Source organism: Amblyomma americanum, chromosome 10 (genome assembly GCF_052857255.1).
Source record: "Amblyomma americanum isolate KBUSLIRL-KWMA chromosome 10, ASM5285725v1, whole genome shotgun sequence".
Taxonomy (NCBI): domain Eukaryota; kingdom Metazoa; phylum Arthropoda; class Arachnida; order Ixodida; family Ixodidae; genus Amblyomma; species Amblyomma americanum.
In genome coordinates this window covers 100246174-100390352 of record NC_135506.1, presented here as the reverse complement: position 1 = coordinate 100390352, position 144179 = coordinate 100246174, and the positions used below count along the sequence as shown (strand labels likewise).

General features: G+C 45.8%; 1 protein-coding gene across 1 annotated transcript; it reads left to right on the top strand.

Moving 5' to 3' along the window:
• Positions 1-39224: 39224 nt before the first annotated feature.
• Positions 39225-138194, top strand: LOC144106776 (glycine receptor subunit alpha-2-like). Its single transcript, XM_077639711.1, has 9 exons — positions 39225-39693; positions 119894-120004; positions 121402-121481; positions 124144-124211; positions 125006-125232; positions 127661-127743; positions 128958-129092; positions 131016-131398; positions 133328-138194. The coding sequence occupies exons 2-9, from the start codon at positions 119943-119945 to the stop codon at positions 133493-133495; spliced, it is 1206 nt and encodes a 401-aa protein (XP_077495837.1). The 5' UTR covers positions 39225-39693; positions 119894-119942; the 3' UTR covers positions 133496-138194.
• The last annotated feature ends 5985 nt before the right edge of the window (positions 138195-144179 follow it).

Here is a 144179-nt window from a genome sequence, read left to right as displayed (position 1 = left end):
AAAATGTTCACCGCTTTTTGTAGGGTATTCCATATATGAACGTCCTCAACCAGATCAATTCGTTCTACTTGAGAATTGTACAAGTACGAAGAGAAACATATTAACGCTGTTCATTCGCGGAGATAAGGGTAATGAACAAAGACATCCAAGATAGATAAAAAGAAACTGCGAAGCCGCCGTCATGGCTCAGTGGTAATGACACTCGACTGCTGACACAAAAGACGCGGGTCCTATCCCGGCCACGGTGGTCAAATTTCGATGGAGGCGAAATTCTAAAGGCCGGTGTACTTGTGCGATGTTAGAGCATGTTAAAGAACTCCAGGTGGTCGAAATTCCCGTTGCCCTTCACTACGGCGCCCCTCATGGCCTGAGTCGCTTTGGGACGTTAAACCCCCATACAAAAAACTGCCTCTTCACTTTAGAGTAACACTTACTATTATTTATTTCAACGGCACGATGAGGGCAGAAATTTACATTCGTAGGCCAAATCAGTAGATGCAAACGAGGAAATTGAGAATGCAGCGAAATAAATGCGTTCGGATTCGTATGGCTGTATTTTCTGCTAGGTGTATTCGCCACGCTTCCTTTTGTGGTTTTATTCATTACTCGGTTCTCTATAAATATATGGATTTTGATGATAGAGCCCCGAAGCACTCGAAAAATTCGCGGGAAATGGTCCAGAATGTTAATCTAAGTTTTCGCGTTAGCTTCAAGTGCAGCGAGCTTTCCGGGCAAGAGCGTTTTCATCCAGGGAAATACTGCTCGCAACCGTTCTTTACGAGGAACAGCTAGCCATTCGGTACAATGGCAACAGACTCCGCTCTTAACCCAGGTTGCGCCGTTTGAATGGCCTCCTTTGTCTGCGCCGACCGAAGGCGAAGCGGAACTCCTCGTGAAAGCGTTGCGTGCTTGTAGCATCTACTTAAACAAAGAAAGGGAAATGGGAAGGAACAAAGACTGCGGCGCTTTGAAAGTTCTCCGCTGACACAGTTTAGCCTGCGCAAGAAAGGAACGATAGATACTTACATACCGTTGAATTCCACTTTTGCTTCAGCCTACTTTGATCCCGAAAATGCACAGGCTTTGCAGTCCTCCTTCGAAAGCTTTTAGCGCATGAATCACTCTCTAAAGCGTTGCCGTATCCGCGACCTAAATATAAGAGGTTAGCTGCGAATGCTGAGAGGGCGAGGAAGCATTTTACGTGTTTTTTATGTATTACGAAAACTGGAGCGTCGGATTTTCTGCGCCGATCTTTCGGTGGGCTAAGTTTGCACTTTAAGCTTAAATGGTTGATGACGCGCAAGTCGTAGCAGCAGAGGATGGTCGAAGAAAATGGCGGAAGACGTTGACTTTTCGTATTGAATCGGTTGCTGAGACGTGAAGCTTGATGGGACTCGCCATTTCATCGCTTATATAGAGTCATGGCTAACTAGATACCTCAGTCGGAGATCTAACGGTTCTAGTATTATTCGACAAGGCGTCAAGCTAACCACAGCTATTGAGAAAGCCACTCAGTGCAATGAATTTCTGTGGGAATTCTGAGCAAACGTGATAATGCGCTTTTGAAATAGCGAAAAAGAGATTATGTAGAAGCGACGGTAACAAAATTCTAACGGGAGGGAGTGTTGCCCTCTCACCTTGTGAGAACCTATCCTGCTTTACGTTAGAGACCGTAAAATATAACACTGCACGGGCCTCATTCTGATGCGCCAGCCCGGCCAAAGCCCGATACTCAAAACCCGAGCCCACCGAGGCTCCTGACTTCAAGTCCGGGCTTGGCCCAAGGCCGCGGCTTTAATCCGAAGTCCTTCTGAGGTACGCCAAATAAACGCTCTGCTGATCCCGGGCCAAGCCTATTTAGCTCGGCGTGAAACCAGGTCCGGAGCCGGCCTGGGTTCGGTTTTCAGCCGCTCAAGCAGTGATCTGCTCACTGTGTGCAACTAGATTCCTATACACCAGAGGTAAAGAAGTAGTCGGTGAAGGCGGCGAAATCACCGTAACGCTTGAAAAAAAAAATTATCTGGAAAGCACTAAAAGACGGCAATATAAGGCTGGTACACGGCTGGTATAAGGCCGCTCGGCTTTCTGGACTGTAATGTTGTCTATTAGTAGCAGCAGAGTTCCCAATGCCGAATGAAGATGGTTGCATACACGTGCAATTTGCTTCGTTCTCTTACCTCTACATTTCAATAGTCGTATTTTACGGTTTAGGACGTCAAAAATTGAACAGTACTTGAAGCCTTAACAATGACATTTGTTTTTATCAAGTCTATTTCGCGAGTGGACGCTATGGTCTCTGGCTGCGTTTCAAGACGAAAACCAAATGCGCCTGTTTATTGCGTAGTATCTGTTTAAAAGTTTCGAAGTGGTCTAAACCAATATGCTCCTCTCGAATCGTGTTTCGCATAGCGTACAGATGTTATTTCGGGATGTGAAGAAGCAGAACAAAGGAGGATCTCGGTAGATACCCTTACCCGTCGAGCACCCTAATGAAGATCCTTCTTTAGCAATTTCTGACGCTTCAGTTGTCCGGACGTGAGCGGTAACAAAAAACCGAGAAGATGCAGAGCACCTTTTCGTGGAACCGACTGCGTATGCTCAAGGTATCTCTAGGAGCCTAAGCCAGAGGTGCACTGTACTTCAATAAGGGAATGCGCTCACGCAAATGAGAACACGGGAGCATTGCAGCCTGCTTCTGGAGTTGAAGCGGTAGAACCCGAAGAAGCGGTGTTTCTATGGTGCCCTTCACGTATCCAAAAATGCCACTTAACTTGCCTCGTAGCGTTGATTGTGGCTGGGTGTGAGCGTGCGATGATAGGCATTGAACTGTGAACAACGCTGAATAAATTCTATCTACAAACGAAGTATTTAAGTATCTCCTTTGGCGTGATGAGAGAACCTTCCAAGGTGATTTTAGCGTCGAGATTCTTTCATTTTCAAGATGTTTCAGAAAGTAGCTAGGTAACAAATATTCTATAACAGACACCAAAAAGTCAGTAGATGAGTGTTGAGTAACACTTTTCTTCTCGTTTAAAACCAGAGCTGGAAGATACGGAGTGACAAGACGAGGCACACGCACACAGTGCCGAACGGCGGGTGAATTTTATTCGTTAAGCATTTATTATTTATTTATTTACAAAATACTGCAGGCCCTTCTGGGCCCTAGCAGGAGGGGCAATACAGTGCAACATGAATATACAAAAAAACACTGAAAGAAAATTTGAAACACAAAGCAAAATAAGTTTGATGGCGTCAATCTTCTATTTTTTCAATGGAATCTACATCTTCTATTTTTTCAATGGAATCTATGTCACATAGTGCTGTTAAAGGTAAAGTATTCCATTCAGTTACGGTGCGAGGGAAGAAGGAGTATTTCAATAGGTTAGTTCTGGCGGTGAATGGAGTTATTGAATCAGAGTGGCGATGTCTTCTTGGTCGTGGAGCGGAAAATGGCTTGACGTAGGGGGCAGATTATAGAGAAGTCGACAATCAGTGCGGTCCCTTGACCCTCTCCTGCACCTAATCTCTTCTTAAAATGTTATCTCCTTTGCTGAAAATGATACGGGCGCACTGCACACTCATGTTCCTCTACAATCAACGATGTTCTTTTCTTCGATTACTTCCCGTGACTTTTGGTCTGGGTTTCGCGCCGATTACCGCTGTTCGTCGGTAACAAGGTTCACACTTGCGGGCCCAGCAATGGACAACGATGTTCCCATCGCCATTTCATTTCAGGTTCTTCCAGTGCTCACGGAGCTGCTCATTTAAACAACGTCCCGTTTTGACCCACATAAGTTTTTCCGTGCGTGAGCGGAATGCTGCACACAACTCCTTCCACGCATGAGCCCCAGTTTATTTCTTTCTTTTTTTTTTACAGCGTGTGCCTTTTTTGTCCGAATAGGCTGTCATTTTACATATTTTAGCCTACTTGTCAAGTGTCGAGAAAAAAAAGACACCTTGTTTCTATCCAAGGAGAAATAAGATTCAAATCATCAGATGCTTTATTAATGTATTTTTATCTATCGTCTATTGCTTTGTCTAGCTAAGTGCTCTTTGGTCGTCCTACCATAGCCGAGAAGATTCTTGTGCAGCTATTCAGCCGCTGAAATCAAAAACCTGGGAAGGATACCAAGCTTTCCCATTTGCTGCTTGAAACTTTCTTTGATAATATGCGGGCCTGATTTTCTCTGAGCTTTATGAAAACATGGCTTCACAACCACCCTCCTCACGGAATTTGAAATAGCAGCGTGTGTGTGTATCTTGCCCTACCAGTCCGTGACTTCCTGCGCAGATTCTAAACACTGCCTAACCTACTCACCCAACAAGTCACCTTGCATTTTTCGCCCCCAGTGCACTCAAGTCTGCAATAATGAATCAAAGCCGAACACAGGCTCGCAATGTATGTGCCCGGCTCTAGCCCGGACCGAGCCTGTGCAGTGCTGTACCATACACTATAGGTCTGTGGAGTATCTCTTTGCCTCAATATTTGGTATTGCTGTTAAGTCGCAGATTCACGTCAGACTCTTACCTAATCGTGCCAGGCATTTCTAGAATCTGGTGTCAGTCTAAGCAGTTTCAGATTTATGCTGATTGCTTCCATATAAGTGTCAATCCTTTATCTTAGTAACCTCGTCATGTTTTTTTAACTATTATGTACTACCATTCATCCTACGTGGTTCCCAGCGTACACTCGCAGTTCGTGTCAGACACATACTCGTTTGTATGATGGCTCCCCGCGACCTCGTTAGAGTGCACCCCAATGATATAAAGTTATCATCAGTGTTATTTGCGGTCACTGCTCCTACATTCGCAAAAGGACCTAATGCCATATTCACTACCATTACTTTCAAAGCTGTAATCATTGCATCACAAACTTCACCAAGAAAGTACGAAGAATAGAAGCGGAGTCTGACTGTCAGTTTTGTGTGTTAGAAGTCTGGAGAAACGCGATTAACATAACTTAATAAATTGGCTCGCTTGCTCTGAGAGTACAGCGCTCTCGGCACAGCCTCTTAACGCTCTGCCTTAGATCTTGTTCGTCACTCAACCATACTTGTCCGCTTCGTCGACGTTTTTCACAAAGAGTTAGTCTAACTCAACTCCGGCGATGCCGTTAGAACTTTAAAATAAGCCTCCAAACAAGAAACCAAAACAGGCCTCTTTACACTAGAAATATCACTGGAAGCGCCCTGCAGTGTTCCACAGCCCTTTTAGTACTAACGGCGCAAGGCCTCTGCTTGTTCAACCTAAAGAGGGCGGCAGGGTCCAGCTACGGATTTTGGGCCCAGCATTAACATGCCGTGAAAAGAAGTAGGTTCTGACCAAGTGAAAAAACTTCATTTGAAGCCTGTTTGCTTTTAGAAAGTCGGCAGTGGCAGCATCAGAAGAATAGTGTTGGATTGGAGCTGCTCGCGCACTGCAAATAACGACCGGGAACTCTTTGAATGCGTACTGGAGTGGTGAACTGAGCTGAAGAACATTGTAAGCTGGCTGTCGCTCCCTCTACTAAACGTGGGCAACACTAGTCTAAATTTCAATAGTGTCAGCCGAAGTAGTCTGTTAGAGGCACTCTTTCTGATTTCGGTTGTGCAGCTAGTCTATTGAAGAAATTTTTAAACAAGGTTTAACCTATGGAGAAGGCTAGATACGCGGACCCGGAAGAAGGTATGGAGTGTTCACTTTCACAGAAGTTCCCTAACATTATTTGTACGAGCCTTTATGAATAGAGAACGAATAGGTGAGTCAATGTGGACGGCGATTTTATTTAACTGTGCTGCTCAGAGATCTGTTAGGATGGCTTTAGACCAGGGGATAGTAGAAGATAGGATATGAAAGCCAAGACTGAGTTCTCTGCCTTCAGATAAGCTCTTTTTCTATCGCGCAAGGCACGGAAGACAGCACCACCGTTGAGTATAGCAGAACATTTTCTGCACATATCGGCCGTGCAAGCAACGGATGTCACAATGTCCTATTTTGCGCCACAAATCCCCTCCCCGCCGTTACATCGTTCTAATATAGCTCCGAGTGTTTGATTAAGGTTTGCATAAGTCAGTTCATGTCATGGCTATTAAGTTTATTATTAGTGACGCGAAATAATGACAATAACGCACACAAACAGGAAACACGGTGGCAAGTGTGAACTTAAGAGGTGGTACTGCTACCTTCTTCACAAGAGATAGTGTGGGGATCAGTAGGTTTGGTTTGGTTTATGGCTGTTTAACGTCCCAAAGCGACTCAGTCTATTAGGGACGCCGTAGTGAAGAGTTCCGGAAATTTCGACCACTTGGGGCTCTTAACGTTCACTGACATCATACAGTACAGGGACCTCTAGAATTTCGCATCCCTCGAAATTCGACTGCCACTGCCGTGATCGAACCCGCGTGTACAGCAGCAGTGAGGACTCCCACAATGCTCTACAGAGGAAAATGAAAACACAAAAAACATCGAAAAACAAGGAACCTTAAAGAAACCTTATAAAAGGTTTGGTTTGGTATATGGCCTATGGGGGTTTAACGTCCCAAAGCGACTCAGGCTATGAGGGACGCCGTAGTGAAGGGCTCCGGAAATTTCGACCACCCGTGGTTCTTTTACGTACACTGACATCGCACAGCACACGGGCCTCTAGACCTTCGCCTCCATCGAAATTCGACCACCGCGGCCGTGATCGAACCTGCATCTTTCGGGCCTGCAGCCCCTTATAAAAGGATGAAGGCGATCAGCACGAGAGGTGGGATCGGTACACAAAGCAATAACCGTGGTGGTGGCGACAGAACCGGTGGTGACCACAGAAAAGGCGCCCAGCGCCCAGCACAACTAATCGCTAAACTCTGTACAAAAAAGCGTTCAATATTGGGTCTCTCGGCGGTTTTTTGGAGCGTTGGGAGACTTAAAGGGGAATATTTTCGATTGCGGTTAGTTTTTCAGGAAATCAATGGGGCTCCTTGAAGGATTAATCAATTTGGCAACACAGTTAGTCCCCAAGGAAGTCACCAAAGTGCCATTTATAAGCTTTCCTGGCTCACATTGCAGGGCTGACGTAAAAGGAAGCCCCAAGCTGAGGCTGCCGTTAATACAACTTCCCAGCATTATATCTTTTCACCGCCATATACTCGCGTTACCTTAAAAAGAAATCTAAATACAGCAGCTTTGAAAGCCAGCTCTTCTTCTCGTGTTTAGGCTCCGACATCGTTGGCTTTCGCTATATAGCAGCCACATATTTAATAGCAAGTTCCAGTCACCAGAGAGCCCTCACTGCGGTTTGAGCCCTGTTTTAGCCCTTTTGTATTCGTCCTCTCAGAAGAAGGAAACAAAAACACGAATAAGAAGGATTGGAGCCCACACCAGAAGAGCTTTACCGGGATGAAAGAGCAACTGCTCCACTTCTTGAGAATTCTGCGATATACAAGTATTCAGGCTGTAGACCTGTAAACAAGGCCAAGCTTTTTTGCGCTAGCATTTAAAATGTGGCGTAACCTGAGAATAAGTTTTAGGCTTTTTCTCACTAGAGTATAGCATTGCAGAGAAGCTTGATGCGACGTCACGCACGGTAGATTCAAATTTCCGCTGCCGTCATCCATACCCTGCCCTGCGTCGTTGGATGGTGGCAAACAACTCTAGACAGGATGATTTGCCTCTGATGGCCTTGGTTTTCTTCCTTCAAAGCAAGCATTTATGCAATGGAAATGTACAGTACCGTACATGAGGTCACCGTGCGCCCCAATATGCGCTGTGCGCTGCGGAGAGGCTTGAAGGAATTGCGATTTTAATCGATGAATACGACCGTATTTGAAGTCTCTACATTCATTTAGAGAAACGCGGTAAAGTTTTCTAGGGAGCTGGCAAAATGGTATAGACATGCCTGAGAACTGTCAGCCCCCCTACCAGTTTGGCGCAGCACTCGGTATATCAAAGTAAATAAGAGCAAAATAAAAAGAAGACCTAAGCACAAACTGAACGCGAAGCCGTATAAAAAACAAGAAATTCATACAATCGCACTTAGGCAGAAAAAAAGCAGGGTGAAAGCACTGATTTAGGAATACAAGCACAAGAAATTAATCATACAGCTCCAACTTTAGGTCTAGAAGCAACAATAAATACACAAAAATAAAGGTTGTTTCTAAAAGCTTGAAGTGAAAAACTTTCCTTGAGCTAGGAGAATGCAACAGAGTGATTGTTTGTTTAAGAAGTGAGATATTTTATACAACAGTTTCTGTGTGCCATAATTCGTGCGCACCTTTTCTTTTGTGCAAGTTTCGTGTCGCATATTGTAGTGATGTTCCTTGTAGTGGTGTTTATGGTAAAAGGTAGCAGAATAAGACAGAATTTGATTAAGAATCGTTATCGCTAATCTTATCTTTGATAACAATAAAAACAGCACTCGACGCTTGTTGAAAAGTGGAGCACAGCGGAAGGATAATGTCCGTTCTCTGTAAGGCACACAGCTTTCTTTTGTAGGATGCGTATAATTTCTGTTTCTTTTTGTTGTTGTTCACCACACAAGAAGAGAATAATGGATTCTAGAATATATTATTGTTGAGTTGAACAGGCGTTTAACCAGGGAACCACAAGTTTTTCATAATTTGTAAATGAGTCATTAGCTCACGAGATATCTGATCAGAGGTTATCAACGTGGAAAGACTTAAGTATGCTCTGATAGAAGAAAAATCCTCAGAATTTATGAGATGTTACTCATTCAGGTTAGTCATATTAGAAATTAATTATGATTTCTCTTAATATACGTATGTTGCGAGGGCAAAAAGCTATATACTTATTTTTCTTCGTATTCATTTGAAGTTAGTTCATCCGAAGCCATCGGGAAAGATCTGATAGTCACATGTTCGCTTTGAATTCAAGCACATCTAAGTGGTTTCCGTCATAAAATACAATCGTTTAGTCAGCGAATATAGTTATGCCCTATGGGGTGCATAGATGATGTCGTTCATGAAGATGAAAAACAACACTGGACCAAGTATTAAACCCTGGGGCACTTCATATCTTATATGGCCAATGCTTGACTTAGCCTGGCTAATAAAGTATACTGAACTGTATTTGTTAAATAGCAGTTGATTAGTTCGAGTGTCGTTCCTTTAACTACATAATCGAATAACTGCTAGCCCAAAATCAAATGATATCCCAAAATGGACTTGAGGTTGAGGTTTATTTTCCTTCAAAAATGAAAGAGGGAACTGCGACAAAAGGCGGTAAAGCCTGCCGAGGTCACAGTTCTCCAAAACAGTTTATACAACAGTGAGCATCACAGAAATAACAAATATTAACATATCATGATGGTGAACGCAGTACGTTACATGAAACGACAGTATCATTGTAAAAAAAAATTACGTTTGGTACAAAGACAGTGTGCCATAAATTAAATCAAAGGCAGTGTATAAATATGGCATGAGGACTATAAGGAAAACACACACACAAAAAGCATGACAAGAAAATAAGAGATGCTAGGCTAAGTAAAACTGAAATTTTATTGAGTCAGTGCTGATTAGTAACCTTTTGATGTCTTATTTAAATGTGTTCTTAGGGTGATTAAACATGACACTTAAAGATAGATTATTGAGAACGACTGGAATCTGGGAATCGAGCTTTTGCCGTAATTTGTCCTTGTATTAGAGACAAAGTTTCTGTGTTGCCGAAGGGGGTATTTAGAAGGAGGGCGGTTTGGAGCAAAGAAATACAAACGATTACGATAGATTTACTGTAACAGGCGAAATATGTAAACACGGTTTGATTTAAGTAAATTATGCTTATGGTAGAGTGGTGATGTTGTTAGGTTTTCCGGCCTACCATGGTAACCCTCTATAGCCCGCAATGCCTTCTTTTGCAAAAGCAATAACTTATGAAAACTACTTATTGTTGTAGTGCCCCAGACCAGTGCACAATAGGACAATTTTGAAAAAAATAGTGCGCAGTATATGGACACTTTTAGGGAAACGGGCAAGAGATGGCTGATCCGGTAAAGACAACCAACCGTTTTACGAAGGTCAGTGAGAAGTTTTGAAATATGTGTGTTCCATGATAAATGTTCATTAAACCAGACACCAAGAAACTTCTGAGTTGTTACCTGTTGCAGTTTTGTGTTGGCGTATGTTAGGTTAAGTGTGCAATGAACAAGGGCATTAATAGGTCTGAAAATTATCTACCTGGTTTTTCACAAGTTTAAGCTAAACTTAATGGCCTGTATCCAAGCGTATAATTTTACCATATAAGTGTTCACGATAGTTTCTAATTCCGGCAGAGTACGTGATGTGAAAAAAATATTTGTACCGTCAGCGTACATAGCCAAATCTGGAGAATGAGGTATGTTACAGATGTCATTTATATACAATAAAAACAAAATTGGACCCAATATAGACCCCTGCGGAACCCCTTGGGTAATGCTCAAACGGTTCGAAACAAAATTATGCCATTTATCTTATTGTATTCTGTTATTGAAGTAACTTTTCAGCAGGATTAGAGTTATTCCGCGAATCCCGTAACTGTTCAGTTTACTCAAAAGAATTTCATGCTGTATGCAGTGAAAAGCTTTCCGAAGGTCTAAGAACAGACCAAGAGTGTTTGCTCTGGATTCAATGTTGTCAACGATCTTTTCTTTAACGGCGAGTAAAGCTTGCTCAGACTATTTATTTTTCAAAAAGCCATACTGAGAGCGGTTAATATAGTTATTAACGCTAAATAACTTTTCTAATCTCTTAATAATGGCTCCTTCAAATACCTTCGATAACACTGATAACACATAAATGGGACGATAGTTCGTGATTTCATTTCTATTTCCTCCTCTATATATAGGACAAACACGAGCAATCTTCGATTCATCAGGGAACACACCACATGTGAACATCAGATTTACAACATACGCTAGAACCTCGCATATTAATGCATACCCATACTTCAAAGGAATCACTTTGATGTCGTCATGGTCTGCTGAGACATTGTTCTTTATTTTCCCAATGTAGGCAGCTACTTCTTGTGGGATTACAGGCAGCAACGAAATGGAGTTTGATAAAGTGGTAATGAGGTTGCATACGGGAGCATTAGGGAGAACTTGATCTAATGTTGGCTTGCCAGCTTCAATGAAGAAGTGGTTTATGGTGTTAGCTAATTGAGCTCCGCTAGCTTGCGAATTCGATGCAGATATTTCTTCGTTGTCCCTGCCCTTGTGTTTGTTTAATATTTCGTTTACCTCACTCCAAAATTTTTTTTACGGTTATTATAAATTCTGGAGAACCGTTTTGTATAGTAATACGGTTTTGCAGACTTGAAGTCTTCATCTAGTTTATTCCTAAATTTTTTGAACTCTCTACAAAGGGCTGCATCGCGAGTACGTACAAAGTCATGATACATTTTACTTTTATTAAGTATCCTATTATATAACACCTTATCAACCCACGGCTTTCTGGATTTTCGGAAATTGTGTTTACCTCTATTGCAGGAAACGCGGAATTGTAGCATTCCATGAACTTGGCAACAAAAGTAGTATACGCCGCGTTGACTTCAGATATGCTGTATACGTTCTTCCAACACATATTCTGAATAAGAGTCATACATTTCGCAAGATTTTCATCTAAAATGACCCTAATTATCCTTGAGGCATTTTTAGATACTGACTGAGTGCGTTTTACAGGAAGAAAACACAAAATCAAGATGTGGTCACTGATTTCAGAAGATAACAGGCCGGACTCCGTTTCTGGAGACACCATATTTGTAACACAAACGTCCAGCAGGGAAGCTGTAGCAACGCTAATTCTAGTAGGTATGTTTATAGTATTTAAACAACCATAAGATGTGTTAAGGCTGTTAAATTCACGCGTACTCTGCTCATCCTGCTTGAGGTTAATGTTAATATCATCCATTATTACAAAAGGCAACCGGGAATTGGCGTGGTTCAAGAGTAAGCTTTCAAGAAACTTGAAAAAAAAAGTAGTTTGTTCCCTGCGGGAGGTCTGTATACAACAGCTACAATGACACTGGTCAGTGATAGGGCTAAGCACTCAACATTGGAATTTGTTACAAAAATTTCGTCTAACACACACAGTGGATAACAACTCTACATACACGGCAAGGTCACCACCTCTCATGTTCGAACGAAGGAGACCATGATATTGGTAATATTTGAATGGAAGCTGCCTTATGTGCAAGTTTTACAGGTTCGACCCCTTTAAGCTCGTGGAATTCTAAAACCTTTACAATTGCCCAAACGGAAAAAAAGCTAAATAGTGAAATTAAAAAAAAAAGAGCAAGGAACAACAGGCCTGAACAAAACGCAATGATATGAAACTAAGCATGAGACGAGCCCAAAGTTGAAGTCGTTAAGTCGACGTTCGAAAAGCACACATCAAGTATAAGAAAACAGAGAACGAAAAGACAGCATTGAGGATACCAGGAAAGTTGGGCGGGCGAAAGAAGGCATCCGGTAGACAGCAGCTGAAAACTGCGAGAGGAGAATATCGAACACAGCAGTAATATAAGGGAAAAAGGACGCGCAGGCTGTCTGGTGCTATCGGGATGTACGGCCCCAATCTCTTCCATCGTCAACATTATCATCATCATCATTATCGTCATCAGCCTGCATGCACCCACTGCAGGGCAAAGGTCTCTCCTATGTCTCTCCGATTAACCCTGTCCTTTGCCAGCTGCACCAACCCTATGCCTGCAAACTTCCTAACATCATCAGCCCACGTAATCTTCTGCCGCCCCCTGCTAAGCTTGCCTTCTCTCGGAATCCACTCCGTTATCTTTAAGAACCAGCGGTTGTCTTGCCTTCGCCTTAAATGCCCTGCCCATGCCCATTCTTTCCTCTTGATTTCGACTAGGATGCCACCAACACGAGTTTGTTCCCTCATCCTCTCTGCCCGCTTCCGGTCTCTGAAGTTTACACCAATTATTTTTCTTTCCATAAATCGCTGCGTTATCCTAAGCTTAAGATGAACCCTTTACGTTAGCCTCCACGTTTCTGCCCCGTAGGTGAGTACCGGTAAGATACAGCTGTTTGTACACTTTCCTCTTGAGGGATATTGGTAAACTGCCATTCATGATCTGAGAGAACCTGCCATATGCTCTGTACCCCATTCTTATCATTCTAGTTATTTCCCTCTCATGATCAGGACCAGTTGCCGTTACCTGCCCTAAGTATACGCATTTCTTTAGCACTTCCAGCACCTCGCTTAAAATTGTGAACTGATGTTCCCGTGCTAGGCTGTTGAACATTACTTTGATTTTCTGTATGTTAATTTCTAGACCCATTGTTCTGCTCTGCCTGTCTAACTCATTGATCATGATTTGCAGTTCATCTCCTGAGTGACTCACCAAGTCAATGTCATCAGTGAATCGCAGATTATTTAGGCATTCTTCATTAACACTTGTCCCCAACGATTCCCAATTCAGGCCTCGGAATACTTCCTGTAAACAAGCGGTAAATAGCAATGGCAAGATCGTGTCTCTTTGCCTGATGCTCTTGCGTATTGGAATTTTATTGCTGACTTTATGCAGGACTATAGTAGCTGTGCAGTTGCTATATATATCTTCCAGTATTTTGACATAAGGCTCTTCTACCCCCTGATTACGCAATGCCTGTATGACTGCTGAGGTTTCCACTGAGTAAAATGCTTTCTCGCAATCAATGATGTCTCTACATAGGGGTTTGTTATATTCTGCGCATTTCTCTATCACCGGATTGATGGTGTGAATATGATCTATTTTGGAATATCCCTTTAAAAATGCCTGCCTGATCATCTGGTTGATTAAAGCCTAAGGTCTCTCTTCCACCTACCGTTCATCAACCGCCGCTACCAGTATTCAGCCGACTTGCACGCTCGACCGCTCTCCCCGGCAGGAGCGCAACGCACACTTCCTGTGGCGGTTTATGTGCTTCCGTAATGTGTCCGGTTCGCTAGGCACCCCGCAACGCTCGCTTTGTCCACAGAAATAAGCGTTTTTAGTTTGAAAATTACTTATAGAAAAGCGAGAAGTGGGTGAATTTATTACAGTCATGCGGTCGGTGACAAAAATTAAAGAGCAGCGAATAAAGCAAAAGCACACAGCTATCTTTCTAGGCGTTTATTCGCAATGTGATTGTTGTTGTCTTCGATGCCTTATTGTTTAATCTTCTTCACGCAATTCTTCTTATATTTCACCTACTCGCCCACATTATTTTTGCCCCTAACTAGAGAAACCGGGTTGTTTTCAGGCAGTGCAAGCTTTCGGTGTTCTTCTAAACTACATACTTCGAGGAATTCTCGAACACAAAAAATATCTTGAATCAATAGTGCCAAGTATCTCATTTTGTGACCACACATGAGCTTATGTAATCGGCGAGTTTGGTTTCGCTCAATCACTCTGAGGCCCACTTGGAATTGGGGATAAGGACATTGAGCATCAGAGTGCTAGTTCACTTTTGTCACAAAAAAATAAATCCAGAGCGAATTTGGCTTTCTTACGGCTTTTAAATTAAGGGTGCTTTAGCGAGTTCCACAGCAAGAAACCCTTTAGAAAGAAAGACGACAAAATGGCTAAGTTGCGCAAATCCTGGCTTCAGATTACGAGCTCTAAGAAACGAAGATAAACGCGGAAGTTTCGCACCTGCTGCTGTTAAATGTCTTTTTTTGTTTCCATATTCTGAGGTCTTCCAAGTGGACTTAGCGTATGTGCAATTGAATGGCGCCTACACTTATTGGCCTGTCATCGCAGGACAGTGGCGTATTGCTTAACTGCTGCACCACTGCGCCAGAACCGGTATGAGGACTCTCAGCGATCTGTGAATGTTAAGAGAACGACCAAATCTGCATATATGGGCATTAACCTACTAAAGCTATGCGTCATACACTTCAGGTGGAACTTAAGTTTCTCCTCTAATTTTTGATTGCTTTATTTTATTACCAGTGAGGCGAAGATGGCATTACATTGGGAAAGACATCATTAAAACATCATTACAAGTTAGTAATAACGGCTCTTTTAAACAACTAAGCTGACGGACGGTCATGCGAACTAATGCGGTGAAGCTGCGACAAGAGGGCGTTTTTGCCTTTTGCTTTACATTGGTAACCTTCAAAATTTATTATTAAATTGGATTTCACCTTCATTTATTTTTTTGAGATGCTGCTTGTGGCTCTGGTGGATGGAGTTTCTTTGAATGTGCAGGTGGGTGGAGGTCTTCTGGGTGGCGGAGATGGGTGGAGAGGGTTAGTTTGTCTGTGGGTGCATGGCAAGCTCTTCTGATGGGTTTCTGGGAAGTGAAAGCCTTCTGGAAAAAATTGGGGGGCGGGGAGAATTCGCGCGTCGGGGCAAGAATTTTGCGGATCGACGCTACTATTGCTTTCGTAGAAAAACTACCAAGCATGAATTTCTCGAGAACACACAAGAAAATCTGCAAGTTCATAATAAGAAACATTGCTGGCCACTTGGTTCATGACTAGGTGGAGGAAAACAACGAAAAAAAATGGCAGAAGAACTTGTTGTCCTGTGTTTCGCGCCATTTTCCTAGTAAGCTGGATACGCACAAGTAATATATGCAGCCGCATGTATGCAGAAAGTTAATACAAGTGTAAAAAATGGTATAATTTGATTGAATGTTGTTTCTGGAGACATGAACTTGTTCGACAGGAGTCAAAACTGAGTAAACAAAGCGCGAAAGATCTCATTAAGGGCAATCGTACACGCCAATGACATAAATACTTCAGCGCAAAATATTCTAGAAATGTTTTGTTGTTGTCGGCAGTGTCTCTAGTAAGATCACATGAGTTGCTAACCTCTAAATAAAAAAAAATAGAAACCGCAACAGAGAGGCGACGAAGCTGGTTACCATGAATGAAGGCATTGTTAGGCTAATAACGTAATTTGCGCAAAAATAAACCGAGACGGGCGCTTTCGCCCTGCTAAATAACACTATCCGCGCTACCAGGTGAGCGTAACTAGCTGATAGTAACGTCCATAACAGCTAAGTTGAAGTTTTGTTTTAAATGCCAGTCATAAGAGATTTTACACGCAACCCTTATTGGGGGCTGTCGTTCTTGGCGGTCGAGCAGATAGGAAACGTTTCATTTATGTGAGCTGCGTAACTAACCGCCGCTAATTATTTGCAAGTACTTGCAGGCTGGATCTTTGTTATTCTGGCTTCATAAAACCAAACGTAATGTTTTAGCAAAAACATTTTCTTCTTTTTATATATGTATACACCAGCATTGAAGAAATTTAGGAGCATTGCTCGTAAAGCCACACGGGTCTGATAATCTACAGACATTCCGTTAGACGCATCTACAGAATACCGTAACTTTCTCTTGTAGCGGAAAATAGTATACTCAGCCATTATGAAATTGGTCTATAGACTTTATAATCACTTCTTATAAACTCTTTTGCCTTCTTATTGCTATTTCTTTTTGTTAGTCTAAAGCCTACAGCCTGTTTATATAAATAAGTCTACTTAAGTGCACAGCCACATATCTACAGATTGTCTATAGGCTGTCCATACATTTCTATTGCATATAGACTAGTTTATACGATTTGTCTATAGAAAGCCTATAGAATTCAGAGAGAAAGTGTATGAACAGTGTATAGACTGCCTGAAATTTTTCTAAGGAAGCTCTCGTTGAAAGTTCTGCAACAGGCCTCTTTTGTGATTGCGTGAGAAGTCAACGAAATAATGAAACTCCTTTTAAACCACGGACTGCGGCTCTTTGCCTAATGCACGATGCTTACGACAGGTTCATTTGGATTGCCATACACGGTTTGGACCCAGTACCATCCAAAAGAACTGCGGAGCAAGAGATGAAGCCCATGAGAGACGAGGGTTCAACTCTGCTATTGAGCGGTCGCTCACCGCACTCAATAACGGGCACCAGCTCCAACACTACACCACTGCATGAATTGCTTGAATAGGGGAATAATGATGCGATGCTCTTTTGCTTATTCGGAACTGCGTGGAAAGAGGACAAACAAAATGGGTACATAGAAAAAGTGCGTTAATGTTAGACGCCAGCGGTCTCTGCGTGCATCACTTTTGTGGAGAGCGGAGCAAAAAAAAAAACCTGCTATTGAGTGCTATGACTACTGCAACCCAATTCACGAAAGAAATATGAAGTTGCTGGCGACGCCGTATGCCGATAGGCCCGCTGAAATATAGTTCCTGTCTAATTTCTAGCAATTCCAATCAATCAGTGCGTATAGTGAATAAAATAAATACCAACCATTTATCGGTCTCTCTGACTGGATTAACTACCACCTCGTTGGTTTTTTGTCTTTGCAGTTAGGGATGCTACGCTCACCAAGACATACAGAAATGGTAAATTGTGAGGCCGAGGAATGACATAGCAAACGTAAGCAAGAAAGATATTAGCTCGTTTTCTGCATATTTCACAGTATTGGGTTCCTTATGGCTTTATTTTGATGTAGTGTCTGTTCAAGTTAAGCAGCCTACCGTTGAAGAGAGGGCGCCTATACGTAGCGTGAAAGGCATTTTCAATTTGCCCAATATAATTTTATAACCAAATAAGGCAATCCACAAAAGCCGACCTAATATTAATAAAGTGAACTTTGTCAGGTTGGTGAATGGTAACAAGTAATAACGAAGCACCGCTAGGAAGAGACGGAGCAAAAAAAAAAAAACGCGAATGCAGCACTTCCTTTCTCTGTTTTTCCTTAGTGTCGTGCCTACGCAATTATTGTTCTTCTTACGTCATTTAAAGCTTTAGCATTAATACTACAGGGGTACTGCACCCTGACATTTCAGTAAGCACATTGGTGACACGGCTGTACACTCTAAACAGAAAGGAGCAAAAAGGGGAATAAGCTATATTTAGCGCTCTCCATTTTATAAAAGGGATGTGCGCGAGAGAACAGCTTTCTCCTTTAGTGCGCTGGCATCGCGAGCAGCGCTGATGAAGATGAAGCTGGGAACGCGACCTGGCCATATACCTGGGGTGAAGAAGAAGAAGAAGAAGAAGAAGAAGACCTGGCTCCGTGGGTCACCATGGGTATGTCTTCTGCGGTTGTTCTGTCTCTTGGCGCTTCTATGCTTGGCCATACCAATGGGAATGTTTGCTCTGCCGTTAAAAATTATCTCCTAGAATCAAAACGTCTACCATCATGAGCTTTCGTCCTGCCCATCCCATTATCAGCTTCTGTATTCCAGTTTTTACAACCACTTATAGTAATCCCTACCCCTTCTTTGCCTAAAGTTTAGTTTGTATGACCCCCCTAACCTCCTGCAACCACCTCGGCTACGGAACTGTGCGATCCAAATTTTGGTAGGTCATCCCATGCTTGCCACATGCAACTGGTCATTTAAATAGTCACCGCCTGGTTATGGCCAATCCCCCTTGTGGGTATGTGCCATTGTGTGAGGACAACAACAACAACAACAACAACAACAAAAGTATGTGCCATCGTATTTGAGGCAACATCAACAGCAACAACAATGACCTGGCTCGCGCAGTACAGAACACTTTCGGCAATCAGCCCGGCCAGCAACGTCGACAGCCCGCTCTGCCGGCTCACCAGCCGTGGCTACCGAGACAAAAATAAATGTGCAACACCTTCCACACCTGGGGACCCTTGACGACAGCTTCGAAGCACGCAACGCCGCTTCCACCGGCTCTGCGCCCCTGCCCGTCCTGTCCCTCCACTTGGCGTTGCCGCTGCACGCCCGCTGCTCTCACCCGGCTTTCGGCAGCTTCTCGCCGTCATTTAAGCGCCTACCATCACATCCGGTGAGCTGCTCCAACCGTGTCAGCGCTCCTTCCCTCCTCGGCTGCCCGGCCTGCGGGCGTTTTATGCCAGGGACCCCGTTTTGTGGCTGGCGCTTCTGGACTCGCACTTTCGCAACCACCACGTGTCCAGCCAGCTGCTGCGCTATCAGCACGCCAGCGGCGGACTCCCACCCAGTCTTCTGGAAAAGCTGCGGTTGCCGCCCCTTGGCCCACACATTTAAGCTGACTTCAAGAAGGGCCTGATGGCGCACTTTGGCTTGGAGCTCCTGCCGCCGCCTTCCTGCGGTCCTGTTCCCGACTCAGAAGCTGCGGCGCCACTCGACTTCCCACCCCCGGCCGCATTCCCGAACCAAGCTGCTTCGGCTTTCCCTCCGCCCACCCCTACGTCGGAGCCCCTCCCCACACCGGTCTCTCCACCGTCGCTGCCACCAAATGAGCCCCAATCCTGGGCTCGGCTAGGGCAACGCGTGCAAACGCCGGTCTCTTTCCAACAGTCTCAGCCGGCAGCCTCCTCCTGGACCGCCGTTTCTCTCCGGTTTGCTCCACCGGCCCCTTCCAGCGCCTCCTCTCCTAATGCATCCACGGAAGCTCCACGCCCAGTGCACAACCTCGTAGTCCCCGAATCTACAGTTTCATCCGACACGACCGAATACCTGGGCGCCGATCATGCCACTGGCGGGCACCGCCGCCCTGCCAATGCCAGGAGTGCTGCGTCAACCACAGCTCTCCCAACCACCCGTGTTGTGAATTCCGGTACGCGCGTTCCTGCACAGCCGGCTTGTTAACTCGACACACAGCCCGCTTTCGCCCTCGGTTTTACATCCGCTTTTCCTGCGCTTGGACACCTCAACGGCCGCAGTCGCGCAGTTCCGCTTACTGGACTCCTGATAGACCAGCCGCTTCCACTTCCCAGTTGTGCCTCCCATGACCCGTGCTGGGTGCCGCCTCAGTCCAGCTCAGTGCCGCCCTTTCCACCTGAAACTTTCGCGGACAGCAGTGTTTACTGCCTGTCTACCAAAATCCTCTGCCACCCAGACACTTCGGTTTTCAGCTGCGCTTCTCTCTGAATCACTTCTCAGCGCACCATTTTATACGTGATCAGTGTGCCGTTCACCCGTGTCTAATGGGACACCCCTATTCTGAGTTCATCCTACTGCCCTGTGGCCATTCGTCGGTCACCGCCCTTCAGCGTTGTTCACCCTCCTGAGGCCTGAACCCAACGCCGGCGCCCCCACTCGGATCACCGACTTTCGCTTCTCCCTGGACATTATGTGCTCAACAAAATTTCCAGGCCCTCTACGGGACTTGTACATAACTCTCTTCGTTTCTTTTTCCTTTATCGCGCACCACGGTAGGGGGGGGGGGGGGGCATCTGTAGCGGCGCTGGCATCGCAAGCGGAGCTGATGACGTTGAAGCTGGGAACGCGACCTGGCTCTCATGCCAGCCATGTTTGTGCCATGTTTTAAGAGGAAGAAGAAGAACAAGAAGACCTGCCTCGCGCAGTACAGAACCTCGTTTTCGGCAATCGGCCTAGCCAGCAACGTCGACAGCCCGCTCTGTCTGCTCACCAGCCGCGGCTACCAGGACATCCAATAAATGTCGTCACCTTTCACAGTCCCCTCCCATACAAGCGTATTCATGTTTAGCGTATAGCACAACTATACATAAATTGATCCGTATTTTCTATGAGATAAAGTTCCGGCCGAGAGTAGGTAGTTGGCTGAATTTAAGAGAAAGTTCTGGCAGACGGTATGTGCCGTACTGAAAATTTCTAAAGGAGATGTTTTGGGACACGGGGGAATAACCTCGGAAGGAAATAGCAAACAAAATCTAGGTTGGCGCCACCAAGAATTTGTTGCAGGTGAGGAATGCCCTTTTTATTTCGCCAGTATAAATTATTATGGTCGCTACTTGGCAGAAAGCTTAACCTCGAAACAGTGGCAAAAAATAAAGAAATTTTTAATGCTAACGCGGTCGTTCCGTCCCGCTTTTGGTGCCAGACGGGTGAACCATCGAGCTTACCAAACCCAGTCGGTTCTAAGGTGCATCGAAAAGCGTAGATTTTGCTTTCGGCGTCTCCGGTGATGCGAATAGAACTTTGTTTTTCTGCGTTCTTTATTTTACCGTCTTTCCTCCTATGTTCAGAGTCCCACCGGAATCGGGGAGGTGTATTTTCTTTGTCTTAATTTTTTTCTTCTCGGCCACGCACCAATGGTGCCGGCTCGCATCGCCGCCTGTTCAACAGCAGTGCTACGTTCGGCCTTCTGTCGGTACAGTTTGATTGCGTTATTACTCCACTATTTCCAGTAGGTTTTGCTTCGCTAGCTGAAAAGTTACGTGTCCGCTTAGTCACGCCAATCGGAACACAGTGGTCTAGTAGAGCTTCCCTGTTCGATTGATCTCTGTTTGGCTAAATGGTTAGCACTCGCATTAAGCTGGTGCATCCAATGCTGCAAGTTTTTAAACTCTGATTTATATGCTTCTTGTTTACTGGAAGTATAGGCGCCGGTTCAGCTCCGGACAATGCTTTATTTTGTTTTATGATTTGATACACTTTTTGTAACTTTTGTGCTCTTATTTATTTGTCCCCAATGGTCGAAACATTACAGGAGGGAGTGGGTGAACCAGATACAATTAATGCACGGTACAAAAAAACAAGAGAAGCAAAATGTACGAGAAGGATAGGTGGTTGAGGGAGATTAAGTTCGCGGGGATAGGGTGGCCGGTAGCCTTGCACACAACAGGGTTAATTGGAGAGATATGGCAGAGGCCTTTTTCTTGCAGAGGGCGCAGTCAGGATGATGATGATGATGATGATGATGATGATGATGATGATCACAAGAAACAAGCATGGTAAGCCGTGACGACGCAGGACAAGCAAAGAAATTTTGAAATCGCCTGTAGTGATTGATGGCGACAATGTAAAAGGGAACTTTTCTCCATGAATGAATAACGTCGAATGATGCCAGGCAGGGAGGAGGACATGATTAAATGATACCGTTAACCCTAAGAGAGCGCCATACGCTGCGTTCTCGACAACGAAATGGTGGCGCCAGATTAAGGTCGGTAGATAGCAAAATTCAAAACTAATGACGCTGCCACTTATTTCTTGCTCCTTTACACGCACTCACGTACGCCCGCCCGCCCGCTTCTGTAAAATGTTTATAAAGGCCGCAATAAAGCGCAGCGATAAAGTGCGCGCAATGAGTTTTCAGCAGAGTAACGGTGGCTGCGAGGCTGCGAACGGCTCTTGATCCCTGTCTTTTGGTTCGGTGCTTGTGTTGCACCGAAATACCTGGCAATGCAAAGCTGACAGACAGGCTTTAAAAAAATGAGATGTGGGTATTGCGAATAGCGAACTGGAAATTCTAAAATTTATCTAGACGTCTAACTGCAAGAGTTAATAAATTCACTTATAGCAACTGCAGCTTGCTGTCCAACATATCTGAACTGTTTCAGATGTCGACCACCGCTGACATTAATCTCTTGAAGAAAACGTCTCATGAAGTCAGAACCCTTTAAATTATAGCTAAGAGTCTTGAGTGAAGCATCCTCTATACAGGTTGTTTCACCTAACACTGTATGCAGTCCTTAAAAACGAGTTTTTTCATTTACAAAAGCGCTTTTTTTGGTATTGAATTGTTAGTAGTGTAGTGCACCAGAATAATGCTAAGACGTCTTAACTAGTAGGCTGGTTAACTTGTATTGAAGCGTTAATTTTTTAACTAATACTGTTAGGGTTCTTATTGAGCAGCTTGTAGCGCCCTCCCCGCAAGTGATATCCATATCAATTTTAGGCGTTCGAAAATGCCATCCGACAGAAAGCGAGGCAATTTCGGGGCGTACACGACAGAAAGCAATTTCAGGGCGTACACGACAGAAACCGAAGCCGCTCGATCGGACAAAGCGCTAGCTCCGATTATTAGAGCGCATCACACACCGGTGCGCACGCCGTGTGCTCTATAACCGCTCTTCGCTCCCAATCTGGTGCTCTGAAAGGAGCACATGACAGCCGCACTGCTGTGTGCCGCGCTCATTGACGTAACCAGCGCTCTTTCCGGTCGCGCAGTTTCACTTTCACCCGTGTGCGGTTCCAATAATGCTTGAGTTGCGGCGGCGAATAGAATGGGATTTTAGAAGAGGAAAAACACTCATACGAATTTTACTTACGGTTGGCTGCATGCCCCTTAATAATTAAGGGTGGCCAACATAAATAGTTAATAAACATAATCTTAGAATATTAGTTTACAAGCCTGCCAGTAAGTGCGTCTTAGCTGTCTGTGTAACTAGAATGCCGTGTACTGTTAATACAGGCCAGTTTGTTTGTTCTTTTGTCCCGTTTAATGGCAGGGATCTGCACACTCCACGAGCCGAATATGTGCTCCACTTCATTGTTATATCTCCAGGTTCTGCTTAATTTCCGGTAAGACACACTGCGTGGTGAGTGACACCGGACGGGAAAATGCGGTCGAGGATGTGTAAACACCCAGGGACATGTGCACAGTCGGCAGAATGAAGTATACACTGCGTGCTTGCAATGAAAAAAAAAATATTTAGTGTTACCTCATGACCATGCCTCCCGGTATCATTACAAGCGGATAGCACGTGAGCGTCCTGGCATTTACGTTTTTGGGCTGCGTGCCGGCAGTGAAGTGGATTTTTTTTTGACAGCGGCCACAGTGATTAGTCCTCATGCTGTAACGTCACGCATTACGCCACAGGAACGCGCAATCGCAACTCACTACAGACCGAGTTCACAGTGACGACAGGGGTCAGCATTGTGACGTTACGGGTACTCTATCACAAAAGAACGCCTGTAACAACGAATATATGACATAATTATCTCAAAGAGGAAGAGATATAGGGAAAAATTACATTTAATAGCACCCGTCTAAGGGTTGACGGGGACCCAAGGCGCATCTCGGTCCCAGCCATGTCCTCCTCTTCAGCCGTCGACCGGGATCTCCTCTATCTCAGCAGCGGCCAGGGCGGGACGGAAGACTTCGCGTTGCCTCTGTTCTTCCTGCTCGAGAAGCAGTGCCTCCGAGGACTCATCTGTTCTGTCAGGTTCTCCAAAGCTAGGGCAGGTCCATACCATCTCAATCATGTCCGCTATGCCTTCGCAACGCTTGCACTTGGGGCTGAAAATGTCCGGGTGCCACTTGGTATAAAGCTGGGGGTTTGGAAATACTCCGATTTGTAGCTTACGGCACCCTGTACCTCGAATTGCTCAGTGGTATTCGTCCTGTGAGGAGTTTTTCTGCCGGCTGTACGAGAGAAGCGTTAGACCTACAGAGGTTGGTGAAACGACCACGCAGCAGACGCCATCGCTCTAAGTCATACTAACCGAGCGACGGCCGATGCGTTGCGACTCGATCCAGTTATGGAGACGTACGGCGACATCCTGAAGGATCTTAGAGGACAAAGGAAGTTCTCCCACAGCCAAGTCGCCAAAGAGGAGACTAAGTTGGAGACAGCTGCAAATAAACACATACCCATGCTTGTTTACTCTATATAAGAATACACACCATTACATACAGTCCCGCACGCCCATGGTGCGGGGAGAGCCACGCCATACCACACCACAGTAAAACCCTGCAGTCCTAGTCACACACAATGTGGTGGCAGAGAAGTGGGAGGTAGCGCTGCTCAGCTGAAAATCAGAAGGTCAGCTTCCGCTGGTCGAACGGGCGTAAGCTGCCGCAGCCGCCGCTGGAGTCCAGGACTAGAGACTCTACCCATGAAGATTCCCATCACGCTATGAGCAGTGTATAAACGTTTTGTTTCTCTCTCTCTCTCTCTCATACACATTCTGAGTTGAAATGGATAAAAGCGCTGTGATTGTAATAGTAGGCTACAAAAAATATCATGCTGCCTTTTACATCACCAGCAACAAAGTAAATGGAGCTTGTATGAAAACGACGACTTGAGAATTGGAGGCCAGTTTCCAGCCTATTAAAACCTGCACACGGATCAGTGTGCCTTACGACGTCCTTGGCGACGAGGGCAATAAGCGCTGAAAGGAGCAGGGGGCACATAATAGCCACGGCAGGCTTAACTGATGGCTTACACAAAGGGGGCCCTGAATAGGACTCCCAAGTAAGACTGATAATGAATAGGCGCAGGCAGCGCGCCTGCCGTGAGGTTTATTAACGGTATAATTAACCAACATATATTAGCAATGCCACCCTTGAATGTGCTGTCTGTACTTATCATATTTCGATGCGCGTTAGGTTCCCCCTTTAGTGAGTTATATCGTACCTTTGTTTTTAAGCACTTTTAAAGGGACACTGAGGAGAACCCTATCAAAATTTTTTTGTTAGCAATATCTGATAGTTCGGCATTTCATGGCTTTGTTGACGCTTGTCCGGGAGAGAAAGATGCATTTATTTGAAAGAAATTTGGATTCGAAGTTGAAAAATTTTTTCCCGCCGCTCCGATTCAAACTCGAGAAGTCTTATGACGACACGGAGAACTGTTATGACGACACAGAACGGAGTGACGTGAAACGTGACGTAAACGAAGACACCGTGATTTCTGGCGGCTAGCTGGGCGGTCTAGTGGCTGCCGAAATGAAAGCTACCGCCGCCGTACGTTGAAGGCATCTATCGGGGGTCGCCACCGTCGCTTCGTTTACGTTTGCACCGGCGTCTTGCCAGCGTTACGATGGATCCCGTTTTCGAACCCGAAGACGTAGTCCTCGAAAAAACTCTGGCCTGCATTTCAGCGACCTCAGCCCCACAGAGTGTGCGATGCTTTTGAGGGAGCACGGTTAGGTTAGGCGCCGGCGGGTGGTTTTCCCCCTTCCTCAGAGAGCAGCCGCTGCAAACTAAATATCATAACACTAGTGCGGGGAGTCGCGAGGGGTGCGTTGCGCCCATCGGAGGCTGGCCGGGGCTTTGGGGCCAACGAATTGCGATTCCTTGAACGGAGTGGTTGCACGGCGCAGCAGACATCGTCGAGGCCTCCCAGGGTTGCATGGGCCAAGTTATTTATTTATTTTTTACCACAAAAAACAAATGGGTGCTTGAGGGCGGTCGCGTTTAAAGTCGGCGGCTTGAAACCAAAGCCGGCGCACGACGCTTCAACGGCTTCCGCTTGATCCAACGGGTCCACTGGATCTGGCTATCTCGCCAACTTGCATGTACCTTCACGTATGTACTGTGAATGGATTAAAATAGCCGAGCTCGAAAGGAACAACTCCGCCGAACTGCCGCAGCTATTGAATATAACGCGCACCTCGCCGCGGAGCCAAATCAGTCTGGCCGGGCCGGCGGCGGCTGGCGCACTCGGCGCGAAATAGATACATGCTCCAATATCCTCGCCAATGCGGTCAGAGTGCGCCGAATCCGCCGAACGCGTCGGCGGTCAATTGCAGTTGGAGTATAGAGGGTCTCGCTTTGACCGACGTGACTTCGCCGTGCAGGGCGCGCGCGCGCGCGCCTCGCCGCAGCATAAACGCTGCCTTAATTAACAGAGCCTGCGCTTAACCGCTAACAAACGTATTCAGCGGCGGCATCCATGAGAGCCACTGAAACCCCCCGCCCACTCACTAAATAAAAGACAGGAGGTCCGGTGCCGAGGTTCGGAATCGAACCAGGGCCTTCGGCGTTTGAGGCGGAAACGCTACCGCTCCGCTACGACGGCTCAAGTTACAGCCGTCAATAAAGGCGCATCTATATATAGTGAAAGCACTCTTCTGATGCAGAAATCTGCGCGCTTTCGCTAGGTATATCCTGGCCTAACAGAGCAAGGCATCAGCAATTTTTATGAACTGCCTTGTACCTTGTCTCCCGTCCCTAATAAACGATTTCCGTTAAGTAGTTTGAAGTTGACTGGCACAGCCGGGAATGTTTAGCCGGGCAAGCGTGCGAATACTCAAGTGCTGCCTTGTACGATCACCGACCATCGTGCCATCATAGCTTTTCATCGACCGTAACGATCATCTGACAAGCCTTAACAGGCTCCTTCAAAGGTTAACTAGCACTTGAAGCGGCACTTGGAGTTCCTCTGCTGTTCGGCGCTTGTAAATCGAAGCGCGTCCAAAACAAAACCACTGGGCACGCAAAGCTCATAGACGCGAAGCGCCATAACAAATCGAAACTCTCCTGGCCGCCTGTGGCGCCGCCAAGCATACGTTTTCTTTGCTTCCAACATTCAGGTTGTCTTTTGCCTGCCTTCCTTGCGTGATAAAAGTGCACTATTGGTTTTAAAACAAAACTTACTTCAATATTGATCTGCGCAACCTACCTTTGTCGGCCTCAGAGATTCGCGAAACTAAGTAGGATGAAAAATTCCTCCAACGTGGCGTCTCTAGTCCTACGGCGTCACCACGCTTGTACTTGCGAGATTGGCCTGTGGTGGTGATACCTGTATTTTGGTTCTTGCTATTTTCCACCTTACAAGAGCTTTGTTTTCAGTAAGAGCGGCGTTTTTGTGATCAGGAGCTGGTATTCTATCGATACAATCCAACTTCAATTTCTCCTCAGTGGGGGAGAAAGAAAACAATCCTCCGAAGTGCCTGCCTTTATTACATCGTCAGAGCATCAGTGAGTCGTATGTTAGTGGTTGGTTTAGGCCTTCTACACGGTAACAGGCGCGCCAATTGCAGCATGTATTTTTTATCAAATGTGGTGGGATGGATGAGTTATCGCATATCTGATTTTGGCTATCAGCCGGCCCCACGAGCACTATGTCAATCATAATCCAATGTGCAGTCTCAGTCAAAACTCTCTGAACAACACACTGCTTTTGGGCAGCATAGTGGAGCCCTCACGCTACCCTTCAACCCCAAAGGCCTTTGATAGGCGATGGTAAGGGCTGCTCTAGACTTACAGGAGTGCGTAGCTTACCGTACATTTGGAATGCTATACTATGCGACTGAAAACCAAAGCCTGTGGCCTGAACACTTTATATAGGGGGTTGTCGGTATGATAACGTTAAATGATTTTATAGGTCCGGTGATGCTAACGTAGGATTGGACATAAATTTTGCTCCATTTACAGACTGAGCTACACGCTGCATTTTCCAAGTTGTACGTGGTAACCAAAAACTCGTGCGTTTACCCGTTACTACAAGAAAAAACTGCGCGAGGTAATTTTGCCGGTGAGAGCGCGTTCTGGATAATGCACTAACCGTGATCATAGTATTGTCACCGGCGAAAATACAGAGAACAAAGCTGTTCACTCGGGCGAGGTTTGCCAACACCGCCGCGCTCGTTCTGGACAAAGAAGACGTTCGGCCACGCGCTCGGGAACACAGTTCGACCTCCAGGTGGCGCCGGCAGAAAGTCAGCAGCGTGGCATTGCCCCTCCCATCTAAGAGGCATCGACTCGATGCCGCACGCGAGGGGAAGAAAAAAAATAAGGCGAAAGGTAATGGCGGGGTTGGGTCCGGGGCTAACGGGAATAAAACGGCTTCATTCGCGCCACGTGGACGACCTCGGACGTCGGGTGTCGAGAGGACCGGACAGTTCCTTGAGGGAGCACCTCGTAGGTCACCGCGCTGAGGCGGCGTAACACCTGGTACGGACCAAAGTAACGGCGAAGAAGCTTCTCGGAGCGCCCTCGCAAACGGATTGGGCTCCACACCCAGACTTGGTCACCGGGTGTGTAAATCACCTCCCTGCGGCGGAGGTTGTAACGCTCGGCGTCGCGTTGTTGTTGGCACCGGATTCGCTGTCGAGCAACTTGGCGAGCAACTTCGGCGTCACGGACAAATTGGTCGGCATCCACGACAGAAGAGGGAGTAGGATCCGGAAGAAGCATGGCGTCCAGCATGGTCAAGGCTTCGCGACCGTGCACCAAATGGAAAGGAGTGAAGCGCGTCGTTTCGTGAAGCGCAGTGTTGTACGCGAACGTTATGTAAGGAAGTATCCGGTCCCAGTTCGCGTGGTCATCGTCGACATACATAGCATATCGGCAATTGTCTTGTTAAGCCGCTCAGTCAGTCCGTTGGTTTGCGGATGGTAAGCTGTTGTCTTTCGATGGCTGGTGCCACTGAGTCGAAGTACCTCGTTCGTAAGTGCCGACGTAAACGGGGTTCCCCTGTCAGTTAATACGACCGTTGGAGCTCCGTGACGAAGCACAATTTTATGAATGAAAAAACTTGCGACTTAGCGGCGGTACCACGGGGAAGAGCCTTGGTCTCACAGTAGCGGCTGAGATAGTCAGTGGCAACAGCAATGTACCGGTTACCCATGGAAGACGCCGGAAACGGACCGAGTAAGTCCATGCCGACCTGTTGAAATGGGAGGCGCGGGGGATCGATAGGCTGCAGGAGCCCGGCTGATTTAGTCGGTGGCGTCTTCCGGCGCTCACATTCTCGGCAGGTTCGGACGTAACGGCGGACAACCGCAGCAAGCTTGGGCCAGTAGTACTTGGTGCGTATGCGCGCCAACGTGCGGGAAAACCCGAGATGGCCCGAAGAAAGGTCGTCGTGGCACGCGCGCAGAACTTCGTCACGAAGCGCAGCTGGCACTGCAAGCAGATAGACAGTGTCCGTTGGGCCGTAGTTCTTTTTGTAGAGTACCCCATCGCGCAAGCAAAACGATGACAGTCCGCGCTTGAAGAGCCGAGGTGGAGATGGGGCGATTCCTTCAAGGTATGCTATGAGGGGCAGCAGGTCAGAATCGGCCCTTTGTTGTTGGGCAAGGGTGGACGTGGTGAGAGCACCAAGAAAAGCGGAATCGTCGTCGGACTCGTCAGTGGGGCACAGGATTGGGGCGCGGGATAGACAGTCAGCATCGCTGTGTTTCTGGCCAGACTTGTGCACAATGGTGACATCAAATTCTTGTAACCGAAGACTCCATCGAGCAAGCCGCCCCGAGGGATCCTTCAGGTTCGCCAACCAACAGAGTGAATGGTGGTCGCTCACGGCCCGAAACGGGCGGCCATACAAGTACGGACGAAATTTCGTAACGGCCCACAGCACAGCTAGACATTCCTTTTCCGTTGTGGAATAATTGACTTCTGAACGGGACAAAGTGCGACTGGCGTAAGCAATCACGCGTTCTAGACCATCCTGCCGCTGAACAAGGACCGCGCCGAGGCCAACGTTACTAGCATCAGTGTGCAGTTCAGTGTCGGCCTCTTCGTCGAAGTGGCCAAGCTGCAGACGGGACTTGAGTTCTGTGAAGGCGCTGTCCTGGTCTTGGCCCCAGATGAAGGGTTCAGAATCCTTCGTCAGGCGGGTCAAAGGCTCTGCTAGCCGGGAGAAATTGGGAACAAACCGGCGATAGTACGCGCAGAGGCCCAAGAAACGACGCAGGCTCCGTTTGTCTGTTGGCTTAGGGAAGGCAGCTGCGGCGGCCGTCTTTTCAGGATCTGGACTAACACCTCGTGCGCTGACAATGTGACCAAGAAACTTCAGCTCTTGAAATGCAAAATGATATTTCTCTGGCTTGAGAGAGAGACCAGCGGAACGTATGGCCTCGAAAACAGCCCGCAAGCGTTTCAGGTGCTCATCAAACGTGTCAGAGAAGATCACGACATCGTCAAGATATACGAGGCATGTCTGCCACTTCAGACCGGACAGCACGGTGTCCATCATTCGTTGGAACGTGGCAGGGGCCGAGCACAAGCCAAAAGGGAGTACCTTAAACTCGTATAAACCGTCAGGCGTAATAAAGGCGGTCTTCTCTCGGTCGCGTTCGTCGACCTCTATTTGCCAATACCCACTGCGAAGGTCAAGGGATGAAAAGAAGGTGGCATGGCGCAGGCGGTCTAGGGAATCATCAATGCGGGGCAGAGGGTACACATCTTTTTTCGTGACGGTATTCAGGCGCCTGTAATCGACGCAGAACCTGAGGGTGCCATCTTTCTTCGTGACGAGAACAACAGGCGATGCCCAGGGGCTCGTGGAAGGTTGGATGACGTCGTCCTGGAGCATCTGTGTAACTTGGCGGCGGATGGCATCGCGTTCTTTGGAAGACACGCGATAAGGGCGCTGGCAAATTGGTCTTTGGTCGTCAGCAACGACAATTCGATGCTTGGTAAGCGGCGTCTGTCGGACCTTGGAAGTTTCCGCAAAACAGTCGCGGAAGGAATAGATTAGGCTTTGCACGCAGTTTTTCTGACTGGCCGAGAGGTGCGGGTTCACGTCAGTCGGAATGGCTGTAGCCGTCGCGTCGGCGAGGTCTGACGTGGTGGATAAAGAGCACTGCCTCGTACACTCTTCAAGCTCGTCAAAATAAGCGACGACTTCTGACTTCGTCAAATGTTGCGGTTCACGAGTAAAGTTCGTGACTAAGATTTCGGTACGACCATTGGCAAGGTCTACTAGGCCTCGGGCGACACAAACTTGCCGAGCGAGTAGCAGGGACATGTTCGCTTCAGCAATGCCAAGAGCGCCGGTGCTGTCAGTACACTCGACTGTGACGAACTTGCTGGCTCGCGGAGGGATTGTTTAGTGGTCGTCACATATGCGCAACATTACTTTACAGGGCTCGGTGGTTGTGTTAACGGCTCGCTGGGCGGAAAAAGATACCATGAGTTCCTGAAGGTTTATGATCGCACCATACTCGTGAAGGAAATCCGTGCCCAGTATGAGGTCCTTTGAACAGTCAGCTAACACAGCAAAGGAGCCGGTGAAAGTAAGACCACGGATTTGGATGCGGCAAGTGCAGACGCCGATTGGTGTCACGACATGGCCACCGGCAGTGCGGATCACGGGTCCACACCAAGGCGTCAGAACCTTACGGAGTGTCATGGCTAGCTCCCTGCTCATCACAGAAAAATCAGCGCCGGTATCAAAGAGTGCGGTCAGTTCATAACTGTCGACGGTTACTAAGATTTCAGCGGAAACTAATCGTTCGCAGCACGTCGGTGAGGTCGTCGGATCGGGTCGTTGACGCTCGGGCCGTCGCGTCCAATCGTCGGGTGGAGGCTGTTGACTTCGTGCAGCGGCGGCGGCCCTACCCCCGGAGGACGCCGTCTTCAGTTTTCCCGCCGAGGGGACGTGCCTCCGAACTGACCGGAGGTTGAGGGCCGACTGGGCGTAGCAAAGCGCCTCGGGGATGGCGATCGCGACTGTCGCCGCTGTGAGGTCGGGGGCGGCACTTGAGAGTTCAGGTACTCCTCTATGTCCCGCGGTCTTTCACCATAGCGCGGTCGAGGCGCGTCCGGTGGGAATCCTCTCAGACCCATCCGCCGGTACGGGCAATTCCGCAGAACATGGCCGGGCTCCCCGCAGTGGTAGCAGAGCGGACGATCGTTGGACGTTCGCCACACGTACGCTTTGCGGAATGGAGGGCACGGGTCCTGCTGCTGCTCGATGGGACGCACGTAACGATGGGGTGGTGGTTGTTCGGCAACGGGGCGAAACGCTTGCGGCGCCGAGGCAGGTCGGCGCAGGGCATCGCTGTAGGACATTACGTGTGGCTCCGAAAGGGGTGCTGGGGGTGGCTGCACCGCTCGCCGGATTTCGTCACGGAGAACATCGCCTGTCGAAGGTACGCTTTCTGACGGAGCACTCAAGTGGAGGTGTCGCAGTTCTTCGCGGACAATGCTCCGCACAAGCGCTCGCAGCGCCTCATCCCCGGGGCCTGGCAAGGACGTGCAGTACTGAGCGGCCGCTACATTTGCCTGACGGCCGTATTGGACACTCCGTTCCTGCAAGGAACGTTCTATGGTCGTCGCTTCCTTGGCAAAGGCGGCGACAGTTCTCGGAGGGTCGCGCATGAGGCCAGCGAACAGCTGCTCCTTTACCCCACGCATAAGGTGCCTCACCTTTGTAGCTTCGGGCATGGCTGGGTCGGCCCGATTGAAGAGGCGGGTCATGTCCTCAATAAACATGGCCACGCTCTCGTTGGACTGCTGTGACCTGGAGCGAAGGGCAAGTTCGGCATTCTCCTTTCGCTCGCTCGAACTGAACGTGGCGAGCACCTCGCGGCGAAAAGCTGCCCAGTTAGAGAAGGACGCCTCGTGGTTCTCGAACCACGTTTTCGCCGAGTCTTGCAGTGCGAAGTACACGTTCAGCAGCTTTCGCTCGTCGTCCCATTGGTTGAACGCGGCCACACGGTTAAAACCGGCCAACCAATCTTCTACATCCTCGAACCGGTCGCCGTGGAAGGGTGGTGGCGACCGAGGTGCAAGGAAGACGAACGGCGGGGCACTGCCGAAGGACTGACCTGTCTGGCTGCCAGTGGCGGAAGTCATGGCCCGAGCAGGAATCGTGAGTGGCTCAAATCCGGGTTGCAGGCCTCGCAGGCGACGGCTCGCTTTGTGGACAGGTGTGGCGTCTGCTCGTCGGGGAGAAGCGTCAGGGCTATCGTCCCGGTCAGCGTACATGGGATGATACCCAGCACGGCTCCACCAAAAATGTCACCGGCGAAAATACAGAGAACAAAGCTGTTCACTCGGGCGAGGTTTGCCAACACCGCCGCGCTCGTTCTGGACAAAGAAGACGTTCGGCCACGCGCTCGGGAACACAGTTCGACCTCCAGGTGGCGCCGGCAGAAAGTCAGCAGCGTGGCAGTATATAGTCTATGTTAGCTTGGAAGTAGGAGCTCTCGTGGTGGATTAGAGATAACGTATAGATGTAGCTTCGATTTCTTCGCTGCAAGAATGGGAAATTGTTCGTTTATTTCTTGGTTGTCTTTATTTCTTTGTTGGTTAAATGTTGTTTCTTCATTTCTTGGTTGTCTGAAGGAGGCGGCACGTGCAAATTGCCGGATCAGGCACCTGTAGTGTTGTAATGTAATGGAGGAATAGGGTCGAAAAGAAATAATCATTGCATTATGCAGTCACCGGCATCAACTTTTCCATTGCCATTTTAGTTCATGCCAGCTCCAAGATAACCCGTTCAGTCATGCCATGACAGTGTTAAAGACTGTCGCTAGAGGTAAACGAGGAAGAAGGTGCCACGAGAAGTTGACATGCGAGACGAAGTGAACACCAGGCGTGACATCTCTACGTTTTCCCGTCGTGGGTATGTGTCATGTCACTAACAACCAGGCGTTCTTGGACGCTCCTGCGCCGTCGGGCTGCGTGGAATTCAACAAATGTCACTCAATTATCTGTGCAGCTGAACTGTGCCCCGAGACTAGGACTATAGTGCACCCGGTCGCACGCTGGCGGAAGCAGCTTGGCCGCCGCCACACGCCACACGCAGCACAATTGACACCTGATCCTGGGTCCCAGCCTTTGGTTTCTGTTCCCGGGCCATCGACTGCAGGATATACCCAGCCTTTTACCAATGCACATCGGCCTGTGAATGATCTGCCCTCCGGGTGGAGCCCGGCAATGACTGCCCAGACTACACGTCGGGATGGGGCTCCAACTAAATTGCATGAGGAACCGAGCACTCCAGTGGACTTCTAATCAGCAACACAATCCCCTAACCCCCGCGCTTGTGAAAAGCGCTCATCGGGAGGCATTGCACCGGATTGCTCTTCGGCCAACAGCGGTTCACAAGGCCGGTGTTATTGTCTAACGATTGACCACCCAGTTGTGTCTACACAATGAGACCGGTATCCTATACTTGCCCTTAAGTGTCTTCAATTTTTCTTGATACGATCGTGGCGAACACCTGACTTGTGAATTGTGTGCCAATATCATACACGATTGCGCGTGGCACGCCGTTTTGATAAAACATGCTTCTTAAGCAGCGTATTGTAGTAGCTGCGTTCAAAATCGATGTCGATCCGAGACCACCAGTCCGCTGTTCTTGGCCAACTCACTGGTGGGGTTGTAATAGACATGGCCACGTTTTCTCATGCATCTTCCGCACTTCGTAGACAAATCTTGAATGTCCCTGTCCAGCACCGGACACCAAAACAATCACCTTGCGACAGATTTCATTGAGGAGGAGCCCTGCTGCGTTTCATGCAGTAGCAGCTGCAACATCCTTTCCTGCACTTTCCGCGGTATCGCCGCTCTTTTGCTCCAGTAGATTAGACGGTGAGCAAATGATAACTCCAGCTTGCGATGAAAAAATTGGCAGTGGTTTAAGACTTCTAAACCTAGTTAGAGAGAGCGAAAGCTCCATTACACTTGTCTACGCTTGGTTAGACGCTTGAAACGCCGTGCATGCTTTTCAGGCGCACTGTCAGCCGCGCTTTCATCCATGGCAGAACTGCATGCGAGAGTGGCGTCGCCTCCTTAAGCGAACGCCGAGTCACGTGCACAGTCACATGACCACATCCTGCGAAGCGGCGGTCGGCGAAGCGCAGTCTCCGCGCTCGGAGCAGTGGCAGTGGCGCGACGGGGGTTGGAGTAGCCGCGAGTCACGTGGCCTGACGTCATACCCAGACCTCCGCCGCTCCTCTTGCTGAAGGTCAAACTGCAACACCCGAAGGTCTTTGCGAAACATGGCGTATTGGAGCACTCGCTCCAAAAAACGGCAAGTCTCGCGCCATTTCTTTAGTGGTCCGAGCCCACCCATGCAAGATGAAGTGCGTGACACTGGTTAACATCGTGCCCTTAGCAGTCAGCTCCTGCAATTTTTGGGTCGTCACTACATCTTCTTCCAGGGCTTCCAATGAAGGGACGTATTCCGGAGGTTCACCCTCGGTCGCCGGTGCCGTAGTGGGTGCTGGCAGCGTGCTTAGGGCATCTGCTGTCTGTAGTGTTCCCGTGGCGCGTACTGTAGCTTTTGCTCATAGCCATCGTAGAACAGTGCCAATAATGCACACCGCTGAATTCGTACGGCGGCCATCGGTGGATTGAGCAGGCTTGAGTCGGGCTGGACAGTCCCAGCAGTGGCTGATGGTCAGTCAGCAGGGTGAAATTAACGACATAGAAGATAGTCACGGAAGCTAGAAACGCCAAAGATGAGGGTTAATGATTCTCGCTTCAGCTGGGATTTGGTTTAGACGGTTAAGCTCTACTTTTCGCGTTTCGGGTCTCAGCGTAACGCAGTGGTTGCCATCGTAAACGAGGCGGTTACATAACGGAACTACATAATCACAGGCGGCAGTGTGATGCCTGACCACCACAAGTCTAAGCTAAACTCTGTCGACCCGGTATATATATTCCTGCCTGGCAGGCGTGAACGTCGAGACACTTAGTGCCGACATTTGTGTAAACTTTGCACAGGTGGCGGAACCAGTGAAACTGACGCAGGACAAGACAAAAAGGCACGAACACAACCCTTCTGGTTATTTGTGGGCCCTCCGTTTGCAGCAGAATGTTCCGTATGATGTCATACGATTCAGCGTTTCTTGCAGCGTAAGCGTACTAGATGTTAGAGTCTAGGTAGCGGCAGGGATTGTAACCGGCGACCTGTGCTATACCTTTGTCACACGGGCATTCTAACCACGGTTACGTCGAACTGCGGTTAGACGACTTAACCGCGGTTAAAGGAGACCGTCAAACCGCCCCTGCCATACAGCAATTAATCCCACCACTCGAAGACTTCATGATGATCACGTGTTTTCCACTTCGACGTAACTAAAATTACAGCATTTGCAGTATTTTTTTCTGAAAAATTGCTTAATGGCAATTTGCGGCAATTTTTACTTGCTTGACTATGCGTGTGTAGCAGCTGAAGGTAACTTCAGTGCGCATGAACTTCAATCTGACACCGTTTACTAAGCGCAGTCCTTTAAGTCTGGATCTAGTCGGCTTCGTAGACAATATAGTAGCCAACTACCGCCGGCTCTCCCACGTTTCCGGTCACGTTCGAGCTTATTTACGTGCATCGTTGCTTGTGCCCACAGGATTCGAGCAGCCGACGCTATTGTCCAAACGCAACGGGATCGCAGCGCCTGCGATGGCTGCGAGCAAACCGGCTTGCGAAAATGAAAATCGTGAAGACGAATTCTGGTTTATGTTCACGATGCAACAGGCTGCCCTTCAGCGCCAGCGTGTTGAGCTTACAGCTCTCCTAGCGGAAATGGAGCGGGCGGAAGAAGAGCGACGATGTGCCGAGATGAGGCGCCGCCAGCTCGAGGATGCTTTTGTGCAACTTTGTCCATGCGAGCGGAGGCTGTGGGCGTACCCGAGCGGAAATTCTTGGTACGGGACGACCTTCCAGACAGCGAGTTCAGGATGCATTTTCGAGTGAATCGCAGCACTTTTTGGTACCTTGTGAACGCATTCGAGTGCATGAGAAGACAAGACACAAACATGAGATTGGCTGTACCGCTGCACAAACGTGTTGCAGTCGGTCTTTGCCGTCTTGCAACGTCGGGTGAAGACAGAAGCGTCAGCAACGCTTTCGATGTGGGCACGTCCACAGCGAATGAGATTTTCCGGGAATTCTGCCATGCTTGTGCTGCTAGCAGTTGGAACGGAAATTTGTGATGTTCGCGAGAGCTCAAGCGTTGACCCAGCACATGCGCTAGTTTGCCGCAGTGACTGGATTTCTGCGAGGCGTATTCGCCCTAGGTGGATGCCACATCGAGGTGTGCCCACCTGAAGAAAACGCAGTCGACTAGTTCAACTACAAAGGATGGTATAGTGTCATTCTTCTGCCAGTGGCCGATCACAAGTACAGATTGCTGTACGTCAATGTTAGTGCGCCAGGTAAGGATCACGATGCTAGTGTATTTCAAGTCTCAAGGCTCCCAAAACTGTTGAGCAGCGAGCTGTTCAGAAGAGAAGTAAGAAGTCTTGATGGTGTGCCAGTTGGGCCTGTCCTGCTGGCGGACCAAGCGTTTCCTCTCCAGACACATCTGATGAAGAATTACTCGCAACCGGGTGCACTAAAATCTCCGACGCAGTCATTCAACTATCACCTTTCATCTGCAAGGCGCGTTGTGGAAAATGTGTTAGGAAGATTGAAGGCCCGGTTCCGCATGCTGTTGAAGGGACTGGAGTGCGACATACACAACGTGAGCACTGCCATTCGTGCTGCCTGCGTACTTCACAATATATGTGAGCAGATGTCCGATCGCTGTGATGTGGCTTGGCTCGATGGAGCTCAGGCTGAAGAGCAGCGGCGCCCTCAGCCAGTATGCACCTGCAGCCGATGTGATGCACCCGGGGTGGCAGTTCGGGATGCCTTGGCAAAACACATTTCTTCAAATTGAAATATGCCATCAGTGTTGTGTGTTGCGATAGAAGACTGAATTTGATGCATGCAATTAATGCGCAGTACCCTCATTGGTGAACTGTTGCACAAAATAAGTATGGCACATCACCAGATGATGATGATGTTCACATTTGTTTTTATTTCTTTTTTCGGCCATGAAATCTCCCCTCATCTCTAACATTTTGCTCTGGATGCTTTTAGACTCCTTCAGGAGCTCTACTACTTTCTTTTGTATTTTTCTACTTTTTTGGCTGCCTTTGGTACTTTTTTGGACTGCTCACTATGAAAGTGTAGTAGCTGCTGCACTGCAAATGAGTATTGCCTCTTTCTGATCTTGTCTGCACCTGTGATGGCGGGCCGAGCACTGGCTGGGGAAACGCTGCTTGGCCCAGGGTCAGCAGTGCTGCTCAGCTCAGTAGCGCTTACGTCAGCAGCAATGCTATTTAATCTGCTGTTCTCCTCGTTTCCTGGCAATGTCTCACTGCCTGTTACATCATCATATTCATGAAATGTGACTCTTTCTCCCCATGACAAGTTTTGGAGAGTAGACGACCGGAGAGCACCCAGCCGTGGATGACGGCCTCATCGAGACACATAGCAAAGGGTAAACCGTAGCGCTACGCGCTTCCGTGTCCTTTTCGAACCTGTACTTGTAGACTGAAAGCGGCACTGAAGGCTGAAAGGTGCACCCTGAAAGCTGTAATTACAAAGCTGTAGCGGCACTTTTGAAAACTTCATTCAGTGGTGCCCTGCAGCTGTCAGAGGTTGTAGCCACGCTGCGCCACCTACGAAACAGGTGTGTCCAGCGCCAACTTCGAGCATTGCAGTCTTTTCTCGACGGCAACGAAAGGTCAGCGAAGTCTAGTGTCTTCCTCTCACAGCCTCCTGAACAGGTTATCGTAAGGCGCGTTCGTAATCACCGCTTTGGTTTCGGAGGCTATCGCCTAAACTTCGCAGACGAATGAAAAAAAATCAATGCGAGCACATAATAATAATAATAATAATAATAATAATAATAATAATAATAATAATAATAATAATAATAATAATAATAATAATAATAATAATAATAATAATAATAATAATAATTGGTTTTTGGGGAAGGAAATGGCGCAGTATCTGTCTCATACATCGTTGGACACCTGAACAGCGCCGTAAGGGAAGGGATGAAGGAGGGGGTGAAAGAAGAAAGGAAGAAAGAGGTGCCGTAGTGGAGTGCTCCGGAATAATTTCGACCACCTGGGGATCCTTAACGGGCACTGACATCGCACAGCACACGGGCGCCTTAGCGTTTTGCCTCCATAAAAACGCACACGAAACGATACCCGCTCGCGTGCCTCGCGGACTCGCTGGTGTGTGGCGACCTCTGCCGGCTTGCGCGCGGACTAAAAGGGAAGGGAGGAGGGAGCTGTCGTAGAATCGGGAGTAGCACAACAGAGAGAAAGGAAAAGAAGCTGGGGAAAGAAAGGAGAGGGAGGAATGAAAGGGAGATGGAAAGCGAGGGGGAAAGGATGAGACTCCCGTTCGGCTGCCGGGCGCGCAGTCAGTGCGCTCGCTCGCGGACCTGCCGACAGTCATCGCACCTCGCGCTGCTCTCGTACCTTACGTAAAGCAACCTGTCCTCTGCTTAGCGTGGTAGATACTCCGCTCTCTCTGTCCTATGCGCGTTTCTCCTTGTGACAGTCATTGATGTCATTCTCGGGATGCGCTTAGCCCGACACCTTACACCGTCGTAAAGCATCGTGGTCTCGTCATATTTGTACGTTTGTGGTCAGCGTTCCTTCCCTTCTTTCGTCTTATGAGCCCGTTCCTGCAGCTCTCGCGTCCTGCCTGAAACCTTCTTCGGACCTCCTTCGGTTGAATGCCCTACGCTGTTGTCGTCGTGTTTGGCATTGAGTGAACACTGCATCTACCGAACGAATGGTGGCAGTTATCTATCTCGTGGGATACAGCGGGACGCCCTGAAAGCACTTCAAACTTGCACTCCACCGGTATTACCACTTTCTAAAGGTAAGATTTCATAGATGTGAATTCTTAAGGAAAATTATATGCTACGTCCTTTCGTTTCTATTAGTGGCTATGGGTAATAAGTTGCAGAACTGTGTGTTGAGTTTCAAGGCGCGGCACAATGGCCTATAGTTGACTCAAAAGCAATGGCAGCTCCACAGGTGTTTGGTTGCACTGCTCTGAGTAGAACTTTTACTTCGCTTTGTATTAGCATAATTTTTTGACTAATCTGTTGAATCTCAGATGAGTATTTTAAAGCGGAGAAAGACGATTTTGCTTTTAAAATTTTATCTGACTCTTTCCACTAGTCTTAGCTAAAAGGCAGGGAACGCTAAAAAAAGTACTCAATACTTCAAGGGCAGTTAGTGCATACACTTGCGCACTCCGAAAAGAAAGCCGCTTGATGTTTTTGCAGCAGAATTAATAAGAAGTTTGCAGACATTGCTATAAAAGGAAATTATCGACTATTGCTCTTCAAATTTTTGCCACCGAATAAGTGTGCGCCACATTGACCGCACTAAAACTTTCGGCGATTGAATTATGTTTGGTAGGGGGATTGGAAGGAAATAAGGTGAAATAAGAAAGAATACAAAAAGCACACACAGTAGGGCGAACATAAATTCTGAGCCTGGACGTAAACGGTCGAGTATCAGCTTGAAGAGAAGGCTTCTGAAAAGAAAGAGGAAGAAACATTACAATAAATAATTAAGGCGATGTTTTTCAAGCTTGCCGGCAGAAAAATGCTGTCAATTCTGAGGGAAAAGCAAACGCGTATAAAGGAAAAAAAAACAATGCACACGTACGCCTAGCTATATTATCTGTTGGCAATGGGATTGGTTTAACAGCTGATGATGTCTTTATATGAAGTTTTGCGTTGGTTGGGTTTGTAGACAACTACACGTCTCTAGGGGTCCACGTCTTTCTTCTGATGAGGCCAGACATCTCTTCTGATCTTATAGCTGGTGGTTAGAATTTTCCGAAAATATGTCTCGAGGTGGCGTTACGGACGCAGTGAAGATACATCGAACCTTGTATTGTCACTTTTGGCCTTGTGACGTCACTTTCGGTATTAGGAGTTTTGTGACCAACGAACCCGACCGCGGCGGCTGCGTTTTTATGGAGGAAAAACGCTAAGGCGCCCGTGTGCTGTGCGATGTCAGTGCACGTTAAAGATCCCCAGGTGGTCGAAATTATTCCGGAGCCCTCCACTACGGAACCTCCTTCTTCCTTTCTTCTTTCACTCCCTCCTTTATCCCTTCCCTTACGGCGCGGTTCAGGTGTCCAACGATATATGAGACAGATACTGCGCCATTTCCTTTCCCCAAAAACCAATTATTATTATTATTGTTATTATTATTACCAACGCCACATTTTTTTTCTCTCAGACGAGACACCTAATGCTAGCGTATTAAAGGGCCTAGGAAATACTGAGTTTTCGACACGAGAAAATATCGGGAAAATATATTTATTTTTTTGGAGGTTTAGTCGATGCGAAATATAAATGCACTTAAAAAAAACGATAGAGATACGGTCGTAGAAAGGAAAGTATTTTTTTTTGGTGCTTAAAAAGAACCAACATGTTGCGTCATCTTTAACTTCGAAGGCTTCTGTAACTGAAACTTTGACAGGATATAACCTGTTTAATACCCAAAACCCTTCAGAACACGCTCTGGGGAGCAGGTTCCGCAATCGAAATATTGCCGGAACTTCTAATGAGTGCGAGTGTTTAAAAACAAGGTCAAATAATTATCGCAATCTAAGGCCCTCCGCTTCGCTGCTCGCTAGACGTATTCGGAGCGCGGTGGACTGCGAACATCGCTGCAATTATCTCTCCGTATGCATGACGACAGTTGTAGGGCGCCTTATTTCTCGAGCCCCCTCTCGAAGCTTCCTGTTTGGACTAGATGGTTTGCGCGCTATGCAGATATAATCCCTGGGAAGACAAATAATTTAGGCAATGCTTGTTTTTTTTTAGGTTACTTGGCTACGAAATTCACCTTGTTTGCTTTTTACTTTCCAGGTAGGAAAAAAGCTTGTCTGTAATGACACATAATAATTGGAGCCATTCACTTTGAAATTTTAAGTTCTCAAAAGCGTAAGGGGAGGGGAGACAGGGCACATTTGGCGGTCTTTGTTTACGCAAAATCGATTTTTTTTCGGGTGTGTTTCTATACGGATAAAAGAATTGAGCGTGTTGGGTTCTTTTGTGGAGGGATATGGAGTAATTTAATTATACGTAAAAACTGAAATTTTTCGGTTATTGTTAAAGAGTGATTGGGTTAACATTTTTCCTGCACTTCTATCAGAAAACCCATTCGTGGCATTACTTTCTTCCTGCAGGATGTTTCGCGATATGCGCGTACTCTAACCGCGAACAGTGGAATAAGTACCCTACTTGTACGTTAGGGATGCTAATTTCTGAGTAGGGGTTGCTTTTTACCAACCAGCGTTCGGCTTGATCTGTAAGCGCTAAAGGGGGATTAAGGAAATACGAAACGGTTAATTAGCCTGTCCACCACTGCACAGCCGTTTCCCATATTGCTTTAGAGGGGCTGCCTTTTTTACGGTGCTTCGTAATCCCTGTGGTATAAACACACATTTCTGCAAAGTAGTTGTTGAGGAGAAAATGTCTTTGAGCTGATCTTTGCGAGAACTTTTCCGGGATGGCCAAGCAAATTAGAAGAGGACTGCTACACGGGTCGGCAGGAATGGGTGGATTTTCGTTGTAGTGCGAAAAGATGGAAGAAAACGTACAGAAATAATGAATACAGGAGAGTCCTGCTACCTCAATTGTTTATTGTCATTTGTGTTGTCTGATACCTTTGTGCTAGAATTGGTACATGCCGAATTTAGTTTGAAAGCGAGCAGAAATGTCTGTACTATACCGCTATTGCCTAGAGACTAAACATTGATGATTTATAGAAGTTTCGGTTGATTTCATGTTTTCTTGGTTGAAACGATGACGTATCTTTATATATATCTCATTTTACACTGGGACATAAAAAAAAACTGAGTCCGCTTACTGCGCCGAGTCTTGAGCTTGGTTTAAATCATCTCGTTTCAGTTCCCGAGGCATCCGATTTCCTGCCTTTGCCAAAAACATTAAGCTGGCAGTTCAGCATTGCTAAACGTGAAATATTGTGCGAAAGCACAGTTTTTGCAGGTGGACACCACCGCCACGTACCTGAAAGCGCGGTTGAGGTGTCCAGTGACCCAGGGAGCTAGTTATGCACGTCTTCAACTTTTTCGTCGTCAATGCCAGTTTACCCAATGTACGCGTTTGCCCTATGCACCACTGCCGCGTTTTGTCAGCAATGCTGTTTATTGCTGCAGTCTAGTGTTCTCGCGACAACGTTTTCCACGCCAACGCTTGCAGCGCACATCTTCCTGGTACTACCACCACATGGGTCAAAGTGCGACTATTAGTTCGATAGCAGTATTATTTCATGAAGAAGAAGATACGCAATGCGCAGCGCGAGAGTGTGTGGCAGTTAAACACAGGGCGTGATTGCCTGCGGTGATAGCCTAGTGCTCTTGTGCAGTGTCCAGCGAAGCTAATCTCTTCGCACCGCCGCCGGTTCGAATCCCCGTCGTGGCAGTATTTATTTATGGTCTGCCCAAGGTCACCCTCATGGTCGAGCTTCACACAAGCCGGTTGAGCACCTTGAAGTAATACTTTCGTACTAAAAATATTTAATATTGTTTCAAGCTGTTCTGTTTGGCTATATGCCTCTTCAAATGCTCTGGTGTAAGTGTCTCCTTTGGATTTTGTGCAGTCTTTCAACGTGATTATACTAGAAAGAAGGCAATGTAAAGGTAGCAAAAAGTCTTCAAGACCTTTAAAGCTCTTTTGTCCCCATGAGGACGTTACTTGGTCTCGAATTTTATGTATTAATTCATTCCAGTAACTTGAATGCCTGAGGGAGTTAAAAATAAAAATTTTGTTTGCAGAAATCTCAAGGTCACGATTTTCATAACATTTCACTCTCTGTAATTTGAATGCTCTGCCCAACAGAACGTTTCGCGGGCTAGTTCATACAGCGAAAAATTTCACTGATACGTTTGTCAGAGAGTTCGTCATGAATGCACGAACTATTTGTTTTCGCCGTTGTAGTAGTTAGGTAGTACAAGTCCAGGACTCTCGAACATTAATTTTAATTGTAAGGCAGCTGTGGAACATTGTAAGGCACTGTTATGTAAATATCGAAGGTAATGGTCTATTCTTTCGATTCCTAGCAACATCCTTCTTTTAAATTTTGTCCGTCACTCGCATCGAGTAGGGAAAACTGCCATAGAAAACCAATGTTGAACTTTTTTGTGAAAGCAAAAAGGCGAACAGCAACAAAAAAAAGAAAACTCGCCGAGGGCAGCAAAAGGGATATAGTGATGGTTATAGTGCAATCTTATGTTATATAAAAAAACTGCGTTAAAAGACGCCTGCCCGTCAAAGATGTGCTTGTCCAGAGTCTCTGGGTACGAGTAGTCGTAGCTGTGGTAGTAATGGTTCAAATAGTAGAAGTTGTTGCAGTAATATGAGTAGTTGTGGTTGAAGTAGTTGTAGTTGTACAAGAAGTAGTAGTTGTAGTAGTAGTGATATTAGTAGGAGTGGTGTTGGTGTTATGGTTTTTGTGACAAAACTGATGTCACTATTCCCAGATATTATTATTATATACACAACACGGGCAATGCAGAATTGTCTGCTGGCCATTAAAAAGGTGCCTCGTGAAGTCGTTTGATCTGATTAGGCTTGGCACTAGACCTTTTTCTTTTCGCTGGTGGAAGGGCGAGACGCTCGAATATTTTTTTCCCAAAAAACACCTATGTTCTGCATTAAGAGAACTACGATGTGCACAAAGAGGCAAGACACAAGGAGCGATATATATCTTTCGGCAACTCTGCGCTATGAGACCAACCGGCAGAAGCCTTCGTAGAGAGCAAACCTATACCATTGTTACGCGCCTACAAGATTACGCTATATATTATCGATTTCATAAGGCCTAGCGAAGGTCCACAATCAAAAGCTAGGCGCATCTAACCTAAATTCCAGCCTGGCAGGTTTAGGGACGATCACTGCAAAACAAGCATGGTTGAATCTCGTATCTCTTTTATTTAACAATGACGACGAGAGAGAGGAGAAGAAATAGTCTGTACGAAAGGAGTGTTTCTTTCTTGACTTTCGCAAGAATTAAGTATTCCCGTCGTAAATACTGCCTGCCTGCCTGCCACCTATTGGGTACAACCGCCTTTAGTGATCCGGTCTGCTGACGTGTAATGCCCCGCATATTAAAGGGATGAAAATTCTTTAATATGTAAGGGACTACCCATATATTTTGCCGCCGGGTTCGGGGGAGAGGGTCAGCGAAATTGTCAGTGGTTTAAGCACAATATGTGAAAGTTTTTATGAGAAGAGAGAAAATACTTTATTCCACTACCAGGTCTAGCTCGCTACTCAAGGCGCTCGTTCCGACCGCAGTTCGGCGCAGTGAGATGGGTCCCTAACTCGTGGGAGGTGTTGGCCGCAAGAAGCTGCCATAGTATAGGGCAGATTGTAAGTGAAGGAGCGGCTCTCTTAAGAATTGCGAAAGTAGAAGCCGGGGGGGGGGGGGGGGGGTTAGAGAATTTGCATTGGAGATAGTGCGGTGACTGAGTGGCGCGTGGGCAGGACAATATATGTCTATGTTGCCAGGGAAATCACCGCATACCTGACAGCGGAGATGGTCATGTAGATTGAGCATGTTCGGGCGTTCTAGTGGTATAATGATAGAGAGTTAGTCTGTGCTTGTATGGTGTAAGTAGATTCATGGCGAGGGTGAGGTAGAAGAAGGGGGCGTGACTATTTAAGTTCCTTGTGCCTCTTTGCAGGTACTTGCGGTGCATAGCATGCTAAATCTTGAAGTTGTAATGTTCTGAACAAAGAGAAGGGCTGCACGAAGGCGCGAAAAAATAAAAATTCGATTTTGAGGAAAAGAAATGGCGCAACAATTGTCTCACATCTCGAAGGACACCCGAACCGCGCCGTAAGTGATGTCATAAAGGAGGGAGAGAAAGAAGAAAGGAGGAAAGAGGTGCCATAGTGGAGGGCTCCGAATAATTTCGACCACCTGGGGAACTTTAACGTGCACTGACATCGCACAGTACACGGGCGCCTTTGCGTTTCGCCTCCATCGAAACGTTTCCGCCGCGGTCGGGTGCGAACTCTGGTACTCCTGCTCTGTAGCCGAGCGCCTTAACCGCTGAGCCACAGCGGCGGGTCCTAAGGCATGTTGTCAGCGAGAGAACGAGCCGGTTCGTTTCGTTGTAATGCTTTCTGACCCGGGACTCGTTCCAGAAGGCTGTGAAGGTGTGGGTTCTGGTGCAGGCAGTTGGTTAGCTGTGCGTAGATATGTCTTCACAGCATGCAGTTGCGAAGCCAAGAAAACGCTCTTGCTGTCCGCGCTCATTGTGATGCTAGTTCAGTGATGGTGTATAACTTCGGCTGTCACTTGTGTTTCAGCGTTGGAGTTGAAGAATTTTGAGTCTTCTGCGTACCATTTTGATATGTAGCAACATAGCGAAGTGTGTGAGTTGACATTGCACATATAAAAATGCCAACTCCCCAAAAAGGGACCTTCTAAGACACAAGCAGCGCCATCTACCCTGTAGATTTTGCACAACTAATGCGATTTACAGCTACCTTCACTATATCTGGTAAAAACCTCTGCGACAAACAGTTCGTCCTTTATGGCTGTCTCAAGATTCCCGGAATGCACAATATGAGGGCGGAAAGGTCGTTGTCGTAAATCCCACACATACTTTGGGCTTCATGTAAATTAGTCACGTGGTTACTGTTCTGCTCAGTCTGACCTTCATTGCAGACAAGCGCGTCCTTGACAAACAAAAGTAGTAAGAGTTAACGCTCTTAAAACAAAGAGCGCTTTGAGGTGCGAATCTCTGTCCTGTCTAATTCGCACGCGGAATCCCTTTCGGATCCACTTTGCGGGCAGAGAAAAATGCCGACGCGGGTAAGGTGGTTTGATGGGGAGGGATTAGTGGGACGTTTGAGGGTCTGCATCCGAAGTTTCTATAATCGGATGCAGATCAAGAAAGAAGCAGCATATGCCTCTCGAAAAAGGCCCGCCAGCTAATGGCACACGCAAATTCAAATGATGTCGGTTAATCCCCCTTGACCTGGTATCGTTACACTGCAGGGAGTGGCAGATGAAAAGGGAGAAACCGCGTCCTGATCTTAATAGCTGCGGCGTCGTGAAAACCGGCCGCCGCCACTGGCTGGAGCATATCCTTTGAGAAGCATCAACCAGTTCGTTCTTTAGCTGTATCTAAATCTATAATGGCGCTGTTTTGATGGAATGCGGCCAGTCGGTGATATTAAGCTTTGTAATGTACTGCGGTTTTCTCTGGTTCGTTTTGCAAGGCTGACTGTATAAGCAGATAATTTCCATTCGTAACTTTGTTAAAGATTAGAGACCGACGAAGCATGCCTCATAAATAATTTGTAGTGTCACAATGCTAGCCTGCATTTATGGTTCGTTGGGCTATTATTTTGTAAGACGTAGACAAATGGTGTCAAAAGATAGGCGGGGCTGCCTGCTAACCCTGGAAATTTGTAATAAACTTTCTGAACATGCGTTTCCATTTGTCTAAATGTCGTATTTAGACGTACAGTCCATTTTTTTGCATGCTATAGTTTATCTTCCGGAGTGCCTCCATCTAGAATGGGCTCCCGTCTACACAGCTATACGCAAGGATCCTCATACCTGTGTCTGCGACACGAGGTCGCTATGAGCTATATGAGCTATCTGCTGCCTAGCGGAGATTAGCATGCCAGCAAATATTCACGCTGGCTAAAATCTCTGTTTTTCATTAAAGAGCTCTCTCTCTTTTATATTAGTTGGAAAATGTACTCTCAAGACACTGAAATTCGCACCGACGGCCCGTTGTCCGCAGAAAGTTTTTCCTGTGGGTTCTGCGTGCCCTCCTTCTTTCTTGTCGCCTTCAGCAGACGACGTTTGAACGAGAGCTGTACGATGTCAAAGAAGCAGTCCTTATATCCAGCTCTGAGCAGCTTGTCAATGGCCGATATCCTCAGACCTTAAAGCAGCTCTACGGTGAATCTCAACGCTGTTTAGAAAATATGAAGAATGACTCAGATTTTCTGCGTAATTTTTTTAAACGGGCGAAAGCAGAATTGCATGGACGATAAAGACGACGATGAAGACAAAGAATTTCCCGTCTGTGCCTTCGCTCCGCAGATATAAGCTGATGAGATGACGATATGCAATGCACACCGCGCAGAGTGCGTTGCTAGCACGAGGCGTAATCGGCTGCGGCGATAGCCTAGTAATAAAGAAAAAAGGCGGCTACAGTCAAGTGTATTGGCTAGCGAAGCTGATCTGTTTGCGCCGCCGCGGGTTCAAATCCGAGTCACAGGAGTATTTGTTTGATTTATCCTAATTTATTTACTTCACTTAGCTCAAGTCACAAAGATAACGAGATCTTTTCCACAAACCCACAAACAACACAAGATCTTGCTCGAGGTTCACGCAGCGGAGAAGGTCTTTTGCACTAGTAAAAATCTAGTCTCCCTGTCCTTCTTGATATTGGATATCTACATCGCATGGCGAGCGTCACAGGCTACTGCATATTTCTCCGATAGATTCCTGCACGCTATAGCATCTTATGCAACGAAAATGAGATGAACCGTCTTCAGGACCGAAAAACAGAAGGATTTTAATACAAAATAAGACGCGTGTCAAATGGCGAAAAAAAATACTCTTAAGAAGAGAAGGCTTGTCCGTGTAGCTTGCCGTCTTATCGTTACGCATTTCTTCATTCTTTTGACCTACGCCTAAAATCTAGACTTCTGCATAGAGTCCATAACCAAGGTCCTGATATTGACAACAGTGACTTAGTTGAACAGTGCATTACATTCTGGTAGAATGCTCTGCTTATGCATACGAGCGAGCATATTTAGAGCGCCTAATAGAACCTTGCCTGAGAACGACTGGCTTGGGTGACATGGTGACGGTGCTCCTTGGCTCTTCTTCACTTCCCTTTTCAATCCCTTCATTCCCCTTCCCCAGTACCGGGTAGCCAACCGGAACATCCACCTGGTTAACATCCGTGCCTCTCCTCTTTCTTTTTATCTCTTTCTCTTTATGCGAAATGAAGAGACACTTATTAAGAATCTGGTTTATATTTATCAATTGCCTCGACTACCTCTTTTTCTGGTACTAAACGCGCTGCTTTTCTTTATAAGCTTAGTTATTTTCGCATGAGGGGAGCACCCAAAGCATTAGTTGCGATTCGGTTGTGTAGATGTAGCGTTCATTGTTTTGTAGCCATCTGGTAGATTAGTGTTTATAGACCAGCGCACTTTTTAAAGTACTGTAACATGTAATTTTTTTATATATCAAAAAGAAGACATGTTTCGTTTTGCTGACTTTTTAGTCTTGCTTTGGAGTGGTCAACCAAAGCCATTTGGACAAAATGCTTTTCTTGCAATGCTTTCATTTTCGCACGGTTCTTTGTCATTTCAGCTCTTAAAGAAGATAAGCATAATCGTTGCAGTGCATTGAAACTGGGCGTCAAAGGTTATATTGCTGTTGTTTTTTTTTTGCGCCAGGTAACCTACGAACTTCCAACGGTTCACAAGCGTCGTTCGGCTTATAAAAGTGCTACCAAATCACCATAAATAAGTCATTTAATAAAATTTTTAGTGCTCGTTGCCGACTATCACGCAGTGAACCATGTATTTTAATGCGTACCGCATCATTTGAAAGAAGAAAACGCGCAACTCAAAATTTGTTTTTATGGCCCTGAAGTATATGAACACGTGCACACAGAATAAAGTTCACCGCACGTTTAGCCTAATGGCAAAAGCAATACCAGCGACGGCTGCAGTACTGAGAAATGGTAATGCCAGCGGGCGCGTTCAGTCATTTTTAGTTAGGGATTAGAGTGAGAATGTTGACGGGAAGGGGGTAGGGGTGAAAGGGCGCATCACACACGGCCATGCGTCTGTGTGCTAACGAGCGTCGTGCACTGCCATTCAGGGTCGCTCATCCATCCATGACAGGTGGACGTCTGGCGCGACAGGTGTATGATGGCAACGGCTGACGGAGAGCCAGTCAGCGCGGCACGCTGCACCTGTTGTTTTTTTGCATGGCGTAAGAAATTTCGAGAGTGTTCCAGTCAGTCCGCGAGATGCACTACACCTCTTATTTCAATACGACAGGCCAGCGGCAGGCCAGCGCTTGTCGTGTGGCCTGTGTGTTTCTTGGTAGTATTGATTTTTTATCGCACGGATAAAAAAATCATCACTCTATCCTTCTGTCCATTGCTCTTGCACTGCTTCATGCCATGACGCCCACAACGACTACGCCGTGCGACCGAAAAACAGCTTAACCGCTATTGCTGTAATAGGTACTCAGTTTATAAAAAAGCGGAGAAAACAATATGAGAGGGAAAGATCATATGGCAGGGGTCACCTAATGAATCGCTGCGTTTCCTGGGCGTGCTCTTCTCTGGACTGAATATTGAGAAGATATGGACGCAACAAAGAGAAAAAATGCAAGTAATTGCTGCTGGCGGGATAATAAAACCGGCGGTGGTTACCTAAGCCGCCTATACTATTTTTCGGGGACATGAAAGCCGTGTGGGTGCAGGCGAATATTTGTGTTCAAAGTACCATATATTGGTTTCACCTTCTATCGAATGTACACTCTATGTCAAAAATATACAGGCTAAGGAGTTTGCATCCAAGCCCTGTAGCGGATATCTTTAGCACATTTGACAGTGCTAAGCTTGGTAGGGTCGAGGACATGAGTTTTTCCCGCCTTCGCCAGTGTAGAGTCCCTGTGTATGCAAGAGGAGTCGCGCTGCAGGGCTCAAAAGCACACCACTTGGGCTGCATACCTTTTACAAAGACTGTACACGTAGAATCAAGCAGCCATCAATGTTTTTCATGTACCTCTCTAGAGTTGTCATTCTGTTCGTGCTAATAATGTTTCTAATCCAGTAGCCTACGAATTCAGTAGCCGTCTGGCGGAGCATGTTTTTCATACTTCATTGCTGCCGCCACGGTGGCTCAATGGTTTTGACGCTATAAGCTCGTGACCCGGAAGACGTGGTTTCTATCTCAGCCGCGACAGTCACGTTACGATGGAGTCGAAATAGTAGAGGCCATGTACTTGCGAGGTTACTGTACGCTGCCGAATCTCATGATATTCAAACTATCCCGAGCTGTTCACTACGGCGTCCCTCATAGCCTGTGTCACTATTTTACGTTAAAACCATAAAACAATAAACCGAACTATACTGTTGCCCTTGATTTCTACTACATTCGTAGTGCAATTCTGAAAAGTGTATGAAAAGGGGCAGTGATGGATAGATTAAGACATATGCGTAAAAAAGACTCATAAGAGGTTACCACTGCGTAACGCGGGATTCAGCGACAGCTGCTGATGTGTTACTCTCCCATATCCTTCCACTGTTACTCCTCTTACAGTTCTTCAGGAACCCTTCGGTTACAAATCCTGAAAGGGAGGGGTTACTGCTGAAACCACCCGCCTTATGGTTCCCGCTGTTAACATCTACCCATTACGCACCTTGCTCTAGCCTTCTCTTCTTCAACGGTAACCATCCTTATTCCATGGTGGCAACCCCTCTCCGATCGCACATTCGTCCGCTCTCTCCTAACCTTCCTCCTTCCACAGTAACCAACCTCTAGGTGGCTCTGGTGGTCCCCACCCTCCATTAACGCATTTAAACCCACTCGCCACACCCTCCTCACTTCTTCAATGGCAACCGCGGTCGGATTACGAATTGCTCCGCGTTTGTTAGGCCCTCCTACTTGCATGGTTACTACCCTCCATGTGATTCCCATGGTAACCTCCACCCGGTTACGCTGACTACGACTACTACTATTACTGTTAACCGACGTGAAACTCAGGAACGAAATTGCTGGTGTGGAGAGTGAGGTTTCTTGATGACTTGCACTGCGACACTTTGGTTATGGCGCGCCTAAGCTGACGATGCGACCCAAGAAACTATGACGCATGCAACTATGACAAGCATCTGCAAAATATCAAAGTAACATCTTAAGCGAATACCTCCTAGCCTCCGGAACGTGATCGCCGAACTCCTATAAGGGATCAACTACCTTGAATCTTTAGCTTGCGAGAAAAATCATTGTTTCGTTACTTTCACTTTTGATTTTGGTAATGGTGACGAATGGCCACTGCGTACATAAGGCGGGTGTTGGCGATTCGTTGAAGAAAGCCGACAACTGAGAAAGTGCGAGAGTCTCGTGGATAATGCCTTAGTTAGGTTCGCCATAGCTAAACTAAGCGCTCCAGCCCTTTTCGAAGCACGCCGCTGGCCGCTGGAGCGTTTGTTGCTGAGAAAACAGACCTTCCTGCCTGTCTGTCTGGGACTACCCATCACGGTTCTCGCTTCATTGTAGTCGGCATGTGAGTGTGGGCAACACAAAGGACCACTCACACTTTCGGGCTCTTTTTTATTGCTGGAGGCCGTAATGGACACCGTCGTCTGCGCGTTAATGGTTAACATACTTGTCTGCGTGTCAGTGAGTGGGACAAGGTAGTTTCTGCACTTCCAGCGCAAGTTGTGTCTTATTGCATATACTCAATATACTAAGGACTAGGGTCCAAGGAATAATGCTATCGCAGTGCTAATGGTACCAGTACGCGAAGGGTGGCGATGGACCTGTTACTGCTTTAATTGCATGCGCACCAGATTTCTGCATGCAGGGGATAAGCTACATAAGCTACTGCCGAATAATTCTGTGCAGCGCCTCCAATTTACCGGGAGCGGGGAACGAAGGGAACAGTACTCGATTATGCCCACCTTATACCATGCATTGATTTTCCCGCGACCTTCGGACCATCTACCGGATCTCTTCTCGAGTGCATTTCAGACGGGAGGCGTGAGAAAAGAAGTTTAGAGAAGAAATGTAAATGTCGTGACTCAGCCCCGGCCTGCAATCATTAAGCGTTTAGGGCGACTACGAAGATAACGTACAGTCAAGCCAACCGGATTGGCCGTTTAAGGAATCACGCAGAAGCGTAAGGCTTGGTGCTTTTAGTCATTTAATTTTTCATCAGTCAAGAACGTCCACATGACTGGACTGTTTTCACCGACTCTAAAGCAGCCCTTCAAGCCCTGCAAGCTGCGCTACGCCGCGGGTCGCAGGAACAACTTGTTGCTGTGATCCGTCTACTGTACCACGGCACCGTTTCCATAGGTCATGACATCATTTTTCAATAGCTGACAGGACACTGTGGTATTAACGGTAATCACCAGGCCGATGCGGCTGCGCGTTCGGCTCACAATGACAGACTTCTAGTGAGGATCCCAATATCAATACCTGACGCAGCGTGTGGGCTTCGCCCTTAGGCGCTGCAGCTCACACTTTTAGCGTGGAACACGGGAGAGTTTTGCAACCTTCGCCTAAAGGCACTGGACCCTGGACTGCGCCTTCGTCTTCCCCGTAACTTAGCACGTCGCGACGCAACATTCTTATGCCGTTTATGAATCGGCGTTGCTTTTACCAACCACTAAGCTTTCCGGATGGGGATGGCCGACAGTCCTGCCTGTGAAAGCTGCGGTTGTGAGGAGACCATCGCTCATCTTCTCTGTGAGTGCCTTACATTTGCGAGTGCAAGACATACACTGTGTTGTGCCCTGGACCGCCTCGATCCTCGCCCATTAACAGAGCAAAAGATCCTCGGTCCGTGGCCACAGCAGTCGACTGCCCTCAAGGCATACAGGCACTCTTTGCCTACTTGAGAGCGACTGGATTGAGTGACAAATTGTGACAGCGTTGTGCGTGTGTGTTAGCCCTTTTAGCCCCCTAATCCCTCTTCCCCAGTAAAGGGTATCCAACCGGATCGGACCCCTTTCTGGTTAACGTCCCTGTCTTTCCCTCCTCCTCTTTATCTATCTATCTATCTATCTATCTATCTATCTATCTATCTATCTATCTATCTATCTATCTATCTATCTATCTATCTATCTATCTATCTATCTATCTATCTATCTATCTATCTATCTATCTATCTATCTATCTATCTATCTATCTATCTATCTATCTATCTATCTATCTATCTATCTATCTATCTATCTATCTATCTATCTATCTATCTATCTATCTATCTATCTATCTATCTATCTATCTATCTATCTATCTATCTATCTATCTATCTATCTATCTATCTATCTATCTATCTATCTATCTATCTATCTATCTATCTATCTATCTATCTATCTATCTATCTATCTATCTATCTATCTATCTATCTATCTATCTATCTATCTATCTATCTATCTATCTATCTATCTATCTATCTATCTATCTATCTATCTATCTATCTATCTATCTATCTATCTATCTATCTATCTATCTATCTATCTATCTATCTATCTATCTATCTATCTATCTATCTATCTATCTATCTATCTATCTATCTATCTATCTATCTATCTATCTATCTATCTATCTATCTATCTATCTATCTATCTATCTATCTATCTATCTATCTATCTATCTATCTATCTATCTATCTATCTATCTATCTATCTATCTATCTATCTATCTATCTATCTATCTATCTATCTATCTATCTATCTATCTATCTATCTATCTATCTATCTATCTATCTATCTATCTATCTATCTATCTATCTATCTATCTATCTATCTATCTATCTATCTATCTATCTATCTATCTATCTATCTATCTATCTATCTATCTATCTATCTATCTATCTATCTATCTATCTATCTATCTATCTATCTATCTATCTATCTATCTATCCATCCATCCATCCATCCATCCATCCATCCATCCATCCATCCATCCATCCATCCATCCATCCATCCATCCATCCATCCATCCATCCATCCATCCATCCATCCATCCATCTATCTATCTATCTATCTATCTATCTATCTATCTATCTATCTATCTATCTATCTATCTATCTATCTATCTATCTATCTATCTATCTATCTATCTATCTATCTATCTATCTATCTATCTATCTATCTGTCTGTCTGTCTGTCTGTCTGTCTGTCTGTCTGTCTGTCTGTCTGTCTGTCTGTCTGTCTGTCTGTCTGTCTGTCTGTCTGTCTGTCTGTCTGTCTGTCTGTCTGTCTGTCTGTCTGTCTATCTATCTATCTGTCTATCTATCTATCTATCTATCTATCTATCTATCTATCTATCTATCTATCTATCTATCTATCTATCTATCTATCTATCTATCTATCTATCTATCTATCTATCTATCTATCTATCTATCTATCTATCTATCTATCTATCTATCTATCTATCTATCTATCTATCTATCTATCTATCTATCTATCTATCTATCTATCTATCTATCTATCTATCTATCTATCTATCTATCTATCTATCTATCTATCTATCTATCTATCTATCTATCTATCTATCTATCTATCTATCTATCTATCTATCTATCTATCTATCCATCCATCCAATTTTTCTGTTACACAGGCTGCGGGATATGTGGTATTTTATCTCCATTCTCACTACTTAACGCAGTCCCAACCTAGGATCTCGTATGAGGCATCGGAGTTACTCAGGTAAGATCGGGTTATTTAGGAGGAGCGTGGTGCCAGCTGTAGCCAATAGGAGGGTGACCTTGAGGGCGACCATGGACAAGCCTAGCATAGCAACAGCCCACGCAGAAATAAAATAATACTGCCGCTGCTGGGTTAAGAACACACGGCGGCGCGATCAGATGAGCTTCGCAGGCTACTGCACGAGAGCACTCTGCTATCGCCGCAGCAGATCACGCCTTGTATTAAACTGCAACACACTCTGGCGCTTTCCATTGCGCTTCGAAGTTTTCATCAGTTTTCATCTGCGGCGCCAACCGATCAGATCAGCTTAACCTGGATCAGAGCTTGACCAGTCTATTATCGTCTCTAGACGTGCCAATGACCCAGAAAAGCAAAACTGTGAGCCAACGTGGTTAACACATGTTTTCGCACTTCTATTCGGTTTAACAACGCTAAAACACTACCACGTTTTCTTCACTTTGTGTCCCACCGTAGAATAGGTTTTGGCGCAATCACATTATTACGGCGTTATAGAGGCTTGCTGAGGAAAGATTTCGAAACTGGTTAATTCGGAATGAAGATACTGACGCAATGTACCAAAGCTTACATCTCCCTAGGCGCCTTTATATGAATTAACTTGAAAGAAACGGAGCAAGGAACTTTATTATCCGTACAATGGTCTGGATTTTTCTCTGTACAAAAAAAAGCGACACAGACGCCGTGGCAAAAATGCATGCTTGCAAATAAGTCTGCGACACTACGTCTCACGAAGAACGCTGGCGGCGTGTGCTTATTTTTAGGCACAGTACTTCAGAAATTTCGCTGCGATCGAACGTTATATATGGTGTTTATTCTCGTATATGTTGAATATTCTTTTACAGTTGAAGAAAGTTTTGCTACTTCCACGCACGAACGCACGCACGCACGCACGCCGCACACGCGCACAAACGAACGCGAAGAACACCAGTCCCTATAGTGAAAACAAACGACTCGGCGGTCGTTGCTCCATCGTTCGCATCGAATTTCTGATCTATACATCTGTCAGGAGTCATTTTGACAGCCGCAAATATCTTTCAAGCGCTTGTCATACTTTTCGCAATTGGGCGTGATACAAAGCTGACACGTGTAAACGGATTCAATTTGTCGAAACGTTGTCGTAGACTTGTCATCTGGATCAAAAAATAGGCTCTTACTTTCTCCGTATATTGCGAATGGGAAACCTTATTGGTGTCATTGAAGAGCACGTCGACGAGGTTCCGGCAGCAGGCTTGAAAATGGCTAGGATAGTTATATTTCGCTTGCTAAAGTTTTTTTAAATAAGAAACTCCGCGGGCGTTTTCAACTCTAAAAAGAGTGCCAGTTCCAATTTCCTTGCCTCCATTGCACCATTTCCTCGAACAGTAGTTACGAACCAAAGCAGCGAAAAACTGTGTTTGCAAAGGCCTTTGTAAACGCGCGCCGAATTGTGCAATATTTATTCGCGAGCGCTTGAGAACGAAATCTTTTTGCCTTTTTTAAACATGAGTGGGCGACGGCACCCAGCATCTCTCCCGAAACGGAATGGAAGCTTTCGCACCTTGACGTGCTTCTTCAAGGGGCTGCTATATTCACAAGCGAAACGACGTTCGCCGCGTACTAGTTCCCTTTTATTTTTCATATCCGTCGAAGCTAGAAGAAATGAAATGAAGGAAAAGTGCTGCAAAGTATTCATATTTTCGGCGTTTCAGTGAAAAAGCGGATTTCCGTCATTTCCCTCTTTTTGTTGTTTTTTTTGTTCCACGCTGTCAGTTCCTTCAGATCTCGGACAACCAACTAGGTTACCAAAAAAATGTCTTTTTCTTTCGATAATTGAGAAGAATAACAGGCTTAGTTTCTCTTGCCTATACTTGTTAGTGATCTCTTCAATGTTTTTTAACGTGTTTTTACAGTCTGCTGCGTTACCAATGAAAGCCGATTATAGTACCTTGAGTGCCGGTTAAAAATGCCTCAATGACGGGGAACCCGTATTGCTGCAGCATTGTACTTGTGTTCAAAGTAGCATTGCTTGTGTTGACGTTCCGGTGGATAAACAGTTCCAGCCAGCGATACATTTGTTGTGCGGCAAGATTTTCAACCGACCTCAGCGTATACAGTCTGTATGTGTACCGTGGTATGATCTTCAACTGACCACACCGCGAGAAGGCTTCACTTGTAGAATGCATTTTTTTCTCGTCAGTACACAAAATTAGGCTCTTCTCATTTTTCTTCTGACGTTCAGAATTTAATTTGGCGACTAATTTTAAAAATCTTGTAGTGTACACTCCACCCTTAATGTGGAAGGGCAGCATTTATTTTGTGCGCTTTTGTTGCTAATGCGGCACTAGGTACTTTGTATAGTCTTTCCTATATGTATGCGACGACCTGCGTGTCACTTGGTCAGCGAATTTTTACACACAAGGCATGCTGATGTAGTAATTACACTTACATCACCAATACTGGAGTGGTCCTGAAAACCTGAACTAGGCACAAAACTCGGGCTGCGAAAACCAGGTTATCTCGATTCATTCTGAATATACACGAACGAAACATAGCATGTTTGTATAGGTTTTCGAGCGATTACGGTCACTGCTTCATTGAAAATAAGGCTATGTACTATTACCATCAATTGCTGTGCTTGCTTTGCAGACTCGCAACCTCCGATACGTAACCCCTTAAACGTGCATAACACCCTTTACTGTAGCAATGCTACACATTAAGAAACTTATGAGCTGTTCAGGGTACCATAGGAATGCAATTGGCGCACTTTAAGATCACACGGAAAAGTAGTAACAAATCGGACGTTAAAATTTGCCCGGTTAAAAAGCTGTTCAGGTTAATCATTACTCTCCTCAGGGAAAACAGAGGGGCCTTCTCAGTTTTAGCATAATGAAAGGACGGAAACAGATGAGAAAATCTTGTATGCGCCTACGACAACGTTTGTGTCCATCACCAAAAAGCGCCACCACTTAGCTGTAGATTCGGTAGCCAGCTCGTTTTCTTCAAAGATGGGCAAGCTGAAAATGCCCAACACCTTTATTAGTTTCTCTGAAGAAGCGAAGTAGCGACTAGTAAAGCGCCACTTTAGTTCTTGAAGGTCGTCCGCTCCAGTTATTGAATTGATTAAATCTTCGCCTGTTTGTATAATATGTTTTAGTACCACGCTTCCGTGCTTCCTTGACATTTTACCAGATTACCGCGAGATGCAATGAGTAATGCACTTAAAAAAATGAATTGAAAGAGTGCTGAAGCGACACCTCCTGGAGAAGAAAAGAAAGCTGGAGAGAAAAGACCCCACTTTTCACAGACGCGACACTGAGGTAGCTCTCAGAATAGACTTGGAAAGCTCATGCTTTCGTTCCCCGGTAGTTTCTTTTTGCGGTCAAGAAAAAGGCAAGTTGTGTGAAAAGTGGCAAAACACGACATATGAAAATCAACGCAAGTGCGCTGCTGCCATTCCGGAGAGATTCTTTCATTACAGCATGGCGGAAGCGTTGTAACAGAAACTAGTCTGTTCATGCCGGCCCTTCCAAAGAACCCGGCGCATGCCCTCGGGACAGACCTCACTTTCACCAATACAGAAAAAAATGCACACAGTTCATGAACGGCTGCTTCAGTTCCCTCCCTTACGGCGCGGTTCAGGTGTCCAACGATATATGAGACAGATACTGCGCCATTTCCTTTCCACCAAAAACCAATTATTATTATTATGCTTCAGCGACAGGTAGCGTACGCTGTTTGCCTTAGGCTCTACTTGCCATGGAAGTCGGGCTCCTTGAAGGTTCATCCCTGTGGCAAATAGCGTCCATGATTTCCTCCACTGCAGCAGCAGACGCCTTCGTGGGCGCCACATTTTCGAGGACTCTGTTGCTCGTTCAGCGCTTCTTGCAGCTACAAGAATATATAGAATAGCGGCCTGGGTTTTGAAATTGCATATAAATGCAAGTTCATGTTTTTACTCAAATATAGGAGCCTATAACACCCACCCTAAAATTGTAGTGTCAGACACGTGTTACTTCCGCCCAGTGATTTGCTTGTTCAAATCGTCACAGACAAAGCTTGTACAAAAATGAAAGTCCGATAGTACATGGATTTCGTATGGCTGAAAGCGTCAGGATTAGCCTTATACTGACGGAATCACTTGACATGTTTCGAAGGAACAGATCCGTTCTATTATTTTGTGCTATGGAGGTCCGAATAGTCAGCTGAGAAAAAAAATACTACCGAGTATCGTCCCGTGCATGAACTTTACTGAAGTAAGCGGAAGTCATATCTTTAATTGGCGTCGTAACTTTTACTAACCACTAACATCTCCGAGAAAGATAAAATTAAGGACGGACATACCCAGCAGTTCTGGACAAAAACATTTTTGAGCGAGAAACCGTTCATTCGGGCAATTTTTTATATAATGTAAGGTTTCACTACAACAATCAATATACTCGTAAATCACCCTACGGCAGTGTTGTATCTTTTTTTTTTCGTTCACGTTTTTGCTACTTTCCAAAGCGTTCCCCATTGGTTCTCTATGGCATTCTTAACTGTTCAATGTCATCGCTGGAATCGCTTTAAAAGAACGATTTTGTTGCGCATCAAAATAATGGACCATTACCTTCAATATTTCTATAACATTGTCTTCCAGATTTGCAATTATCAAAATTTCCCCCTAGAAAGCTGGACTTGAGTGAGAATACTTCTGTGTGCTGAATAACGCCCATTGGACCGGGACTCAAGCCTGCAATTGATGCCCGTCCTGAAACGTTGACGTCTTGTGAACGGGCATCAAAAGTTAGTTTCTTGGCTAATGAGAGTTCTGTTTAAATTGATTATGACAGCAAGCTGGGCTCGTGAGTGAAAATCTGTTTTTAAAGAGCACGAACGATACGAAGACAGCGGCTTGGCGGGAATACATAAGATGTCTCAGCTAACATTAGCCAAGATTTCAAATACACCGCAGAACAATAGCTGGGCACAACTAACCATGCTATTAGGACAGTGTAAAGTTAGTCAGCGTAGTTTTCTGTTTGGTTGAAGTAAGTGTAAGAAAAAATTGCTTTGGAGGTTATGGGTTACGGGTGAAAACTCCCGGCCTGAGCTGTATGACGTCTCTGAAAACCTCTATTTCTGCTTTTATTCAGATGTCTTTTGCATAAGTTTTTTTCCTCGCGAAAAGAAAGCCCTCGAAATATAAAAAACTACACCCACGTGAAAATACATTTCCGCCCGCCACCGCAGTGTTCTAGTGAAAACTGATGAACGTTGCTACGCTTGATGGCGTTGCGAGTGTGTGAGGGTGTGAGGATACAAGCAATGGCGTGGACGCCGGCGGCAAAACTAAAAGTAACGCATGTGACGCCACCGCGTTCAGTGCGGAAAACAGCTTCGGCGCTGAATAGCTGCACCCCGCCGCGGTGGCTCAGTGGTTAGGGCGCTCGACTACTGATCCGGAGTTCCCGGGTTCGAACCCGACCGCGGCGGCTGCGTTTTTATGGAGGCAAAACGCTAAGGCGCCCGTGTGCTGTGCGATGTCAGTGCACGTTAAAGATCTCCAGGTGGTCGAAATTCTTCCGGAGCCCTCCACTACGGCACCTCTTCTTCCTTTCTTCTTTCACTCCCTCTTTTGTCCCTCCCCTTACGGCGCGGTTCAGGTGTCCAACGATATATGAGACAGATACTGCGCCATTTCCTTTCCCCCAAAACCAATTATTATTATTATTATTATTATGAAGAGCTGCAGCGGTATCGAGGCCTAAACATTGAACAGTGTTTGTAGGCGTCAACCAGCATTTCGAGTTTGTTTTGTTCCTGGAGTTGGTGATTTGCCCGAGGCCTGTCAGGCGAAACGCGTAAGCGACTACTACGAAAGCTACATAACCTTTGGTCTGTCTGCATATTCCTACCATGTAACTACTACGACCTACTCCCCCCCCCCCCCCCCCCCCCCGGTTTTCTGCACTGAAAGTGGCCTAGTCACTAGTGCACAGCTACGTTCAGGAGTTCCACGTTTGGGAGCGGTGCTGTTGCGGCGTGCACGTCGATTGTCTAGTCGGTTTTTCCTTACGTTACGCGGGCTTCCTTTTCAACAAGTAAAAGGTAATTTAAAGAAGATTTAAAGATTAAAATTGATGAATGAGAAATATTTCGGGATGCTCTGCACTTCGGCATTGGAATTTCCACATGAAAGCAATAGGCGTAAGCTTGCCTTTCTCTTTGTTCATTTACTCAAGTGAATAAAAAAATAAAAATACTCTAATTTACTATATACAGTGGTTAGCCACATAGTTCAGCAGTTCACCTAATGTGCCCTCGGCATATATTTGAAGCGCGGATAAAATTACGATAGCCACCAGGAATAAATGCGTGTTTAGTAATTAAGTCTTTTGAATTGATCCCCCAGAAGAAGCCGTTTCAGGGTTAACTATACAAAAGCTTTTTTAGAGGCTGGAGCAGTAATATATTTCTAAGTTATTATTTTGTAGCTTACTTTCCCCTAAAACGTCCTGGGGCCACTGCCTACAATGGCTTGACCAAAGGTGTTGACATCGCTAGAAAGTGAGCCATCAGTTACAGCAGTATCAAATGCTGGTCTTATTAACAGCGAGCAGTCGAATGAATGCATCAAAAAGGCCCACCGCATACTAGGCCTTAGCTTACATCTGACTGAAATGCTCACCAGTTTCCTCTCCGCTGCCAGTTATTTGAATTTTCAGAATTTTTGGCCTTCTCTACATATGTTTTTGAAATGTAAAGATGCTAGTAATGATTTGTTGCTTTCACATGCGTTGCCAACATTCCTAAACACAGTGTCCAAAGCAGGGAGGCAACTTTATGAAGGAACTGCAGATACGCAGCATCTCCAATATAGCACGAGAGCCGACGTCGTTAAATTGACCGTGCAAGCAACGTACCACCAATGCTATTCCGCTGAGGAGGCCGTAGGAAGTGCACGTCCGGTTTCGGCGGGGCGGGTATGACGAGGTCTTTGTTATGGCATGATGAAGACCGCAATCCTTGTTTCCGTACCGGAGCTCTGTATTCGCATCATCGAAAAGGAAAATAAGGTCTAGGATAACTCGCACAACCGGGAACAGCAGTGTATATGTCAACGAAAATAGCACTAGGTTTGCGCAAGGCGGACGGGAAAGATCGCAATATATACAATTAATAAAGAATGATAAGTTCCGAATCAAGACGTTGCGAATAGATGGATGGAAGAAAACATGGTGTCCTGCACAGAGATGCATTCTTGCAGTCAGGAAAGACGAGTAGTGCATGTAGAGAATGTCAAAGGACGAATAATTTCCTACAGGACTCCGCAGAAAATATCCCAAAGTCAATTTCGGGGGCAAAGAGGTTTCGCTGTAAGAGATTTTCTCAAAGCTTGACCAGGAGGACTCCCTGCTCGCAAAAGGCACGGGTTGATTCGATTCCGTAACTCTAGTTCAAAAGAGGCGCACGAAGATTGAATCTGCGTCCATTTTCTTAAAACAGGAACACGGTGTCTCTGTTGCTTTGGTATATGATACTATGCATGAGACGGAGTGCGTAAGAAGGGAGGCTGCTGTGTGTACACGAAGGAAAATAATATTGATTCTCATGGAAGAAGAGATGAGAAGAGTTGATGTCAAGACACTAGCTTCACGTTCGAAAAGGAGACGACAAGGCGTCCGCCGTTCGCGCAACTGATGTATTATGATGTGCAACCTATGCCCATATCATCGGGCAAAAAAAAATAACCTCAAAAACCACCACAAGCGCCTGACGGAAAGCCTAAGCGAGAGATTCATCGGAGCTAGAGAGTTCCTATTTGCGAGAGCTCGAGCAAGGGCTTGATTACGCACGTGCCATAGCGGATTACAACAAATGATTTTCTCAACTCTTTGCAGTGCTGTGGCAAATGTGGGGAGAGGCAATCAACTTTGTCGAAAATTGGCCGGCAGCCGCATACAGTACAAGAGCACTGAAAAAATAAAGGCAGGGATAATTACTTCAGTTATTGTTTTTCTGCTCTCTGAAGGAAACATTTAGCCCGCTTGGCCAATGTTCACCTAACCTCATCAATCTCTGGAACACTTCTGCGAAGAAATAAAATTGTTTTTTGGATCCAAGGCGCATTGATTGGGACTAAATTGTACACAGTGCAATTCGTACACACATAATGAGGCTGCTAAAGTTGATTCCCGGCCTTTATGTATGTACGTATGTATGTACGTACGTACGTACGTACGTACGTATGTTTGTACGTACGTACGTACGTACGTACGTGTGTGTGTGTGTGTGTGTGTGTGTGTGTGTGTGTGTGTGTGTGTGTGTGTGTGTGTGTGTGTGTGTGTGTGTGTGTGCATGCATTTATGTATGTATGTATTTATGTATGCATTGGCGGCGCCTGTAGACACTGTCTTACACGCAGGAAATTCAGTACACTTCTGTTGCCTCACAGCGCAAAAACTGGACGTGCATTGTACACCCGGGAATGACGGCGCAATAGTTTTATGTGTTCCTGTGAAGCATCATTGGTTCACGTCGGCTACTTCCGTCATGTCGTGATGCTGACGAATCTAAGGCTTCTTGTCTGTTTAAAGATGACATCTGTTCATTCATCACTGTTGGTCGAAAGACAACAGCCGTTGATACAACATAACTCGCCGCATCATTTCGATGGCGCTTTGATAGTCATAAAATATTTTGGTCACTGAGCTGTAAGACGCAAATATTTCCTCGTGGCACCTGTACGCGCAAAGCATTAGCATAAATTGGTAGTTTTGAAGCCTCCGCCGGAAAACCACTTCTTGCTTTCGTTGTTGGCCCCGCCGCGGTGGCTCAGTGGTTAGGGCGCTCGACTACTGATCCGGAGTTCCCGGGTTCGATCCCGACCGCGGCGGCTGCGTTTTTATGGAGGAAAAACGCTAAGGCGCCCGTGTGCTGTGCGATGTCAGTGCACGTTAAAGATCCCCAGGTGGTCGAAATTATTCCGGAGCCCTCCACTACGGACCTATTTGTTGCTCTCTTCTTTCACTCCCTCCTTTATCCCTTCCCTTACGGCGTGGTTCAGGTGTCCAACGATATATGAGACAGATACTGCGCCATTTCCTTTCCACCAAAAACCAATTATTATTATTATTTATTCATATTTCGTTGTTGTCTGATGGAAAATTAGGCCTTGACAAGAAAGCGAACATCCTGAAGCTCTTAGAGCTTTTAAAGAATGTTGTTTAGAAGTGTAGTCAGGTCTTCTTATGTCAAGGCGGCTTTGGAGCCAGGAACCAGGACAGTAGTTAACAACTTTCATGTCATTCCGCTCTTCTTCTAGGTCCTTTCTAATGTATTACTTGACGCGCAACGCCCACGAAGATTCTTGCCAGCTTCTAAATGTAAGAGGCAGTAGATACAGCCAGAACGTCAGAACATAAGACCAAGAAGTCTGGCCAACGAAGTGGGTTTCATTACGAGTGTCGGGGTCACAAGGACGAGATGACAGAAACAATTTACTGCACGGCATTCTCGTGCTGATCACATTGTCTTCCTTTCCCCGTTACAGAAATAAATGCTGACACATTGAAGCTGATGAGCAGTGATACAACAGTACTCCTGTATCCAGAAGCAATAAGCCGACGCGCGGCTTCAGGTCAGGCTTCCTTTCGTAGTGTATAAGTTGCGACTGGACGGATCGAAGTGTATAAGTTGCGAGTGGACGGATCGGAAACAGGTTTTACTAGTGCACACAAAACATATTAGAGCTAAATACGTTCTCTTCTGGGATGCCGTGAGATAAGCATTCTTTCTGCCAGGGATATAATTAATACGATGTGATTATGAGGTGTGTGAAGGGACGCGAAACGTGGTTATTACAAAAAAAAAAGAAGATAAAAGCGAAAAAAACGCGAAAAATATTAAGACAGCAATGCAAGCGTGACTCTCGCACACAGAAGTGTGCACATTCTCACAACAAGTTGTCTGCGAGGCTTACGAAATTCAAGTATCGTTGAATCAATCAATCTGCTTTCTGTAGCGTAGACCAACGCGGCCGAGGTCGCAAGAGAGCGCCCAGGCGCTAAGCCGGCCCAAAGCAGCCTTCCCATTCAGATGCCGAATGAAGAAGAGATGGAAGCTATAGACGAAATGCTCAAGTATTTCTGTACCTTAGCTGTCGGAGCGGACGCCATTGCGGTAAATTATAGTGGAGGATTTCGTATGTGCAACTTTAGGAAAAAGTAACGAAATAAACTTGCGCCGTACTATCCAATAAAAATAAGAATAAACTAATATGTCTAAAAACTAGTTAACGAGGTTTTAAGCGTAATATGAATACTTAGAACTTTGTTAACAGCTTCGAGGATAATAGTATGTCCAGCGTCTCGACGAGCAACTACCTCAGCCAGATAGTCAAGCTTTTCTTCCTTAGCCTTGGTCATAGATGCGGGATTAGCTTCAATACCGCCGCCAAGTAGCAAGAGACGCCGAGGTTACGCCAGTACAGCACGGAAGCGCTTTAAAGAATGCGGGGGCCACGACCCTGCTACAAGACAAACGTCGTCGTCACGATAACATTGGGCACCATTGTAACTAACCTGGAAGCCCATGTTGGTTGAGCGTTGTGCCATGAAGACGGTGCCGTGACCCGGAGGGGCGTCGAAGTGCGCGCGCTTATTGAGTCCTTGCAGAACCATGCTGTGCGTTTTATTTTTACGACTACCAGCGTCACTGCCTTAAAGAATCGTGCCGAATTAGAAGACTTGTCTTACCGCCGTAAACTATCACGACTAGCACTTTTCCATAAACTGTATCACCATCCTTCGCTTCACCCCGAATTTTTCCGATCACCATAAGCCTCCCTTCCGCGGCTCGACCGTCCGCACAAAGTTAAACGCATTGCGTTTCGTTCACCTGCACTTGCGAACTGATTCATACCACGCACTATTATGGAGTGCGACAGTTTTCCAGCGCACATAGCCGTGGAATTAACGCCTCCACATTTTTTGCTGTCATTCGCAGCGACGTCGGCATTTGAAATGTTTAAAATGTTCGAAATTTTTGACTGTTTTCTTTTTTTTCAGTTTCTGTACTTTTGCAATTACCCCTGTTATTTTTGTGTCTACAACGTACAGTTCAGTATTTTTCATTTCCGTTATGCCTAATCTTTTTCTTTAAACCAATAATTTGCATTATGGTGTTTTTATCGCCGGCTTTTTTTGCTTACTCTCTGGTTCCTAATTATTTTTTCCACGTTATACCTAGCCTGTTCATTGTTCCTTTGCTTGGTTCATGTTCCTTGTACATGTTTTGCCCTGAACCCCCGGATCGGCCCCTCCACTTATACGATACCCTCGAAGGAGGGCCTTTAGGGGTATGCTGAAAAAATATAATAAATAAATAAATAATTTTTCGTGCGCCTTGGGTAAGGAGTGCGCCTCATTTCTCTGCTTCTTTAAAATTGAAAAACACAACTTATGTGCTTGTGTGAACAGAATTCAGAGGCTGAATAAGGGCAACAGACACATACCAGGCAAAAAAAACATATAAATGACGTTAACGGCCAGTAATAAATTATGCGCTTGGAGGTATGGAATGATCAGGAAAGATGGCAGTTAGCTGTAAACGGAGCAACGAATGAAGCATAAGAAAATTGCTACGGTGAAGCCAACAGCAAAATGAATAAATGCCTCGACAATTGTGGAAACACTATCTAATGATAGCTAGCTAAAATTAAGAGCAGAATCGATCTCAGGATTGGCATATGAAGCCCCGAGCAGACAAGCGATAGTCCCTTGGAGTGGCACAGTGGATGCTTTCAGGAAGGAAAAAGCGTCGAAGCGATAGACACGCATGTCCTGTTTCGAGGTGACGGAAAGATGCCAAAGAAGCCCGTTTCCGTAACTCATGCAGTACAAAAATATTTCTACAGGGCCGATGAGTTTAATTATGCTAAAAGAACCAACCAGTCATTTTAAAGCCTCAGTGACTACTGGAGTTATTCGTTTACATTAAACGCTAAGAAAAGCATTTTGATGAGCTTGAAATTATGGTTTAACAACTGGCCCAGCATTGCATCTTGCAGAAATTTAGTTCTCTTACGCATCATGTTAATCATGTGAAGAGTTGTGCGCGACAGAAAAGATGTAGGTCGTTTTAGCGACACGCACAGGGTGTGCTGAACCGGTATAGGACACAACCTCAAACTGCACTTTTGATAGCGTTCACAAGTCAGGATGACGAATGCGTGGACGCTGTATGGCGCTTTAAACACCCAGGAAAATTGTACAACCTGACTTGCGATCAAAACGCGTTTCTGTAGCTTGAACAGAATATCAATTTATGCCTGGGGATACATTCGCAACATGAAATGTTTTCAACGGCCACTGACAAGTTTTCGTTCCTAATATCTTCGAAAACCCCATCGACTGAGCCAAACTTTTTGACAGGTGCTCGCTGTGCGCACAAAGCAGACATTGCAAAATGGTGCGACGGGTACTGCGAGTTTTGCACTAATGCCGCCAAATAGTTCTTAGGGGACATGGGGGCCAACAACTGTCCAATTCTAGAGATGCTGCCTCGTGGGCCTTCTTTTGTGATGGTTCGCGTTAGTGTCGGTGCTAGTTGTCAAAAGTGCTTCTATATTTTTCGCAATTCTTAGTAAAACGCCTTGACAACCAGAGGTCTGCAACGGTTGTTTTCTGCACAAACGGACTGAAAAAAAATAACATCACTACTGAGAACCGCGAGTACCCTCCGCAGCAATGCATTGATGCAAGTAATAGTTCAGCCGCTTTGAAAGGATTTTCCTTCTGCATTTTCTTTTGCAGTAGTCTTCAAAGAGTACTGCGCTCATACTTTTTTAGCTTACATACGATATTTTTAAAGCTTTCACTATCAGTGAGAAACAATCGACAAATAATTACAACAAAACAGCTTTTCTCCCCTCCTTATCTACTGTGTGAGTGAACGACTTTAACGCTAAGTATTGCGCGCAATGTTAGAGGCTTTATGTTTTCCGAAACACGTGGCCTTCAAGTACAGAGAGCCGCTTTTTTTTCACGCCATAAAGTTAAATACTGAAAGCGGTAGCTCGACAATACCTGATTTCATGTGTGTTTGTTTTAGCTGCGCTGACTTGAACTTTACTGCACCCAGAAAGAGGGTACTCTTATCTACTGCAAAGTGCAAGCTTGTTGGTGCGCAGCGAATGGTCGGGACACATGCGCTGCCCTAAGTTCCAGGTAGTTATTGAGAGCAAAGTTTTTCTCATCTGATGTCTTGCGAAAGTGCGTCTGGAAGGATTATGCTTCTTTTGTGTTGTACCTTGGCCTTCGCATCGCGAACTTGTTGCTCTTTAACGCATTAGACGGAACATTGCGGCAGGTTGAATGTGAACTGGCGACTTCTGTGTTGCATTAGTTTTCGGCTTTTTGTTTTTACACTGAAAGCACCTGTACATTGGTTTCTTGAGCAAAGTAATGGAGATGGGCAAAATAAAACTAAGCGATATAATCATGATTTAGCGTGTGCTACACAATTAGGCAACTATGCCGTTTTTTCTATACACACTCATTTTCATTATGCCTGAGTCCTTGGGGGACTTGCTCGCCTCATCTAAGCAGTGAAGATGCATTTCTAATATTTAGCCTCCAGAGCTCGCGGTGTGATCAGCAGAGAAAGCGGCGGGCTGTCACTGTAGAGCAGATGATCCCTTTCTCTCCTTTCAAATGACAGACAGAATTTAATTTATGGGGGGATGCGTTATAGATTCAGTGTTAGATGATTTTAGTGTTCTTTGCTAGATTTCTTGTCATACTTCCGGTTCGTTTTGGCTTGTACAGTGCCCATACCTTAAATTAAACGGAGCTCAAAAACCTATCTTGAAAATTGCAAAACACTCTGGCGCAAAATATTCGCACGCACAATAGGGACGAGGAGACGACGGGCAGGCACCTGCCCTTCGTCTTCTCGTCTCATTTTTTTGTGCGAATGTTTTTTTGCGCCAGGATTTTTTCTAAGTTTCAAGATGCTAAACCAACTAGCCCGGCAACGTGTGTCACTGGGAAAACCCGATACCGTTTAGAAACAAATTTGCAGCTATTCTGATCATTGAGAGTAGCTACAAGCTATAAATGCATGACAGGAATCGCGCATAGCGCCTCGAGGACTGCTAATACATCGCGGTAACTGCTCATTGTTAGGCCACAGCCTTAGGCGGCTGATGAGGCCGGTTGCTTTGCCTGCTTTGATTCCTACAGGCTGTCTTCCTGGCTGTTTAGCGGCTTGAGCCTCCGAAATAAGCGGCGTCCTTTTCCGCATCTGGCACCCTTCAAGTAGCTGAGGTCTTCCACGTCTTGTTTAAATGATTAGCACCACGCCTGATGTCCCCCATTGCTTTCGGTGTTTGGCAAAAGAGAGCGCTGGCTACTCTTCATCGGCCTTAGGCACGTGCTTGGCCGCCTTCACATGTTCGCGTACAGCTACAAAAAGCTGCTATTGGCGACATGGTCGAGCATTTCTCTCTCTTGACTGCACCGGCTCATTTGCACGACCCCGGCGGCAGCGCTCCCGACAATTAGGAAATGTGAAACAGAGCGATGAAAACGAGGAAGGTGCTGTGAGAACAGGCAGTTATCTACTTGCATAAAATCTTGTTGCGCCAGCCGGCGTCAGTTGGCGATTATTTAAGATGCAGCGCTGCTCTTGTCGGCCATGCACTTCATGCAACTCTTCCATAGAAGCGTAAGGTGGAAATGATTAGCTCAAGATTGTATGCTGAAAACGACAATATAGTGGACTGACATCGCGCAGCACACGGGCACATTAGCGTTTTGCCTCCATAAAAACGCAACCGTCCCGGTCGGGTTCGAACCCGGGAGCTCCGGCTACTGATCCGGAGTTCCCGGATTCGAACCCGACCGCGGCGGCTGCGTTTTTATAGAGGCAAAACGCTAAGGCGCCCGTGTGCTGTGCGATGTCAGTGCATGTTAAAGATCATCAGGTGGTCGAAATTATTCCGGAGCCCTCCACTACGGCACCTCTTTATTCTTTTCTTCTTTCACTCCCTCCTTTATCCGTTCCCTTACGGCGCAGTTCAGGTGTCCAACGATATATGAGACAGATACTGTGCCATTTACTTCCCCCCAAAACCAATTATTATTATTTTAGCCCATCATCAGGTGTTTACCGCAGAAGAATGTCCGAGTCTTTTTTAGGTCCCGCACGAGTAGGATATTTGAAAAACAACCATCTCACCAGCCACCCTATCCCTGCAAACTTCTTTACCTCATCCGCCAACCTAACTTCTTTCTTCCGGCCCCCTTGCTACGCTTCCCTTTCCTTGGAATCCATTCCGTTGCCCATAAGGAACAACTGTTATCCTGCCTTCGCGTTACATGCACTGCCCAAGCTCATTTCTTCATCTTGATTAAGACTAGGATGTCTTCAATCCGTGTTTTACCCCAGGCCTTCTATGCTCTTTTCTTGTCTCTTAACGTTACACCTATCATTTTTCTTTACATGTCTCACCGCGTTGTCCTTAACTTAAGCCGAACCCTTTTCATTAGCCTCCACGTTTCTGCCCCGTAGGTGAGTACCTGTAAGATACAACTGCTGTATGTTTTTCTCCTAAAAGATATTGATAAACTGCCACTCATGATCTCAGAGAACCGGCCAAATGCCCTCCAACCCATTCTTGTCCTTCTAGTTATTACACTCTTGGGATCCGGATCTGCGGTCACTGCCCGTCCTAAATAGACCTATTCGGTTACCGCTTCGAGCACTTCGCGGCAAGTGGTAAACTGCTCTTTTCTTCCGAGACTGTTCAACATTACTTTTGGCTTTCTGCGCACTAATTTTTATGCACACTGTACTGCTCTGCCTGTCTAACTCATTGATCATGTTTTTCAGTTCATCTCCTCAGTGGGTTAACAAAAGACGTATTCGAAAATAAATTCGGAGGCACTTGAAGTGACACTACTTGTAGTATTGCACTTTCTTTGTATATTATTGGTAACTCGTTGTGAAAAGTGAAAACCAGTATTAGCAGTTTGACTTCAACTGCTTCCAAGAAGCAGTTCCTCGCCATGACGACGGGTAGCGTGCAGTATTCAAATAGTATACCGCTTTAGATGAAGTAAAATTGGTCATTTCCGCTCTTCATGATCAGAAATATATCGGCCCGGAATGTTCACTTGCCGAATTGGACATAACATTTTCATCTGGCATAGAGCTTTTCATGTTACAAGTTTTCTGTGCTGCTAATGGTGTGGATTTTCTGCCTCCTAGGATTTATACAGGGCACACCAGGGCACACAGAGCACAGTAAGGTTTTGTGGGCGACTGTCGAAGGGTACCACCCAGTCACTTTCAGTATTGTAGATTAGATTATAATTTCGGAGTTCCTTTCTTCCAATACCCAACTTCTGGCATTCGACTTAACAGGCATGCTTCAAGCACACTGTGTTGGAGGCCGAAGCATCCGAGCTCACATGCACAGTGCACTTCCTGTGTTTCCCCAGGAGAGAAGTCTAGATGACGCCAGGAAGTTGCTATTATTGTTTCTGTCATGACGAATGCCTTAGAAAAAAATGCGTCAACACTTTTTGTTTGCACTCTCTGGAACGTGCAAATATTGTTTACGTATATGTGCAGAGATTGCACTGTGTTAGAAGGAGTCCCCAGCAAGGCTGATAGTAAACCCTTAGCTTACCAAATCTATCTCACTTAAATCCTCAGTCCGGATGTAAACTGCCTTTAATATCCGCTCTGCATCTCATGCCCGCGTGTCTCAGTGTCATAAAAATCGTAGGTGTTTTTAGCTTATTAGAAGCTTAGTGCAAAAAGAAAACTTTTTGCCTATCCAGAAAAATTTTGGGGTGAAAAAAGTGTGCTTCAGGTTCTGCATATGATTGGACAGTTTTGTCCAGTTCGAGCTTGGCTTTTAACTTTCATAAAGCAATGAAATGTTGGTTATAGAAATTGTTTACGAAGCCAAATCATTTTGTTTTAATACGTTGGGCCTCAGTAGCTGTATTACACTACCTAAGTAATCGCCTTCAACAGATTCGAATTAGTGAGTCCTGCTGGGGCTCGGAAATCTTGTCTGCGAAGCGCCAGATGCAGGCATGGGTGGGTAACGAACTCTGCGTTTGCATGGACGCAAGTTCGCAACACCTTTTTGGTAACGGAGGTTGCCTACGTATTGCATGTGCTGCATCTTTCGAAAGGAAGCTGCGGTAGTATGACCACTTGATCAAAAGACTATGACCATTGGGTACCTGATCTTGATCTTTGACCTCGACTTTTGATTTCAGAGTGGGCACCGCATCGACAATGACCTTGATCTCACAAGGTCAAACAGCACTTGACTGCTTGGTGGTACGGCCCAAGCTACTTTAGTGTGAACCCGTAATAATATAACTAATACAATTGGGTACCTGACCTAGACCTTTGACCTTTTCCCTTGGCGTTGACATTTGATTTGAGACAGTGGGGGCCATGCATAACAGAGCGTTCGCTCGTATAACTAGGCTCAAGCCACGTTGAACCCCAACCTTTTTTTACTAGGTCATTGGTAAAAATGTGCGCCCACCTGTTTTTTTGAAAGCAAACAGTAGTTTAATGGACGTCAAGTTGATGTCATTGAATTTCTAGAGTCGTTATGAATGCAATTTTACTATTTGTATACGTGTGAGACACCCTGGAAGCTTAAGAATTAAGCTCAAGAGTTAAGGAACCGGCCGAGTGTAGAACCAGGGCAGTTTGGAACGTGCCTGAAAATGAGTTGGAAATCACGCCCTGCGCTCAAAGATTCCTTCCTGCATGGAACACAGAAATCTATGATTCCTAGCGGACTTCTCTTGCTCAAGGTTCTGTCCATCCTGTGGAAAAGCCTCATGAAGGATCGACACACTTCACCAGAATGTTCCACGAACTGAAAGCGTGACTGGCTGCCCTTGCTCGACGATGTAGGTCTGCTGAAATTTTGATGTACGGTCGGAAGGACATCATGAACTTGGCGTGATAATGTATTCCAGGATTACAAAATGAGTTGCTGTTAGGTAATGCAAGAGGCGGTTTAGTGTAGTTGTTATTCTTGCCTGCCTGCGGCGCCGTTTAGAAACCCGCGACAGTCTTATGGTAAGTTTCATTTTACTAGCTACGGTTCCCACTGTTCAGACGTTTCTGAATAAACATTGCTTGAGGTTGTCACTGATTGCGGTTGAATTTGCCAAAAATGAGAGCAAAGGCGTTTCACGCTTAAAAACATCCTATCTCTGATGGCCCTGCAATACAGCATCCGCATATATGCTGAGAAGAGTACTTGGCTCAATCACCAGCAGCGCGAGGCTCTCCACGAACCTTTGAATAGTAAAAAAACAGAATGCGAATTCATTTTCTATGATTGGAAACATTAATTTCCACCTGAACACGCCGAGGGGGTGTGCAGAATATACCTGGTTTCTGTGAATAGCATTGTTTAGCACTGAGGGCGCTAATAATGAAAATTCAACAATCAACAGTACAAGAATGCAACGCCATGAAGAAGATTTGCTCAAGAAGATTTTGACATGGCTTGATTTCCCATTTCAACAGTTCAGTGGTAAGAACGTAATCTACTAGAGTTGTGAACAGTCAATTTCCAGGCCGGGGGTAGTTAGCCAATTCAAGTCGGCAAACATTTTCCTGGGTACTAGGACACGGCAACAGTCGTTTATACAGTCGTTTATACGTTTATGCAGACACCCTCTATAATAAGTGCAGTGGCAGGAGTAAGAATACACGAGTTAGCGGCAGCACTATGGTGTGTTCCCTTATTCCCCCTGCATTCTAGAGTAAACGTATATCGATTCCATATTATGGCAAATCATTCGCGCCGGCTGGCTGGTCTCACACAGTCGAATATCCCAAAAAATATAAAGATCCCATGTGCCTGTTTGTTGGATCCGCCGGAAAGGAACAGACCGTTAGCCGCAAACTGAGGGCCCTATTTGCCGCAGCAATAAGGCTTCTGAGTGCAGGGTGCCTTCAGTGAGCTCGGAACCTGTGCTGTTTGCCCCCTTTTACCAGATATGTTTTGTAGGTATGCAACTTGACGCACACCCGGATATAATTCGCACATTGCTGAAGACAAAAATTACATTTCAAATAAATACACTTTTCAACGCACAGCCACCTTCCCCATATTGCAGATTGCTATCTCTCTAGTTCCTTTAGTTGATTGTTATCTCACGCATAGGATTCCCGTTGGGGGTAACACTTACCATAGTCATGTATCGTTGGTCCAGCATATAAAGAACCAAGCCATCCTTAAAATAACAAACATCCATTAGCGCTCTGCCATGTTTCATTCATCTAGGAAATAACTTTTCATCTGTTCGGCGTTTATCGTTCCATCATTTTGCCGTTACTCTTTTTAAACTTCCAGTACTTTGCAATTTAATCTATCGCAACCTACTAAACAATCAAACACCAGTGTTCTACAAATAACAATTTTGAACTACCTCAGGTTTACACATAGGGTAGCTGATAAGTTGTGACCTCCAACCTGATCCAAGTACGCAATAATAGCATAAGCTCTTGTACTAGGAAACGTAGTACTTACTCTTTTAATATTAGAATGCTCGTCCCGCTGGCATTGACTTTCCTTTCTTTTTGGTCGCAAGTTGTTGTAATAGAAGCTCCCTACGGAATTCATGTCGAAGGAGGACCGTGCTCCTACAAATTTTCTCGGTGCGCAAAAGAAAGCCGCAATATCATTCTCAATACTTTGTCAGAAATTGTGGCTGTCAGTTTCACTTCATAGTCTACATTGAGACGGTGTTTTTCTATCTGCTGAACACGCCAGTTCCGCACCGAAGTCAAGAAATGTCTGGCAGCTCTGTAGATGCGGATTCTAGGAAAAATGTGGGCGCAGTTCACTAAAACCAAACAAATGGATGTCTAATTAAAGCACTGCAGAGACCCTTAGCATTTCTCAAGAACGGTTTCGGTACATACAAGCTGTCGTTTGAGACAATACGAAGGTTTCAGCAATGCGCGTTCCCAAATGTCAAAATGCTTATCTGATGCATAAAGTTGTGGCAACTTCGCCATTCTTTGGCATCGTTAGGTAGATAAAGAAATTTTTTCTTGTCTTCTTGAACACACAAGTTCTCTTTGTTGGTTCTAGAGACCAAAGAGCAGTCAAAGCAAGGATGAGACCGAAGGGGTTACGCAATTTCCAAATCAAAGTCGCCCGCAATAGTGTTGTGTCCGTGTTTCGGCATCGGGATGGTGATGTTTTGGGGGAATGTTTAGAAGTTGGTACCATGGTCACAGAAGCCTTTTGTATTTTCCTGTTCCACGAAGACAATCAGGAGGTAGCCCAAAATCGTCGGGTAAAACTCCCAAAGGAGGTGCTCTTTTACTATGCAATACCCCAGCACAAAATCCTTTTTAGCTGTTCAAAAACTTGCCAGTGGGCACCATCGACGAGAATGTGTTAAACTCTTGGAAAGTCTAATTGATGTAACGTTAACTTCTTGAGCACAGTACAGACTTACGAGCATACTCTCCTGCTATCTAGAAAAATTAGGGTTTTCGTTGCTGCCATTTAATTTTTGAATACTTTGCTATTGTTCCTTCAAGCGTGTCTATCCTTTTCTAAATTCAACGGATAATTGTGAGATTTCATTTTTGACATGTAATAGATATCTGTACACTTTGTCCTTTTTACCGTTCTTTCGTTTCTTCGTTGCAAAATAAGTATTGCTTCATTGTTTTTATAAATAGTGAACGGGGCGTTTTTTGTTTTTAAGTATGCTATTCGTTTGCATTCCGGGTAGTCCGCGGACTATGGTACCCCAATCTTTATACGAATAGCATGCTTCCCTTTTAATTTGATTTGACTATAATATTAGGGAGTATTAGCAATAAAACTTTCTTTGTTCTCGAAAAGAAAACTTCGAGAACAAGTCAGACATGCAGATAGCTATATTTCCTGCGTTTTTTAAGGTGGGCGTTTTTGTTGCTGTTTAGACTTCAGATCAGCCCTGCTGCTAACACATAGATGTGTTGCCATATTCTTAATTCTGGGTAATTCATTGGTGGTCAAGTCCGTTCTGCAACAAAACTTGGTAAAGAAAGCAGTTTAGAATTTTTACCATTCTGTTAAGTCGTTTTTATGGCCTGCAGCATGTTCAGTGACATTACTCGTTGCATGTCCAGCAATGTCCGACAAATTCTGAAAGTTAGGAACTTGTAAAGTACCAATATGGTAATATTGAAGGTAATGGTCCATTCTTCTGATATGTAGCAAAATCTTTCTTTTAATGTGTTTCCATCAGTCGCATCGAACAGTTATGACTCCCATAGAAAACCAACGGGGAAATATTTCGACGACAGGAAAAACACTAATAAAAAACAACTTCCGTCGGGTTATGCGCGGATATGTTGATTGTTATAGAGAAATCCTGCGGTATATGAAAAAATTGCGTTCATAAATGGTTTCCCGCACAAAAATGCTTTTGTTTAGAATTGCTGGGTATGGAACGGGAGGAGGCCGAGTGAAAAAGGGGAACTGTTCTTAATAGCATCTCTTCAATAGCTGCTCTCTTTACTGCGAGCCTAAAGTGATGGGCCAATTGCTTAACGGCTCGCTAACACCTCCATCGTGAAAGCAGCTGCACATACCGCAATAACGCTTCGCCTCATGTAGAGAACTTCTTGCGCGCTGGCTGCGAGACGCCGTTAGCGGCTGGAGTCGCTCCTAGAACGGCTCACTTAAGGCACTCTTAAGTGTATTGCCGATCACCGGCCATCGCGTTTCTGGAATCACCCATAGCGCTTCTTATACACGCCACTGCACTTAGAACCCGACAACGATGGGACGCACAATAAAAAGAAGGATCAGCTCGTAAAGGGAAAAGGTGCACTCGATGGGGCTAGAATATAGGAGAGGAAAAACCTCGTTTCTGCGAGATGGAAGCGTGCACCCTGATTTGCTCATTAGGAAAGAAGAGGCAGGACGCGAAATGCAAAAAGCATCGTTACTAGACCAGGTGCAAGTTTCTAAACGATAGCGTTAGATAGAGGTGGTCATATTTAGTTTACCTTGACGAGTTGACAACGATCGATCCCTCCCCTTGTCCGCAGCCAAATATTCCGCTTTTACTTTCTTCGGATATAACAGAGCGTTAAGTGCGCGCGCTTTTTCATTGCGGAAACACTCCTAACATTAAAGATCCCCAGGTGGACGAAATTATTCCGGAGCCCTTCACCACGGCATCTCCTTCTTCCTTTCTTCTTTAACTCCCTCCTATAACCCCTCCCTTACGGCGCGGTTCGGGTGTCCACCGAGATGTGAGACAAACACTGCTCCATTTCCTTTTCCCAAAACCAACTTTCAACTTTCACTGCTCGGACCCGCCGCGGTGGCTCAGTGTAACGTTAGCGCGTTCGCCTACTTTTTCGGAGTACTCGGGGTATATCCCGACTGCGGCGGCCGCGTTTCGATGGAGGCGAAACGCAAAGGCGCCCGTGTGCTGTGCGATGTCAGGGCACGTTAAAGATCCCCCATGTGGTCGAAATTATTCCGGAGCGCTCCACTACGGCACCTCATTTCTCCTTTCTTCTCTCAGTCCACCCTTTATCTCTTGCCATACGGCGTGGTTCAGGTGTTCTTTTGCGCAATATTTCTTGCATAGCAATGCTAAACCGCAAGCCATTTTTTCTCTCTCTATAACAAGGATGCGGCGGTTGGTTATGCAAATAACTTGATTAGAGTCAAGCAAAAATGGCACGTCGAGGCCTCATTAAACTCGCTCAATCCCACGAGCCAAGCGCTTGTAGTTCTACTGGCTGCCACCTCGCGGTGCATCACTTATTAGCATTCAAAACTAGTTTGTTGACATTATCCATGACGTAAGAAAGGAAGAGAATGAAGAATGATCGAGTGGTTACAAACAGAACGTGATAGGCCGCTAGCATAGTTGGAATAAGTAGCTGTTGCGAATTTTCGTTATCGAGAAGCACTACCAACTTTTTGGCACTCGCCAAAACGTTTTCCTGTGCGAAAAGCACAGCGTTTGTTGCCTGATATGTGATTTAAGAGTGTCTTTTTGTTAGATAGAGGGCCGGAAAGAATCTTGGGAAGGAACTGTTTGCCATTTGGGAATTTAATGCTACCACTTTACATGTGAAATAGCGCACTCATTGGTGCAGCGTCTACGACTCTTAATGTAAACCTTCACTTAACGTGGACCTGCTTAGTTTATTCAGCAATGCAAACCTGAGAACAGCGGTGTATAAATGTGGCACAATCACAAAAGAGCGCAGTGACCAAATCTCCAGATAGGAGTATTCTAACTCATAGCGCGTATCGCGACAACGTTCAATAAAAAGAGGCCTGTGGGTTCTGCGCGTTTCCGGCCGTGCTGTCTTGCAGCTGTACTTTTCTTCGCCGAGCAAAGCACCCGCCGCGGTAGCTCAGTTGTTAGGGCGCCCGGGTTCAAACCCGACCGCGGTGGCCGCGCTTCGACAGAGGCGAAGCGCAAAGGCGCCCGTGTGTGTGTGTTGTCAGTGCATGTTAAAGATACCCCATGTGGTCGAAATTTTACCGGAGACCTCCACTACGATCACTCTTTCTCTTTTTCTCTTCTCTCACTTCCACATTCCTCACCTCCCTTACGGCGCATTTCGGGTGTCCACCAAAAGGTGAGACAATTACTGCGCCATTTTCTTTCCTGAAAAAAAAAAACATTTTTTTCGCTCGGAAATGCCGCATGCATGTTCCATCACTGCGCTTTCACGTAGCCTCATTAAGGGACGTTGTTGGGCGAATTGGTGGCTCAACAATACGAAGGAACACAGCGCTAAAGGAAAGAAACAGGAGAGAACTGGCGCACGCAATTAAGCGCTGACTTTTTAGTGCTCGTGCGAGTCTTTTTTCTCCTGTTTGTTTTGCGTCCATAAAAACGCAGCCGCCGTGGTTCGAACCCGACCACGGCGGCTGCGTTTATATAGAGGCAAAACGCTACAGTGCCCGTGTGCTGTCCGATGTCAGTTGCACGTTAATGATCCCCAGGTGATCGAATAATTGCCGGAGCCATCCACTACGGCACCTTTTTCTTCTTTCACTCCCTCCTTTATCCCTACCATTATGGCGCGGTTCAGGTGTCCAGCGATATATGAGACACATACTGCGCCATTTTCTTCCCCCAAAACCGGTTATTGTTACTTCAGCCCTGAGTTCCTTCATAACGTTCATTTCGCTTCGTAGGTTTTGCTTTTGAACCAAGTTTGTGTGTTATTCTGAAACGTGTTTCATTGTTGCGCGCTCTTTTACTGTTACTGCGGATGTCAGGACCTGTAGTTTCACATCGTCGACTTAGTTTCGCAATCATTACAATAATAAAGCGCGAGCCATATGATTATTTTGAGCACAAGAATGTTAACTACATGTGTTAAATATAATCGACAGGATGTTGAGTGCAGAATTTATTTTGTGAAATATAACAATCTGCGCATAAGATACAAGCTGCATATGCCGAATATTCACCAGCTACGTGCAGTAATGATATCCTGTTTCAAAATGAGTGGTGAGACAAGTTGAGACAATAGCCTTTTTTCAAATAAATTTTAATGCTAGAAAGTAAACTTACTTTCCTTGATGTGTGCAGCCTATATGTCTTGGTTTAGTTCAAGAATTGTCAAACCCTTCTTCTTGAAAGACAAATCTCTTTTAATAAGCAGTTCTGGAAAACAGAAGTTGATGCAATGATTAAACAAACCATCAGGCATGTGCCATATCTTGAGCTGCCATTTTGAAAACCTGCTTTTTATCTTTTTACGGTGGGTTAAGACAAGAAAACGTTCGTTGACTTCAGACCTTGATTTCATTCCCAGTTTTGAAACTTTTTAGAGCTCGTTCTGGCGGAAAATTTTCACTGTCAGAGCCACGTACCTCCACTGCACTTATATCTCTCTTTCCGCTTGAGGCCATAAAGGTTTCTGTGCTAATTATTACAATCATGTTTGGATTACCTCCGCGAGTGATGAAAACGAATCTGGAAGAACTTTAGCAATTGGACAGGATAACTCGCCAGAATGAGTTATCCCAGGGCTAGGGAAGAGGAAAAGATAAGTTCAAAACGAAGTCAACTCAGCCGATTCCATTAGATTTTAAAGAGCAACTCTATGTCGACGAGATCACTCAGCCATGTTTCCCGTAGCTTAGAGCCATGTTTGCGCGCATCGACACCGTTCACAAGATTTCACGATTTACATTCGAGAGATGAAACTGGTATGCTTATTTTTTTCTCCTGGAAGAGATGAGGAGACAGGAAAAAGGTTTCATCGTTTTCTTTTCTGAGCTAGCTGGCGCGAAAAAATTGGCTCTGAATGAAGCCATAACCTACAGAAGTGTTGAGTGAACTTTAATGAGGGGGGAGGCTGGATTGAACGCTTCCTGCCATTTACACGCAGATAGGCAGTAGCCCAGGATTTGAACCTTTAACCCAGCTTTAAGAAAGTTTCTCTAGCTGTGTGCCTGCTTTCTCAAAGGGGCTTTTGAGAATATGGGCATGATACTGCACGTTGCTGGGAGCACTTTATGGTTTCTGTTCTTTGGAGACTCTTGGCAAAAAACTTTTCTGCCGGTTAAAAGAGCTTGTGGCAATAGTACATAGGTTTTGGAACTTTTGGCTGATTAAACTGAAGTCCCAACAATATTAAGAGGGCCAGCAATATTTTTTTTACATCCTAAACATTTACAGTAATCAAGTTATATGTGTTCTTCGGGCTTTCAGTGCTACTTTTGGTTTCTGCAGACAGGTCGTAAGAAATATTATGAAAAGCTTGAGCACAATTTTGCAGCACAAGCAAGTGCACACATACAAGAGCAGTAATGAAAAAGGCGCCATGAGAGTGATTTTCTCATTATTACTGTTTTCCATGTGGGCGTACACACGTGGGACTTTTGTTGCGATATCACTTATTTGAAATACCGACGAAGGACGGAGTCAGATAGCTAGCATAACCATGGTATAGTATACATATCGAGCAGACAAGAGATCGGAAAAATGGTCTCGATATGACTTACAGGGAGGAAGCCAACAGTCCCTTAAAACAACGAACTTATCACATGTTTCTTTTTAATTTGTGTTGTTGCTGAATTGGACTTTAATAGAGTAAATATTTAATTGCTTAAAGATAAACGATTAGAGAGCAGAAAAATCAACCACGTGACGCCGGTGACATACGAACCCACGACCTTCGAATTTCGTGTCCGGTGCTCTACCACCTGAGCTACGGCTACGGCTGTCCATCTTCTGCCTTCAAAGGTATTCATGTGGTGTGCAACCTAACGTTGAGAGAGTTCTCCATCGCCATCCTCGCCCATAACGGCGGATGTAGTGCGTCCTTTAGTACCGTGAGTGCCACGTGAAACGTGACCAAATGGTGAAGGTGGTCGCTGTGCGAGAACCCTCTTATGCTACCTATCGGATGAAGACTGCCAGAAGTGAGGCCCTCGTTAAGCTATCGAGAAGACAAGGGAAGGAAAAAGTGGGGTCATTATGACATGCAAGAAGGAAGCAGTCACTTATACAAACGTCCTTGCTTTTTAATTCGTGGTGTTCATGAAAAGGAGATTAATATTTCAATTGTTTAATAGGTTAAAATTAAATGATTCGAAACCAGAAGAAAAACAACCACACAGAAAAAGAAACATCCCCTGTGCTCCTCCTATATAGAAAAATAGAGTTGGAGAGATGTTATCTTTTTTTTAATGTGATTGCATACTATGCAAAAACAGCACAGTGTGGCGCGATGTCAATGCATGCGAAGTAAGCCTTTCCGAATGAAATTATTAAAGGCGAGAGCATTACTAGGCTATGTCCCATATTTCGTGCCCGGAAAACTTTTCCACACGATTAGATCATTGTGTGAAGATAAATATGCAAACGTTTGATTGTGTTAGATAGCGCGTGATGAGTTCTTCCTTTAGAAAACATTTGGTTGATGAATTACGATTCGTTGATGAATTAAATAAGAAAATTACACTTTGATGACACTAGAGCCACGGACGTCGACATATCAGCTGGAAGTAACCCGATGACGTCATGGTACGCGCACTGGCGTCGTGTAAAAACCGCGCGTTAGAATTAAAGCTAAATAAAAACAAAAATAAATGTATATTACAGAAATAAAAATAAAAACACATCAAAATAAAACATGAAAAAAATTCGAGAAGAAAACAAATTGGCGGTGGTTTAGCTCTGGTTAAACCTGGAGTGACGCGATAGTTACAACTGGCCGAGTGGCACTCGCTCAGTTGAATTGCAAGGTCAGTCTTTCGCCGATCTGTTTCGCTAGGCGTTCCTTCTTCATCTTCGTCCCACTTCACACGGCGCATGCACATAGCTGTTGCAGTTCGGTTGCGGCGAGCCGGCAGCAGCAGCTGCTCCGGACCACGTGGCTGGTCACGTGACCAACAACGTGACCACTTGGTGGTGGCAGCACCGCCTCGCCGTGGCTGCGCCGCCACCGTCACGTGCCGCCGGCACGGTCACGTGCCACCACCCCGCTGAAGGCTCGAAATGCTACCGTAATGTGGTTATCGCTGCAAAAATAAAAATGCAGGGAGAAAGAGAGGAAAGGGACAGTCTATGGTGTTTCGGTTCTTTAGAAAACAGGTGCAATCCTTATTTTTCTGAATCATTCTCTACAGCGTCCGTCATGCCTCACCTGCCGCTTTGAAGCGTTATACCCCACCTGCCATGCCACTCTACACCAGCTCAAGCACAGATTCCACAGAAAGGGGACGTTACTTCGAAGAGGCGGCTCTGCCCGAAGAGCAGTCGGCCTCGAACCCAGATGACGCAAATAATCATCCTAATAGCTCATAAAAAATTAATCGATAAACCTACAGGTCAATTTAAAATGTGCGCTGCTCTTTCTCGACTCACTGTGCGTGACAAGGTCGAAGCAGTTTGCCGAGTGCCCTCTTTTCCGGCCGAGACAAGAGACAAGTTAGTCTCCAGGCGCACCACCTTCTAATACCGTGACAAAGGCGCCATTGGTATGCGGGACAGGGAGCGGTGCGAGTTCCTTTCGCTTGCGAATTTCCTTAAGGAAGAGTGAAAGCCCACTGGCGTGACCTACTTTGCAGTGTCGTCTTTCAGCTGCTCCGTGGCACAGAGTTTCCACGACCGGACGACAACCTTAATAGGCTCTCATTGTTGTTCGGCATGTGCCCGAGCAGTTGCCGGATTGACCGCTGACGGGGAATTTATTCGACGTGTGCCTTTCCAGAACGTTCCTAATGAGGGAGCATGCCATGTGCATTCGCTTGAGGGGGAAGTTTATTATGCGCCATTGCTGGAAGTCGTTCGAGCGCACGGGCTTTACTGATGCGTTTAAAGTAGCCGATTGAAGCCGAACTAGTTTCAGATTTTTCACTCGTACCTTGAACAATGATTGAAAGAAATATTTGGGAATTGCTTCATTTGAAAATGAGAAACTGAACAGCGAAAGTGGTGACAGAAACAGTGCGAAAGGAAGACAACTCCTGGGGACAATTTTTTTCACAAAATATGTACGTTTTAACCAGACGAGTAATTTTGCATTCGTATCGTAGGCACTGTAATAATTATGATGGCGGGAACAAAAGTGTTTTACTGCCGGGAGTTTAGCCACAGCAGTCACCTATGTATATTGCGAAATTTCTTGCCCGCGGGTTATGAATTATTTCGCCTCTACTTAATCAAATCTTCCCTAATTTAATAGCCGCCGCGATGGCTGTGTGGTAAAGGCCCTAAGCTGCTTACCCGAAAGATGCGGGTTCAACCCCGGCCGCGGCGGTCGAATTTCGATGGAGGTGAAATTCTTGAGGCCCGTGTACTGAGCTGTGTAAGTGCACGTTAATTAACCCCTGGTTGTCGAGATTTCCGGAGCTCTTCACTACTGCGTCCCTCATTGCCCGAGTCTCTTTGTCACTTTAAACGCCTATAAACAACAAACCATAAACCTAGTATGAAATTGCGCACTTGCGCGAAGAAAACACACCGTGAAGAAACGCATAGGAAATGTATGTTTACACAAGTACATATCTTATTAGAAATGAACGAACTCGCCCAAACAAAAGTATTAACTTGAAGTTGTGGGGTTCTGTTGGGAAGATAAACAGTTTCTTCCCGCTTAATCTCGGCTGACACGGTTAAAAACCGCCAGTGCCCACTCCGTGACCGCGTGCGCTACAGAGCGCTCGCTGACCACTGCGGGCCTTGCTCTGAGGGAACAAAGGAACGACACATTGGCTACATTTATTGCTACAGCAACAATAACGCCAGCTGGCAATTGTAACGAGATGTGTGTCGAACTAAGGAACGGAGGCAACTACATGGTGGCCGGAACAAGAAGCACACGTAGGGTTTATTGGTACGCCTTTATATAGATGATGGGGCGGGGCACCGGCTCGACATGATAAGGCAATCAGTGCGCTGTAACGATAAGGCAGATAATGCACGCCCGATACATCCCCTGAGCGGTAATGAAAACAAAGTTCAGGATACTTGATTGAATTCAGCAGCGTAATGAAGTCGTTGCGGTGCCTTGACTGTACGAGCCGACCTTCTTGGGGCCGGTGTTGGCTCAGGAGAAGGTGTTGACATGCCGCGCGCAGCACTTGCGTACGCTGTGCTGTTGACGGCGGGCTGTTGCTGGAGTGAGTGAGCATGGGATAGCGCTGTGGCCGCAGTCGTGATGTCTGGAGCAGTTGGGCCGGGGTCGACAGGTTCATGCTCGAGCGAATCGCTATCGTCGTCACTAATGTCTGTTGCACACCTCTCACGGGTTTGGAGAAGATGTCGCCTGTTGCGCCTAAAGACCCGACTATCCTCGGATTGCACTTCGTAGGACCTAGGAGCAGTAGTGGCGACGACTGCCTTTTTTGACCATGATTTATCCCCGAACCTCACGACTGATCCTTTAGCCAGAGGTGGTAGTGGCTTTCCGTTTTTTTTCTGAAGGTGCTTCTTCACCGCAGTTGTAGGCACAGCAGCAAAATCTGGAAGATTAGCTCTCAGGCATCTCCCTTGAAGAAGTTCCCCAGGTGACCGGCCGTCTTCCAGCGGCGTACAGCGGTAGGCCAGCAGACCTAGCCAGAAGTCTTCCCGTGAGCGTTCACTTTTTTTCAGTATATGCTTCACAACCTGGACACCCTTCTCTGCTAGTCCATTGGATTGTGGGTAGCGAGGACTGGATGTGATGTGAGCGAAGTCGAAATTTCTTGCAAAGACTGCGAACTCGCGGCTTGCAAACTCGGGCCCATTATCGGTGCACACTTCAAGTGGTACGCCGTACCTCGCGAACATAGCACTCAGTGCGGCGATTGCCGTCCTTGTCGTAGTACCCGCAGTTTTCTCGACTTCTGGGAAGTTGGAAAGAGCATCAAACGCCACGATGTACGAACTTCCTCCAAAAGAAAAAATATCTACGCCAACTCGATACCACGCACATCCAGGGACTGGGCGCATCAGCAGTGGTTCTTACGGTTGCTTGTATGCAAATTCGCGGCAAGTGGGGCAACTCTGGATCAAAATCGTGATGTCACTGCTGAGACCGCGGGCCAAAAAACAAGACGACGAGCCCCCTCCTCGCATTTCGGAAGACGAAGAGGAAGACGACGCTGCTCAATCTGTTGTCACCTCAGCTCAGTAATTTTGCCTTGTTTTCTAGTTATTAACTAGCTTATTTCAATCCTTGGAAGAAGGCCGCGTCTTTAAGGTGGTACTGTCCCTACGGGAAGGGTACGGCAGCTCCGGCGCCGGTATCCTTAAAGGGACAGCGCCATCCGAAGGAGCCCAGTGGGGCGGAGGCGGCCATGGCATCACATGGCGGGGATCTGCCACTCATCAGGGACGTCCAGCAGTGCAGTGCATCATCATCGCTCAGTGGGGACGACTCAACTATCGTCGCCTCTGACGAGGAAGTGGCTCACATGGCGGAAATGGACAACGATGGCTTCAAAGTGGTGAGTCATCGGAAGCACTGGACAGTCGGGATTCCAGTGATAGTTCAGGCAAAAGAGAAAGGTGTTGACTTCAGAGAGTGGAATCCTATCAGGCTGTTCGATGATATTAAAGTACTACTGGGATCTGCTCCGATTCGCAGTCGCTTCACAACGCAAGGGGCTCTTCATCTAGATATCTCAACGGAAGAGCAAGTAGACATTCTTCTGCGGTGCTCTCAGATCGGTGGCATACGCGTTCAAGCCCGGTTGCCACACTCCTAAATGACTAATACATGTGTTATAAGGGGAGTACCAGTGTGGTATTCGGAAAGTGCCCTTCTTGACTACTTGAAACCGCAAGGAGTTCTGCACGTGCGACGGTTAATGAGCCGGGTGGAGCCTGGAGAACAACAATGGGCAGCGAAGCCTACAAACTCTATTGTGCTAACGTTTGCTCCCAACACCGAGCGCCCTGGAATAATTGACCTTGGTTTCACCAAACATGCAGTCCACGAGTTCGTTGAAACTCCTCCCCGGTGCTTGAGGTGCCAACGGTTTGGACATATAGCGAGAGTTTGCAACAAAGATCAACGTTGCAAGCGGTGTGGTGGTGGCCATGATTACAAAGAGTGCAAGAAAGATTTTGCTTGCGCTAATTGTGGAGGTGACCATTCAGCGAGTTTCAGTGGCTGCACATTCCGTTTAAGCGCCTTACACCGTCGCAAGTCCTTCATTAGTGGCCCCAAACCACAACCTACTGAGAAGCCGATACATGGAAGTGAAGAGTTCCCTGCGCTCGAGTCGGAAGCTCGGGACGTGGTAGCAAGCGACGTCGCTGCACGACCTGATCCGAGCAAGTCGGCAACGGCCTCCGAGGGTGAGCTGGCTGTTCGATCTGCTTCTGCAAAAAGTGTCCATGTTCCTCAGCGACCAGATCACAGCAAGACTCGACAACATGGAGGACATCGCCTTGCCTTAAAAGAGATGCAGTCACCAGCTACCGTGGCCAAGAGTGGGTCCCAGTCCCCGTCTTTTGTCGAAGTGGTGCGCCAGTGCGTGCAGCAAAGTAAGGAGCTCAAAAGCCAGAATCTCTCCGACCTTATACGCGTTTTATTTGATGTCCTGCGTTCATATAGCCAAGCGATGCAGCCTGGCACTTTGAAGAACTTTATAGAGCTGGTGCTTTCCTTTGAGACCTTGATCACCGCCTTCGCAGAGAACTTCAACTCCTAGATGGCTAGTTTTCTTCAACCTGTTGCAACTAAAAACCCTAGAAAAGTGCCGTTTATCATGCAATGGAACTGCGCTGGGATTATAAGTCGATTAGCAGAACTAAAATTGTTCTTGAAAGAGACCTGCGTTCCTGTACTGGCCCTCTCGGAGGCTGGCTTGCCAAGCGGGAGGTCTTTGCCGGGATACGTCGCCCACAAGAATTGCAGCATAAAGTCTTTTCCCGCAGGAAGTGCCGCCCTTTATATACGAAGGGAGATTCCTCATGTGGCTTTGAACGTCACCGATCTTTGCACCGACAGTATTGAGGTAGTGGCTGTGAGGATTCGGCTCGCCTTCCGAACTTTGTCCATTGCATCAGTATACGTGTCCCCGCGGAAGAAGGTCGATATGGCTTTGTTCCTCCAGCAACTTTGTGACCGCTGCCCAGCACCCAGAATCATCTGCGGTGACTTCAACGCCCACCACCCTGCCTGGGGTGACAGGAACACAGATCCTCGCGGACGCCAACTTGTAAAACTCATCGACAGTTTGGACCTGTGCGTGGCCAATGACGGAAGCCCCACTTCCTTTCGGCTCCAACCTCACCCACATCTATAGACCTAACCTTACATTCACCTGAGGTCCCTGTGCAGTGGTCAACTAGAGATGACCGAATGGGAAGTGATCACTACCCGATATATTTGTTTACTGTCGACTTCCATCTGCGTGGTCCTAAAATTTGTCATGTTGTTAACTGGGACAAATACAGGGAGCACTTAGCATGTGTTTCCGGTGATGTGACAGACAAAATGATTTATGCTAAGATGGCTGCTACCACGGCGCTCAAGCTACCTGATCATTTTCCGACTCCGGATTTAAAACTCAGGAACCTCTGCGCAGCGCGCAGAAGGGCGGAGCGACAACTGTTGCGGAAGAAGGACGACAGAGTCTTGAAGACAACTTTCAACAGGCTCAACTCTGCCATTAGACGTCATGCGAACAAGCTCTGTAGGTCCCAGTGGGCATCCTTTTGCGCTAGTTTGACTGTTTTCTCACCGATAACGAGAATTTCACGTGTCGTTGGCAGTCTTGCTGGTGGCTCTCGTCCGAATAAACCTTTCGAGGCGCTTGCATTGCGCACGCAGAAACATCTCGTGTGCTTGGCAGAGGAGTTTGCGGATGCATTTGTAAATTCCAGGCCAGGCATTCATGCCTGCGCTCTGCCTGCTACGTCTCCGTCTGTTATGGACGCCCCGTTCACACTTCGAGAACTACAGACAGCGCTCTGCAGCCTGCGGCGTCGCTGAGCACCAGGGCCTGACGGCATTACCAATCAAATGTTACAGAACCTGCCTCTGGACCACCAGAAGATGCTCCTAACCTATCTCAATCGAGTGTGGGAGTCTGGTGACGTTCCCCCTTCATAGAACGTGGCTTGTGTAGTCCCACTGCTGAAGGACAGCAAAGAGATGACAGACGCGGCCTCGTATCGTCCTGTATCGCTGACGTCGTGTGTGGCTAAGCTCATGAAGAAGATGGCAAGTAAGCGTTTGTCTTGGTGGCTTGAGGATAGAAGGGCACTACCAACATGCATGACTGGATTCCGCACAGGTTTGAGCGCGCAAGATGGGGTCCTGGACTTGATAAGTCAAATTGAACATCAGAGTGCTTTTAGACTTTCAACATTAGCTATTTTCCTAGACGTATCAAAGGCTTATGATAGCGTCCTCCAGAGCTCAATACTGAATAGTCTGCAGGTCATAGGCGTACAGGGCTATCTTCTGCGCTTCATTCACTCATTTCTCAGTGATCGTAAATTTCGAGTGCGGTTAGGCAGTACAATGAGCTCCGAAAGGGCGGTATCGCGAGAGGTACCTCAGGGTAGTGTCCTGTCCCCAACGCTCTTTAATGTTGTCATGGCTGGTCTTCCCGCAAAAGTGCAAAAACATTGTAGGCATGTCCATATGTCGATATATGCAGACGACATTTGTCTTTGGTTAACCGGATATCAACACAAATGCTTAGTTCTATTAGCACGACAGGCCGTGCTTTCAGTTAAAAGTTACCTTCAAGGTGTTGGGTTGACTCTCTCGGTGGAAAAATCTGGCTTCGTCTTGTTTCCAGGTAGGGGACGACGGTATGCGCGGCTGAGCATAGACCTTGATCAGTCTTGCCTTCGTCAGGTTAACCATATACGTTTTTTGGGCGTCACTATTGACTCACGTCTACAGTGGCGACGAGCTGTGGACTCGATTGTGGCTTCACTATCTTCGCGTCTCAACGTGCTTCGTAGAGTTGCTAGTGAGCAATGGGGAAACCATCCTGCTTCAATAATCAGGCTTCACGATGCCCTGGTGACAAGTCGCATAATGTACCAGCTCTCTTTAATTTCCCCCTCGGTATCGCAGCTGGAACGCCTTGAGGTTTATCACATAATGGGACTAAGGAGGGCTCTCGGCGTTCCGCAGACTGCTCCAAACAATACAGTACTGTATGAGTCTCAATCGAAACCTCTTTGGCTAGCCGCTTCACAAAGACTTTTGCTGCAAATTGGCCGCCTCAGAGAGACTGTTGCCGGGAGAGCGCTTCTACAGCGCCTTCGAAAGAGATCTGAGTCCCGGGAGTACTTGGCTTTAAATACGCTTCGTTCTCTGGGTCTCGACCTTCGTGATCGACCTAAGACGTTGAAGCCACCTTGGTCATTTCCGAGCCTCGATTGTTCCTTGACAATTCCCCACGTTCGCGCAAAGCGGAATTCTCCTTTAGCGGCAATGCGTTCGCTCGTACTGGAACATCTTGAGACCGAATATGCCAGTCATCTTCAAATATTTACAGACGGCTCTGTGGCCAAGGTCAGAGGATCTAGTGCAGCTGCTTTTCATAATCCGTCTTTGAAGTATGATTGGTCTGTTCGTTTTACTAAAGTCGTGTCCTCCACAATGGCCGAAAGCGTTGCCATTGAGGCAGTTCTAAAGAAGCTACGGTGTTGTACGCCTCAACCTACTGTCATAATTACGGATTCAAAATCTGCCCTGCAAAGGTTAGAGTACGGGTTCCCCACTGATGCCTTGAGTCTTAGGTCCCTACGTTTGGTGCAGAATCTACATAGCAAAGGCTTCTCTACACGTTTTCAATGGGTGCCCTCGCACATAGGTGTCTTAGGCAACGAGATAGCAGACAACCTCGCCCATACAGCTCTCTCCGGGGTTCCAGTACATGGAGTCCCTCATGAAGTCAAGCAAATGTTCAGAGATGTGGTGTTGTGCCACTTCAGTTCTTTGTGGAGCTCTCCTCATCAGCCATGTGTGACCAAGGGTCTCAAAAGGTACCAAGCCACTTTGCTGCACCGCGTTCGCACGGATTCTGCTCGTACGCCGGCGTGGATGTATAAGACTGGCCTAGCGTTGTCACCATTGTGTTCAACGTGTGGTGTGTGTGGTGACATAGAAGATTACCTCTTGTGCTGTACTTTGTGCAACGCGGAACAGGCTGTGTTACTCGGATCCCTCAAGAAGGCAGGGGTTCCTCACAGTTCTCTTCAGGACATTGTTTTCCCGTGCGGGAGCCAGTCGAGTAGAAGGGATGCTTCTCGCCTTCTTCTACTATACCTGCTGGACACCGGTTTGGCCTCCACATGGTGACCTCAGGAATGACTATTTGGGTTTTTGCGGACAGTGTTACTGTGATTTCTATTTAAGTGTCGCTACGGTGGAGCAATTGCCGGCAGCAACTGCAAGGCTAATCGCACCGGTAGTTTACAACCACTCAACTCAACTCCTCGCATTTTTTCAGTCCCAGATGCCCAGCATGAATTCTTGCTAAAATATTACGCCGCATGCTTTTTTGTATGACCACTTTCGTGCCTTTTAACAAAATACCATCTACGACAGAAAGCGCAGATGAAAATGGCTTTAGTTCCCTTTCGATGCTCTCGCCAGTTAACAGGCAAGAGATGACTGCTTGCAGGTAGTCGTCCTGAGCTGTTGCATTTACCAGCTTCTGACGTGTTGCATCCATGACCATGCAGCCAAAAAGAGCAACTGCGTGTACTTCCACGTCGTCCGTGGCGCCAGTGCTGTCGTCCTGAGCAACCGGCGACGATCGTGACAGCATGTCTGCCAAGATGAGGTGCTTTCCCGGGACATACTGCAATACAAAGTCGTACTTGAGAAGTTTTAAAAGGAACCTTTGGAGACGGGGAGGCATGTCACATATTCTTTTTGCAGCTATGGACAAGAGAGGTTTGTGGTCCGTCTCGATTAGAATCATTTGTCCGTAAACGAACTGATAAAACTTATCGCAGCCAAATGAAATGCTGAGCGCCTCTTTTTCAATTTGTTCATAACGCTGCTCAGCTTGCGTTAGCACACGAGATGCATATGCCACGGGCCGCCATTGGCCGTTGTGACACTGCAACAGCGCTGAAGCTATGCAGTCTTTTGAAGCATCACAAGTGATCTTCGATTCTTTTCGGGGATCAAAAGTGGGTAGCACGGGCGTCGTGCTTAGAATCTGCAAGACACTTTTCCACTCCCTCATGTGGTTTTCAGTTCACTTGAACTCGAAATGCGGTTTGATAAGCGCTCGCAGTGACACAGTTCGCTCGGACAGGCACGGAACGTATTTACCAAGATAGTTCAGCACACCGAGCATGCGTTGAACATCGAATTTGGTCTTGGGCACGGGCGTCTGCAGCAAACTTTTAACAAGTTTCGGGTTTGGCGAGATGCCCCTGTGTGTCATATCACCTAGAAACTGCACTTCAGTGACGCCAAACTTGCATTTTTCTGCATTGAACGTTAGTCCAGCTTTCCCAGCAGCTTTCATGACTGCCACTAGTCTTTGATCATGTTCTTGTTTGGTTGCGTCCCATACCAAAATATCGTCGATGTACACACGTACACCTGGAAGGCCATCGAAGATTTCGCTCATCTGCTGTTGAAACACTTCGGGAGCTGATGAAATGCCGAACGGGCAATCGGAGATAGATATCTTCCAAAGGGGGTAGAAAAAGTGCATATCTTGGACGTTTTCTCGTCAAGTGGTATCTGGTAAAAACCAGAATTAGCGTCCAAACAGCTAAAATAGGCTGCGCTGGCCAATTCTCTTTCCATGCCTTCACGCTTTGGGAGCTGGTAATGCTGCCTTTTTACGTGCTCGTTTCATTTTCTTGGGTCCATGCAAACCCTAAGCTTGCCATACTTTTTCTTGACCAAGACCAAGGGGCTTACCCAGTCTGTGGGGCCATCCTCTTTCACGATGATTCCTGCACGCTCCATTATTTGCAGCTCTTCCCGAAGTGGCTGTCGCAGGGACAGTGGAACCCGCCGAGCTGGTTGGGCGACTGGCACGGCCGACGGTTGCATGACCATGCTGTAGGGTCGCTTCAGGCAGCCTAACCCCTGGAAGACATGTCTGAAACTCCTAATTGATTCGTACTCCGAAGCACTTACAGTGGCCACCGTGCGCTGGACAAGTCCTAAGGCTTCGCTTGCATCCAGTCCAAGAAAGGCATGACGGTCATTCTTTACGACGAAGAACTTCACGGTGGTGGAAGCGTTACCAATAGTTACTTCCTGTGTCGTCGTCCCGAAGTGAGTTATGACGCCTCCGGTGTAAGCTCGCAGCACCGCACTTGTAGGCTGTAACTTTTCAGTCTCGCGAAGCTTGCGGTACACAGAACGGTAGCAGTCATGCCTGCGACCCGGTGTCTACTTTGAAAAAAATATTTTTTTCAGCAACGTTAGCTTCGACTACCCAGTCTTTGGTGCTTCCTTTGCAAGTTCCAACTTCTAGAATGTCAAAGTCATCGTCACTGCTGTCTTTGCTCACTTGGCCAACTTTAGACGTTCTTTGACAGCACAACGCGAAGTTGTGCAGCTTGCGACATTCATTACACCTTTTCCCATAGGCTGGGCACTGTCTGGGCCTGTGCCGTCGATTGCACTTTTTGCAGCGGTACTGCTTACTGCACTCATCACTACTTTTGCTTCGCGATGGTTGCGCGTGCCTTGTAAAAGCATCGACGCGGTCGTCGCAGCTTCCCAGACCACGTTTCGTTGAGCCAGACATTCTGCCACCTCGCACAGTTCTTCAGCTTTCTGCAATGTTAGACTTTTCTCGAAGCATTTTCTCGCGTAGCTTTGAGTCATTCGTGCCAAAGTCGATGTGATCCCTGACCAATGAATCTCGCTGTTCTCCGAAATTGCATTGCGCGGCTTGATTTTTATGGTCAAGAGCGAACTTCTCATATGGTTCTCCCTCTGCCTGCTTCCTTGAGTGAAACACATAACGTTCGTGAACTTCATTGCTCACCTCGGCACAGTACGACTCGAACTTCCCCACGAGCGTTGCGTAGTCGTCCTTGCTTTCTGCGGCTTCGAACTTGAACGTGTTGAACACGTCGAGCGCTTCATCGCCGGCTATGCCTAGCAGGAGCGCGGCTTTTGCAGCTTCGCTTCGAGGTTGCTCCTTCGTTGTGGTTGCCTGCAGGAACAGGTCGAACTTCTGCTTGAAGCGTCTCCAATTTTCAGAGACGTTGCCGGTCATTCGCAAGGGTGGCGGCGCATTCAGAAGTTCCATCGTTGTCGTCGATCCCACTTCTGACACCATGTAACGTGATGTGTGTCGAACTAAGGAACGGAGGCAACTACATGATGGCAGGAACAAGAAGCACACGTAGGGTTTATTGGTACGCCTTTATATAGATGATGGGGCGGGGCACCGGCTCGACATGATAAGGCAGTCAGTGCGCTGTAACGATAAGGCAGATAGTGCACTCCCGATACAGAAAGAAGATACGCTAATCAATCGAGGTCGCCCGATTCACCAACAAGGTTATGAGCGAATGTTCACCTACACTAATGCAAGGGATCCTCCGAAGCCGGAGGAGACGAGATACGGGAGCAAGTCTCCCTGCCACTTCCTCGCCTCTCTGGCGAAGAGCGGAGCCGCGAGCGTCACGTCCGCTCGCGCCGACGATCCCAGCCGAAGAGAGAGCGCTCTCCCGCGCTGGCAGCAATAACGCGCTCTTTCGCGCTCATGTCGCCCTCTCTTGATAGTTACGTTAACCAAGGAGAGACACGTGGCGCACCCCGAATCGAGGCGATGCTGGGGACGGTGCACCGCGTGAACGCTAACTACAAGCGGAAATTGTGGGGCAGCTGCCCACATAGTGCACTTTCTCCATGCATAATCCTCTAGACACAATAATTTGTTGGAGATAGTGTGTTCTGGGGAGAAAAAGAAGTACATCTCACTCCAGAACATCTAAAGTTAGCGATCACTGTTTCAATATTTTAAATATTCCTATAATAAGAAATTATGGACAAGTGCGCTTTTCAATAGGGAGTTGCTGATGAACGCAATTTTCAGGATATCGTAATAATGCAGAATAACCATCTGCCATCACCCCTCAGGAAGCTCGTAGTTATGTGCTATTCGTTGTCCAGGAGATACTCAACCGCCTTTCTATAACAGTCTTAAATACTCGTGGCGAGCGGAGGACCGATCTTAACCGCAAGATTTCGCTGCGTAACGAAATAATGAATAACTCTCGCCATTACGTCCACAGCAGTATTATACAGTATCATATCATTTTTTCACGGTTAAAAGGGATGACCCAAAAGGCTGGACTTCGTTTTAAAACATGTACGTCATCCCTGTTATAAACGAGAGCTGCGAGATGTTGGAAAAGAATTGCATGCATTAAGCACCCTTTCAATGAACTGTTAATGCGGATCAACTTCAATCAGTAACTTGAATGGTGTAGTGCGCGAAAATTTTTCTTCTCTCATTGAAGCTCGGGTTCACACCATGTAGATGGATCAAAATTACATGAAACAGCTTTCATCCCCATTATGCATCGCGAGCCAAATCCCATTAGTTAGCCAGAGCCAGCGAGAAAACTGTAAATGAAATGATTCTGTAAAAAGTGCCGCAATGTTTCGACAGCCTACTATGTTGCAGTCGCGTAAAAGCTTTGACTCTTTTTAAGAGTGTCTGCTAGTCGACGTGTGGTCGATACCATTAACAAAACTTAGGCTGCAAAGCCGGATTTCGCAGAGCGGGATCACAAGGGCGTCCTCTTAAAAGTGGCGGCGTTGTGCGAGCGCTTATGCAGGATTTTGAAGCTACTACGACCATTCGCTGTGATTTAGACACAGAAAAACGCATTACTTTGGCAACAGCCGTGCTGTTTACTTTGCACTGAACTAATATTCTAAAGCCGGTGTCAACGTCCTCTAAGCGCGGCTGGTCTATGATGATAAGAGAAAGCGGGAGGCAAAAATAAAATTAATAAAAAATGGGGTTCAAAGTTGAATGCCCATTACCGCAGCTCGGCTTTGGCCTACCTTGTTTGCATTTCCTCTAATGGGAAGATGGTTTTCCAAGCGCGGCGCGCCCCATTTGCTACCGTAACTACTATCTGCCTTTATTGTTCTTTACGGGGAGAAGATTGCTGAAGTCTTATTTACCGGATTAAAAGGAACGCAAAGCAGGCACTTATTTCGATGCAACTAGTCTAAGCAATACCCTATAATCCCAGACTGGCGCAACTATATACATTCACGCTTTTGTGCGCTTGTAATCAATCTCAAGTAGTGGAAAATACCTGCTGCTGCCGCGTTAAGCTGCTTGCATTGCGCCGGCTCTTCTATTTCGCCTGCAGTAAGTTCAGTGCGAAAGCCGCGGATTTGAGGAATTCAATTTTGCGAAAAGTGTGCTTCATATTGAGCAACGTTACAAAAGTGAACGAGAATAGGAAAAGAGAATAGGTTTTGGTTCATTATAGATCGTTGTTAAAATGACCCAATGCTCTGCCTTTTATCGTCTACCGAAAGAAACGGTGAATGTTTCAGGGAGAAACCTATTGATTAAAAAAAAGCACCGCTGTTTCAGTGATTCAGCAAAGTGCTCGCCTTGTGGACGTCAGCGGATGGGAATGCAAAAGCGGTGCTGCAAGATAAGGCTACTTTAAAGCAAACTAAAGAGTAAATGCTTTTCTTTGTCCCCAAATGTTTTACAACTGATACTATAGAAGAAAACCTTACAAACTTGAAAGGGGATGCTTTCCAGAATTATGAAAGTGTTCAAAATCTTAAAGAATTACAATTTTCTGAAAATGTTTCATTTCAGAGGTACTTAAACCGTCAGATGATGCACTCTTGCCCGTTTAAGAAATGTAAGTTCTTTTCATAAGAAAAAACCGCAAAGCACAATTAGACTAAAAAAGGAAACAAATAAGTGACACGTGCTTCCGCACAAATTACAAGGCAGGTTCTGTTAGCATTGACGCCCGTTTTGCGGACATCACTTTTTTTTCGAATACTCAGCTGATTGCTCATTATGATTTTCGCTTATTACGCGAGCTATGTAAGTTTTTCGTTAGTTTTTTTTGTTGTAGATATTGTTTATAGGTGACTGAACACAGCCTGCCTCACTGCAGCACAGAAATAGATGCGGTGTGTTTATTTATCTCTGTTTTTGCCGCCTAGCAAAGGTGAACGAGTTATAATACTTTTCTGAAACACCAATTTGAGGTTACCGTTTTCACATCCTACGCTGTAAAATATTTTTGCTGAAGCACAATTTTTTGGAAGAAGGCCTGCCAGAAATTTTTTTATTTTTTGTGTTTCAGCTTTGCGTGTTTATCACAAATTTTTGTTTTTCGTGCGCAAGAAAATTCTTGAAATTTGTTCCCTATTTTCGTTTCACACTGTTATTTTATGATAGATTGTTTTCGGCTAACTGGTATTTTGTGAAAAACTTGTCTATAAAAAGATAAGAATATATTTGAACTGTACAGTTCTAAAGTGACATTATTAGTGCGGAAACATTTCGCGCCAGGCAGTGTCTAATTCTACTTTCAGGGGGCAAACAATTTTGCGAGCAAGCCTGTGAGAGGTCACCAGCGCTGCCTTCGTCACTGCGGTATAGGACGCCGTCGTTTAGCTATTGTGCATAGGAGAATAAGGAAATGTGCGGCTACTATCCCCCTCCCCCTCTCTCACACACACACACACACACACACACGCACGCACACGCACGCGCGCACACACACACACACACACAAACACACACACACACACACACACACACGCACACGCACGCACGCGCGCACACACACACACACACACACACACACACACACGCGCGCGCGCGCGCACACACACACACACACACACACACACACACACACACACACACACACACACACACACACACACACACACACACACACACACACACACACACACACACACACACACACACACACACACACACACACACACACACACACACACACACACACACACACACACACACACACACACACACACACACACACACACACACACACACACACACACACACACACACACACACACACACACACACACACACACACACACACACACACACACACACACACACACACACACACACACACACACACACACACACACACACACACACACACACACACACACACACACACACACACACACACACACACACACACACACACACACACACACACACACACACACACACACACACACACACACACACACACACACACACACACACACACACACACACACACACACACACACACACACACACACACACACACACACACACACACACACACACACACACACACACACACACACACACACACACACACACACACACACACACACACACACACACACACACACACACACACACACACACACACACACACACACACACACACACACACACACACACACACACACACACACACACACACACACAGAGAGAGAGAAAGAATTTGTTACTTAAAGCATGGCAGCATCCAATTGCTGTTACAGTGAGCTCACTGAAGGATTAAAGAGATCGCATTGTTTTAAGCTGTATTTATAGTATGGAGAAGAAGATGGTCATTATCTTTTGGCATCGCCATCGCTCAGAGCGACAGCTTGCTCAGTTTGACCTAACTCGGACTGATATTCCAGCGCTGCTACTGTTAGCCTAAGTGATTAGAGCTTGTTTGACGTGAATGATTGAATCGGAATTTTAGCTTCGTTGGAAAACGTTATCTTAACAAAATATTGTTTCATGCCTTGACGGCATGATACAATAAAACATCTTTCTTATATACATTCAGCTTGTTTGGGGCCAAGAGAACGCGCTGCTCAGTGAGCATTTGCAGCGTCTGTTATAATGCGCCGACAATGACTGAAGCGCTCGTGCATGATTAGCATAAAAAAATATGATTGAAGTTTTTTGCCAAAACTGTTTTTTAGCACAGACGAAGGGCGCTCAATACCGCTTGGTGAGAATGCGTCTTTGAGCTGCTGATTGCATGTTGAATACAAAAATTGTGCCTCACCTTTTAAATACTTGTGCTATTGCTTTGCGAAGACTAGAACATAATGAACTGACACGTATTTGCGATCGTGTAAATGTTCATGCTCGCTGTCATGACTCGCATATCACAGCTATAGCTTTCACGTGTGTCTGTTTTCATCATTATTTGTATTTTATTCTGGGCACTGACAGCCACGCACTGGAATTGAAAGTTTGCTGCGCTTCTATCCATGTCCTCGTCTCGTCCGTGCTAGTTTCTGCTGCGCCAGTCTTCACAAAGCATGTCTCACCAACTTGCCGAAACTTTCATGCCTTTGCTATTGCCAAATCTCCGAATCTACTCAGCCAGGTTGCGTTTGGCTAGAAATCGGCTTTGTTCTGTGGACCAGGCTCCACAGTCGGTGTTGGCTGAGTTCAAATACGAAATTTGTTTCTTCGTTTAGCATTCTGTTAGAAGTTCTACGAAGTGCTGAAGCCTCGTTGTTCTGCTGTGGCTCCTGTAGTGGAAAGCCAGCAGAACGGAACAGTCTCGCTGTAGTTTTTTTGGGTTTTCACGGAATTAGAAACAGAGCACACACAGAGCAAAGAAGTAGACAACACAGGCGGTGGAGGCAAAGGTTTTGGCTGGCGGCGCGACAAAGGGTATTATCGAGATAAAATGCCACAAAAAATAAACCCTGAAAGCGAGATTGCGTGCAGAAGCAATGGTGACGCTTTAATGGAAGTTGAGATTGTCCCTTCTTGCTGCCGGAGTGCACGACGGAAAGCAATTTCCCCAGAAAAAAAGGTAGGAAACGTAGGCCCGTCCACAAGTTAAGACTTTCCAAAGAAACCGGGAATGCAGTGGTCATGAATTCTGGGATTGGAAATCGTGACACGTATGTACTGAGCAGCGTTCATCCTTAGGTTTCTCGGTCATACAGATATATTCTGTTTTGTGATCCTGAACAGATCGGTATATATCTGACAACGGGAATGAAACGCCGTGCACGAACTCAGTCGAGTCCGATAGCTTACATGTTGGAAAGTGTTATTAAGAAGTATCAAGTTGTGACGCATTCCACTGATGCGGATGCTTATTTCCTTCTATGAACGCTCAGAAAACATCAAAGAAGTGCGGTTGCGCCCCCACATCGCAAACTCTAAAAAAAAGGCTGTTGTGGCCCAAAAGGACCAAAGGAAGCGAACGTCACTGATTAGCAAAAGAAAGTGAATACGAAAAATGGTAAAAGTAAAATCAGGAGCACTTCTACAGAGGCCGTCAAACTCAACCTTTCGCGTAGTCAACCCTGCTGAGCACCGAATGCCGGGTATCGTGCTGTCTGTGGCCGCTCCTTAGGACTAAGCAGTGCCGAGTTCAATCTAAATTCTTTACAGCACATGTGGGCCGTGGGCAAACAAAGATTGCAGAAAAGACAAATGTTATTTGCTCTTTTCGCTTTGCACAAATTGCTCAATGGCCCCCCGGTTGACCAAGGAGGTTCCTTTTTCACCGAATCAAATTTCTTCTTTCTCTCACACGCGTGAGTTTTTACACACTAGCTATTTAAATCAACTGCCTTGGTGGGAAGAACAACACCTTTGCCACGTGAAATTTTGAGTTTTGTTGTATCATACTTAGCTATGTTCCCTGCGGGCAGTTCAAACAACGTAAACAAGGTTCTTTCATTATATCCTGTCAATATTCCTGATGTAGGATTCATAAACATAAAGTTGTTTTAATATTTCATAATCGTTCATTGTGGTTTTCTTCATTAATGCAACAGTAAATCTTTTTTTGTCAAGAAAAGCAGGCAAGAAGACTTTTTATTCAGAGGCTGTAAAGCCGTACGATGATAAACTGTGATGTCAACCGTAGTAAGGCGGGCACTCTGTAAAGTGCGCAGGAAAGAATATTTTTGTAAATGCGGCGAAAATGGTGGAAACCCAGTCGGCAGTCAGTTTTGCACACATTGGCTGCCATGACTGAAACCGCATTGCATGCCGATTGCCCAAGTCGCTTTCTCCTTCTCGCTGGCCTCGTTCTCTGACTTCCCGTAAAACCTTTTGGAACTGCTACTCTTTAAACTTTTCTGGCCGGCTGAAGACCAATGTCTATTTTCAAGCAATGAAAGTCTGGGAAAACACTTTTAGACTGCGTGACAGAAAAACCGTGCCGCCCAGCGCTCAGCACTGAAAATCGGCGAGAAAATTTGGAATGTTTTAAAGCTCATTATTATTTTTACGCTCGCGAGAACCAGGTTCTTTGAGCACAGAACGCATTTTACAATTCAGAATTTTCAGCGAGTAGGAATAGTGGGTCGTTACAATCAGCATGTTCGTGCAGTGTCTCACGTCACCATGTAGTTTTCTCACCATAAAAACTGACAAACACTTTCAACGAGTGACGCGGTGGGTGTTTCCAACAGCCGGTAGAAACATGCCGCTTGGTGTTGATGTTCAGGAACGCAAAAGGCGCCCTCTGATTCGGAGTACCCGGGCTGAAACCGGACCGCGGCGGCAGCGTTGTGATGGAGGCGAAACGAAAATTGCTGATGGCCTAGCTCTGTTAGGCCAGGATATACGTACCGAAAGCGCGGGGACATCTGAAGAGTGCATTCACTAGATGCGCCTTTGCTGGTGGTTAAAGCTTGAGCCGTCGTGGCGGAGTGGCAGCGTCTCCGCCTCCAACACCAAAGGCCCTGAATCGATTCGGAGCTTCGGCACAGGTTTTTTTTTTTTATTCAGTGGCTCCCATAGATGCCGCCACCGAATACGTTGGTTAGCGGTTAAGCGCAGGCTTTGTTTAGGCGCGTTTATACTCCGGCGTAAGGCGCGTGCGCGCGCTGCACGGCGACGTCACGTCGGCCAAAGCTTTACCGCCGACGCGTTCGGCGGCTTCGGCGCACTCTGACCGCCCTGGCGGAGACTTGGAGCACGTCTCTATTTCACGCCGAGTGCGCCAGCTGCCGCCGGCCCGGCCAGACCGGTTCGGCTCCACGGCGAGGCGCGCGCTGTGACGTCATGTGCCTCCTCGGAGCACCGCCATGGCGAAATCGCAAGTTCGCGGCCAGTAAAGCTTTCGCTTTAAAAGGCGTCTGTGCGCATTGTGATATCGGTGCACGTTAAGATACCCAGGTGGTCGAAATTATTCCGAAGACCTCAACTACTGCACCTCTTTCTTCCTTTCAGCTTTCGTTTCATCCTTTTATCCCTTGCCTTAAAGCGCAATTCGGGTGTCCACCGAGATCTGTGAGACAGTTACTGCGTCATTTCCTTTCCGCAAAACCAGTTGTAATTTTCAAATCTTGAGTTTCTTCGGGAGCGGAGTTTCCACGCAATAAAAAGGCTGCGGCGCACAGGCCATGACATCAAGCTCGGTGACACTTAAGCCGTGCGCTATGAAAGCGTGCTCGCCGTTCACTTTTAATGGTTAACAGGAGGGAAATGCGGCAAACTACTAAACCGCTATATGCGCTCCAACAGCTTGAAGAACAAAGGTAGCTGGCGTAGATAACCGACGCCGTTACTCAAGGTTCTTAAGCGAACCGCCGTTATCAAGACCGCGCCGCTTTCCTTGCTGTTCGTATAATACCTAGGGTGCGCTTCTGTGCCCAGGAACACGCCGTTGAGAGGACCCATAACAGTTACATGTGCCCGGCCGAATTCCGGGAATGCATCTTATGTGAGGGGCGCACGCCCGACGCGCTGCAAGAGCGAGTTTTAATCACAGCTGTGCGTCCTGTAAGAGGCACGTTTCTTCAAATCTTAACTATATTTTTATTATTTTTTAATTTCTATTCTGGAATTAAGCAGCCGTTGGCTCCTGCGTGGAAGAGTACAGTGCTTGCGATGGGAGATGCAGCCGCACTAAAAAACAAAAAAACAGCGAAACGAGAGGCGAGGCTGTTTCGAGGTTAGAACCTTTGTTAAATTAGGCTACTTACGCCTCGATGGAGCTTACCATCTCATTTAGCGCAGCACTGCTGCCCGCAAGAGGGTTTTTGCGATGGTCCCCCTGCTTTTTATGTATGCCCGCTAGGTGATGTATCTGAGTGCCAGGAATTCTCCGAATCTCCTTCGAACGAGTTACGAATCTTGTATCCGACATTTCTTCATCTGTCATTTGGAGAGGCGCCCACGCAGCATGTTTGAGAAGCAATCGTTACTCGCTATTCCCGCTTAGCACAAGATTCTCAACGGCCTCACTGTTGACCAAGGCGGCGCCTTTCGGACAAAATAAAGTTTCCTTCGCTCTCTCGCGAGCACCTTCACACACTCGCTATTTCATTTTGCTTTTTTTTAGAGGCAAGTAGGACATTTTTGATACATGAAATATTGAGTTTGTTTCTACTCAACCCCGGTAGAATGGCTGTAGGCAGTTCAAAGAATTTAAAGAAGTATTATCTATTATTTCTTTTTCGTTTGGTGTACAATGTTTTCATAAATATGGGGGTGTAGTTTCCTTTATATCCGCAGCAGGGAAATATTTTTCTTCAAGAAAAAAAGTCTCACGTTCAGTGTATAATTACAGGTCATCAGGCAGGTAATTGATAACCTCGGATCGCTTCAGTACTCAGACGCGCACTTAGTAAAGTGAGCAAGACACCATGTTTTTGTAAGCGAGGCAACAGCGGTGGAAACTGAGCCGGGAATTTACTACGCTAGGCCTGGCTACCACGACTGAAGCCTTCTTTCACAGAGACCATCTAATGTCGAAAGACTGTTTCTTCTACTCGCTCAGCAATTTCTGTGACTTTCACTGAAGCCTTTATCTCACAACAAGACTGTGACTGGTTGTGCTGCTCCGGCGTTTTTTTCACCTGCCAACGACAAGCGTATCTTCGGCGAGCCCTTTAACTATAGATAAACGCTTTTAGTTTACGCGGTTACCACCGCGTTTCGCACAGGGTTGAAGCACTGGAAACTGCGGCAAGAATTCGAATATGTCTCATATTTCTCTCATTTTTTACGCCCGTCCAAACTAGGTGGTGTGAGCGCAGAAATCATCTTACAAGTCAGGTTTGGCACCGAGTACGAAGTGAAGGCTGTTAAAATCAGCATTTTTGCCCAGTTTCCCACCACACTGTAGTTTTCTCGCTAATCGAAGCGGAAATATGCCCATCATGCTTGGTCGTGTTTTCTGCTCGCAGTAAAATGTGGCGCCAGTTCGGTATGTCCGAAAACACTCAGTTTCTTCCGGAGCGCAGTTTCCGCCTGGAAACAAATGCCGTTGGTACGGCGTCGCGTTCGGCGACGCTTTAGCGGTGCGCTATCAGAGCATGTTTGCATTCACTTCTAATGAATGCATGCATAATGGATATGTGCTAAATAACTAAACAGAGATCCGCGGTTTTTGTTTTAAGCGCTCCAACTGCGCCAAGTAGAGGGGAAGATGGGGTAAATAACCGTCGCCATTAGTCGAGTTTGGAAAGCGAACCGCTGTTCGGAATGGAATGCCGCTTACTTTGATTCCAGTTCGTGATGGCAATGCGTGTACGTTCCGGCCCCTGGAAAGGTGACGTTGAGAGCGCGCATATTAAATGTATGCGCCCGGCAAATCCCAGAAAGCCATTTTATGTGAAGGATATACACTCGACACGTTACCAGCGCAAGTCGTTATTACAGCTCTGCGATGTTGCGTGTACCAGAACGCGTCATGTGGAGAGACACTTATAAGAAACCTTTAGAGTGCGACTTGTACTGAAAGGTAGAATAGTAGAGGACGCTGTACGGACGTTTGGAGTACCTATCGAGGACGTTTGGGTCGACAGGAGTTTGAAAGGCCAGTGCTTCGCTTGTCTATACACTGATAAAATGTTTGCTGATTTTTTTTGCTAGCCTCTGCATGTGAATTTTTGCACGGTTCTAAAAAATAAATCACACAATTTTGAACCTTTACATTTAAAGCTTTAAAATGTGTCCTTCATACGCTGTCCTTTATTTAGCGCAATAACTTTTTAATTAATGAACGCTGTTTGAGAAGCTTTATGCAAATGATATGAATAGCTTTTAAATATTTCAATATTCTTTGTGAAAGCAGCACAAGGTAATAATGAAGGCAAAAGAGTTTCACTTTTTTGGGGCCTCTATCTGACGTTAAGCGCAACAAAATAGCACAGAACTGAACTGTACTATGAAGTTAAGTGAAATTCGCTTTATAGATCAAAAGCAAGAATTTTCCGCTTTTAGCAGCAGACTCCAATCCTTCCAAAATAATGTATTCTTTACCAACTGAGTGATGTTATTCGGAGTTGTTTTAAAACGTTTCTCGTGTAAAATCAACGCCGGCATACTTGCAAAAAATTCGAGGGTTATCGCCATTGCTTCTCAGATGAACTTGTGATCAACGGAGCAATACATAAATTATGGGCGATGGCGCAGAAGAGAGCAAGCTAAGCAATAGGTTTGAAATTATTTATTCACATCGTATTACATGAATGCGAATTTCTTCTCTTTGTTGCAACCTTTGTTACGATTGTCAGGAGATGCAGATTTGCGTGATAAGAGGATTAGAATTTCCCGTAGACGCTGTCGTAGAGGTGCGTTTTTCGATGAGCGATTTTAAAGGCAACACGTTCCATCAAATTCCCTCGTTGTGAACCATTGAGTTGGAACAGTTGAAGCGTACTGGTCGCGTTTGCAGCTTCTCTGCTGTCATGCGACCGTGCGCGACTAGACTTCACGAATCACCGCACTGGTCAAACACATACCGATCGCACCGATGCAGTGGTTGAATGGCAGCCGTACGAAAAGCCATTGCAGCCCCTCTGCAATTACACGCACGCACTATTGGGTTTTGGCGAAAGGAAAATGGCGCAGTATCTGTCTCGTATATCGTTGGACACCTGAACCGCGCCGTAAGGGAAGGAATAAAGGAGGCAGTGAAAGAAGAAAGGAAGAAGGGCTGCCGTAGAGGAGGGCTCCGGAGTAATTTCGACCACCTGGGGATCTTTAACGTGCACTGAAATCGCACAGCGCACGTGCACCTTAGCGTTTTTTCTCCATAAAAACGCAGTCGCCGCTGTCGGGTTTAACCCGGAAACTCCGGATCAGTAGCCGAGCGCCATAACCACTGAGCCACCGCGGCGGGTAAGGCTTTGTAGGTTCAAAAGCTATTTTCTGTATTCTGCAGAAGGATGAAATCAGACTTTGCTGTGGTTTTGACCGCGGCGGCTGCGTTTCTATGGAGGCGAAACGCTAAGGCGCCCGTGTGCTGTGCGATGTCAGTGCATGTTAAAGATGACCATGTGGTCGAAATTTTTCCGGAACCCTCCACTACGGCACCTCTTCTTTCTTTCTTCTTTCACCCCCTCGTTTATCCCTTCCCTTACGGCGCGGTTCAGGCGCCCAACGATATATGAGACAGATATTGCGCCATTTCCTTTCCCCAAACAACCAATTATTATTATTAGAGAGTTTTAGTTTCACGTACGTAGAGGGTTCACGTACGCAAACGTGAGAAGTCTACGTAGCCTGCACGCAGGTGGTTTGAAACCCTTATAGTTACACGTACGCGAAACACGCCGCGCATTACGCCTAGCGCCATCTACTAAGAAACACAGACACTGGTTGTAGCCTAAATCATCCAAGACAAGTCTTTAAGCCAAGCCATTCATAGCGAGACGGTTGCTATGACGACGACCAACGCTACTTCGTCAGGCTTAACAGCTGAAAAATCGCCCTTCTGTCTGAAAAACAAAAGCTATTTGTCGCTTGAAACCTTATGCGAGGGTAAGGATGGGCGAATCGAAGGCGAATACATCAGTTTAGAACACGATATCGCGTCGAGGGATTAGCGACGAAGCTGTTATCGCCGTGAAGCGGCGGGCAGGGCGCCGCCATGTTTGTCAACGCTGCGTACGCAAGCAACGCAAAGACCGCAACGTAAAAATCCGCATCTCACGTACGTACGTGAGACTCGCGCATACCCTTTGCGTTCTGCGCATGCGCACTGGTCACCCGTAAGAGCTCTACGTACGTGAAGCCTGTACGTACGTGAAACTAAAACTCTCTATTATAAGTCGAGCGCCCTAACCACTGAGCCACCGCGGCCAGTCCGCACGCACTCTAAAATCAGAAATTGATGGAAACAGCAACGGCGAACGGTAAACTGCGCAGCATTTTAAACAGACCGTAGGAGTATTATGAATTGGTAATTTATAAGGCAGTGTTTGAGTACTGAAAGCTTCTTGTGGTTTTCACTGCTAAAAAAAGATCAGTAAGCTTAGAAAGCCAGCGCAGAGTCGTTCAAAAAGGTTATAAGGCCAGCGGATTAGCCGTAGAGTCCCCTTTTGTGGTGTTACTGCACGCCCTGCGTTAGGGAAGGCGGGAGAGAAGTCGGCGCTACGACAGCACTCTCTTTACTGCAGATCACCGAAGCGACTGTAGAGGCCGGGAACTTTGACTGAAGATGTTACATAAAACAACATTAAAACACAGGTTATTTTTGCCTATTTTCAAATCATGGATTACGTCTGCCGTTGAAATCGTTGTTACCTGCCTTTCGATGACACGGAAGCTTATATCCCCTCCCCAGGAGCCCTTTCGAATCTTCCTGCCGATGTTCACCATCACCATCATCATCATCACTATCAGTCTGACTACGCCCACAGCAGGGCATTGGCCTCTTCCATGTCTCCCCAATTAACCCTCTCCTTTGTCAGCGGCGGCCTCCGTATCTCGGCAAACTTCTTGATCTCATCTCTCCACCTGACCTTCTGCCGGCCCCTGCTACAGTCGCCTTCTTTTGGATTCCACTCCGTTACCCATAAGGACCAGCGCTTATATTGCCTTCGCAGTACATGTCCTGTCCAAGCCCATTTCTTCCTCTTGATTTCGACTACGATTTCAATGATTCGCATTTGTTTCCTGCCTTGCTCTACCTATCGCATGTCTTGCCGATACACGCCTTCACCCTTTCCTCCGTCTTCCCTTTATTGTTCACTGCTTGGATGTTTTGCTTTCAATTAACCACCTCATTTATTCTTTCCTCGAAGGCTGCGGTGCTGCCGCTGTTAATGTTAGCCGCTTCAGAGGAACCCCTGTCGTGCTCCTGATATGAATCTACCCTAAAGTCAAACGCACGATTTTAGAGCGCAGTTCTTAAGCGCCAGTTCGTGGATTGAGCTGCGTCGTCGCGTAGGTGTAGCCGAGCCAAACCACCAATAAATAAACAAAAATAAACATTGCGGTGACTGTGGTTCTCACCCGCGGCGCCGCGAAGATATCAGCTTCGCTGGCCACTGCACGAGAGCACTATGATATCGTCGCAGCGGATCACGTCTCGTTTCAAACTGCAACTCACTCTCGCGCAGTGCACTGCTCATCGTCGTCTTCTTCAGCTAATAACGCTGTAGGACTAATATACACATTCTCGTACTGCGCATTGCATATTGTTGTCTTTAACTAATACTACGGTGGAACAAATATAGTTGCCAGAGGTGCCGATGAACCGGGAAAGCAAAACAATGAGCCTGCAATGAGCTGCGTTCAAATTTCGCCTTAAGGAGAATCGTTAGCGTCCTTAGAAGTTTTTGTACCTTGGTTCTTTGGTTACATTCCAAGACACTTTAGGTGTATGAGGGACACGAAACATTTGAAAGTTTGTTTATTTAGCATAGAGCACGAAATACAAACACGCGAAATCAGGAACCCAACCACAACTGTTTCTGACTTGCAACCAGCGTAAACTAACACATTTCATGTAGTCGAGAGGAAAAAAATGTAACTATTTAGCTGTAAACATATTAGAGCTGTAGGCACTGAACACTAGGGAAAACATAGACTAAACAGTTGCTATTTTTAGACTAAAAACACAAACCAAAGTACTAAACAATATGCAGACTATACGATCAATTTAGTAAAAAAAGTTTTAATTGATATTGAAAGTCGTGAAGAGTCTGTGTAACTTGAACGTTATAATCAAGACTATTCTACAAATGAGTACACACAAAGTCTAGTGTTTGTCGACCATAATTAGTGCTATTATAGGAAGCAAGAGCCGATGTCGTGTAGTGGACCTGTTGGTGCGTAGTGAGTGCCGAAAACATAGGGTGGTTATATTGATTGGTTTTTGAATGATCTGTTAAATAAAAGAAGCTGAAGCAGTATCATAAGCGGCTGCGTTGTATATATTTAGGATATTATGAACCGCCAATAATTCATAAAGATGTTCATGCTATATATTTTGCGCGAAAATTCGAAGAGCTGTTTTTTGAAAAACACATAAGAGGACAATTTGGATAAATATGTGCGTCCCCAAACAGATATACAGTAATTACATGTGAATGAACAGACGCGTAGTAAAGGTGAAAAGGGACATCTACGCGTAAGAAATTTCCGCATTTTGAAAGTGCAAATGCCGTAAAGGTTTCTTTGATCACTGGGTGAGCATGCAAACCAAACTTCAGATGAATATCTATCACAATACCAAACAATTTTGTGCGGGGGGCATCTTAATAGGCCAGTTATTTTAAATTAGATCTGTGTTCTTAGAAAAGATCTTTTTTTCTAGAATGGAAGAGGATATAAATGGTCTTATAAGGATTAGCGTTAATTGCATTCGCCAAGCACCATTTATATATAGTTGGTACTTACTTTTCTAATCAGGGCGCACTCATCGCGATCTGCTAATACTCGACTAGTATCATCCGCATATAATACAATTTAGCTATGAGTTAATTGAGAAGGCAATTTATTCATACAAAGAAAAAAAATGGTGCTACGACGAAACCTTGGGGAAATTCAGCATTAATAACCTTAGCACTGAAGTGTTAATTCTCAAAGAAAACAGCGCGGTGGCGCTCATCTAAATACATTTCAGTGAGTGTTAGGGGTGTGCCAGTTTATGCTGCCTGCTGCAAGAAAACCAGAATTTGCGAATTTATTAGCCATATCTTCAGGGGTACAAACAACAGATGAAAAATATTCTTTTCTGATTCCAGATTGGTAGGGCAACATAATACCTTTTTTTTCCAAGTAGCTTTTAAGTCTAACTGCAGTTTTTCAGTGACCTTGATCAAAAACGGTAATACTGATATCGGCCTGTAATTCTGAATGTTATCTATGCTCTTGATTTGCAGAACAGAGGAATATTTGCTAATTTTATTTTCATCCAAAAAACGCCTGTACAGAAAATTAAATTGAGACTATTAGCTAGAACTGCAGATATTATTTCTCTGATTTGTTTGACATTTTGGATTTAAGTGTTAGCAATGCTACAAGAAGCATTACACATGCCAATTATTGCTGACTTTAATTCATCTCAATTTATAAGAAAAATGTAAAATAAGGCAGGTAGTCGAACAAGGCATGTGGCAGAAGGTTCGGTTGGACTTACACTTTATATTGATGACAAGTAGTCGCTAAAAGCTGTACAGATATCCTCTTGTGAAATATGCAATGTGTCATTATATGCTACTTTATCAGACAACAGTTTATTTCTCTCTCTGACAAGACAGACAGACAGACAGACAGACAGACAGACAGACAGACAGACAGACAGACAGACAGACAGACAGACAGACAGACAGACAGACAGACAGACAGACAGACAGACAGACAGACAGACAGACAGACAGACAGACAGACAGACAGACAGACAGACAGACAGACAGACAGACAGACAGACAAAAGGTATGGTGGGGCAGCCTAAAAAGAATGTAAACAATTAAGCCCCTGCCCGTGCCAAATACGTAGGACAGACAGACAGACAGACAGACAGACAGACAGACAGACAGACAGACAGACAGACAGACAGACAGACAGACAGACAGACAGACAGACAGACAGACAGACAGACAGACAGACAGACAGACAGACAGACAGACAGACAGACAGACAGACAGACAGACAGACAGACAGACAGACAGACAGACAGACAGACAGACAGACAGACAGACAGACAGACAGACAGACAGACAGACAGACAGACAGACAGACAGACAGACAGACAGACAGACAGACAGACAGACAGACAGACAGACAGACAGACAGACAGACAGACAGACAGACAGACAGACAGACAGACAGACAGACAGACAGACAGACAGACAGACAGACAGACAGACAGACAGACAGACAGACAGACAGACAGACAGACAGACAGACAGACAGACAGACAGACAGACAGACAGACAGACAGACAGACAGACAGACAGACAGACAGACAGACAGACAGAGACTTTATTGGTGTAAGTGAGGTTTAGACCCTGCTAATTTCCTGGGCCACTGCACGGTCCCGCAGTGCATCATGTTGGTCATGCCGGGACATGACGTCGGCAGCCCGAGTCACCGCAGCAAGCTGCGATATCGTGTCTGCAGACGTGAGCAGGACCTCCCAGTCCTCCCAGCTCGAGATGGTGTGCTGTCCCTGCGGGTGGGGGGGGGGGGGGTCAGCAGGGCAGCCGGAAAAGATGTGGGAGAGTGTGGCGTGAGGGTCACCGCATAGGGAGCATGCAGGGGATGTGCCAAAATATTGGGATAACAGCTGAGGGGATGACAGAGAGCGGGTCTGGAGGCGTGTGAAGAGGATCTTTTGGGAGTTTTTTCTTTGAGTCATTTCCAATAATATGAACCTGATCAGTGAAGAAGGTTCTCGCAGCAAAAAGAGACTGCTTAAAATTCTTGAAAACTCTATCGGTGTCATAATGATGTATATAAGAGTTTTATTTTAGTTTTATATACATACTGCATTTATATTTATTGCAACGAAAATCCGAATTCGATACCCAGGAATTTGACACCCCAGGAATCGATACCCCAGAACGCATGGCGTCCATTGCCAGCCTTTTCAGATGTCTACTTGCTGAGGCTTGTGTGCGAAACCGATAGCCAAGAACTTTAAAGTCAGTTATTAACGGACGTCACACGCACCCTGCACAGTCCCCAGATTCATCGAACTACGCGCAGTGCTGCCTCCTAGAAACCCTAAGTGAAAAAAATAAACAAGAACGCCAGCGTTTCTGGTGCCAGATCGATACGTTGTAAGCATTACGTTGTAAACCGGACCCTCTTTTTTTTAAACTAAATGTACCGGAGGAACTTTAGCGATGATGGTAAACAAACACATCGTCGACATCCTGAATATGAAAGTGCGACCATTTTTATCCTAATGAATGAAAGTCTAGTAAGAAAAATAGGAACAAAGAAAACATTTCTCTCCACGTGCCTCCGGTGAACAAAGCAGTCTTAGCATAAGTTTTCTTTCGGTTATATTGCTCAGTGTGCGTGCTTACTTAGCAAAACGAAAGCATAAAATAGATATAATGGTCGCACTGTTTCAAGGCACCTACGCCCTTTCCTTGGTTCTCTTCGAAATACATTAGCGCGTTTTTACAGACTAAATATTTGCTCTCCGTCGTCGCTGAAACGAAATCGTATAATTACTTAGCGTTCGCAAGAAACGTTTAGCTGCTGAAACTTGATTGTCGTCGCAAAAAAACGGAACTGAAATTTTCTTTGGTTGTATTTAGAGGGTGGAGAATCGGCGGGCAAATATTGGACATTAGATTTTGGAAAGTGATTGTTTTTTGCGCAGGACACAAGTTTTCTGAGAAATTTTCACCTTTGAATAAGGTACACGTGCTGGTGTAATAAGAATAAGCTGTAGAAAAAAAGCGCAGAAAATGTAATATTTGACATTGAGAACGGTGTACGGCACTGAATTTCTATGTTGGTTTCAGTCTGCTATATTGAAGAAGATAATGCTGGAAGCAAAGAAGATCAACGTCGTCCTAAGAAACCAGACAATTTTGTGAACAAGTTGTACAGCGAGACTTTGCGCTGGTAGATAATAATAATTATTATTATTATCTACCAGCGCAAAGTCTCGCTGCAATCTTTTAGCTTCTTACTTCCCGTACCTTGTGCGCCGCAAATTCTTCATTAATGAAGATTTATGAAAGCCTGTACGGAAGAGACATTGGAGGCGTTTAAACTATGTAAGTTGCAACTATTCATACACCTAATATTGCACAAATGCAGTCATAACATCATTTCTTGAAAGATAGGATCAAAGATAGCTTGTTTAAGACATTTCATGCTTCCATTTTTACGCGTCATATCAACAGCTTCTAGCTTCTTTAGTAAATCTTGCAATCGGTCTTCTGGAAGCCTTTAAAGGATATTCTCGAATTACGTGCTCAAGAAATATCGCCGAATGTCGCCAGGAATTGAAGGACAGAAATTACTATAAATACCAATCACATGACGACTGATATGAAGGAAATCGTCTTGTTTTGCATTACGAATCACTCCCAGAGAAGATCAAAGAAAACTTCACCGGTGCGCGAATATTTGCAGACTAATATGCAATATTCCTGTGCAAGAAGACAGCTCATTCAGATATCTGCTCCCGAATGTAATTACTGGTGACATGACCATGACCACAGTCAAACTGGAACAAAAACCTAAATGCACGTTCACGAGACACTCCTTCATAAAGAAGGATTCCTTATCAAGAAGGATTCTAGCTGTTTACCAGATAGGGTACATAGGAGAACACTGTTTATACAGCTTTTCAACAATAACCTTTCTCTACCGAGAAAAATCTGCGTAGTTGAAAATTATTGCAGTGCCCACCGACCTGAGTGGAGACATACGGCTGTCAAGTGAAGATGTGTATCTTTTCTATGCCTTAGTAGTAAAGGAAGATATTGTCTGGTTGCCCTCGCCAGATAGGAATTGGCTATTTTGCATCCCCTTTTAGGCATATCACTGGGCTGCAGTCGCTACAGTATCATTGCAGTGGAGAACATTAATTGTTACTGCGTGAAATACAGTGAAACCATAAAAATGATATTCGGCACTGTCAACCCATCCGTGATTAAAAAATGATTTTACAGAGATTGAAGCTTTCATATTTAAGAACAGCGAAGGTATAGTAAATTTTCCGTTATTAGTGAAAAGACGTACTGGATTGAGTGGACAAGAGGAAGCGAGTTTTTTTAGTAGAATGAAAACGGAATTCATAGATTCATTTAGGAGATGTGCTTGACATCTTACTTATTAGCGCTATGAGAACTACAAGTGTGACACAAAGAACCGGCTAACAGTCAAGCTGTGTATTGTGTTCTTTAGCTGCGAAGGCTTATGAAAGCCGTGCAGCATTTTTCTGCAGCCGTGTGGCTGAGTTTTAGTGAAATTCATCTTTATATGCAACATGGGGCTATCGACCAATTCACCTTTAATTTAAGTCTGCGTAAAACATTTCCCCGTCAGCCGATCTCTTCGCGGCATTGCTGAAAGAACTTCTGCTGCACCTGAAAGTGAAACAGGAGATAGTCTGCAGTCACAAACCTGTATGGGCCACCGAAATTAGCGTGGTCTTTGCATGATCCGGATGTAAGCAGCCGTAAAAAGTAAAGTAAAAATAATGGCGAAATGGGTTTCAAAGAAGAAGGATTAGAAAATATTGCGAACAGAAACTTGAAAACTCGAACTTCGCGGAAGCATGGAAGAACAATTTCGACAAGACTAAAAACCAGCATAGACAGAGAGCTGTAGCAGTAAAATTCATGGGGCGGTTAAAACACGGCCACGTCAGATTCGCCGACAGGTGTTGTAGTATTTTCATTTCTCAAAATAATGGCAGAAAAAAAATTCCATGGTGGAACTCATATATGTATATTTTTAAAGGACTGCTTTTTGCTTTGCACAAATACTCGTTTTCCGGCTAGGAATCCTTATCAGTATCGGCTCGCTATGCGCACGGTGAGGCCGCCACTAAACCTCACCTTGGGAAGTGTCTTCTGAAGCAGCCACCGCAGGCGGAGCGCCCCACATTGCTCTGCTCTTGCCATACTCTCACACATCTTCCCCGGTGAACACCCTGGGGACTCTTCTGGCGCAACCACTCCGACAGCGCATTCCTCCGCTCTCACTGTACTCTCATTCAGTGGTAAGAACTGTCTGGTTACACCTACTGCTACTTCTACTACGACGGGACACCCAGCGAAATGGCCTTTAACAGCCACCATTGCAAGATTAAATTAATTTAAAAGAAGTGCGTCTTCCTGTTATGGACTACCTTTTAGAATGAAATTGTTAATATTGCGTTGCCACGCTAGCATAAGTAGTCGAGACAACGCATGCGTGGCGCCTGCCGTAAAAGAAAGGCACCCTTCTTTATACAGGCCTTGATACTCTTCTCAAACCGTGCACTGATTAAGAAAAGGCGACGTATCGCAAATCAGTAAGTTGACTGCCATTACGAGGACAACTCAACGTAATCAATGAACAGCATGCAACAAGGAAATGGGCATACGTTCGCAGACAGTGTGCGTAGGTATTTATTCACTCTCCTGACCCGCTGTTTTCTCCGCAGTTCATTCACTATTTAGGCAGAAAGAATAGCGCAGCCCGCTTTTTGTCTGGTTTGTTTCTTCTTTTCTGTCTTTCTTGTAGTGCGAAAACACTCGTTCGCTCCCCAATACCGACCAAGAATCTTCTCACCGTGAGCACAATCGCCGTATATACAGTTCGTATGGACGTACGTACGATCTTGTGCCGTTCTGTGGCAACCCGAGTTACTATGCTAATTTACCCGAGTCAATCGGGTAAGCTCGGGTAAGTTCGGAATAATATCGCGCCAGCTGCGCGAGAGGTTGCTCGGGAGGACCAACGTAAGTCGCACGATCCTCGCCGGTGGCTGTGATAGAAACAGTGGCGCATCACTGAACCATTGCGCCACTGTGCTGGAAAAAGGATGACGACTCGCCACCATCTATGAATGTTAAGCAGATAATGGCGATTTATGAATAGATAAGCACTGACCCATTAACGATATCGCGTCATATCCTTAACCCGCTGCTTAAGGCTTCCTCCAACTGAAGATTGAAAACTTGATTTAGCTTGTATATACTGCTTCACTACGTCAAATCACTACCATTTTTCCTTTCTTCCTTTCTTTTTTTCTCTCTTTCTTTCTTTCTCTCTTTCTCTGTTTCTTTCTCTCTTCCTTCCTTCCTTTCTTTCTTTCTTTCTTTCTTTCTTCCTTTCTTCCTTTCTTTCCATCTTTCTTTCTTTCTTTCTTTCTTTCTTCCTTTCTTTCCATCTTTCTTTCTTTCCTTCTTTCTTTCTTTCTTTCTTTCTTTCTTTCCTTCTTTCTTTCCTTCTTGCTTTCAATCTTTGTTTCTTCCTTTCTAGTTCTCTCCTTCTTACCATCTTTATTTCATTACTTCTTTCTTGTTTTGTTTTTGCTTTCTTTTCCTCCCTTCTTTCTTTCTTGATCTCATTCTTTCTATCATCCTTTCTTTTTTCTCTTTTGAATTTCTTTCTACCTTTTCGTCTTCTCTTTTCATTTGCTGTTGGCCATTGCAGTTCTATTCTTTGTGCCCAAGTAACGGCGCAATGGAGCCTATAGAGATGTGGCTCATTTCATGCAGGTACGAAGACGAAGAACGCTCAATGCCGTCAGACCCCGTCAATCCGTTTCTCGACCGACTTTCACTTAAGGAAGACTGAAAGGCCCGCTGACACGACCTACTTAGCTTCGGGTTCCCAGTCCCTTCGGCGCAAAGCAGCCGCTACCGGACGTCGCCTTTAATTGGCTCCTACTGTGTCTGGGCTTATGGCAAAGCGTGGCGTATTCGACCAATGACGGGATGGTTACTTTACTGATCCGAACTTTCCGCAAGTCTCCTGTCCAACGACATGCGTTTTGCAATTTCGCGAACAAGCCTTGTTTTTTATATTATTGTGGGAAACCCTTTCAATTGCTGCTTTTTCCTTCGGGGTCATTATGTCAGGGTAGCACCACTAATATAAATTTTTCTCTTCATTGGCAAAGCGGCTCAATTCATTCTATATGCTAAAAAGATGTCCTTCCTGTCTTCACCACGTCTTCATCCAAAAAATTATTCTTCATTAAAGAGACGTTAGAGCCATGGCAAAGACTAACTAATGGCGGTTTTTTGTTAAAGCGAATACAAACGCAAACATCAAAGGAGCTTAGACAAGTGGCTTATTGCTCAAGGGAGTCAGATATTGCGACAGCCGCCAAATTAGAGGTGAATTGACAAAGGAAGCAAAGTATTTGCTAAGTAGTCCTGGGAGCTCACATTAGGTACACATCTCCCAGTGCAAAAGGAGACAAATGTTCGAAGATTTTTGTCTAACCTTTCACGTTGCTGCACCAGTCTGATGGTTTCCATCACTCGCCAGATGCATGGAACTCGGAGGAACGCAACATACTAGCCCACGGAAAACTATATGGTGCGCTCTAGTACATGGCTCGCAGTTAGTTTTCACCCCCTGAAGTTCTTTCAATTACGGCGAAATACGAACGCACAGGTGTTTGTGCATTACTAATCGTCCCACGTCAAGTATGATCGCTGTTTTTACCCGACCATCAGGCTGTTAAGCTAGGACTTTGAAAAAATTTCAAACGGTCGGCCTTGAACTCTCTGTGCAAGTGAAAGTCTCGTTTCTTCCATCACGTAGTCCTCTTTTTTTTTTCCAGGGGGACTCCTGTCGTACTTTGAGCTTTTCACAAACACAAATGCTCTCTCCTGCTGATTTTTCGCTAGCGATCTCCGAGTTTTGCGACAACACTACGACTGAAAAAAAGGAGACGCCAGAAATGAAAAGTTACTCCCAGACCTTGTGCGCTTTCAAGCTGACGCAAATTTTCATAAGAGGCAGCGTTCAACAATCACATTGGGGCAGCCGCTTGGGAGCTGCATTACTTGCTCTTTTAAGTTCCTACTGAACGACACTGAGGACAGCCTTTATTTTCTTAGCAAGAAGCTACAGGCAGCATCCTTGAATTCAAGCTCAATTTCAGAGTCTTGGTTTCTGGGAACTGATAAAAGAACTTGAACCTAAGAGCATACGATACGTGACATTGACACCTGGCGTGTCTTTAAAAGTGAGAACCAATGTCCCCGCAGCAAAAGCTTCAAAAACAGCAAACGGCCACAAAACGGCGCAGTGAAAGGCTTTTAATTCTCAAAGACTGTAAACACCTTTTGTGTGTGCCGAGTGAGATAAGGTGTGAAGAGACTCTTGGAGCGGAAAGCCCTTTTAGGATGCGAGATTTCCAGCGCAATTAACGTGGCTAGCTTTTCGAAGCGATAATGGCCCGTCTTAATTTCTTATCCAGAGTTATAAAGGCTGTCAGGCTGACGTCATCCCTGGGGAGGTCATTTCTGCTGGGACATAGAGCGTTGAAAATCCATCTCAATTACAGCGTGGTGGTTTCAGGGTTCCTATTTTATTGTGCATGATTTTCTTCACTTTGCTTCAGAATGGCATCCACATTCATTAGCCTTATGCAAGCATAAATTTTAAGCAGGCGATAGTTTCAGGTGGCATCTTAATCAATACTGGTGCGTTTCCAACTTGAGGTGATTTTCATGGGACATATTGTTGTCCGATGTTGTGTTCTCAAGGCGGACGGATAGGCTATCACAAGACTTGAACCTGAATTTTTGTCATATTCGCGAAAGTACGATAAATTCAGCCGAAAAGCTAGAACAATAAAAGGCAATTCTGTGTAATTTAATTTACGGAAATTTAAAGGGAATATCTTGTACTGTATGTTTAAACATATTTTTCTTGTTGGTGTGCTTGGCTTATAGTTTGCTTTGTGAGGTAGGAGGCCATGACCTTTCTGATGAAGTGTCCAGAAAGATAACGAAAGCGTTCCAATCGCTTAGCTATGCAATGACGAACCTTGTTTTTTCTGTAATTTTGTAAAATAAGAGGCGAAATTGAATAGGTAAAATGAGGCATGAATAAGTTTGAGGATATTTAATGTTGCCACAGGGACTTATTGTACATTTGCACAGACTTATCGCGGATGTGCTAGTGAATATTTATGATACTTCAATACTTTAAGAAATTTTATTGCTGAGCTATTCGGTTCTCAGACATATTAGCGGGATATTCAGCGCAACGAAGACACACACAATAAAGAGGACAACATGGGCGCTTACTACAGCTGTTTAATCAGGTGAAAGCAGTCGATATATGAAGCCCTCCCTACTGAAGCGCATGCGTACAAGGCGCCAAGAAAACCAACGCCAATCTTATCAAGGTGGCGCGAAAGAAATTTCCGGACAGCCTCATAAAAAAAAAACATTAAGTGTCACTGACACAGCTCGAACCCAAATTTTGATGAAAAAGGCTTTCAGAGTTTCACGGGCTGCTGCTGCCTGCCTCTGCGCAGGATCATCACATCGTGGAACCATGGTGTACAACTGGCGCAAGCCCTAAAGTGTTCGACAAATATCTAACCCTCATTCTTTTCAATATCTTGTTAGTGCTAGGCTAGGGCTGCGTTGGATTGTGCTTAATAGTAGTACTTCCGATAGCGTCCTGGCTGATTTACAAGCAGGATGCCTCGGCCCAGGCGCCTTCACACGCGCAGCCCAGGACCTCTCACAACGCTTCCGCCTGCCCGGACGTCACTGGTCTTTGCATTTTGTTTTACAGCAATATTGCCGGGTTGGCGCGTCGACCAAATAATCTCTGCGAGGAAGATAGCGAAACGAGGAAAGCTTGCACAATGATACAGTCGTGGAGAAATGTACGAGGCCCTCTTCCCCGTGTTCCTACGCTTGATGCTTGGCTTGGGGGCGCCACATGACAAAGCCCTTCCGCCGTCAGACCGGCGAACTGGGCCGGTCGGTCTCGACAGCAGAAGGGCTTTCTCAGGTGGCGCCCTCATGCAGAGTGGCAAGCGTCGGAACACGAAAAAGATTGCCTCGTACTTTTGCCCGCGACTGCACGCCGGCGAGCTAAGGGGTGCAGTGAGGGTGAGGACAGTTAAATGCTGGAGGATGTGCAGCCCAGTGAGGCGCTATGAGCGTGCGTTGAGAGCATTGCGTTGAGCTCGAGTCGGAGCTATTGTTTATGTTACTATGCGATGTCTACACAGTGGCAACCGGAAGATACGATGCCTTCGTCCATAGCACCCTTCTTAATTTCTATTTGCGCACCGTGTCCGCTGGTGACTGAATTCTATAGGCGTGAGCTTTGCTTTTGTACAGGATTTCGTACCGTGCCGTGGCTCCTACCTCGAGATGCAATGGGGTTCACTTTTGTGTACCGACGTCTGCGCAGGGCACAGCTCCCGTGGGGCCAATGGAACCGGCCTGCGGTTAGCCTCGCTATGAGATGCTTCCGTGCCGCCCTGTTCCACTGCATACTGTGCCTCGCCATGGATCTTACAAGGTGACAACTTTGTTTGCCTCAAGAGATTTGCGTGTATGCCTCAAAAACAACTTAAAAAAAACGGAGCCCGAACAAAAGAAGCAATATTTGACGAACATTCGGTGAAACTAAAACGATGGAACAATTAATCAGTAGCGTCTCTAAAAGCTTGGGGCGATGCTAATATGGGCAATTGCTCCTGATTTGATACCTACTCCATTTTGACTGATTATCTCAAACAAATTGGAAAAGTTTTGTCAGACTGAAATAGTGATCGGAAAATTTATTGCCTTCTTTACGCTTCAAAGCACCCGTCTATAATAGATTTATTATGTTGCGTGTTGAGCACTACACTTCAAATCGAAGGTCCTTGCAGTCGCTTAGTTTGTCTCTAACATGACGGGGCTATTGATGAGAAATAGCGCCGGAGTTTTATCACTGAATTTCGCTTCAAACACATAAAGAAAGTGCAGGCAGGCTGAAGCTAAGCTGCAATATATGTAAATGGACTTCACTGTTTTTCATCACTTTGAAGATTTTAGAAATTTGCCTATTTTTTTACGCAGTTTTCCACTGCTAAATTTTAAAACCAACAGCAGATGCACACACTTTTGTCTCAGATAAAGCTGTAGAACATCGTCCACTCACTGAAACTTTTATCACATAACTGGCCTAAGTTTAGAGCGTTACTTTTAGCTAGGTTTTTTTTTTGTGGTCATAAATCGGAAAAGTCTGAGAGTTCCGCCTTTGTCTCAAACAACCCATGCAGAGGGCTCCCTCAGCGAAGTTAAGCGGCTTCAATAGACACGCCTAAATCGATTCGACCAGTATATTGTTTCCTCGTAGTGGTTGTGAAAAACTGAAGTTGGCGCATTTATTCAGCAATCACAACGTGTTAGACACTCATAAGCTTTTCAAAATTCAAAATAAATTAATCTCAAAAGGATGCTGGGCGTTGCTCTGGCTTTCATTGGAAAGCATGCCAGCTCAAGTTTGTCCAATGCTATCACTGGGAAGTATGGATAGTTTGCCGGGGGAATGAGCTTCTTCTTTCTAATAATACTGGCTAACAAATGGTTGTTTTTTGTATACATGCACTCTGAGATTCACGCAATGCAGCATACTTCTACATTAACAGATAATAAAATTATAATGTGTTACGCTGTGAGACTTATTGGCAACTTCCTGACTTCAAGTCAGGTTTACTTGTTTAGAGCGCTGCTGTTTTGTTCCGACGCGCTTATACAAAACGGCGATTTTGTCTCAATTTTTGGTGCAGCACCGGTGTGTAAGCATAGTCTACTGGAATTATTTAAAACACTTATGTGCCAGCGTGGCAACGTGGCAGTCGTTTCGTTCGGCGTGCATCCGTCTAAGTGTCCTATTTTCTTTATTTTACCGATGCCTCTTCGCTTCAGGCAAGAGCCTTTGGACCTGGAGTCAATCCTTCCCGAAAACCACGCCGACTACGATAGCCTGGAGCCACCTAAGGAAAATGGTAAGCCTTTTCGTTTCTCGTGCTTCGTTGTGCTTTTCAAACACGCTGCTTTCAGTCTCATTTCGAAGTATTCAGAATCATATTAAGAAATATATTACTCATTTCGAGAATAATTAGGAGATCGATGTGCTTCGATTGTGAATAGCACAAGCGTTATAAACACAGTCGCAAAGCAGTAACACAGCGCAAAAGGTCGTCCCATAGTCGACGGCTATAAGTGGACCCCCTGTGCAAATGAATGGTCTATTGAATAAATAAAATCGCAGTGTGGTATCTATCCAAGGCCGCACGTGTGTAACGAAAACGTACAAAATAATATTATAAAATATTAGCACAGTAAACTCCAACTTTAAAAGTTATTTTAAGCATGAAAGAGTAACGAAAATGATTATGAATATATGTCTGTATATTGGGAGATAACACGTTAACAATTGTGATGTTGAGAACATCAGCATAAATATGCAAAGTTTTAGTTCGTGTTGAACACAGTGCAATATATGTGAATTTTTAATGTCAAAAGTTAGCGCATTTTATAGGAATGGTGAAGAAAAGTTAGCAGTATGCTCGCCGCAATTTGTTCCTACTTTTGGCAAGTGTAAATTGTGGTTACAAGCGAACCTGGTGATAATAGAATTGCTAAGGCTGGGTATTATGAATGAGACAGATGGTAATTATTTGTGCACGAACTTGAAGATGAAAATGGTTAGATTAAATATAGCGGGTTCTGTAACCGTAGAGACATTACTCGCATGGAGGTAAAATATGGCATTATAATTGTGCTGAGAAGGCAACCGCTGCAGGTGGTGGCTGAAAGTTAGGTGGGCGGATGAGATGAAGTAGTTTGCGGTGATACGGTGGCCGCAGCTGTGAAAGGACAGGGTTAATTGGAGAGACATGAGAGAGGCATTTACCCTGCAGTGGGCGTTGTCAGGCTGATGATGATGATGATTGTGAAGGCTGTACACAACAGTTCTTAACGTTTTTTAACTGTATTATAGTTACTAAAGCATCGTGAGAGCAGTAAATATTTCTTGAACACGTTACGCCTGAGCCATGTGACTGTGAATAAATTAATGATACAGCACGAAAGACAATTAGCGCTAAAGTGTGGGCATGCCTTAATAAGAATGAGTATTGCAGACTTCATCCCATTATTTACGAAGGCACTGCGGTAAACGTACTTGATATGAATATCAAATTGCGTACCCGGAAACCTAGAAGAGTTAGAGGGCAATATATTTTGTCTGGCAGTGATGATAGGAAGATTAGCGGCTAGCTTTTCTTGATATGACGGGAAAACTATAAATTTCGATTTAGAGGCCTTCATTACAAGAATGTGGAGGTTAAACCGATGAGGTATGTTTTAAAGGTCGGAATGGAGGTGAGACAAGAGGTGTGGTTTCAGTATTAGAGCTAAAGATGGTAACGACGTCGGCATATAAAAGAAACCTCGAGGAAGGTGGATAATTAGGCAAAGTCATTATTATATGCGAGAAATATAAACGTCTCTTGGACGAATCCTGGAGGTTATGATGGACGAAGTGCCTACATTTTTTTTCTAGAACCGGGCGTAGATTCTTTCAACAGAATCGTACATTTTCCAGATAGGCAAAAAAGGCACTTGTGGCTCTAAACGGGAAATGTGGTCATCCAAATGGGCACATGGCTGAAAATTTTTTGCGAAACTTTGGCGAATAACTACGAGAGGGCAGGAATATGTATACACTGCGTACACTACATAGCGCTTGCAGGCAAAGTACAAAAAAATGTTCATTAATGTGAAAATTCATACTCGCCAGTTTTGGCTGCATATGAGCCCTGCAACGGGCCTGGAGAACGCGCCTGCGCACCTCGTCGGAAGAGCGTATGCAACACGTGTTCATTCTTTGTAACGCTGCTTTGCCTGAGTAACAATGTGCACGCAAAGCGAGAAGCCTTTTTTATGTACAAATTTTTTTCGCTCGAATCACTTCGCTGTGTGAATTTCACTGTGGGAATGGAACTTACGAAGGGGACGAAAAATGCCACCATAATTGCTTCAAAAGGTGGCGACTGATTTTTGTAGCGATAGCTACGTTACGGTAGCATTTCGAGCCTTCAGCGTCGCGGCGCCGTGGCGGTGGCGGCGCTACTACGCCGTGGCTGCGCCACCACGCCGTGGCTGCGCCTCCAAGCTGTAACGTGGTTGGTCACGTGGTGTGGAGCAGCTGCCGGCGGCGCGGCGCCGTGGCGGATCACGTGGCTCGTCACGTGGTTGGTAATGTGTCCAAATTCCACTCGGCTAGCTGTAGCTATCGTGTCACTCCATGTTTTTCCAAAGCTAACCCACAGCCAATTTTTTAAGAGTCCTTGCAGTTGAGTCTAATTCAAAGGATTCGCTCTTCACGCATGCGCCACTATCAGCGCGAGATTTAGGATCGATTATAGCAACGATAAAATTAAGCGAAGTGTCCAGGCGGCTGCCAGTGATTAAGCGCTTGCGCTTGATTCGAGATGACAGTATACCTGCTCACTCATGGCCTGATTATTTTCTTCCTTTTACCTGGACATCATGCCGCCTCATCTGCCCTTTTCAAAACCAACATTTAGCCCTATCCTTGCAATGATTTCATTCAGGTTGTCCCTTGGTAACCTCTTCTCCAATCCTTGCCATTTTTTGTAGGCAAGCCAACTGTCGTGAGCTTCCATGTGACGGTGCTCAGCCTAGACTCAATTGATGAAGGATCAATGGTGAGACTCAGTCATTTCTACTAATAATGAATATGCAGTGTAGAAATCAGCCTCTGAGTTGTTTTCCTTGTGCTATAAATCCACAGAACGGTGCAGTTTCTATTAATACTGAGAAAATGTGCTGAAAAGGCAAATCATAAGCGCCTAGCCACTAACAACAAGATGCGAAGATGGTCGTCTAGCAAAGATGTGGTATTTTGTACAAAACCGTTTGGCGCTGTAACTCGCAGCTTTGCTTTGTGCATAGGCTAAAATTTTCCCTTTAGATGGCTGCAATTGCCAAAATATCCAATAGTAATGGCAATTTTCACGAAATCAGTGCGAACATCGGGGCACCCCTTCTCCAACTCCTACGTAGTGGTAGTCGCCAATAGAAAAGTAACGAGGGATTTAACATTGGATACCTTGCACACAAGGATGAGGATAGCAACAACTAAGACTAGAGGTATGATATTATTCGAGAAAGTCTAAAAACAGAGCGCGAAATTTAAAAAAAAAGGTGGCGAAAATGGGCCTCTTCTGATCTCCTCCTCATTTGTTATAGTTAAAAGTGTGAACGTTTTTTTGTTCAAATCAAAATCAGGCAAAAAACTGGAAGATGGTCACTGGAAAATGAAAATCAGCCAGTGGAAATCATGGAGGAAAACTGGCTAGTGGAATATGTAAAAACACCATTATTTTTGTGAGCAGGAAGCTTAATGTAGAGCTGCATTTTCCCGCAAGGTGTCGCCATTTCGCAAGTTGCACCGTAAGGGCACTGACAGTGAAGTGTTTGCGGCGCATTCCTTCTGCAGACATACGTGGCGGACATCTTCATGTCTCAAACGTGGCACGATCATCGGCTACGGCTTCCACGCAATATGACGTCCAAATATCGCCTGCTTCCCGTCAGCTGGCTGCAGCGCATGTGGAGGCCCGACTCTTTCTTCAAGAACGCCAAGCGTGTCACCTTCCAGGAGATGACCATCCCCAACCACTACATATGGCTGTACTCGGACAGGCGCATACTCTACATGGTCAAGTAAGTGACTCAAAAACACTACGATGCTTTGCTTTATTTACGCGTGGTGGCTGCTATGGGCTATTACTCAAAATAGGGCACTCTGCGCGTGCACGAAGTTAAAGTGCGCTGCTTGAGTGCGTGTCTATTTTTAGGCCGGTAGTGCAACTCTACAGGTATTGCGTCTCCTGCCTGTGATACAGAGTTTGCGGGGCACTTCCTTGACAAGAAATCGCGAAGGTTGTGAGCTCCACTGAGATGTTCACTCTCACTTAACACCTGTGATCTGCTCTATCGATATCATGATCAGTGTCTGACTACTACTGATGCTGAAGGAGGATTTATTCAAGAATTTTTCTGTGGAGTGTTTATTCAGGTTAGCTTGTTCGGCGCGTTCACTTCAGCGCACAAGTATCGCATCTACTGAGGCTTGCAAGCATCCGCGAAGCTCATATGGGCAGCAAAAAACGGGAAGCTTCTCGGGTTTGGGCTTTCATCACACGGAGGGTGTGGATGGGGAGTCCTTTGGGCACCACGCCATTGCATAAACCAGGTTTCAGCTGTTTAGCGAATCCGCGTCGATGTGCAGCTGGAAGGTGCAGCCCGTGTAAAAATAAACAGCCCCCCCTTCCCCAATCTTTCTTGAGCCATTCAGCTTGGCTGGTTGCGCCTAGTAAAATTTCGAAATTTGCAGAAAAACAGTGGAAGTGGTTTTTCCCCTCTCCTTTGCCGTTAAGAATGCTTGGAGATGCTTCCTCGGCGCTTGCAGTGAACATTCATTTTGAGTATAAGGAACGTGGTAGCTTTCGCAAGCCATACCGAATGACGGTGCTACAAAAAAGACACGCAGTGTTTCGATATGACGTCTATATTCCTATGTTTAGATCTTTTGTCTCATCTTGTCAATTGCCTCGCCATATTATGCACTCTAATGACGCAAATCTTAAACGGTGCACAATTTGACAGCTGCGATCCGGGTTTCAGAGCTAGCAAAAAGCTTTTTCATATCTGGCCCTCTTACCATCAAAATGCATTGCGTAGCCGTATGCAAGTGGCATATTTGCATACTTAGGCGATAAAATTGAATAAGGACACGTTAATGCTAAAAATATGGCCGTTTAGTACAACTGTTTAATTCGTGCAAGAATGGATTGGAAAGACATTGAGAGGAAAATTAAAATGCAGACCTAGAACAGCGGATTGGAACAACTCAATTTGTTGAAGAAGCGTATAGGATTGGGCAAGTTGGTCAGGCATGCTAATGGAAAGAATGGCGTAACATCAAGTAACGAGGACAGCAAGAGAGCACACACACGCACAAGCGCCATACACCCCCGCAACAGCACACGCACGCACAAGCTCACGCACTAGGCGCTTGTGTGTGTATTGTGTGTGTGCTCTCCTGCTGTCCTCGTTAGTTTACGTTGCGCCATTCTTGAAATTATCAATTTCTTGAGCATTGAAATGATCAGGGGTAAAACAGTGATCTCGTCCACCCCTCAGTGTTCACAGCGTTCCACTATCGAAGAAAAGTCATGGGTCAAAACCTGGCCACAGCGTCCGCACGGTGATTGCGGCACAATACTAAATCGCCCAAGTACTGTTTCCTAAGAGCATGCTAAGAATTCCAGAGAAAAGATTCACAGCCCTCCACATCGGCATTATTGATATCTCCGTGCCTAGCTATGGCACAGAAGAGTACATTACAATTTCGCTTTCTTGCGAAGCTTGCATTGCCATATAGCGCGGCTGCAATATAAACAAAAACAGCACTATGTGCATTCGAGTACGCCCAAGCAAAATATAAAGATATGGCAACTTAGAGGGGAATATAGTACAAAATATACTTGAAGTTTCGTCAAAATTTGATTTGTTATTTATCAGGGCTTATATTTAACTACACTCTATGTTTGTAACACGTCCCAGGCCGCTACCTTTTCAGTAAAAATATGACGCTGTGTGCGGACGACATTTCAGTTGAGGCTTCTACGTCTTTATTTCTTCTTTAAAAAAACGCAGGAATGCCTAACTCGCTTATGCGTGTCCAATGCGACTGCATTCGAAACCGTTTATTCTTTTTCCGGGAGTGAGTGGTTGGGCTCGTTGCTCATGAGTGGTTCTTCTCGATCTAGACACGTCATTTCCCTCCAGCCAATCGGCGTTCGCCAGTGCTCCGCTACAATTATTTTGTTTCTCTGAATAAGCATTCATTCATTTATATGGAGAGAGAGAGAGAGAGAGAGAGAGAGAGAGAAGGGAGAGAGGAGGTAGGTGGCGGAGGGTAGAGGACAATTGGCAGGTGGTATGTTCTCTGGTTGCCGAGTTTTCGCTTGAACGAGGCTTCTATGTTATCGCACAGTAAATGTGCGGTAGTACACTCACCATTTGGTCGCACTACGTGCTCTCCGCTGGTCTACGGTGCTCACAACTGCTCTTGTTCACTTTGCAGGCTGACCCTTCTGCTGTCGTGTGCCATGAAGTTCGAGACCTATCCCCACGACACGCAAGTCTGCACGCTGAAAATTGAGAGCAGTGAGTATAGCCATCTTGCTTTTGTTTATGGTCTATGTTTCAGGAACATGCGACACTTCCCCTCTACAGATAGGCCAGCATGATCAGCCGCTCTACTGCTCCTAAATTGCGCATCGGGGTCGTCTTCCTTTGAGAATAAGAAAAGCTACTAAAACTCAAGTTTGAGCCAAGTGCCTAATTTTTACAAGTTCGGCCGCTTTATTTTTTCTTCATTTGCGCTCTCGGTTTCGAAGTTTTAAGTACCGGTTACACGCCAAGAAAAAAATTTAAAGATTTACTCCCACACATACAAAGAGTTTAAGCGTGTTAGAGCGTGCAGACTTTTTTCAGCAGGTTTTCAGCTGCTCTGAAACAAATCTTTATTTATGTTCTTTTCGTCCTCTGATACGAGGCTGTAAGGTGGAACGCCCCTTCTAGCCTATGTAGCCCAAACCACAATGCATTTATGTACGCTCGCTGGAGAAGACTATTACTCTCCAACGCTTCAAACCTCAATTTAGCAGCAGTTACTTCATTATCCTATTGCCATGGATAATTAACTTTCGCGGTGTAACGTTTTTTTCTACGGCCACGATTCTTAAATTTCCACCCACTTAAAAGTTTACAAGTAGGCAGCCTATCTCAGATAATCGGTACCTGGTACGCGCGTTCCTCTGTCGAAATAATTCCACGTGTCAGATAAGAGTGATCCAACAGGGCATAGCGGCATGCCGATAATGGGTAAGAAAACATAGTGGAGGGCAAGAATTCTTAACGATCGAGGATATTTTTTCGATATAATTTTCCCACTATAATTTCGCACTGTCACTAAGTGCTCTTGCCAAATTGGTTTAAGCGCTGTCGAAAACAAAGAAAAAGCAGAGAGAGATCAGCCGCGCGTGCTAGTGAAGCCAGGAGCCTCCGATTAGTTATCTTGAATTCTTCGGCAGGTGCACCCGGTACGTTTGCCGACTCATGGCGGTTACTAATTTTTCTCTTCCTAACATGAGCCGTGTATTAATTTGTTTCAGGCTACGCCACTGCAATTTTAGGGCAATCACGAACGAGAATGAGAGCTCATAGACGAACTCGTTCCAACCGTGATACGAGACCAGCGGCTGAAAAAGAGAGCAACGCGCAATGTGTTCCTCGGCGAAAGCGTCGCACGATCAATTAATGCATACGGGTAGTTGCATACCTTATCACATACGCTCTGTTTTCGCTTCCACTCGCAGTCTCGTACACGACGGACGACCTGGTGTTCGCGTGGGAAGAGGACGTGCCCCTGGTGGTGGACGACTCCATCGAGCTGCCTCAGCACAACCTGGTCTCCACGACGATGGGCGACTGCACCCAGCTCTACTCAACAGGTTCTTCTCAGTTACACTTTCGCTGATGAGGCAGAGTTTTGCACTTAATCGTAGTCGCTGCAATGGATCTTGAGTCGGCTGTTATAGTGAAACATAGGAGAAGATTACAATTCTATGTAGTCATCGTAACATACTTTACGATTCTAGAAGTATATGACCATGACATTATGGAATCTTGCATTCTTTCCTTTAAGGTTAATTTAAAGCGCTGCCTAGAAATCGAAGATATGTAATCCAGAATATCAAGAGAAAGGCCCCAATGGTCTCTTTTGTTTTATTCTGTCGCTGTGTATTACCCCACTGTCTTATTCGCCAGGTGTAGGTAATCCCGGCCGAGTGCATAGTCATGACCGGCATTTATTTTCCTGAAAAACTAAAACACAATCGGGTATGCTAATCAGATGAAGAAAGACCTAAAATTAGTTAAAGTTGTCTTTAAGGAGTGGGGTACAGTCGGGTGACAAAAGCCTCTGGACCCCGAATTCCTCAAACGAGGCCGATAGCTATGCTATTAGCTGTCGGCTTGAGATCACACTTGTGTAGAAGAAAGAACAAAATTTTGACTTTACCCTCCACAAGTGTGGTCTCCAGCCTCCGGCTAATAGCAGAGCTACCGGATTCGTTTGAGGAACTCGTGGTCCAGAGACTTTTGGCCCGACTGTACATGATATTTCATAAAGGCATTCCACATCTAGCTCATCACTAGTTAAGAGGCCGGTCATTATCATTAAGGACTATCGATATGCAGTCTAGAAGGATTGCAATTAGGGCAGCCCAGAAGAGGTGCTAAATTTTTGACTGACGTCACTCTTGCCAAAATATTACTTCACTGCTGTAACAAAGAAGAACTGCTCGTTCGTGAGCAAAAGAATTACCCAATTACATTGTTAAATACGACAAAAATTCATTCGCTTTATCATTTCCAAAATTTGGCTTTCCTCTTTGTTGAGTGCTATTATTCGGGGAAAAATTTGATATCATTGTGTGCTCCATAATTTTTGTTGTCATAAATATTACGAACTTAGCTCTTCTTCCCCGTCGTATTTCCACATAAATTAGCTCAAAACAAAACATTAGCTACTATTTCAAGTAAAAATCAGAGCCTTACAAACACCACCCACACACCGCAAAATTTGTGGTTCCTCGCTGAAGGAGCCACCAACACATAAATTTTTGTCATCGTCTGTCGTTTAAGGGACTTTCTTGAATTAAAAGAGTTAAATACCAAACATAGGAAAAGTAAATCACTTCCTGCATTCGGACCTGTGTGGCTGACTCTAGCAAACTCAGCAGGCCAGTAATTTATTAAGCTTTGTGCCATTTCCGGCCCAGCCCACACAAGTGATTTGAGGCATGAAGATAATTAATTTGGAATGTAAGGCGAAATGTGCATGTTCTGGCCGCACCCGCAGGATTGTAAGGGCTTAGCAGAAAAACCTTTTAATCTAGTTCGCGAAAAAAAATAAAAAGGACCGTTCATCTCTCCTGAGAAGGGTGTGCACTTGAAGATTTCCGGTTGACATTCAGGAGCCCTGCTTGTTGCGAGAAGTGAGGGCTTTACTTGTGTTTGATAATGGGAAGGAAACCGCTTTATATTTTTTCCCGTAACTTGGTTTATCTTTAACCTCTGCTGTGGCGAGTTCCATCAATAGAAAACTAGCCGACACATTTATAGGGGCCTTTCACGCAGTGCAAAAATTATTGTTTGGTTACGTTTCGATGCCGGCCAATGTGTTAGATGAGATTTAAGCACAGTAATTGAAGAAATGAGATGCTCCCGGTTAGTTTATTTACGGGCCGGAAAGGCTTAAAATAAAACTGAAAGCTTTATCATGACTGAGCAGATAAATTTAAATACTTCGGGAATATATCTATGCGATGAATAGAACTATTAATTTTTTTAATTTCTGCGATCTGCTGCAGGCAACTTCACCTGCATTCAGCTGGTGTTCACGCTGAAGCGGCGGCTGGGCTACTACATGTTCCACACGTACATCCCCACCTGTCTGATCGTGATCATGTCGTGGATCTCGTTCTGGATCAAGCCCGAGGCCGTACCGGCCCGCGTGACGCTGTGCGTCACCAGCCTGCTCACCCTCTCCACGCAGCACGCGCAGTCGCAGAAGTCCCTCCCGCCCGTCTCCTACATCAAGGCCATCGACATCTTCATGTCCTCCTGCACCGTGTTCGTGTTCGCCTCGCTCATGGAGTACGCGCTCGTCAACATCCTCATGGGCGAGGCTCAGCCGGACGATGACGGGCGCCGCAGGAGCATCAGGGCCGTGGTCGTCTCGCCGAGGATATCTGTTAGTCGTGCAGAGGCTACCTTTAGCTATGCTCACATACCTTGTGTTACGAGTAAGACTTGGTAATTTTCCAAAATAGGATTTTTGAGGCAAAAATATGGCATTTCTGGTATGGTATTGCCAGTGTTGGTGGACGCCATAAAACCGGTGAATCACATTAACTAGTAAAATGGTTAACTAATTTACAATAATTAAGTTGTATTTATTAGAGTTAGCCGTCTAGTTGCTATTCGTCATTTGTAGCCGGCCGTTAGTAACCGGCTTCTTTTTGGAAATTCATAAACATGATTCCCCACGCCGCTGTGGCTCGACAAAATATGGCTGCATCGTACGAAAATAAATGCGCTTTAGAAAGCATGCAGGCACAAGCAACCCCTCCAGTGTACTTAAGTAGTCGAAAAAAGCCAAATTTTGTCGAGCAACAGAGGTGAAGGTAATCGCGTTTCTGAAATTACAAAAACTGATATCGCGGTTACTAACAGCCGGCTACAAGTCTCTATCTGCAACTGTACTCCTAACTCATAGTTAATAAGTTAATTGCTGGAAATTAGTTAACGATTGTACTAGTTAAGATCATTCAACGGTTTTCTGGCGTCCGCCGACCCTGGCAATACCATGCCGCAAAAGAGATATTTTTGCCTCAAAGATCCTATTTTTCCAAAATTGCTTAAACTCTGCCATGTAACACCCTCTGTAGGTTCTACGCATGAGCATAATTTTTATTACTCAAAAATAGGAAAGGAAAGGAACAGGAGAGGTCGTGAGGTCAATTTTTGTGAACCCGAAAGTACAGAAGCAACCAAGCTCATTCTGCAGGCTGGTAAGAGCGCACGGACTAGAGCGCCTTCCGAACTACGTTACTTCTGGAAAGCTTTTCTCTCAGGTCGCGGTATCATTCGGCATCTTCTGTCGTTTCTTTTCTACAAGTTTACTCATATAACGAGCTCAGTTCCTCTAAGAACAGGACTTCCTGGTTGTGAGTCATTTTGTCAAATTTGTGTTGCTCTGTACTAAAATGCTTAGCTGTAGTTTGGTTCTACAACGAATATAGAAGTCCTGCAGCTTCGTGCTGAAATTATTAAAGTACGAGTGCATGTTGCACGACTCTAAGGATAATAGTGCTCAATGTTTAAACGTATACAATATGGTTTAAAGACATTTGTACCTTAATGTTAGCTAAAAAGGCAGTGCGTCAGAGAGACGTCATCGTAGCTTGTTAGATTGAATACAGGAAGTTAAAGCACAGTGGAAATGCTTGACATAATAGCAATATTCTTTAAAAATAAGAGGATATGTTCTCAGAATGCCATCACGGAAGAGAACTAAGGCAAAAAAGAAAGAATGTTGGCTTGTAGAGATTGCGCGGTCTCGCCAGTCTCGCTAGCATGTTTGGTTTATGGGGTTTAACGTCCCAATGTGACTCAGGCTATGTGGGACGCTGTAGTGAAGGGCTCCGGAAATATCGACCACCTGGGTTCCTTTAACGTGCACTGAGACCGCATAGCACAGGGCTTCTAGAATATAGCTGCCATCGAAATTCTACCACCGCGGCCGGGATCGAGCCCGCGTCTTCCGGGTCACCAGCCGAGTGCCATATCCACCGAGCCACCGCGGCGGCCTAACAAGTTTGAGTGGAAATAATGTTTTAGATACCAGACCTAGAAAAAATGAGCTGCTCCCTGACTAACGTGTAGCAAAATCTGCTTCAATGACGTCATCATGCATTAGAACATCATTCACTTGTTCGTGCGCAGTGTGGCAACGTACCACCCAGTGTTGGCTCTCTTCTTAGGCCAAGTGTAACCAACAAAACTGCGAAGGCATGCACCTAAGCAAAACGTTTTGACAGAAAAACGTAGCCATTTTTTATGTTGCAAAAAGCATTGAATAGTTTCTGCGCTTACTGCATGCTTCCTTTTATCGTTGCAGGAGAATCCAGCTATGCCAAACGGAACCAAGCTTCCCAAGCCACCAGAGGCAATCGCCAGTGAGTGCCGGGAAAGAGCCATGCTCGTGGACAAAATCAGCCGCGTCGTGTTCCCGACATCCTTCATCCTGCTCAACTGCGTTTACTGGTCGCTCTATATAGACTCCTGAGGCGAGTGACGAAGCCACCATGTTCGAGTGACCACACAGTCTGACGGAGAGCCCCAGCTTCGGCTGTGTTCGGCGTAGGAATAGCTGGGGTGTGGTCGCCATACACTTCAACACCTTGTTTACCTGAGCTGAGTAAGCTTCTTTTTGTAAATGGTCAGAAACATCTGCCGAAACAGGAAATGCCTCCTATCGTATGAAAGAGAGGAAGACTGTCTCTGCAACATACATGAAAACTTGTGAGCATCCTGGAAATGCAAAGAACTGATTGTGAACAAGGTCTGCCTATACGACTGAAGAGTATAGATGTAAACCTAAAGAGCAAGAGGATTTCTGTGACTTACCGGAAAAAGCTGTGACTGAAATGCATTTTAGGCACGTGCATGACTATATGGAGTCGTCATAGACCTAAGCAACCTGTGTCCCACGGCGGAAACGGCCTCAACGTGTCTGTTGTACTCAAGTTCATTCAACAAATCGGTAGACTTGAAAGCAAACATATTAAGGTTTGCTTTTGGAGTGCAAAGATCCAGGTATTTGCGTTCTTTCCACGTGGTATCACTTCCTGCAACCTTCAGCGCCGTGTCTGTGCACTTGTCACGTCCTTTGTCCCCTGCGCTGCTGAAAAACCATGTCACACCAACTTGCCCAAGCTTCTACAGTATCAGCTTTATGGATTGCTGCGGCATGGACCTGGGGCATACTCGCACATTCAAGCGAAGCATTGATCTCTACTATCCACCGATGCGACTGTAACTACTACTGTTATATTCACGTGTTTGCCGTCCAGACAACGAACTGTGGTGTTATGGAAACAGAAAACTGGTTTTTTGTGAATGTTGACTTTTTTCAGGATGGACTGAAAGTTTGGACGCAGCAGAAACGGAATCCTAAGTGATGTGCGGAACGTTAGTGAACACTGTACATCGGGGCTGTCTACAACACCAATTCTCGCCCGATTACGGATTGAATCGTCCACCGCCAGGTTTCCCGCAATCTTTACGCTTTAACGAGTCTGAATAGTGGTGAAGGGGGTCCGTGAAAGCTTCACAAGAAATGCTATACCGGGAGTCCCACCTGTAATCAACCAAGATTTAAGATGGAGTGCCCTAGACAAATGAAACCATTTGAGTGGCGTTGAGAGTAGCATTACTTGTCAGCAGTATATTTTTTTCTAAGAACTATTTCTTTAGCAAATGATAATTAACTAAATATTTAAGCATTGGTATCAGGAATACCGTGCCAATGCTGAACTTCTTAATTGCTTTGAAAAACAGCAGGGATGAAATGTTTGCAGCCAGGTACCAATTTACAAAGTTTTGTTTTTATCGGCATTAAAAGAGTATGTAAACTGCAGAAGCTACCACGTGACAGTAGTATAACTTCAGCGTCCCAAGACGCGTGCGAAAAACTAAATCCGCTGTTCCTCGGAGTGCCCTCTCCGGCGGAACTTTGCGTGGGCACTGGGCGAGAGATAGGAGCCAGAAGATGTCACGTATTAGGTTTTGCATTTATCGGGCTTTCTTTTAGGATTATAAATTAAGGTGAAAAAATGGTGCGCTGGCGCAAGCGTTTCAGGCAGGAGTTTTTCTAGACAAGCTACAACTTCTGATTAACGTTTAATCCTGATGGCAATCTTTGGAAAGTTACCTAATTGTTTACTAAATGTTTTACTTCAGGTAAAAAACATTTTACATACTAGGCCATGCTACTCAGAAGAGCATACGGTTTCACTTGGCTAGGAGACTCTGTCTTATTTAAAATCTTCGCTACTCTTACAAGACGCACCCTGCACAACGCTTGTTTAAAATGAAACTTTGAATGCTCCCGGCAGTCAAGTACGAATATTTTGTTCTACAAAGCATTGTTTCGAGCCCACTGTCACTAATGTCATAGAGTTTGAACAGTCTTTGTGATTTTTATCAGCTACTACCACGAAGAGACAAGGAGAGAGTGGGGAAGAGCATTGCTTTGGAGCTGCTGAAAATAAATGCCTTCAGCTCAGTGCGTGGAGCTGAATTGAAGTGTTTATCTAGACAGCATTTTCTCCTAATTCATTAGTGGGCACAACTGTTAGGTCAGGAGATGAATGGAAGGCTCGACATGGCAATCTTAAGTACTTGCCTGGTGTTGTTTTGCAAAGTGCCGTGTTTTTTTAATAATATATCTGAAAACTCCAACGAGCATTTAGTACTCTTCTCCATTCGGTTTCTAGAACTGTTTAGTCTTCGACTCGCAGGTATTAAATACGTTAAGTGTGCATAACAGATATCTACAGCTCCCGTCAAAATACACAGTAAGAGCAGAAATGAATATTCGTATATTTTTTCAAATATCTTTAAATCAAGTTTAAGAGCAATGGGTCCTTTCATTAACCGTTGCCTCTTCCTTGGGACAGCGTCCTCGGGCTGTGTGAAATTCTATACGTACAGAAGTTGCTGACCGTTCCAAGTGGCGTGTAAGGACCCCTTTGCTCCCTTTCCTCTTATTTGATCACGATGTTTTGGCGCTTTGATTTCTGTAGCCTTTCTTGTATTTATTGTGGAATCCTGTACCCACTTTTACCGAAAGTGTTGCCGCTTTCTAGGGCTTTCGAAGGCAGAGGACAGCGTGGTGTGAAGAATTATGGAGAAGGAAACCACATTAACCTTAAGCTTCTTAGATCTGAAGTGGCACATCTCTCACGAGTAACCACACCCCTGTGCAACGGTTCAAGCGCTGGCCATGTGTCTGCCCCTGGAAAACACTCGTTTCTGGAGTGCAGGCAGATGGAAGAAATGGTATAGTGCCATAATTTAGTACATTATGAGTAACTTGTGAAGAGAGTGGAGCTGTTGCTTCCTTTTTCGTTAAAGATAAGTCCGCATTCTTCAAAACTTTCTCGTCACGGTCTTCCTGCTATTTCGGTGTTTATCGTGTGCTGAGTGAAATGTAGATAGCGAAGAAGACCAAGAAGCGTCGTTTTGACGACCTTGCACTTGCAGCAGCGCAAATTGACAATTTCGTGCCCGAAAAAAAGCTCTAAATAAAAGAATAAATCTTATCTCTCTCTAACGTTCAGTTACGGAAGAAGAGTTGAAAAAGGATGTAGCTGCAGTTTTTGCTTAGTCGTTAAAAACGAAATGAATACTCACGCTACAAGCATGGCTCCCGCGATTATTCAAGGATTGCAACTACAGTTGAACCTCGCTATAACGAAGTCGAAGAGGCACTATGATTTCTTCGTTCGAGCAGTTGCTTCGTAAACAGCGTCACTCGACGATTGTTTCAACTGTCACATGAGAGCAGGTTTGCCTGCCATTGTGCATACACAGGGTAACCAGGACGGTGTTCAGTATGCGGAAGTGCACGTTGCAGGAGCCTTCAACATGCGCATCAAGAGCCCACCAAGTGGTCGAATATACTTACACCAACCGAATGTGTGCTGGTCTTGCCAAAGCGCCCATGTCTTTCGTAGCCCCCATGTTCTTCATAGCCTCAAAAACTGGTCTTCGTGGAATAATATCGCAGACAACATATACAGACCTATTCAGAATGATCAGCTCCGTTTGCTAGATGCTGAATCCGACACGGGAATCTGGAAGAGTAGGGGCGAGGCAGCAATTTGATCACGACTACCAATTCTTGTTGGCGCCGTCGTAAACCTCAGAAAGCGCGAGCCGCAATAGTTCTTTGCATGAGAGGTGCGTCTTATAGAGCCTGCGCACTGCAGGCTGCAGACATTCATATTGGCCACCGTCCGGTCCGCGGAAACTGCTTTACAGTTTCCTTTTCTGCCCCGTGGCCGTGGGAAGCCAGCGGAACCCCGACACATCAAGCGTACAGCACGCTGCGGTACGGCTTTAACCGTGCGACCGTGCCACGAAAACGGAGACTAAACGCCGCGTGGAACCAACGAATGAGAGCGAGCCCGCAGTAGACCACGTGGAGCAATGAGGTTGCTGAACGGGAGAACTGCAATTTGTCGTATCGAATCTCTACAAAAATGTTGGGTGCCGTTACAGACGAAGAAACTAAGCGCGAAATTTCCTGTGGAGTTCATCGGAGCTGCCGCAGGTCCCGTTAAAAGGAAACTTTTACTCCGTAAAAACGATGCATCAAATACTTGGGTTCATACTGGAGCTTCCAAGAATAATGAAAATTTATTGCGTATAACTATTATTTTGTCAACAGCCGTCTCCTTATAGCGAGATTTTGCTTTATGATAACGGCTTTCTCATGGTGGCTGTATGATGATGCATGATGTACTTTAAGTCCACATCTTCTCCTGTCCTACATTCTCAGCCTTTATTGGATCACTGAAACGTGGTCGCTGGCGGACCATAGGCGATAGCGCATTGATTTAGCTGGTAATTATCAAGTTACGCCAAATGTATCTTTACTGTTTTATTTTTTGGCTTCATTTTCAGGGAGCTAAGTGCTGTATGCTTTTGCGAATTATTTTTTTCTCGAAATGCCACTTCTTCCTGGGCACTATTGAGGGCCACCGAGGAAAATGAGAAATGGTGGTGGACAGGATAGTAAGGTTTACGAATGGAATATAGCACAAGAGAAGTGCTCGCTCCATGTGAAAGACTGTAAAGAGGGCGCAACAGTCAACGGGAGTGTGAAGCATGTACTCATACCAGAATAATTTAAAATCATGGCACCTAAGAATCGTTTGTTCGAATATGGTGATCAGAATAAAGAGTTTGACTTTCGTGCCAAGGGCGATGTCTCAATCATTCGCGTGAACGCTGACACGTCAGACGAGGCTGAATTTTCGTCCTGCGTTCGCGTTGGCAGATATCAATTAGGAACATTCTGCAAGCCGGTGATCGTCGATTTTCGCGTTGTGCAGTTTGATAGGAGCAGATATCGGAAGAAAAAAAATCATGAAGTTAGTGCAGCGGGAGGGACTCGATGGAATCAAGGAGAGCATACCTCTAAGAAAAAGATCTGTGTTAGATGCATTTTGTTCATATGGCTAAGTCAGATAATTCTGAAAAGGCACAAAAAGAACATCTTAAGCACGTCTGTCGAACGGTAGAAAGGAATAAGCTCCTCTTATTCAATGGCATTGATTCGTGCTATTTATAAAGTGCAGTGTTACAGCGAAACCTCAAAAACATCGTTTTTTGTTTTATTTTTGTCGAGGAGTGTAAAAAAAGGTTTCATATTTAATATTTTTGCCCATTAGAAACACAGTGCAGTAACTGTAAGGTATATTGTAAGCGAGAAGCGCGACAGGTGCAGGAACAACCGTACTCATCATAAGGTACCCAAAAACACAGGGAAGGAACTAAGAATATACCAGGTTTGGTTTATATGGGTTGAACGTCCCAAAGCGACTCAGGCTATGAGAGACGCTGTAGTGAAGGGCTCCGGAAATTTCGACCACATGGGGTTCTTTAACGTGCACTGACATCGCACAGTACACGGGCCTCTAGATTTTCGCCTCCATCGAAAATCGACCGCCGCGTCCGGGATCGAACCCGCGTCTTTCGGGCCAGCAGCCGAGCGCCATAACCATTCAGCCACCGCGGCGGTTTGAGAATATACCAGAAGAAATGAGTATTTCCTAAAGCACGAAGTCAACCTAAAGAGGAAACAAGCTGTTTTCCTGCATCTCCGAAAGCCGCAAAGAAAAAGCTAACAGCATCTAGTGTCCCCGAAGGCATTAAAAATGCTTCGCATTTTAGAGTCTCCTGGAGCTAGACGTATTGGAGCGACTCCAGGGTCACCATTAGGAGACAAAATTTAAGCTTGCCGCTCACTGGCGCCAACCGTTGGCTGTGGAAGTTAGATTGGCCTTATATTGTCATTACATTGGCCTTATAGTGGCCGTTTATTGGCCTTAGACTGGCCGTCAACCCCTGTTCTACTGGCATACGATGTACAGGTGACCCGTCGTGCTTCCGAAAGGAAGTTCCAATGTCTTATTCCTCGATTGGAAGTTGCTCGTCTGTGATCATTTAACCATATGACAAGCATTCATCAAATAATTCCTCACTGTAGGCTCTAGAATAGACTAACTTCAGCAGCAACTACCATGTGTCCCGCCGTCACGACGCGCACTGGAAATTTTCGTACTCCGGCCCGCGGCCGCCTCGGCGTGGCGTGCGATCTATGCATTAAACTGAAAGGAGTAAAAAGGGAGAAAGATGCCCTCTAGCGTATACTCTCTTTTAAAAAAGGGAGTGCGCTAGAGGACAGGCTTACTATTTTTTTTTACTGCCATATAGCCGTATTCTTGTTCAGAATGTACAGGCGCGAAAAGCAGTTGTGTTTGCGTCGCCAGATGGTGTTGCACTTCGTGTGGCTAGATTCGTGAGGACGGTAGCTTCACATGAGAACGGTAGCTACACGGGATTGTGAGAGTTGCACTGAGATGAGGGCTCCATATTTGAGTTGTATTAAAAACAAGAAAAGACCGCGAAAGAGTCAGACGTTGGGCAGAAAGGCAGCTCAGAAGTTCCGTTCGACGAATTTCTCCTTGTTATTTCTGGAATGAGTGTACACTAGAAAAATCGTAAATTTTCAATGTCTTTAGCTCGAAACGTGCATCTCTATGCGTCGTTAAGGGTTGAGGAGGCTGCTGGATCTGTTGTCACCTCAGCTCAGTAATATTGCCTTGTTTTCTAGTTATTAACTAGGTTATTTCCATCCTTGGAAGACGGCCGCGTCTTTAAGGCGGTACTGTCCCTACGGGAAGGGTACGGCAGCTCCGGCGCCGGTATCCTTAAAGGGACAGCGCCATCCGAAGGAGCCCAGTGGGGCGGAGGCGGCCATGGCATCACATGGCGGGGATCTGCCAGTCATCAGGGACGTCCAGCAGTGCAGTGCGTCATCATCGCTCAGTGGGGACGACTCAACTATCGTCGCCTCTGACGAGGAAGTGGCTGACATGGCGGAAATGGACAACGATGGCTTTAATGCGGTGAGTCATCGGAAGCACCGGACAGTCGGCATCCCAGTGATAGTTCAGCCAAAAGAGAAAGGTGTTGACTTCAGAGAGTGGAACCCTATCAGGCTGTTCGATGATATTAAAGTACTACTGGGATCTGCTCCGATTCGCAGTCGCTTCACAACGCAAGGAGCTCTTCATCTAGATATCTCAACAGAAGAGCAAGTACACATTCTTCTGCGGTGCTCTCAGATCGGTGGCATACGCGATCAAGCCCGGTTGCCACACTCCTACATGAATAACACATGTGTTATAAGGGGAGTACCAGTGTGGTAATAGGAAAGTGCCCTTCTTGACTACTTGAAACCGCAAGGAGTTCTGCACGTGCGACGGTTAATGCGCCGGGTGGAACCTGGATAACAACAATGGGCAGCGAAGCCTACAAACTCTATGGTGCTAACGTTTGCTCCCAACACAGAGCGCTCTGGAATAATTGACCTTGGTTTCACCAAACATGCAGTCCACGAGTTTGTTGAAACTCCTCCCCGGTGCTTCAGGTGCCAACGCTTTGGACATGTAGCGAGAGTTTGCAACAAAGATCAACGTTGCAAGCGGTGTGGTGGTGGCCATGATTACAAAGAGTGCAAGGCAGATTTTGCTTGCGCTAATTGTGGAGGTGACCATCCAGCGAGTTTCAGTGGCTGCACATTCCGTGTAAGCGCCTTACACCGTCGCAAGTCCTTCATTAGTGGCCCCAAACCACAACCTACTGAGAAGCCGATACATGGAAGTGAAGAGTTCCCTGCGCTCGAGTCGGAGGCTCGGGACGTGGTAGCAAGCGACGTCGCTGCACGACCTGATCCGAGCAAGTCGGCAACGGCCTCCGAGGGTGAGCTGGCTGTTCGATCTGCTTCTGCAAAAACTCTCCATGTTCCTCAGCTACCAGATCACAGCAAGACTCGACAACATGGAGGACATCCCCTTGCCTTAAAGGAGATGCAGACACCAGCTACCGTGGCCAAGAGTGGGTCCCAGTCCCCGTCTTTTGTCGAAATGGCGCGCCAGTGCGTGCAGCAAAATAAGGAGCTCAAAAGCCGGAATCTATCCGACCTTCTACGCGTTTTGTTTGATGTCCTGCGTTCATATAGCCAAGCGATGCAGCCTGGCACTTTGAAGAATTTTATACAGCTGGTGCTTTCCTTTGAGAGCTTGATCACCGCCTTCGCAGAGAACTTCAGCTCCTAGATGGTTAGTTTTCTTCAACCTGTTGCAACTAAAAACCCTAGAAAAGTGCCGTTTATCATGCAATGCAACTGCGCTGGGATTATAAGCCGATTAGCAGAACTAAAATTGTTCTTGAAAAAGACCTCTGTTCCAGTACTGGCCCTCTCGGAGGCTGGCTTGCCAAGCGGGAGGTCTTAGCCGGGATACGTCGCCCACAAGAATTGCAGCATAAAGTCTTTTCCCGCAGGAAGTGCCGCCCTTTACATACGAAGGGAGATTCCTCATGTGGCTTTGAACGTCACCGACCATTGCACCGACAGTATTGAGGGAGTGGCTGTGGGGATTCGGCTCGCCTTCCGAACTCTGTCCATTGCATCCGTATACGTGTCCCCGCGGAAGAAGGTCGATATGGCTTTGTTCCTCCAGCAACTTTGTGACCGCTGCCCAGCACCCAGAATCATCCGCGGTGACTTCAACGCCCACCACCCTGCCTGGGGTGACAGGAACACAGATCCTCGCTGACTCCAACTTGTAGAAGTCATCGAGAGTTTGGACCTCTGCGTGGCCAATGACGGAAGTCCCATTTTCTTTCGGCCTCCAACCTCACCCACATCTGTACACCTAACCTTACATTCACCTGACGTCCGTGTGCAGTGGTCAACTAGAGCTGACCGAATGGGAAGTGATCACTACCCGATATTTGTGTTTACTGCCGACTTCCATCTGCGTGGTCCTAAAATTTTCCATGTTGGTAATTGGAACAAATACAGGGAGCACTTAGCCTGTATCTTTATAAAACAGCGCGAACAACGTAGGACAAGATGAAGGAGGAAACAGGACGGGCGCTGACTCTCAACTAAAGTTTAATAGGCAACACCTGGTGTTTATAAAGAAAAAATCACATAGACAAAGTTCATGACATGTCACACTAAAAGCGATAAAACAAGAGGCAGAGATGCATACGACGCTCAAATGCCACCAAGAAAGGCTATCTCTTTGTCACAAAGAATGACTGACGGTTTGCTGACACAACTGGCCTCTTGACTGATATAAAAGGCTTCCATTAATTCCCGCGTGGTCTGTTCACTGTGCGTATAAAGCACCTTCGTGCTACGCCAGATGGCCGTGCATTTTTTCTTTTTCTTTTTCATTACCTCACACTTTTTGCAGTGGCTGACCAAGTAAGAAAGTTCCTTGTCATGCCCTGCAAATTGTGGTCAGCCTTGTCATGCCCTGCAAATGGATGGTCAGCCACTGCAAAAAGTATGAGGTAATGAAAAAGAAAAAGAAAAAATGCACGGCCATCTGGCGTAGCACGAAGGTGCTTTATACGCACAGTGAACATACCAAGCGGGAATTAATGGAAGCCTTTTATATCAGTCAAGAGGCCAGTTGTGTCAGCAAACCGTCAGTCATTCTTTGTGACAAAGAGATAGCCTTTCTTGGTGGCATTTGAGCGTCGTCTGCATCTCTGCCTCTTGTTTTATCGCTTTTAGTGTGACATGTCATGTACTTTGTATATGTGATTTTTTCTTTATAAACACCAGGTGTTGCCTAATAAACTTTAGTTGAGAGTCAGCGCCCGTCCTGTGTCCTCCTTCATCTTGTCCTACGTTGTTCGCGCTGTTTTACTAAAGATGCATCTATACCAACTCGCCCAAATGAACGTTCTACTTAGCCTGTGTTTCAGGTGATGTGACAGACAAAATGATTTATGCTTAGATGGCTGCTACCACGGCGCTCAAGCTACCTGATCATTTTCCGACTCTGGATTTAAAACTCAGGAACCTCTGCGCAGCGCGCAGAAGGGCGGAGCGACAACTGTTGCGGAAGAAGGACGACAGAGCCTTGAAGACAACTTTCAACAGGCTCAACTCTGTCATTAGACGTCATGCGAACAACCTCTGTAGGTCCCAGTGGGCATCCTTTTGCGCTAGTTTGACTGTTTTCTCACCGATAACGAGAATTTGACGTGTCGTTGGCAGTCTTGCTGGTGGCTCTCGTCCGAGTAAACCTTTCGAGGCGCTTGCATTGCGCACGCAGAAACATCTCGTGTGCATAGCAGAGGAATTTGCGGATGCATTTGTATATTCCAGACCAGGCATTCATCCCTGCGCTCTGCCTGCTACGTCTCCGTCTGTTATGGACGCCCCGTTCACACTTCGAGAACTACAGACAGCGCGCCGCAGCCTGCGGCGTCGCTGTGCACCAGATCCTGACGGCATTACCAATCAAATGTTACAGAACCTGCCTCTGGAACACCGGAAGATGCTCCTAACCTATCTCAATCGAGTGTGGGAGTCTGGTGACGTTCCCCCTTCATAGAAGGTGGCTTGTGTAGTCCCACTGCTAAAGGCCAGCAAAGAGATGACAGATGTGGCCTCGTATCGTCCTGTATCGCTGACGTCGTGTGTGGCTAAGCTCATGGAGAAGATGCAGGTAAGCGTTTGTCTTGGTGTCTTGAGGATAGAAGGGCACTACCAACATGCATGACTGGATTCCGCACAGGTTTAAGCGCGCAAGATAGCGTCCTGGACTTGATACGTCACATTGAACATCAGAGTGCTTTTGGACTTT

Coding starts and splice junctions, on each gene's coding strand:
- LOC144106776 (XM_077639711.1), top strand. CDS start 119,943: ATGAGATGCTTCCGTGCCGCCCTGTTCCACTGCATACTGTGCCTCGCC. Junction 120,005..121,401: donor CTCGCCATGGATCTTACAAG/GTGACAACTTTG, acceptor TCTTCGCTTCAG/GCAAGAGCCTTTGGACCTGG. Junction 131,399..133,327: donor TCGTCTCGCCGAGGATATCT/GTTAGTCGTGCA, acceptor TTATCGTTGCAG/GAGAATCCAGCTATGCCAAA.